The sequence below is a fragment of the Melanaphis sacchari genome, unplaced genomic scaffold, assembly GCF_002803265.2.
Source record: "Melanaphis sacchari strain LSU unplaced genomic scaffold, SCAv2.0 Contig8_pilon_pilon, whole genome shotgun sequence".
Lineage (NCBI taxonomy): Eukaryota > Metazoa > Arthropoda > Insecta > Hemiptera > Aphididae > Melanaphis > Melanaphis sacchari.
In genome coordinates, this window is record NW_020271635.1 from 2,822,145 (window position 1) to 2,944,454 (window position 122,310).

The 122,310-nt window shown below is 25.6% G+C and overlaps 10 protein-coding genes and 1 long non-coding RNA gene across 20 annotated transcripts; 5 read left to right on the forward strand and 6 right to left on the reverse strand.

The window, feature by feature from the left end:
- Positions 1-5,297: 5,297 nt before the first annotated feature.
- On the reverse strand, positions 5,298-32,143 carry LOC112602766 (probable ATP-dependent DNA helicase HFM1). The gene is made up of 28 exons (XM_025351077.1): positions 32,065-32,143; positions 29,503-29,571; positions 29,144-29,227; positions 27,387-27,515; positions 26,961-27,196; positions 26,825-26,902; positions 26,630-26,745; positions 26,342-26,486; positions 26,127-26,262; positions 25,610-25,729; positions 25,359-25,534; positions 13,881-14,109; positions 12,737-12,882; positions 12,171-12,361; positions 11,985-12,082; positions 11,701-11,915; positions 10,594-10,814; positions 10,375-10,493; positions 10,156-10,283; positions 9,818-10,049; positions 9,660-9,723; positions 9,456-9,559; positions 9,303-9,357; positions 8,598-8,761; positions 8,365-8,416; positions 8,119-8,265; positions 7,146-7,684; positions 5,298-5,543 (listed from the first exon to the last, which is right to left on the reverse strand). Exons 1-28 carry the CDS (start codon positions 32,141-32,143, stop codon positions 5,482-5,484), a joined length of 4,134 nt encoding a protein of 1,377 aa, XP_025206862.1. The 3' UTR covers positions 5,298-5,481.
- Positions 20,845-23,107, forward strand: LOC112602592 (pro-resilin-like). The gene is made up of 2 exons (XM_025350757.1): positions 20,845-21,113; positions 22,719-23,107. The coding sequence occupies exons 1-2, from the start codon at positions 21,000-21,002 to the stop codon at positions 22,953-22,955; spliced, it is 351 nt and encodes a 116-aa protein (XP_025206542.1). The 5' UTR covers positions 20,845-20,999; the 3' UTR covers positions 22,956-23,107.
- Positions 32,144-32,577: 434 nt separating the features above from the next.
- Positions 32,578-39,613, forward strand: LOC112602676 (WD repeat and HMG-box DNA-binding protein 1). Its single transcript, XM_025350880.1, has 16 exons — positions 32,578-32,844; positions 35,091-35,202; positions 35,310-35,461; positions 35,519-35,627; positions 35,720-35,965; positions 36,076-36,324; positions 36,533-36,796; positions 36,885-37,069; positions 37,142-37,389; positions 37,453-37,667; positions 37,727-37,861; positions 37,923-38,066; positions 38,152-38,378; positions 38,714-38,799; positions 39,194-39,345; positions 39,428-39,613. The coding sequence occupies exons 1-16, from the start codon at positions 32,762-32,764 to the stop codon at positions 39,557-39,559; spliced, it is 2,739 nt and encodes a 912-aa protein (XP_025206665.1). The 5' UTR covers positions 32,578-32,761; the 3' UTR covers positions 39,560-39,613.
- A 27-nt stretch (positions 39,614-39,640) lies between these two features.
- On the forward strand, positions 39,641-41,492 carry LOC112602677. The gene is made up of 5 exons (XM_025350881.1): positions 39,641-40,019; positions 40,102-40,264; positions 40,331-40,514; positions 41,020-41,176; positions 41,334-41,492. The coding sequence occupies exons 1-5, from the start codon at positions 39,924-39,926 to the stop codon at positions 41,490-41,492; spliced, it is 759 nt and encodes a 252-aa protein (XP_025206666.1). The 5' UTR covers positions 39,641-39,923.
- A 767-nt stretch (positions 41,493-42,259) lies between these two features.
- On the reverse strand, positions 42,260-46,325 carry LOC112602733 (sorting nexin-29). Its single transcript, XM_025350975.1, has 13 exons — positions 46,026-46,325; positions 45,700-45,906; positions 45,309-45,634; positions 45,133-45,228; positions 44,512-44,696; positions 44,391-44,452; positions 44,000-44,088; positions 43,695-43,839; positions 43,493-43,607; positions 43,217-43,429; positions 42,996-43,136; positions 42,525-42,664; positions 42,260-42,456 (listed from the first exon to the last, which is right to left on the reverse strand). Exons 2-13 carry the CDS (start codon positions 45,897-45,899, stop codon positions 42,333-42,335), a joined length of 1,836 nt encoding a protein of 611 aa, XP_025206760.1. The 5' UTR covers positions 45,900-45,906; positions 46,026-46,325; the 3' UTR covers positions 42,260-42,332.
- A 6,414-nt stretch (positions 46,326-52,739) lies between these two features.
- Positions 52,740-54,032, reverse strand: LOC112602717. Its single transcript, XR_003115119.1, has 3 exons — positions 53,798-54,032; positions 53,335-53,575; positions 52,740-53,148 (listed from the first exon to the last, which is right to left on the reverse strand). It is a non-coding gene; the product is annotated as an uncharacterized LOC112602717 (long non-coding RNA).
- A 4,586-nt stretch (positions 54,033-58,618) lies between these two features.
- Positions 58,619-69,207, reverse strand: LOC112602724 (transcription factor E2F6-like). 3 transcript variants are annotated; one of them, XM_025350958.1, is made up of 10 exons: positions 68,131-68,490; positions 65,965-66,075; positions 63,733-63,854; positions 62,457-62,586; positions 62,144-62,369; positions 61,945-62,045; positions 61,549-61,706; positions 61,079-61,195; positions 60,811-61,021; positions 58,619-58,878 (listed from the first exon to the last, which is right to left on the reverse strand). In XM_025350958.1, the coding sequence occupies exons 2-10, from the start codon at positions 66,038-66,040 to the stop codon at positions 58,754-58,756; spliced, it is 1,266 nt and encodes a 421-aa protein (XP_025206743.1). In that variant the 5' UTR covers positions 66,041-66,075; positions 68,131-68,490; the 3' UTR covers positions 58,619-58,753. The 3 variants fall into 3 exon arrangements, with proteins under 3 accessions (XP_025206743.1, XP_025206745.1, XP_025206742.1); XM_025350960.1 differs by lacking the exon at positions 68,131-68,490 and adding an exon at positions 68,706-69,207 and having other exon boundaries at positions 58,620-58,878; positions 62,144-62,366; XM_025350957.1 differs by lacking the exon at positions 68,131-68,490 and adding an exon at positions 68,706-69,207 and having other exon boundaries at positions 58,620-58,878.
- A 13,067-nt stretch (positions 69,208-82,274) lies between these two features.
- On the forward strand, positions 82,275-89,083 carry LOC112602731 (S-formylglutathione hydrolase-like). 4 transcript variants are annotated; one of them, XM_025350969.1, is made up of 7 exons: positions 82,275-82,450; positions 85,351-85,397; positions 86,054-86,130; positions 86,197-86,387; positions 87,021-87,210; positions 88,596-88,815; positions 88,890-89,083. In XM_025350969.1, the coding sequence occupies exons 2-7, from the start codon at positions 85,359-85,361 to the stop codon at positions 89,073-89,075; spliced, it is 903 nt and encodes a 300-aa protein (XP_025206754.1). In that variant the 5' UTR covers positions 82,275-82,450; positions 85,351-85,358; the 3' UTR covers positions 89,076-89,083. The 4 variants fall into 4 exon arrangements, with proteins under 4 accessions (XP_025206754.1, XP_025206756.1, XP_025206755.1 ...); XM_025350970.1 differs by lacking the exon at positions 82,275-82,450 and adding an exon at positions 82,881-82,976; XM_025350971.1 differs by lacking the exon at positions 85,351-85,397.
- Positions 89,084-100,229: 11,146 nt separating this feature from the next.
- Positions 100,230-108,557, forward strand: LOC112602593 (S-formylglutathione hydrolase-like). Its single transcript, XM_025350758.1, has 5 exons — positions 100,230-100,364; positions 107,308-107,492; positions 107,561-107,744; positions 107,952-108,171; positions 108,315-108,557. The coding sequence occupies exons 1-5, from the start codon at positions 100,291-100,293 to the stop codon at positions 108,495-108,497; spliced, it is 846 nt and encodes a 281-aa protein (XP_025206543.1). The 5' UTR covers positions 100,230-100,290; the 3' UTR covers positions 108,498-108,557.
- Positions 108,558-109,201: 644 nt separating this feature from the next.
- On the reverse strand, positions 109,202-113,910 carry LOC112602627. 2 transcript variants are annotated; one of them, XM_025350804.1, is made up of 8 exons: positions 113,442-113,908; positions 112,206-112,382; positions 112,034-112,131; positions 111,901-111,981; positions 110,946-111,410; positions 110,088-110,269; positions 109,724-109,983; positions 109,202-109,355 (listed from the first exon to the last, which is right to left on the reverse strand). In XM_025350804.1, the coding sequence occupies exons 1-8, from the start codon at positions 113,669-113,671 to the stop codon at positions 109,244-109,246; spliced, it is 1,605 nt and encodes a 534-aa protein (XP_025206589.1). In that variant the 5' UTR covers positions 113,672-113,908; the 3' UTR covers positions 109,202-109,243. The 2 variants fall into 2 exon arrangements, with proteins under 2 accessions (XP_025206589.1, XP_025206590.1); XM_025350805.1 differs by lacking the exon at positions 109,202-109,355 and having other exon boundaries at positions 109,822-110,008; positions 113,442-113,910.
- Positions 113,911-114,564: 654 nt separating this feature from the next.
- LOC112602570 (proton-associated sugar transporter A) lies at positions 114,565-119,683 on the reverse strand. 4 transcript variants are annotated; one of them, XM_025350718.1, is made up of 11 exons: positions 119,610-119,683; positions 116,952-117,175; positions 116,563-116,825; positions 116,315-116,491; positions 116,154-116,255; positions 115,940-116,094; positions 115,770-115,880; positions 115,493-115,654; positions 115,263-115,393; positions 115,014-115,188; positions 114,716-114,943 (listed from the first exon to the last, which is right to left on the reverse strand). In XM_025350718.1, the coding sequence occupies exons 2-11, from the start codon at positions 117,164-117,166 to the stop codon at positions 114,716-114,718; spliced, it is 1,719 nt and encodes a 572-aa protein (XP_025206503.1). In that variant the 5' UTR covers positions 117,167-117,175; positions 119,610-119,683. The 4 variants fall into 4 exon arrangements, with proteins under 4 accessions (XP_025206504.1, XP_025206503.1, XP_025206502.1 ...); XM_025350717.1 differs by lacking the exon at positions 119,610-119,683 and adding an exon at positions 118,932-118,973; XM_025350716.1 differs by lacking the exon at positions 119,610-119,683 and adding an exon at positions 118,070-118,108.
- Between the last annotated feature and the right edge of the window lie 2,627 nt (positions 119,684-122,310).

The following is a 122,310-nucleotide window of genomic DNA, read 5'->3' on the forward strand; positions in this document are numbered from 1 at the left end:
AATGAAAAACTATTCAACGAATGACGACCATGTGTGAAACAATAACTCATCTGTATATATCGACACATTGTTAGTATTTACTATTTAGATCAGAATCATCTGTAGATAATACGCGCTTACTATGAAGTGCGTAAGAGCATTCAATAATTTGTATTCTCTGTGTATTAAATTATTATGAACATCATAACTGTGTTAAAAATAAACAATAATCACGTTTATTAAATTCATAATAATATTTTCGTTTAAATTTACGATATTACGATATCACACGGCGTCAAAGTTAGGCTACCAGAAGTACACTACAGTCGTCGGTTCATTTATCCGAAAATCTATAATTATATTAATATATTATTTTGTTTGATACATTTCAATCGTACAACTTTATTTTCATGGTATTGTAAATTAAAACTAAAAATTACTAACTATTCGTTTAAAATGAAAAAAGTTGTAGAAAACAATTATTAAATTTGTGTTAGCACGAAGTCATACGTCGCGGTTATTAATAGATGCTTTTTAGATTCATACACACACACACACACACACACACACACACACATATATATATATATATTATATATATGAAAGGAAAACGTGACTGACTGATCTATCAACGCACAGCTCAATTCACAGGATGGATCGGACGAACGTTTGGCATACAAATAACTGTTATGACGTAGACATCTGCTAAGAAAGAATTTTCAAAAATTTAACTCATAAATGAGGGTTTGAAATTTGTAATATAGCTAGTAATTTATAAATCTATGTACAGTAAAACTTTTCCTAAAGGACGCGTCTCCCAATACTGGGCGTTTTTTTTTTTTTTTTTGGTAGGGAGGGAGGAACTAGTACTTTTACAATACTTTTCAATGGGGAAGTCTCCAATTATAGTGAGCATTTCTATTAATCTTAACTTAAAAATAATGATAAAACGCCAAAACGGTCTTTGTAAAAAAGATTAAGAAAAATGGGAGCTTAATAAATATATCTATTTTGATGTCTTTTTAATTGATCTAAAAGTCGTCGTCTCGCACGATATATATATATGTAATATATATAGAAAGAAAGAGAGAGAGAGAAAGCCTAGTTTTGTGAGTTACTCATGTCTCCTGCACGCACAGTTAATTGCTCGATGTATATAATAATCTGGTCATGTTATAAACCTAATTTGTGATGGATGCGATCGAAATACCTAATATTTCAAGTTCACACGTGCGAATAGAGTTGACCCTAACAAGTCTCATATTGCACCTATATAATACAGGTTGGATATAATATAGCATAGGAGTAAAATGAGGAACCTATGTATATTTTGTAGATGATGGACGGGCGGGTAGGTGTAAATGAGAATTGAAAAGTAAACACCGCGGACGTCCTGTATGTAATAGAATGCGATACATGCGTGCGAGAAAAAATATGCGATTTTATTTATACCTACCAACAGGTGGACCCATGTTTGTGCCAGCCAATAATGCAGCGATTGAAAACGGCTACACTACACCACCCGTCATCGTAAATTCCAATAAACGTTTACGCGCGAATCTTATAATTTGTATAAAAATTGTATAATGATCATCGATGCCCGACGGGATATTGTAATACACAAAATACTGTCTGTCATGTACCGACACCGTATAATTGTTTAAATATGATAATGCCGACGACACCGTAGACCGAAATTGCGACAGCAATTTGCGCAATGTATAATGTACAGTATAATATTAATTATTTATATTGGAAAGTCAGTAACCCTATAGTTCACGATACTGTGTGGGTATTTAAATGCAATATAATAATAATATATATGTTTGTATTAATAATTTCCTCGATAACTTAACAAAAATGACAATTTTTTTTAATTGCTTAAATATAGTTACTGATTTTACAACTAATTAGGTAACGCACTATACATAATATGTTCGGTATTCGAACAGAAATTTTGAGAAAAGTAAAATTTTATCACAAAATTTAAATCATAGAATAATAATTAATTATTTATGTTTAATAATAATACATATTGGTATTATCCTCACCTAAAGCAGTGCTACAGTGTATGCGTGACATTTGAGGCGCTGCAGTGAAATCCATTTAAAATGACAACATTTTTCTATAAAAAATTTAGGTTTACTTTGTAGATACTGAGTGGTGTGGTACGTAGTGCGGCAGTAGCGTGCCCATTTGACGTAGAAGGATAATCTTTCTATAAATCGTCATTATTTTAGTGTATTTTGTACTATTATTGTAAAAGTCCAAATTAATTAAAAATATTCAAATATTTTTATTGTGGTTTGAAGATGTTACTAAATGCCTCATAAATGAATTAACCAAAAAAAAAAAAAAAGAAGCTATTAAACTATTTACTGAGTTTTATTAGATATTTAATTATTTTACTAAAATGTAAATTTTAAAATCACATATTTGCTGTGCCTCATCGCTTTTATTAATTTGAGCAATAAAAAATCTTTTTTTAATTAACCCGCAACTATGTTTTATCGTTAATATCGTTATTTTAAAATGTCACAAAACATTAAAAATTAAACCATCTGTTATTTATAATCTAAGCGTTAAAAAAAATCTTTCCTTTCATGTAGGTCAATCGTTCTACGTCTAACGGCAGGGAGTTTAGTGTGGATTACTAATCGATTTAGTGTTTTGGAAATACTTTGGTAGGGGCGTTATTTCCTCCCTCCCCAAGTACTGTGTATGAGTGTGATGTGGATAATTAGTCTTTTAATATTATTATGCTCTTATACTCCGTCAAATTAATTACTTTATACGCATACTTATTAATGTGTGAAGTGTTTTCACGTAGGATAATTTTAAAATATACATTTTTTTTTGTAAATAATGCATTATCAATGAAGATATCAAATCATATAATATTAACTTGTCTCTGCGGCTGTTGAGATGTAATATCGCTAGTTGGTGCTCGTAAGCTTTTGATTCTTTCGACTGTTAATCATCCCTTAAAGTGCATTAGTGCGGACTCGGAACAAAAAACCGAAATGATGTTCTAGTATAGGACGACCACGGTAACAGCGGTAACAGCTGGTGATGCAAGGCGCGCAGTACGTTCATCAAACGAGTCATATCTCGTCATACGCACGACACGAGCGCATAGCGTTCGATATCCAATGACCATTACCAATACATTGTTATAATCTTTGTTCGCACGAGTGCATGATTGCGGTCGAAAACTAGGAAAAGTTATGATTAGTTTAGTATTTTTATTCCTTAAAAACATGACTATCGTATAGCGGCAATAAAGATGGTTCAACAACTTATCAGTGTGTATATAAGTATATATATATATTTATATATGTGTATTCATCGCTTACTAAAACACAGTGTTTAGCGGTGATATAACAAAACGATCACAATTATATTATATACTTTACGAACGACTGCGGTGCTGTAGACCGCAGAACTCTGCAGTTGTTCTGATGTTGTGTAACATTAAATCCGACGCGTCGACACGCTATACGACGACATAACACAATAAAATAGCCCATAAGGTATCCTAGAGCCGTATATTATATTTATATATATATATATATATACCTGTATACCTACTACTCGTGTACCCGCGTTGGCATCGCGTTGCGTACAATACGTCTTCTAGCTACATAATAACGGTAAGTCTAACATAATATATTGTATTTCCTATATAACACATCATACACGCCCGCGTGTGTGCGCGTCGTTAATTTTTAATTATATATACAATAATAAAATGTATTACTTCCGAGGTTCCTGTTCGGTGTACTCATACCACGTACGTACCCATGACTGCAGTCTACACGAGGCGAGTTTAAAGGTTATTGATTGTTCGTGAGCGATATGATATAGTAAAATACTATTACGTATTTCGAGTCTCGACAATATTGTAGCAGGTAATATATTATACAAACGCGCCGCATCGTACTTATAGGCCGTAGTTAATATTATAACACGCGCGTATGGGCGCCTATTTCTGCCGGCTATACGACATTATTGTAATGCGTGTACGGAAAATCGTAAAAATAACTTTTTGATACTTCGGATGCAGGCGGTGATTGTTCCCGACACGAGTCTGCTGCTCGGTGGCCCGGTCTGCGTTCGTGATTTGTAGACGCCGTACGTTAATGAGTACACGGCTAAAACGAGATGGTGGCAAAAACAGTTAGGTTGACAGGTGGGTATACAGAATAAACCCAACGCTAAATGATAGTATTTATTTTGGTAAATAAAAAAAAAAATATAACACCCATCATTCTTCATTCAGTATTATAGGTCACGTGTAGTATGCATGAGTTGAATTTAAATTAAACCATAGAATAAAAAAAAAAAATTGAATTGTTAAAGTAAATAATATTTTACGCAACTATTAGTTTCAATTTCCTATGAATAATATTTTTGGAATTATTTATGAAATATATAGCTAATATTATTATTTTTGATTTAAATATCCAATCGCATCAAGATTTGTACCTACTTGAAATACATATAAAAAAAATTTGTGCATTTATAATGTTGAGATTTCTTAGGTTTTAGTAAGAATAGCTTACAAGAAATCTTGTATTATATTTTCAAGTGATTGTTTTTAGAATTAAAAATTTGATTAATTTTGAATTACATACCAAATAGTAGGCAAATTTTTGTGATTATAGTGAAAATTGTCAATATTTGAACTTCAAACGCTTAACATTTCTGATAAAAATTGTGAACATGTATTTTTATTATTTTTAAATAGCTATTTGTATAGCTTATTAACCTTGGTTATGTTTCAAACTTTTTGAATTATTATAAAAAAAAATGAATAAAATATTTTACAGATAAATAAAAACTAGAAAACTTAAATATTTTAAATTATTTTTAATATTCTGAAAATAAATGTGTATATATACATTATTATTAGTTATCAGTTATTAATATAAACTTAATGTAGTTCAGAATATATTTTTACCTGTATTTTCAAATAAATTATAACTATATTTTGCTATTTAAAAATATATATTATATATATTTATTTACTCATTTGTAATACAGTTTTTATATATTTATCTAGTATTTATTTCACTAATTATAATAAGATCTAATATAATATATATATTATATAGCATATAGATTTTTATACTAACGTTAAGGTATACTAATAGGTATACCCTTTGTATATAATAAATTAAGAACCCGTTTTTTGTATCGATTTCATAACATAATTATTTCTGCTAATTTTAAGAATTTAGATAAAAAATATACGACTTTTAAAAATTATGTAAAAGGCTTGTGATTTAAAAAAGAGAAGGAATAAGTTAGGAATTTTAAAAGTTATAATATTAGTTTAACATAAAACAAATAGCCTGTTGGTAAAAGTATATACACGAATCTCAGGTACTGTAACTATATACGATGCTTGTATAATTATTATATTGTTTTATTGAAATGCTTTGGATATTATTGCTATATGAACCCTATTGCAGGCATGGGTGTTATTTTTACAAGTCCTTAAAAATCGCCGGGGAATAGTAACTGTCTGATACCAGTCTCACGTGAGTCTTCTAAATTGTCTAAAATATACAATAAAAAAAATGAAAATTAATTAATATAATGGTATATGACATAGCATTTAGAAAGATAACCGTCTAATTTCTTTATTGATCAAAAAGCATATATAAAGGTGAAATCCAAGGGGTGAGATTAGAGCATTTATTTAGGCTTAATTATTCATAGAATTATACAATGCTTATATTATTATTATTTTTATATTTAATAAAAATTTACAAAATACATTTTATATTCTTATTACTGTTGTTATTTTAAAATTTAGATACGTATGTGAATCTAATAAAATTATGCTATCTTTGTCTGATGATGTATAGTTTTATAGATTGGTTTGTTGCATTGTCCGGTGTGTCTAGACGTTGTAATGAAACGATTTACGATATTAATACAATTTATAAATTTGAATAATTATCATAGAAGATAATATGGAATTTTATTTATTTAAGCGACTAATTATCATTATTATGCACAATTTAAATGAAATGAAAAATAATTAAAATATCAAAAACTATTAGAGGTTACGAATGTAAATAACAAAATACAATGTACATTGTCACAATTCATTCAGTCTTCCCTCTCCACAACCTAACCTAACCTCCTAAGAACGAGGTAAATAAGCCCCTGACGTAACATACATATTACAGCATATTATTGTACATCTCTCATCATAATCGTCAGCTTGTGCACCAGCTCCTTTTCCTTATACCCACGTGAATGCAACCTGCGAAATTTGTAAGAACGATCAAAACGCATCCGTCGCGAGAGAACGGTTAAAAACAATATCGGAGATGCGGCAGTTAGAGAAATGACGAAAACAATATTTATCGGGGCGATGGTATCACGAAACATTGTAGTAATATAAACATTCCTTTGATGTTTCTAAACCGGCGGAAATAACGTGACTTACAGCGGCGAAGAGTTATATGTGAATTACATAATCGATAAAACTGTAAACAGTATATTATAAATTATTATACAGTCATCTAGCTGAGTATACAATATAATATATGAGCAAATATATTTGACTTATAATTATTATTATTATTTATTATCACTATCTTACACCATTTAATCGTTATTAATGTTATTATTATACTATAATAGTGCGTGTGGGGAAATAAACCACTAATGATAGAAACACGTCTTTAGCGTCAGAGACTAAAGTGTTACTGCAGGTCATATATATATAATAGCACAACACTTATCAAATTAATTTTTAACGTTTGCACATTGTAACAATGTACATGGAGCTAAATTATCTCTCAAAAACGTCTTGTTTAAAGCCAATAAAATAAGAAAATAAATTGCTAAAAATTATTAAAATACCTATTCTCTACATTATGTAGGGAGGTAATTTATTTTTATGTTTTAATTTTAGTACGTAAATAAAATAATCTTTTATATTGATTATGGCTTCGTGCCAAGTTAAATAAAAAATATATACAATTTGATACAATTTACCTAATATACTGGCAACGAATTGTTAACACTTAATGTGAATGTTTGTATTAATTATTGTTATGTTGTATGGTGGCGCGTCACAATGACGGAAACGTATGGTTTTTTTTTAATGAACGGTCATATAAAATATAAAATACAACACTCACGGTTGAAAAAACGCTTAGTGAACAACAGTTTCTCGTCTCTGAGGTCAGTTCTTTGCTGCAGTGCTGGGTCGGATGATGGTCTTTCGACAAAACTTTTCTCCGAAACATCTGATACTGCTACGGGAAGCTCTTTGGAATTTAAATCCCGTAGTCGCCGTGAGGTTTTGACCCTTCGGAAATACTTGTCTAAGGTTGATTTACCGCCAAGACAATCATTTTGTCTGGGCGTTCGAGCCATCGGTGCTGCAAAAACTCCAAATTCTGGTCTTGTCTGCTGCACACTATCACGATCGACCGGAAAAAAGGTGTTAGCTGAGTATTCCTGAAGATGGATTTCAGTTACTTTAGGTAGATTTTCCATGTCCTGAGGAACTTGAAACTCAGACGGGGCCTTCAAATTGTTTTCTATTAGGCGAGACAATCTACCCACGGCCGCAACCGGCATTACTTGATCGATATTTATTGTTGATAAATTTTGTTCGGATTTCCGTTCAAATGCAAAATCCGACTGATTCCTGGTCGTTGTTGACGTTTTAAAACTAAAATAAATTGAATAATAAATATTTGATTTTTAAATGATGGAAATTTTAATATCATATTTTACACTTAACACACAGGTATTATTAAGAATAAAAATTCAGATCAAGAGCATAATATGTGGAAACAAAATGTAGCAATATCATTGATTTATACTAATTTAGTATCTATTATATCTAGTTTTTACATAATTTAAAATATTTTAATTTTTTAACAAAAATAAACTCTGGTACCATAATAATTGTTCTTATTCGTTCTAATATTATATGCATACATTAATTGTGGAGTGCGATATGAGTGTTTTAACATAATAAACTCAAAGTAACTTACTCCCTAATTCATGTATTGAATTTAAACACCATTATTTTATTGGTTTTTTAATTTTTTTATATACTTATACATGTTGGCGTAACACTATTGTTAAGAAATATTATACCTTGATGTAAATATGATATGATTTTTATTTGTACTTTCTGAGTCCGTAAAACATCTCTGTTTCACGTCAAATCCAATAGACGAGGTTTCGTCTTTATTCTCAGCGTCATACTTTTGTATATCACCGAACAGAAGGCATTTTTTTGTGCTGATGAGCAGTGATTTCATAAATATATTATTACAAACGAGAATCATTATATTATTTTTAATATTAGTATAAATTCAAAATTAATAATAATATCCTTACTACTTCAGTTTATATGGATTTATGTTTTCTTTGTTTGGCAATAATTGATCTGCTGGAAAATAAAAACCTTACTAGTTTATAAAATTTAACTTTTAAATTTAAAAACTAATAAGTAACTTCAGTAGGTAGATATTTTTTATGACGATATTCCACAAGCATTTTAAAAATGCACGAATTTTTCTATTTAAATCATATTTTTTAATTTTATATTTATAAAAGAATTTTCTAATTACCTCCCTTGTATTGATTAATATTGTCACAGGTGATCTGATTAAATTTTGGAAGACGCACATCTACTATTGCTTTAGCGTCGCCCACTTTTTTTTCTATTGTCAATTTGTTATGTTTTGATTTCTCATTTAAACAATTGTTTTTTCTGGAGCATCTCAATTGCATGCTGAAAAATATAAATAAATAAATATTAGTTCCTTGTACATTATAATACATTTTTTTTGTTTAATATTTTAGTATAAACTTTAAAATCTCATAATATTATTAAGCGACACAACTTTGTAACATATCATTAATTGAGTATTATTAATGATGTATAAAAATCGTGTACTAATGACTAAATTGTTATAGTTATATAAATTCCAAAACCATTATGTACATGTACCAGGTATCTATTATACTTAGTATATATATTATTGTTTCGTAATCAAACGAATAAACTGCGATGATTTGTTCTATGTTACAAGAACGCTGCTGAAAATAATTGCAATTATAATCACTATACACTATAATTATAGGTTTATAATAGCATTACAATAAATAAACTCTTGTTTTATACAAACCGTAAACAAAACCTATATTAATATATTATATTATATACTAGATATAGATGTGCATACATTTATCGAATATTTTCCAGAAGTATTAATTGCCAAAATTCGATAAAATATCAACGTTATAATAATAATAAAAATAATAATACTTACGGTTCAATAACTTCAGTGCGAATTTTATTTTTTAAATAATTCGTTTGAATTGCACCTAAACATCGGAATATTTTTTAACATATTTATATTCGTATGCTCAGTTTTTAGTAAGGAATTTCAAAAGTTGAATTGTATTAATTAAAAACAACTCACTTTCTTTGAAACAACACTTCTCTATCGCCGAATCAAATGACTTAGAAATAACATTATTATCTTCAGGTACAAATAAATCACCGAATACGTCGTCATTTATTAATCTTTAATACAATAATACGTTTCATGCAATAGTGTTTAATTATATAACGGTTTACTGTATAGGTAAGTATATAAAACAATATTTGAATACGTAAAACTTACTCATCGTAACAGAAATAATTATTTAATTCATGTTTGTCGAATTTAAAATATTCATTTGGCTGTCCTATATTGCAGTAATAACAGTGTAAAAAACAACAGTCTTATTATTGAATTTAAAGATTTTAAAATGTTAACCAGTAACAATTTAAACGTCCTACCATTGTTAAAAGAATCAGTTTGTGTTTTGAACATTTCGCCTGCAATTTTACATGTTGCAACACTACTTTCATTAGCACAACGCTTTACATCAGTACCTGTATCTTCTTCCACACTCAGTTTATTCATGACTTTAGGGTCTTGATCTCTCGAAGTAATGTTATGTAAATATTTTTTAATATTTAACTGTGTTTTGTCTTTATTGCCTTGTTTCACTACTCTCGAAGTTCGCTTCTTTAAATATACAACGATAATTCGATAAGTTAAAACAAAAATAACAATATAATATAATAAGATATTTAATTGCACAAAAAAATAAATTACTAAATTAGCACAATACTTTTTTTGGCGGTGGAGAGGGGAAATTTTTCAACGGTGACTCATTACAACAATTTTCTTCACTCATTGATTCTTTTATGTGTTCTTCGTTATTGTTTGGTTTGAACTTAATCTCAATATCAATTCCGACTACAAAAAATAAATAAGAATTCTTTTAAATAATATTATACTAAAATAATATAGAATTACTAAATTTGTTTGCTATATTTTTTAAACATACCCCAATAGTCGCTTATCAAACAAATAGTAATTTCATAGTTGGGTTTATTAAAAAAAAAATTATTTTGCAACGGCGTAGTCATATTTATGATTCCTCCTTGTTCCAAAAATTTTTCGTTACTAGAAAATATGATAATTTACGATAACGACGTATTATATATGATATTTTTGTACCACTAGTACATAGGTAATTAATATTTTATTAATAATATAATACTACCGTATTTGTTGAATTTTGAGCAGATGATTTTCAGAATCACCCACCAAAACTGATACTGTTTGAAATAGTACATTTGACGAAATATTATTATGATCAATTAAAATTAGATTAACGATAATTAGTTCTGAACATTTATCAAACTTTGCACACACTTTATACTTTGGAATTTGTCGAATAAAGTTGTGTATATGGTTTCCAAACGGTGGCTGTCGGTTAAGGAACTAGGAAAATAGAAAAATGTAATCGTTATTTGTTATACAAATGTCAAATACTTATAAAATTAACATTTTTTTTTTTTTTTTTGAAGTATTTAAATTTTTTTACTACAATTTATTTACACTGATTAAGCAGAAAAAAATCATTAATTTTTGATACATTTAATTATTGAATTACAATGTCATTTAAATAAAAAAATTAGTTGGTTATACTCCAACTTTGAAGGTACAATTATAAAATACAAATATATTTTATTCGGTTTGTAAGGATTCAATTTGTATATATTTTATAATATTGATTTAACTTTTAAATGTATACACATTCATTTTTTCTCCACTGTCACGTTACACTTAAGTAGTTTTTATTGTAAAATTATTATAAAAAGTATTAACAAAATTTCGGTTTATGAGTATTGATTAGTGTTATGATGAAAATCAACACATTAATTATTGTTCTTACACATTTCAGTTTTTAAATTAATTTTGTCATTTTTCATTTAACTTATACTATGCAAGTGGTTTGACTCTTAGGTCAAGGATAATAAAATAAAAAATAAGCGTCCTATATATGCGGTGTCATCATCACAACTTCTATGCCCATTTATGGGTCTATACAATATACACGGAAAAGTTACTATGGTTTATAAGTACCTATAGCGTAAACATCATATTCATTAATAAAATAGTCGAAGGATGTAAATAAATTATTTAAAAATACATGATTACTTATATTTTCTGATATGTTATTTATAACATAAAAATGTATGATGAAAGCTAAAAAGTATCAATAAAATATCATTTATATTAATTTAATTAAATATATATATATATATGTGTGTGTGTGTGTATATTTATTTATTTATTTATTTGAAATTAGAAAAATTAATCTTACCCGTTCTAAATCTCTAGGACTTGTATCCCGAATTGATTTCAATGTAGTTTTTCCGTTTAAAACAAAATTGTGTGATAACACTTGTCCTACTCTTGGGATAAGTTTTGAAACAAACTTTGATTGTTCCCATAATTTCGTCGTCACGCATTTTGCAAAAATGCACGCGATTCGAGCAATTTCGAATTTTGTACCTTTGAACATGATTTCTTTTAAAGCTAAAATATATAAATATCTTAGTAAAATGTAATATAGATACCACTTATAAATACCTATACCGGCTATACCTCTAGTCAATCGCGTAGAAATTAAAATTATTTTATTTGCGTCTTGTGCTAGTGAACTGTCTGAAATTCTTAATGTCCCCAAGGTCGCTTGTAAAAGACTATAAAGGATATAATATACGTTTAAAGCCATATTGTAAAAAATCATTTAATAAATATAAAGCAAACTATTTTAAATTAAAAAATTACCAATTGATTTTAGTTTCTCGAGTATTTATTCCTTCTTCGATGGGAAATCGTAAAACATCTGCACCTGGTATTTTATTTTTATTTAAAATATTTAAAATTACTTTTTCAGTTCTTCTCAGTTTAATATACTCGAATTCTTTGGATTGAGATAATAATTTTATTAAATCATTTAAGTTCACAGTTCCTTTTAGCTAAGTAAATATCAACAATATCAGTTATTTCTAATTTAATAAGAATAATATGACAAATTATAGTTAAAATTATTATTTTCGATCCCCGTAGTCTTATTTTATTTTTTTAAATTTGAGATCTAGAACAATGATTTTCATAAATTATTGTAAAGAATATATTTTAAAATAATAAGTACATGAATAAAATGAATAAGTCATTTACGAGCATAGCTATTAGAATTAAAATAATATTGAAAGATAATTAATTTTATTTCATAAACTTTATAAAGAGATATTTTATATACAGACTATAACAAATATTTTAATATTATTCGCGATGTCTTAATTAATACTCCATAAATTATATATTTAATATTGAGAACACATTCGACTTACTTGCATATATTTTTTCATTGTTGCGTAGCTTATTGAATACTTAACCATTATTTCGCATTCTGGTTTTGAAATTATTTCATTATTTTCATCACAAAAGTTAATTAACCCCGTGCACGCTAATGCTTTGATCTCTGTTAAACACAAATCTAAAATTTTCAACATTGTATCAATATTTAATACAATATTATCAATGACATAAATATCAAATAAATAAAGATATTTAATATTTATATTAGGTTAGAATAAGAATTAATCATTTATACAGATTTTGATAAGAAATCCACGGTAAATATAAATTAAACTCTATAAAATGTTAGATAAGTTAAAAAATAAAAAGGTAGGCAAGTAGGCATCACTCTACTGTACAGTAGATATTGATTGGGTCATTATGATGGATGTTTTAAAATTAATAGAAATGATAAATTATTTTATATAAACAAAAAACGACTCTGATCAGAGACAGTATATTGACCTATCTCACTATTGACTTGGTAAACTTCTTGTTATATTTGTTGATACTGCAATTAGGTGAAGTAATTTATTTTACTTTGAGTTATATAGTAGGTTGAATTATTTTTATCGAAAACATTAAATTTTAAAATGTTATTCAGTGTATAAAATTGTGTTTGATTTAAAAATTCTATAGCCTTGCAAATACTATATCAAATTATAATAAAATAATAATTAATATCGTTATATATAGGTTAAATATGCAATTACATTAAAATTTGAAACTAAAATTATACTTATAATTTTTTTGGCTTCAGTATGAACTACTTATTAGGAATTTGTATTAAATTCCCAAGTCTTAGCTATAAAAATTGAATATTTTAATTTTTCAACAGCAAAATATTTCGTAAATTTTTAAATTTCAAATGTTTATAAAAATAAATTATACCTATATATTTAAAATATGTTTACATACCTACTTAACTATAAGAAAAACTAATGCGGAATATTAAATTAATTCGAAAATTTCTATAAATAACTCAAAAAAGTCAAAATATTTTGAAAACTTTGTCACATAAATATTTGGTACAATTTCAAGTATCTATACAGTTATTAATTTTTAGTACGCAAACGTCTCTATAACGTTTAGCGGATTAGATGATCAATATAAAAATTATGTAAGTAATACACTGACTTTGTAATCTATTTTCTACTTCTTGGACACTAAGAGTCTTGATCATTCCGTAATTTTGAGGTGATTTACATGCTCGGACATATAAAAACGTAGATCTTATCCAATCCATTGCAACTTTAATATTATAGATCGTACCCAAAAATATCTCTGCATTCAAGTGTTCAGTTAAATATTTATGAAGATGACTTTCCATAAATTGATTGCCCATTAATATTTTTTCATATCGACTCTGTAAAACAAGTGAATTTAATTGCATTAAAAAATTCAGTAAAAATAGCCAAATAATAATACTACCTTTACAGTATTCTTATAACTTACAATTAAAAGCTTTTTTTTCTAAAACTTATTTATTTTTTTTTATTTTTTTTTACAAAAACTATAGTTAATGTAATTGCGTGTTATTAAAAAAAAAATAATAAAAATATCCATATAGTAAACTTTATCTATTTACATAATTTCTACGGTCTAATATCAATCCTCAAACCGACTGTAACTTTTTTATACAAGCGTTTTCTTCTTCCAAAAATTTTGAACTTAAATTATTTAAAATTATGTGGCCTAACCAAACAAACATCATATATACGATTTATGTTTTTGGGTTTATCTATTTAAGTACTATCCCTTAAGTCCTTTGGTCCGTAACTAATAAATTACTTAACAGCAGCTTGCAATTTAAAACAATTAGAGAAACTATTAACCAATTCTATTACAAAAGATTTCACGATTAACTACATTATACGAGTACTAGCGCAGTATCAAATAAGTGACCTCAAAACTTGTGTTTAATAAATCACTTCCAGACATTTAACAAGATAGCTCGACCAAAACTACTAATTATCTTCTTGGTGTGCATAAGATTTAAATCGAATAATTTCTAAGTAGCTTTATCGTGACTCAGAGTGTTTTATTTTAAATCTTTATTCTACAAACACGAAATTTAAATTTTCAAATTAACCTTTTAAACATTTTATATAGTATTTACGTAAATGCTATAAGATTAACGTTTTTCTAAACAAAAATTATCAATAAAAATTGCCTACATACTTTAATTTATCTTTCCTATCTATAATAAGTCATACATATGAATAAAAAATACCATGTTCTAATAGTAGTGATTATCTAATTTATTTTACAATAAAATTATACGTAAATATTAGATACCTATATAGAAAACAATATTTTATCTATAATAATCAAATGACTGACACACAGATAGTAAAACATAAAATATGTTATATCATGACAAATTTGTCATATGTTATATGTTGTTATTCTCGTATAAAAACATTATATTGGCACGTTTTATTCATATTGCAATTATGATCCCTGATCCATTTCGAAATAATTTACTATTATGTGTAAGTGTAAGTAGATACATAATATCAATTGATTAATCATTTTGAACTCTAATCGGTTTTAATTCAAAACGTACTTAATGTTTTATAAAATGAATTATTCTTAATTTATTATTTAATGCCAATCAAGTAATAATATATACTTTTAAGCTACCAAACTAATTATCATTTATAAATAATAGTATGATATTGAATGTTCCAATTTTTGGGTTCATTAAATTTTTTAAATTTAAATGTGCTTTAAATATTACACATTAATTCAATCTTTAACTCTTGTAATAACTCACTAGATACTTTTCATAAAACTTTTACACTACACTATTACTATTCAATCATATAATGTACACTATTACCATTTTTCTTGTTTTTCGTTTTTTTATTTATTAATTTATTTATTTTTGTAAGGTCATATTCGAATAAATAAATACACTTATACGATAATTATGCAATAGAATCTTAAACGAAGGAGAGATGATTTTTATGTACTTATTTTTCTTATTCCTTATATTTACGCAACTATTCTGAGTAATAGGTGCCTACAACTTTTTCTTGTTTTTAACGATCAAACCTCAACAAATATAGACGTCCTCTATCCATAGATTTCATTATAATAACACTATGCATTTTACATAAAAATATTAAGGAATCTGTGTTTTTTAAATAATATTTACGCGTATAAATCATTTTTATTGTCCATTTAATATTATAAATGTATTCAATTGCCTATTTATAGATATACATATAAATTATAAACATATATATTTTTAACAAGAAATAAAATTGTTAAATAAATCAATTGAAAATATCTAGAATGATGTGATACAAACATTTTGTAAAACACTTAATTACAACACTTTTTTTTACAAGAATTTTTTTTAAAAACGATTTTTGCGTTTATCATATCAACGCGTGCGTATATGCAGAATGTAAAATTTTTATAATAGGACTATACTCTAGAAAATTTTACAATAAGACAATAATAATACTGGCTTACATGACATAAGTATGGATTAAAGACGGTTTTTATTTTTGCATTATTATTATTTTTATAAAGCGCATTGTTGACAGAAAGGAGTGTATGATCAATCTACTTTCACACTAATTCCAAGAAAGGTTTTGCCATTCACAAAGGTCACAACATAACCTCTGTGAAATATTATGAACATATACTTACTTGAAATACCTAGTTCTAACTGTTATAATGAATACTATGTGGTAAACGCATTCTACCTATGTTTTTTTTTAAGTGTTACATTTTCACAAAATACCTATGGAAAAAATAATGAAATTTGCAAATTAAGATATATTTGCTTTGTTTTGATAAAAATTTATCTTAAGTTACAACTATTAATGTACTGAAAACTTAAATGGGATTCATCTATGGACATAATATTATTATTACGCTTAAGTCGAGTTTACAACTACTGAACTACGTCGTTTACTGTTTTGTGTACCTCCTATCGATTCTAATTGGTCCACTGTATAATGTATCATGGTATTCGATAACCATGATCTGCCGAGAATTTGGCTGTGCTCAAATTTTGAACACGACACAACAGATGACATAACTGTTAACTCGGTTTTATTCGTAGAATTTGTGTATGAATAATAACGAATTATGTAATACTACGTTAAAAAATTATAACTTTGTCTTTTCTATGTAGGTATACCAATAAAACAAACCGGATAGATTAACCAGACAAATCAGCAAAGTCTCATAACCATGAAAGAACACGTAGTTTTTCTCTATTGTCATACTTTAACTGTTCATTATATAAACCAAGATCGTGTTTGGATTTAATTGAAATGTTCAAAATGAATATCTTACTAGAAAACAATGGTGATCCAGCTTTATATAGTTACCTTCTTATAATCATATAATAATTCATATATCTCGAGCATATCGAGTATAACCGATTTACGGTGATTTTTTTATCTTTCGAATTTATTGCAATACCAATGGTGGAGTCCAGACTTATTTTATTCGACCAGTTCCTAATGCAGTGGAATCTATACAACATAATATGAGACCAATATCTTACAAATGTAATATGTAATATAGCCCATGATTACATATTGTTTGCACAGTATATTATAGAGTTGACAATAGAACGTTTTTCATCCTTCTTATCCTATTACTAGATACAAGTTACCGATCACAAAAGAGTAGAAAATAATGAATGAATCAGCAAACGTTCTATGAAGGTATGTTTAAATTGTTGAATGTACGTGATCCTGTCTCTTATTGCATGTATAAATTGCTACAATGTTTACACAATAAAGTGTAATTTAAAATAATTACATACACCTATGAAAAGGTGTAATGTATTTAAATACATTAAATATTAATATACAACAATGTTTTGTCATTAAAGAAAATATTATAAACCATAATATGCTATAAATTATAATAGTTATTATAGTAAATACCATTACCTATAAGCCTATAATGCGCTGTTGAGAACTTTCCAATAATATAACTAGGAGATTAAATAGTAAATACCTGCAATTTGTATTAAATATAAAACAAATTGAATTTATTTGAATTTGGTATAATACGATAATACTACTATACGAGGTATTTCAAATATAATATAAAATAAAATTGGTGGGGATTATATAAGAACTTAATATGTAACTTCCTCCATTTTTATCACACAATATTTAAAATACCCTACAGTATAGTTCAGAATCTACATTCTACATACATTGAAACAGATTATATACAAGATGATTCATATACCTAGGTTTTAAATAGATAAAAGATAAATATAAAATACTCTGTAGAATATTATATTATTCCATAGTATAATAAATTATGTACTGTATGATATTTAAAGTATAATTATCCCAAATACTCACTATTTTACATCTTTGCACTTATTTTACTGTTAAAAATAATAATTATATCTTAATAGTAAAATCTACGTTTATTCGAAATGATAAAATAATAATTTAGTGAATTTCTGTACTTTGAAACAATAAACTATTTATTTATTTACTCTACTGAGTGTTTATAATAAATAACTACCAAACAAACTTGAAACTATTCAATTATACTATTTATCAGGCCATTTTTAATTCAGCGTATAAAAGTGTTATAATAAGAGATTGATTGGACTATACATACATGTTAAAATCTTAAGCATAAACTTTATAAGGGATAGACTCCATAAACTGAATGTTCACAGTTCAATATAATAATAATTTACTATAATATTCCATCACTTCAAATTCATCAAGTTAGTGTTATGGCGTAATACCAATTAATAAGAGAGCGTTACATGTTTGTGAATGAGTGTGTATTATTTGTTATTTTCGTATGAGTTATAACATCTTTAAAAGATCAGACTAAGGAATAATAAAGTTGAACTTTAATTTTATAATGCATGATAATTAAAAAAATTGAAACTCTAGGATATTTTATGTTATTTTTATTATATAATCATTATAATTTTATTTTACAGTAATAACTCATTTTTATTGACAAAATATTAATAATAAAAACTAATGTAAATTAATGTATAAAACACTAAAATTGACTTATACTGAACTTAAATATATTTTTTATTTAGTATTATAAACCCCTTTTTATTAAGAAACATATTGCGTATATTTTTATAAATTTATACATGTATATTGTAGGTATATACTATACATCATATATATTATGAACATTAGATATTCACAATACGCCAAAACATATCTTGAACTTAAATTATAATCATATTCAATTGTATAGTATTAATCAATTGTAAATTATATCGATATATTAATAAATTATTAATATTTTTATTTAGTAGGTAAAAAAAATGAATACTTTATTATATTTTTTAATGTTACATATAATTTAATTGATTACCTTTTTCATGCATGAGTACATTATAATGGAAACCTTAAAATTATTCTTGGTATAAGCTATAAAGATATATTTGAGTTTATTTTATACTTATAAATTGGTTCAAACTTATAAGTTTGAATTATAAATTATATATTTTCGTTAGTTTTTACTGTTATTATTAGTACCTAAGTAAATTATTATAAACACTTTCGATTTCCTTTGATTTTAACTATCTATATGTTTACATCTTAAGTTATGAATATTAACAATATTATTGATTTGATTTTTGTAAAAAATATTAATACCGATTTTAACATTATTTCCGTTCAAACAAATTTATATTTGTTCATTTAAATTATTAAATACTAAAATACGTATAACTTCAGAGTAATAAAATCCTTTTAGAAAATATTAACTTATAATATTTGAAACTATAAGGTTGTGGTAAAATTTTAAATTATTTTTACTTAAATATACTGGGTAGTCTGTACTTTGTCAAGAAGGCTACCTATTTTGTAAGTGAATTTAAAGAATAGCGAGCCTATGTAATTACTACAGAGGAGCTTGTTTGTAATGTCGGTTGCGCGTTGAGTTCAAAGGTTAACATTGCGTGTGGATTCGACAATGCGAAGAAAACATAACGTAATATCTAACGTTAAGGAGCAATCACTCATTTATTCCTAGCGTATGAACATAGATAATGGATTAACGTTAATTACACATTAAATAAGATTTGAAGTGAATAGTAAATACAGACTACAATAAGGAATTTGACCCTTATAATTTAACTTTTACACGTTTATTAAAGAAATTTTTAAGTAGTAGATATATTAAAATGTTGTTCTTAAAGCTTTAAAATTAAATTCATATTAGATTTATATTATATACAACGGTATACGAGAAAAAAAATAAAGACAATACTTGGAAATAGCTTGATTATTAATGGTATAAAATGTAAAACAATATAAATTAAATATTCATCGTACAAGAATTAACAAAGACACAAACAAGATACCAGTTATTGTTAATAACTGTAATTTTGTAAAAAATTAAAATAAATCCTAGTTTATATTAAATATTAACATCTCGTAATTATTTCTTAAATATCTTAGTAATTTATAAAATTATAAATATAATAATTAAATATAATATATATAATTATTTACTATCGAAAATTTTTTAACAAAAGATTATAAATTTATACAATTTTAAAATAAAACACATATTTTATTAACTGGTAACTCTTCATTTACAAATTAATTTGAGTGAGGTACTGAGGTCAAAACTTTTTTTTGTTTACGTAGGTCAAAAAAATTACTAAGAAAACTAAAAAATTACCAATGTAAAGTATTACATACATTTAATATGGTATAAAATTGTTTTTATTAGTCTAAAAATGTCTAAAAATATGTTGTGTGAAACTTAGTTTTTTTTTAGTATCCCAAAAAATCTTAAATTACAAATTAAAACTTTTAAAAAAATATAGGCCGGAAGCATTGCATCAATTTTTTTACTAATAAGTTATTTTTAAGTTTAAGTCATTATTAATTGATACAGAAACAATATTTTTTAGAAGATAAGTTCAAAAGAACTATCATTGAAAAATAATATTTCATTTCCAACTATATAAAAGAACTTATGTGTTAGAGTAAAATGTTTTAAATTTTTTTATTTATAACTCATACTTTCCTTTCAGGGCGGAGCAATATATTTTGCTATAAATACTACGGGGGATAAAAAGGGAGAGGTTCATATTTAAAGGAGACCCAAGCCGATATGAAATCAATTACAAAGATTTGATTTCGCTGTAAACATATAAACTGTGCTATATAAGTTTAATATTTATCATAGTATATTAAAATATTAATTCTTTTTTTTTTTAAGATTCAAGTGTTGTATAATTTTCAAAGAAAATATATAACTATGATGTTTGTAAAAGAAATGTTATTCTGTGTCATTTTATTTACATGGATATTCCATATCCAAGGTCGTCCACAGGGGGATTCCATGATTAAAGCTTCAGAAAAACCAGAACCAGTAAGTACCAAATCCATTTATTTTTTTTTTAATTTTAATTTAATCACTCATAATTTTATACTTAAAATAGTACTGAAAAATATAGTAAACAAAAATAATTTAATAATAAATATGATACATACTTAGAACAAATATAATTCTTATTTAATTTTTAATCATTAAAAATTTTCATAGAAATCAAAGAAATATAAAATAATACAAACTTATGTTTTTAATTTCAACATTTAATTTAACAGTTATAAGGCTTTTATACTTATTATGGGATAATTATTAATGATTTTCAGAAAAAAAAGTACACAAATTTAAGTTTAAAAATATAAATATATAATATAAAATTTCGGTGAACCACTATGGAAGATTGTTCAATTTTAAAAGTAATAAAAATTCTATAAGTTTTAAAAAAATTTCATTGGATCTCGGATTAACCATTAAAATAAATATTTTTTCTTAGATAACTGATTGTATGTATATTTGTTCATATTAATATAATTTTTAAAACGACCAGTCAATCTGTCCATCAAAAAAACTTAAAATATCTTAAATACTGTTAACAAATGTTTAAATTATTTTACTGTACAAAAGTGTTTATGTAGACATGTATTACATTGCATATAAATTTTAGATAGTTAAATTTTGAAATACACTAGTTAGTTTTATTTTAATAATAATATTTATATGTACATACATAATATAATATATATGTATCATGTAAGAAAGATCAAATGGTAATTTCTAATTAATCAGTTTTATATATGAACCTATAAATAAAATAGTACCTATCCATTAATTTACTAAAGAAAATTTTAAAATGCTTTGAAAAGTAAATAAAAAATGACCCACAACATTTTATTTGGATTGGATTATTAATATTTAAATAAAGAATTAAGATTCTTTAACAAAAAATCCCATTTTGACACACACAGACCTATTACATTTCATAAAAAAAAAAAGAAAAATATGCATATTTAAATTGTATTTTTTTTTTACTATTTTGATGTGTATAAAGTTAATATAGATATTTACATTCATAACACGTTACTAATATTAGGAACTCTAATTATATATATTTTCTAATATACGTTAGTTTATTCTATGATTTAAATGTATCTTCAGTCCTTATATATACATATTTATCTAAATACTCTTTTCTCTTCCTTAATAAATTAAGAATTTTTTTTTTAGAGTGAAATAGATATTACCTATTAATTATTACACATATTTACCTACTATATAAAATATCAAACTTATATTTATAAACTGTTGGATTGAAAAATACAACTTTAAATTTACTTTACACAAAAATCTGTGAATAATACAATTTGTCATAGATAAAATATATTACATGGTTTACTTTGGGGGAAGAAATACTCGCGTTCTTCCATTCTATCACGCTAACAATTACGTTTGCGGCATACTTAAAATGATGGTAAAAGGCTTACTTTATTTTTAAAAATATCGGAATCACAAAAACGTGTTTTACTTTGATAAATAAAATATAGAAAAAAAGTTTACAGTAATAACCTTTTAAAGTAACCTAATATTTTAATGTCCTACAACTTTTTCTTATATTTATTACAAATATTTAATTGAATTAATTATTTTAAGTATGAATACCAATACAAAGTGGAAGATAAACCAAGTGGAAATTATTATGGACAAAACGAAGTTGGCAAAGATACAGGTCGCATAGAAGGATCGTATTTTGTATATCTTCCGGATGGTAGACTCATGACCGTCACATACTACGTCGATGGAGAAAGTGGTTTTGTACCAAAAATCACCTTCCAAGATAATGCTAGCCCATTTGGCAATAGTGAATCAAATTCTATTCAGAGAAGATAGAATAATTTAATAAATAATTTGTATTTTTATGTTTAAATATTTTCTATGATAAATAAATTTAAAAAGTCATGCAAAATATGAACAGATATCCCCGACACAACTATATATTACCTATTATACGTAAATATTTATGACGTTATCAAAAAAAATATATAGTATTGATATTTGTTTGTACTTAATAAACTACGCAATTTATCTTAAAATTACCGACATTTATTGTACACGATAAAAAATTAATCCATCATATTATACACATTTTACTTATATATCAATATGTATTACGTCTATATCTATACGCATTTATATAAGTCGATATCATATGCACTTTTAAATCATTTTTAATTAATATAGGTATATTATGCTATTTAAAATTGATGATTTAAATTTGTACTATTAATTGTAAAGCGTATAATTTTGTTAAACTGTATAAAATTAATAAATGCTTATAATAACTGTAAACCTTATATATATATAAGAACAGCCCTTTTTTATGTTCCCGTTTTATAACAACAATATTAAACATTTTTCCAAGTTTTTACGTAGAATTGGTAAAAATACTCTACGAGTAATCATTATATTTTGTTTTATTTATAATTCATCTACTACTACTATTTAGCACTTGATAAAATAAGTAAAATGTTGAGAAAACACAAACTACACACGGATAAAGCCAGGTAATTCAGCTAGTATTTTATAAAATTATGTTTAATTGTTTTACTGTTTTTGCACGTACAAACAAAATAACAATTCGATTTAGATTTACGATTAATTCTTAAATTAATTTTATATTTTAACAATTACATAATTAATATTTAATATCAGACTCTCACTTTTTTCTTTCGTTTCTAAGTACATATTTACCATTTTTATTTTTCGAAATGTTGACAAAGTGTACATAAAAATTACAAACTAAATTTAGAACTAATATCAAATTGTAACCAATAGATTTAAAAATGTAAATTTAATAAAATACAAATAAAAAAATAAAAATAAAATCTCAGAACTAAATTAAAGTTTAATATATTTTATATTGTATACTTATAATATAGTTAGCTAAATTTAGCATTGTTTGAATTGATTTATTGTTTTTATGAGAAATTACAATAATATGTAGGTTCAATGAATAGCCAATGAGTTCTAGCGTTTAAGAAAGGAATACGATAGGAGATCAAATAAAGGGGATTAAGTGCATCAATAGAACCATTAAGAAAGGAAGAAATATAGTTGGGATCAGTGTCAAGGCACTGGGAAGAAAAAGTAAGAATTTTAAAGGAATTACGGATAAAGGAATAGTCGTGACTCGTAAGGTCTATGTTTTATCTTGAGAATAAAATAAGCGTATGATTATTTATAGGGCGTATTTTTAAAAAAGTCAAAATATTTAAATATTTATGTTATCATTTTTGCCAAATTGTATATTAAAAAATATGGAATATTTAAAGTTAAAAGTATTTAATATTAAAAAGTTCGTTCTTTTGTTTGATATTAGTAGTTTTGTAATATAGATAAATTTATTGCAGTATCTGAATTGATATTTGAAATAACGTCTTTAAGTTTTTCAAAATTGTTAGAATAGAATTCAACTGCTGCTAATCAAATACCACTCTGATCAATAATTGGTTTGGGTGGACACCATTTATACATATATAGGTAACTACTTATATTTTAGTACACTATTAGCTTTCAAGAATACTTTCAGCTATATGATGGAATCCGTATACTACATGCATTAAATTGAATAGGTAATTATTAAAATACAAAATATTTATTAAATATATATACTTATTGGTAAAATATTTTAAATTGTATATTCATATCAAAATATGTGAAATAAAATTTTTATTTTATTCAAGGTGTTATTATAAAATGTACTTATTTTTAATCAATATTAAAAAATCAGCATTCAATAAAATTATGTATTTACATAAAAATCTACGTCCTAGACTAATCGTTAATAAATTATATGTACTATTAGGATATGTTGAAAACCTTGTATTTTATAAGTGTATTGATTATCAAAGAAAATAATTAGGGAGTAAGGATATTTGAGATATACTGATAATATGTATATTAAAATTTATATGCATATAAATACTATTAAAGGTAGTTTATAATTAAAAAATTATGATATTTTTTAGTCAATTTATAATTTACAAATTAATGATTTATCATTGAATTTAATTGGCGAGGTACACTCAAAACATACTATGTATACAACAAAGTGACTTCTTCAACTTTTATACTTAAATAATACGATTTTAAACCGGCATTCATCAATTAAATTAAAATTGTTAAGGAACTTATCTAATTATGTTAAATGTTAAGCATTTGCAATAATAAAAATGTATCCAGTACAGTATTTAAAAATTGATTATATATAATTTATAAATTATTGTATCATACCTTCATTGATATTTTCGTCATAATGATAGCAGTAGCAGAACTATCAAATTGAGGTCTTCCAGCTCTTCCAACCATTTGTAATATTTGACATTCGTTATATTCTTTATAGTCATTAAACGAATAATATTCAGTAGATTTTATTATAACTAAATGTGCTGGTAAATTAACACCCATTGCTAAGGTAAAAAATTTTATATTAATTGATGGGCTTTTTTAATATTATCATTTAGTAAGCTTATGAGTATCATTACCTAAGGTACTAGTAGCGATAAGTATGTTTAAGCATCCAATACGAAACAATTTTTCTATGGCACTTCTTTCTTGAATATACATGCCAGCGTGATGACATCCAATGCCAAATTTAAGCATTTCTATAAAATATATATACAATCAAGGTAAACAATAATATTTTGTGCATATTTTTTAATGTTCATTATTATTTAGTTTTATACACAGTTTTACTAAAACTGTTCTGATTTATTCCAAGGATTGAAATTATTATAAATATTTTTTTCAAGTGATTTTAATCATAATCAGTATTTATAATATATAACTAAAATCTAGATGGTTTATTATTCTATGTATAATGTAAAATACATTAAATATAATCCAACCACCTAATGTAAACAATTTTAAAATATAAAAATAAACATCAAATAAGGAAGATAAAGAGAATACATTTTATGTACTTTGATTATTTTTAATAATTAATAGGATACTTAAAAGAAATACTACAAATACATAATTTATAAAGTATATCTTTAATACCTTTAATTTTGTTGTTATTAATTTCCCTTGAAAATTCGTTGATATAACTTTGTTTTTCGTCAGATAATGAAACTGTAATGTCTTTCATTAAAATGCTACAAGTAAATTCTACGCTTTTCCTTGTGGAACAAAATATCTATAATTTTTTTTTTTTTTAAAGTTAGATTTGAATATAAATATCAAATTTTTGTTAGATTTATATAGTATTTCCTCACTAAGGTTGGTCGCCCATTTGAATACTGTTTTATTAAAGGTTTAAGTTTATAAGTAAGGTCAAAATCAAATTTGAAACTATTCGTCTTAAAGTTATAACCTAATACAATTTTTTGTAACTTCACAGGTCTTTCGTCTTCAGTACTTCTGTGAAATATTGTGCATTAAATAATTAATAAAATAATATTAAAAGTACATAATATTATATTGAATATAAAAAATTGGTTTGAAAATAATTTGTATTTAATATCATTCTTATAAACTGCAATTGTATTATTTTAAATATATACTTAAAGTAATGAGCAGGATAATTTTGATCGTTAGTCAACCATTTTGCAATATCTTCAATATTTGTTACTGTAGCAGATACAGCAACAAAACGTAATGTGAAATTATTGATTTTTGACTATTAAAAACAAAATAAAAAATACAATTTTGTTAATTATTGTATATAATATTTTTATATATTATATAAATGTATTTACAATTTTTGGAATAATTTTCATGCGACTGACAATAGCTTCTAATGTTGCACCACGAATTTCATCATTTATTAAATGGACCTTTAAAATACATGGAATTTAATTTAGAATTGAATCTAATAGTTCAATAATGACCTACCTCGTCAATCAAAAAAAGTTTGACCGTGTTTATTTGATACTTAAATTCTTTACATTTTTTCGTCAATGAATCCCATTTTTCCGGAGTAGTTATTATTAACTGGTAACTAGAAATTAATGATATATAATCCGTAATTTCATTATCACCAGTTATTTCAACACATTTAAGTCCATGAACTGTAAATTTATTTTTCCAATCTTCATAACGTTCGGAACACAATGCTTTTATTGGAGCCACTAGGTAACAACAAATAAAAATAAACAATTCATTTACAAGTATTTTATACTTAAATACCTAGTTATATTTTAACTACATAATATCATGCATGTATAAAATATGTACCTATAATATGTTGAATTTGATCATATATTATATGTAAGTAATATAATTTTATACAAAATGAAAAAACATAATATATAAATTTACCGTAAATTATTTTAGAATTCTGTAAATTATTAGAAAACTTCCCGATTGTTTCTAAAAAATATACTATAGCTAATTCGAAAATAACTGTTTTTCCGGATCCAGTGGGCGAAGACACAACGACTGATTTATCTTAAATATAAATACAATAAAAATTGATATTATTCATATAATCATATAATGTATTATATTCAATTTTATAATAAACAAACACGATATACGTTTATATAATAATTAATAAAGTGTGTAATTTTAAATAAGTATTAAAACTAAATTTCTCGAACTAGGTGCATAAGTACATTTGTTAATACGCCTAACATAAGCAAATAATAAACATACTAGATACTAAATATAAGGGTTTTAATTTATCGTAAAAGCATATAATTAATTTTTTAACACATGTTAGTTGATGTCAGCAAAATTAACAACAATTATTGCTCACAAAAAATATGGATTAATACCAATAATACATCATTTAATAATTGACTTCTATATAACCAGATTACAACAGAGATAAATAAATAGTTATAAGGTACTTGTGATATATTTATGATAACGTAAATACACAGTTATTTTTAATAATATTATAACTTATTACGTACAAAAACTATTTAAAAAAAATTTTTTCATTGGATTTTATATTTATATTATATTATTTAAGTATAGGTAATTATAAGAGCTCGGATTTATAGAATCTAAATAAATTATCAGACGAAATATAATTTCTGCTTTAAACATAGTCAACTTGCAATATTAAACAATAACATCAGTCAAAGTTGAGAGATTTTTCAGTCAGTATAAAGCAAATTTACAACAGAATCGGCCATCCTTAATATTTAAAAATTTAAAAATGCAATTAAGATAATAAAATTAACCATTTTTTATTACTTAGCTACTGATATTCATCAATTTTTTCTTTAAAATTCCATTAGACATAATTAAAAAAAAAACATTTTAGTAAAATTCATCATTCCGCACAGAATCTAAAATATATATTTATACATTTAAAATAACATATTCTTATTGGCTGGCTGACTAATTCGTCATCACCTGGCTGAAACTACTGAAACTACGAATATAAAGTTTGGAAAGTAGTTTCTTTTTTTTTTTTTTGTTATAGAGACCCACTAAGAAAAGACTTACCGAAATTCATCTTCTAAAAATGTTAAGAGGTAATAAAAAGGGGTGAAAATAGAAAATGATATTTCTTGGTCGAATGTTTTTTGAATTTAACATACATGGGTACTCTGTAATAATTATTCTAATATTGTGTATAATTTTAGATCAATATTTTTTTATTTGGTGAAAACTACTCAAATGATTGTTAAAAATATGTATAGTTTTCATTAAACAGAAACCACACAGCGAAAGAACAATCACTGTTTTTTAGTCTGTACTTTAATGCGTCCTAAGATGGGTTTAGTAAATATTAAAAATATTAAAATTTTACAATATATAACTGTTTAATTTATTGCTGTTAAAAATGTTTATAGTTTATAAAAATGCATATTTTGAATAGATGAAATATTGACAAATAAATATTTTTAAACATTTTTAAAATAATAGTGAACACGTCGAAAGTATAATCTTCAGTTGAAACGTTAAAATCATTTTTTCGTTAATTGAAAATGTTTAATTTAAATTCTTATAAAATATCATAGTTTAATGTTATTCATTTAATAGAGGTCAACTTTTTAAATTCTATTTTACACTATATAATATTATAGTTATTTATTTAAAATAATAATACATGTACCTACCAGTATCGAAAATAACGTTGATTGCTTTTGTCTGTATTTTATTGAAGTACGTAAAATTTGAAAATATATGTCTATATTTTTCTGCTAAAATTATAAGTCAAAAATAATTATATTTAATACAATTTACATTATTGAATCCCTATGAAACAAGAAATAAATAGATAAGTTTTAGGTGATAGATAAATTGTTTTCATCATAAAAACAATTTTTCAACAAAAATATTTTCTTAGCATTATTGAGTGACTATTCCAGATATTTATGACAAAATTAAGTTAATATCCGAATTTAATCTCTCAAATTACAAATTATAGTTTAAACTAAGTATATACATTTCAAAATAAATTTTGTTGCCAACTCACGCAATTTATTTACTGGATATAGTTGGTTATAACTGGAAGTTGATGAATTCATATCTTCATTTACATTACCTTTAAAATGTAAAATATTTAAATTTAAATTTCACATTTATTAATTTGATATTATATTATTATGATAATATAGGTATGTATAACTTAGATATATAGTGTATACTCTTGCAATACAAATATGTGATCTCCATCATATATTAGATTTAATTTTAAGTACCTAATGAGTATCTTAACAAGTTAAAAGTGACAGGTTTATTTAAATATTTGTAAAATAAGAAAATAATATTAAACATTACTAATTACTGTAAAACAATTTGTAAATTCTGCAGCCAAACCTAACGTCGCATACACGATAATACTTGTATATATATTATATATTTATATTTAATGTGTTTAGTAATAAAAGTAGCGAAATATTTCGATCGCATGACTTTGAATTTTATTAGGATTTTTTTTTATTGCGTACAAAGCTAAATAGTACACTTAATTTTAATCACTCCCTCTCTTTTTACGTACCTACCTAATTCGAATTTGAATTAAATTAAATGTTTAATCAACCATATTATGTTCTATGATTTGTAAAGTTATTTGCTATCTTGAAAATTGAATCATTGAGAGTGAGTAAAAGTTTCGATTTATACATGTATTGTATTTTCGTATTTTTTCTTTTTTATAGTCTTAACAATTTCACAAAGTTCCGTGTGATTTCATATGATTTTTTTTTTTCTTAAACTTTGGCATAATGTTAAAAGAACGAAACTCCATAAAAATGTTTAAATTGCAAACATTACTTTTTTTGTTTATATTTATTATTATTTTTATTAAAGAGTTACATTAAATTATATTAGACACAGTGGTGTATTTACGGGGGGGGGGGGTGGTCAAGGGGATAAATCCCCTCATAGGCTGTATACACACAAATAATTTTATTATAACCTAAATACGCCAGTGATTAGACAAACTATACTTCTACTTAAACGATTACGAATACAATGTGACAACTAAGTATTATACGTAATATTAAGTATATCTGTATAAATGCATTTAATTTTTAAGATAAGGACTATAATAATTATTGTAGATAATAGATATTATGTGATAATTTTAAATACAAGGCAATTTTTTTATCAAACAACACTAATTATTCAAAAATGTATTAATGTTATTTTTTACATAATTTCTTTTCGAAATACAATAATATTTTTTAATACTTTTTATCGTAATGCTTTAACTATTTTACGGTTTCGAGTAAAACAATATATTTTTAATTACACATTCTGCAACATAATATTTTTTGAAGTATTTTGATACACAAAAATTGAAATACGGTTGAGTAGTTTTTAAATTCTAAGTATTTAAGTTATTGGTGAGCGGAATGTAGTCCCGTAGTGGTATCAGGATATACCGTAAAATGTTGATCTTCAACTCTCCTCACTTAAACTTTAAATATTTATTACCTCATAGACTCGTTCGAAATTAATTTTTTTGAATAAAAATTGTGTAAAAAATTAATAGGTTTTGAAATAACGAGCAATCTTTGATAAAAGAATCGCCCAGTATAAACGTATGAATTATTTTGAATTTTGATAACATAAGTGTTAAATCCAGTTAACATATTAATTTTGTCCTAACGTAAACTAATCTTAGACGAAGTTAGTGTTTAGTCAAAAAGGAAATTATTGGACTTCCAATGTTTGTCAATACTGACTATGCAATTAATGACATAAAGTTCTTGCGGTTAGTAGCTAATAATATTGTCATATAAAACAGCGTTTCATAAACCTTACAATTATTGTAACTTCTAAATATAAGGTAAATGAAAAATTCATAAAATAAAAATTTTATAAATCATAAAATTTTATTTTATATAACATTAATAAATAATAAGAATCAAATATTAAATACTTTAAAAGTGTTTCAAAATTAAAAAAACTACGGTTTATTAAATTAGTTTTAAAATTATTATAAAAATGTAGGGTTAGAAAAAGATTGAGTAGGTAGTGTATTCGATCACACCGTAATTTAATAAATGTAAAAGTATTTCTGAGCTTTATCATACCTTATCCGTTTAGTAATTTATTTAAATTTAGACTTTACAAAAAAATAATCTAATCCTTTTTAGAATTATACAATGAAAAAAGAATTGGTACCTACGGATAAATTGGAAATTATCCACGCATTATTATCAATTGCACTAATAAGATTATGTTATTCTTTACCGAAGAAGATATTTAGGTAAAATAAAAAACTAAATTCAACTCATTTTCATTTTCTGTGTTTTTTGTTTCTAAGAAGAACAGTGAACAAAATGAAAGAATCAACTTAGGTAAATAATGTATGCCTACTAACTTGTACCAGCGAGTTGTGTGTTATATAAATGTATAGTATATTATTTTTAACAATTTTTAACTAACGTCTAACAATATATTTAAAGTGATGAGCTAATAACTTATTACCATGGGTTAACTGGGTTATATAGTTTGTATTACTACTTTCACATCATAAAAATGACCTAAATACATTAAGGTTATAACAATTGTTTTATATGTTTACCATTAAATGTTGAATGATATGCACTTGTATCAAATGTTGAAAAATTAATTCCGTTGTTATTAATATCATTAGAGTTCATGATTAAACTTTAGTAATACAAAATTTATTGAACGTAAAAATAGTTTCTTAATTTTTAATTAATAAAAGAGAAATAGTATTTAATATACATAATAATTTATAAAATAATTTATTAAAAGTTTAGAAAAGTAGAACAAATTGGTTAACTTGATCTTTTGGCGGTAAATGTAAAAGTGAGGTTAGTCTCAAATTATAAATATTATTATATATAAAAAAAAAAAATTAAAAATTAGAAAATTAGAATTTAAATTAAACTAAAATTAAAATATTTTTATATTTATACTACAAATAATACTATACAACAATGTAAATAATTTAAATACGTATTATTTATTATTTCATTTCAATTAATTTAATTGTAGGTTATGTCTTAAAAGTCTTTTTAATTTGCCGCCAATTTGATTTTATCAATTTATTAACTGTTGTTATTTTTTCTTCATTCTTCAGTTTTTAACTCAAACAACTAATGTTAAAACGTCAAATTTCAGAAGACAATATGACATAAGTTAGTAGTTGCAAACAATTAATGAACTAAATAGGTAACAATTATTTTGCTTTAGTGTTTAAGTATTAAATTTAAAGTCTTTTTTCAACTGATAATGCAATAAGACTCAAAGCTATGTCGGAAACTAAAGAGTTGAATTTTCCACGATATGCCCATGTAGAAGGGCACACCGATGTATGTTACTCAGAAGATGGAAAGTAAGATTCACAAATTTGATAAATTTATAATTTTATTATGTCTTGCTTATATATCAATTTTAATACAGTACCTAATTAAATAAATGTATAAGAATCTATATGAAAATATAATACAATACATTAAGAGGCTGTTAATCATAGCTAAACTGCTCAAATTAGTCCAGTATAACTTATTAGTTATTGCTAAATTTACTTATGTTTCCACAGTATTGAATAAACTCTGCGTAGGAGCTTTGAAATATTTAAGTTTCTAAAGAAACAGTATTAACTAGGGTATTAAATATTAACTTTTGTTTATAGATGTATGCAGGCTTCAAAAGTAGGTAATGCTCATATATTTTTATCGACCCTCTATATTCAAGCTACCTATTAGACTTTTTGAACTTAATGTACTTTTAATAAACATATAAATCATATAATAGAAAAATACAAGATGCACATTATCACACATTATTTCCGAGAGAATATTTTTTAAATTTTTTTTTGACATAAACAATTTATACAAATAAGCTCAATAAATTTATATGATGAAAGTAGTATATAAAACGGAAGGTTATAGTTAAAGTTACTCATTTATGACTCTTGGGTAGTGATTATTTTTTAATATTTTTAGAGACGTTAGATATTAAAGTTTTATTACTGATCGCAGTACCTTCTTTTTACCCTGCAATTAGGATTTCCTGGGAGTGTAAAAATGGAAAAATCTTTCATGAGAGATTTAGGATGAGTGGAATCGTTTATGAAAGTGTATGTAGAAGATATGCGCTTCCTCTTCCACTGTTCGCACATGGAGTTCATAGTGTAGAGTTAAATTAAAGGCAGAGCAGAACGTTGGATAGTTTTCAAAGTGATATATTTTGGAACATTTCAATTTTTTAGTATTAAATTTTTTTGCTGCGCCTCATAGTTGAAATCAAGAATAATCTAAAATTGATTTTTGTAATTAATATATGGCAATTTGATTGACATATTGGGCACTTTGGCCCATTAAATATCAGGGCATATCTGGGTACGTCCTGTGTGCACTCCTATGTTTTTATTATAATTTATGTTTGATAGATAGAGAGAACAATATTGTAATGATATCTTAATAAAAAATATTTAAATAAGATAATTAGGTATATTTATTTAAAAATAACATTATATAAATAGTTGGGTTTCAAAATGCTTGACTTTAATTGAAATTTTTTACAATTATTTTCTAGTTAAGATCAAGTTGATAATGTATGAATCTAAATAACTAGTTTTTATTTTTCATCTTTTGTCTTGAATACACTTAACATTTTAAATCAGTTTCTGCTAATTTAAAGAAATTCACTACTCTTTTTATTTATGATTTATATGAATTAATATCTCAGATAAGCCCATATTCCTAGCTTTTTTTTATGAAAAAACTTAATTTAGAGATCTCTTTGGCTTAGAGTAATAGGTATTTAGTTTTTTTTTTTTTTTTGCATATGACGTTTATGTCCTGACTCCTGGATTAGGCCTGAAGGCCTAGTTCGGACACCTGTTTGGCAGAATTTATAGTTGGGCACCCGTAGGTTTCTGCCATGCCTGTTTGGGGGATAGCAGCCTCGCCACTTAGACAGTTGCTTGCCCAGAAAATGATGCCACTCGTAGCCGGGATAAGTTTCTAATAAAAATTAAAAAAAGAAAATGATTTATGTCAAATATTATAATTTAAATGATTTCAAAATGAAATAAATCAATATTTGTTTGTTATTGCTCCATCACTGAGTCATATAAAATGTATAAACCTGCCATCAGGCAGCATTAAGTCAGCAGTCTTTAATCTAAAATATAGATATTTTATGTATAGATTAAACTAGTGTACAATATATTTATACAAAAATGATGAAACTTCTTATTATGATTTTTTAAATTTTATTTTATTTTATTATAATCATGATGTTATGTTGGATTGTTGCTATATTTTAGATAAATGTAATTTCAAGAGCAACATTTCTATTGTATTATATATTATTAACTTATTTTTGTAGTGATGGTTACAATTATAATTGAAAATATTATTAAAAGTACATTTTTAGATTATATTTGCATAATTTAGGTCATTATTTAATGTTATTCAGGTCATTAACTTTAGAGTATTACATGACCAATATTTAAGATATACAAATTTTGTGTAAATTTCACAAATAAAAAATAAATAAATATCAACTTAACAATGGGTTTTTACTATCATAAAAACTAATTTGCATGTACAATTTATATTACTTTAACAGATATTTGATTACGTGTGGTCAAGATGGAGATATAAGAATATGGGATGGTATTGATGATGGTGATCCTACTGAAAAATGTGTTGGTAGTGAAGCATTTGCCGTACACCAATCAGTAATATAAATTAATTAAATAAAAACCTAAAAGAAATAATATTTAAAATTTTCTCTTTATTTTCAAATACTATTTTTAGTATAATACTAAATTCAAATCATTTTTAGGGAGATATGTTATATGTTGGTGATGATCATCACACACTTCAAGTTTACACATTTCCAAAAGCAGAGTTAATAGATACATTAACTCGATTTACTGCTTCAGTCTGTTGTTTAGATTCATCTAAAGATGGCAAACTAATTGCTGCTGGTGGATGGTAATATATTATATATTATATTAATCAAAAAAAATAATAATTTATTTTATATTTCAGTGATTCATCTATTCAAGTTGTGAATAAAGATACTAAAATTGTATTGAATTTTGATGGTCATAAAAGTCCAATTTTATCTATTAAATTTGATCCATTGTCTGATTTTTTGGTAAAAAAATAGAATAATTTCCAGCTATTTATATTTAAATTAAAGTATAATTGATACTTTATAATAATAACTCAAATATGTACTCTGTATAGGTGTCATCAAGTTGCGATGGAACTGTAAAAGTATGGAGTATAGAAAAAAAATCTGTTATAAAAGAATGGACTAATGTTATTCCAGTTAGCAATGCATTTCAGCATTCTAAGATTAAATGTACTCCAGCATGGGATCCTATAGATGGAAATTTATTAGCTATACCTTTTGGAAAAGAAATAAAATTTTTCCAAAGAGGTTTGTGGAGAGAACTTTACACAGTGCACGATTATCGATTATCTGAACAAGTAATGGAATTCAAGTACTTTTTATTTTATAATTATGAATGAACGAGCTTTGATAAAAAATTAACATCTGTAGTTTGATAATTCTTTGCTATAATTTCTTGTTATTTTAGGATATCACTGTCATGAGTTGGTCAAAATGTGGTAGATATATAGCTGCTGGGACAAACACTGGATTTATTTTCGTGTGGAACATATCATCTCAAGTAATTGTATTACATGCAAAGTGTAAAGAACGATATTCTATAAGAAGTTTAGTCTGGTGTCCTAAAAATGATGAATACACTTTAGCCTATTGTGATGATCATGGCCAATTAGGTTTGGTCGAAAACGCTAATTCAGATGATTTTGCTATAGATTCAGTAAGTTTAGATAATAATTAATCTAATTTTATTTAACTGCTAATAATATTTAATGGTGTAAATGTAATTGATCAATTGCATGTTTGTATTTTATGATTCACACAAATATTAGTACACTTATTATAAATAAGTGAATTATATTATAATGCAGTTAGTGGTAAACCTCCATTTAAAATTATTATTAATTATGACTTAATTCTTCTTTTAGACTAATGATGATCAAAACATATTAATGACAGATGAAGAGTCTGGCGATAATGTTATATCATTAGAGCAAATAAAATATGAAGCTGAAGTTGAACTTAGTAAACAAAGAGGTTTATCTTTAAATAATGTCGATGGCTTAGAAATTGATGACGATAACAGCAATTTGTCTTCTAAATATATTCCTCCTACTGCTAGTTTTACTGTCGATATACAAAGTCCATTTCAACCTTGTTCAACACCTGTTCATCTACAAAGGCGCTTTATGGTAATCATTAATAATACCTAACTTATTACAAATATAAAGTTATTAGTTAATTTTATTTATTTGCTTATTAATAATTTGTAAATTCAAGGTTTTTAATGATGTTGGATATGCACGACAAACTAACACTGTTGATGAAAATGTAATTGATGTTGATTTTCATGATAACACTATCCATCATGCTTTTCGTATCAAAAATGTCTTAGGGCATACTATTGCTGCTCTGTGTCAAGAAGCATTAGTATTAGGTTGTGAATCTCAAGATACTACACCTAGGTATTTAATAAATATATATATTAAGTATTAAGTTTACATAAATATTTCATTTATTAATAACAATTTAAATAGCAAATTGGTTTGTGTACTATTGAATTCATGGGATGGTAAACGTGAATGGACTGTTGATTTACCCAATGAAGATGATATATGTGGTTTAGCAGTTACTGCTGATTGGATTGCAGTAGCTTCAGTATCACGTCTAATAAGATTATTTACTCTTGGTGGTGGTCAAAGGGAGATCATATCTATACCTGGGCCTATAGTAGCTATTAATGGATGTAGAGACCGTTTAGTTGTTGTGCATCATTGTGGTGCCCGTATGTATTAATATAGTACAGTAAAGTATAAGTATAAAATTATTTTTTTTATTTTTTTTTTAGCTATACCCGGTGAACAAAATTTACGATACTGTGTGTACAAAATTGATAATCGCGTTGAAGCCATTTGTTCTGGATATGTTCCATTGTTCCCAAAATCAACTCTTAGATGGGTTGGTTTTTCTGATTATGGATCTTTGAGTATTCTAGATTCTGCCGGAACCCTGCGAATGTTAATTAAATCTTATTGGAGTCCCTTATGTTGTGTAGATAATACGGTAATATTTAATTAACCATAATAACAATAATATTTTTTTAATAACAAAAAAATCTTTAGTGGAATGACACTACAAACCATTATTTTGTTATTGGAGTCAATGAAGCACGTCAAGATATAAGATGTATTCTTTGTAAAGGTTCTTATTATCCTTCAACAACACCTCATCCTTTTTTGAATGAAATACCATGGCAGGTTATTATATTCATTATTTGAATATTTAATGCAAATATTAAATATTTTATTGTTGTTTTAGATTCCATTATGTGATCTTAATCAAGAAAAAGGTGAATTAGAAGAAAAATTTTGGAGATCCAATATAGCTTTATCAATTTTACCCGAAGAAGATGGATTACAATATGATAAAGAATTAAAAACAACATTCTTAAAACTGTTTGCTGTATGTATTAAATTAATTTACTCTTTGTTGAAACATTTAAATTGATAAAATTTAATTTAAATTCAACTCTTATCAATTTATTTAGATGGCATGTAAGAGTGGTCATGATATGAGAGCATTAGAGCTTTGTAAACTTATAAGATCGGAGCAATATTTAAATTTAGCCCTAAAGTATACTATGCGAGTTGGGAACAGTAGTTTAGCAACAAAAATTACAACAATCATAGAAAATGAAACAAATATAGATGACGAACCAAAACTAAAACCAGTAACATATTCAGAATTATTTGATGGTCCATCAACTTCATATAAGTAAGTTGTACAATTTTATCATTATTTTATGGTAAATTTTTTGATGTTTTATTATTTTTATGATTTAAGTTCAATTTTTAAAATGTTAAACAAATAAATTAAATGCTATTAACAAACAGTGAAACTGATTTTTTATCTTAATAATTGTTTATAAAAAATATTTAATTAATATATTGCTTGTTATAAAAAACCTACATTAAAAAAAAAACAAAAGAAAATTCCTCAATACAAGCTCTTTCAAACTTTTATGTAAACATGATAAATTACATAAAGTTAATAGTTATATTACTTTTTTAACATAATTGTAATAAAATAATGAATTTTAAATTTTTTAGCAAGAGTACAAACTGTATTTCACAACAATCGCAAGATTTATTTTCAGAAAAATATAGTTCAAATGATAGTGAAGATATTAACAAAGGTAAGATTTAAATTTTATTAGTTATTAATAATGAGTTGCTATTAATTGTATACACACTTTTTCTTTAAATTATAATTCAATAATCAAGTAATTTAAATAGTACTGGTCTCATTTCACTTCATCTGTTCAAGCTATTGTAGTATTCAGATAAACAATTTTAAAACCATAATAAATAATTTTATTTTTAAAATTAATTCTAAACAAAGCTTTGTAAAAATGTTTTACAGAAGTTTTTATTTCCTCTTAAGGGTCATATTTAGATAACATCAATTTAGTTTAAATTTAAATATATAGAAAATAAATGAAAGTTATATATGTATATATATTTTTATATGTTATTAAAAAAAAAGATTGAACACAGCTATAATTAATTTAAAAAAAATTGTTTGTTAAGAATCATCAAGTATTTTGTCAGTTTTAAAAAAGAAACAAGAATCTGAACTGATGAATGAGTCCAACGACATAGATAGAGCTTTTAATCCATTTAAAAAAAAAAATGGCGAACAAGCTAATATTTCAATGGGTACTCTTTCTCCATTAGATCAAGTAAATTACTTTTTATTATACAAAATTTATTTTAACATAGTTTGAACATATTATTTATTTATTTAATTTTAAATGATTTTAGACAATTGAACCTTCAAGTGATAATAAAAGAAAATCTGATTTAGATGACAGCTATGAAAATATGAATTCAACAAACAAATCAAAAAAACCCAAAGGAGTTTCAAAGCTATCATCTTTTATTTTTAAAAAATAATTTTATACTTTAATAACTTCATAATTTTTAGTTTTTATAATTTTTACTTCTAAATATCTAATTGGTGTATATATCATTATGTCCTAAATAATTATAAGTCAAATTGTATTTTATTAATTTTATTTGTTATTCACAAATATAAAAAATAGAAATGTATGTGAATAATGAATTCTTAAATCACTATTCTATGGTACCTTGACCCCTTGTACATATTATTTTGTTACCTTAGGAATAAACTTTAGTGGTGGTAGAAAATAATCAATAATTCATATCAACCCTTCTTTAGTTTTTAAATGTACTATAAATGATATCTATTGCATTCTAAACTAGTAAACTTAATAATGTGTAGAACTATTAAAACAGTATGGAATTTAAAGTAACTAAATGCTTATCAAAATTTAAAGAAGAATTACCTCCAATCAATAGGCCAACTCGTTCAACTAGTAGTAAAATAATTAAGGTAAACACATTAATAAATGTATTTTGTAAAAAAAAAAAAAAATCATTTCTAATAGTATTTATACCTAAATATTTTATTTTAGAACCTTACAACTTCAATTGAACAAACAGAACTATTTAATAAAATTGATCCATTGATATTAGTTGCTCAGTATGAAAGAGATATCAATCGAATAAAAATGAATCACAAACAAATGTTAGAAGAACTTTATAAAGAATTAGAAATACTAAGATCTAAAAATCGAGGTACTCTGGAAATTACTCACAGTTAATATTTTTGATTGAATTTATTTTAAATGAATTATTTTTTAGACCTTTTAGATGAATTGATTATAATGAATGGTGGAAACTATTGTTGTAAGCATTTAAAAAATTTGAGTCACGAAATTTTAAAATCTAATTCAAATGATAATCAAAAACAATTAAGTGATATACTTAACAGTGCTAAAATTCATCAGATATCTATTGAAGACAGTAAAAATGATAATAATTACAAGTAAAATATCATTTTTTATTTCCTATTGTTTGCATGCTGTTATATATTTATTTTTATTAGTAATGCAGAACTTATTTATAAATTTAAAATCAAAGGGTTAAATACAAAATACAAAATTTTCTTTTATTCTTTGGTTTAGAATTTTAATGCTAGTAAAAATCTAAAATTATTACCTTAATTTTTATATATTAAACATTTACTTATTGATCCAACTATCACTCAATTCCTACTGGCTACTTTAAATGGTTCAAATGTACTATGTAATCATAGTATTTAGGACTATTGGTTTTTATCAATTTATAATCTTTAGTGGAGAATAAAAAACAATTCAAGATACTTACATATTTTCTAAAACATACTTAAATTATCAGTTTACTTTTTAAGAATTAAAATATATTTTAAATATAAAATTATGTGATAAGTTACTGATTGTATCCATGATTTTTTACTATAAATTCAAATGATTAACCAGTATTTTAAATTAATGATAAATACATTTTTGTAGCTATAAAAAAGAACTGCCTGATTTAATAGCTGTAGGGAATAAGTTCATAAGTAAAGAAAGTGAGAATAAATCAAATTTACTTTTGCAAGATCAATTAAATAAAAGCAATAAATTGATTGATGTACTTCGGCAAGAAAACATTCAACAAAAAGCAAAGGTAACTTAAGTTAATGTAAAATTATTTTATTCTGTAATAATATATAATTTATCCATATAGATACTTTTAAATATACTGTAATATGTATCTATATAGAACTATGTAAATATAAATTTTATGTTGGGTATATATAATTTCGTTCTTATTTTTTTAACAGCTAAATTCATTACATTCATTATTAGATAAAAGATTGAGCATTTCTGGTGTTGGATTGGATAATGGCTTAATCAGAACAAACTTGAATTCTAACAAAAGATTTTTATCTACATTGTCTCATCCTGCTATTTCTTACATGGATATTATTAGTTCAGAGTAAATATAATTATTATTTATTTATTACTTCAATATTAATATATTTTATATTATTATTATTTATTTATTACTTCAATAATAATATATTTTATAATATTATATAATATGCACTTTCTAAATGTTACTTGCTTATTTTGTCTCAAAACAGTTAATTTAAGTAGGAAGTATGGTTTTGTTTTATTAATTTTTAGGAAAAATATACAGTCTCGAAATGAATAATTTAATTACAATAATACTTTGTGTTTGCTTGCATTTAATGTATATCATGTACAAGTTATCTATTTGTATACTTTAATATGATTATTAGATATCATAAAATTAGTTGATTTAAAAAAAAATATTTTTGTTGATTATACTTTTAGAATAATATTTAATCATAACTATAATATAAGTACATCTATAATTTGTTACCTACCCAAATATTTTTTTAGTTATTAATTATAATAAGAGTTTATAGTACTATCACAGTACTATAGTAATGAATCATAGTTATAACTATTTCTTGTATTAATTATTATTAATTTGATCTTTATATTTAGCTATATCCTATATCTAATAGTATAACTAAGACTTGATTTTAATGCAATAATAATAAAATTAATAATTTATCCATATTTTTATTTGTAATTATGTTGAATATTAGTGAGGACATAAATTAAATATATTATATAAAAAGTAAACAGTTAAAAAATAAAACTTTTTTTTATTAGTTATAATATATAAGATTTATTAGATAAAATATTTTGTTATAAATCACAGACGTTTAACATTTTAATAAATATATTATAAAATTATTGCTATATAGGTAATATTATATAAATATAAATAATTTAAGAAATTTATGTCATAAGCCAGTATACTGATGATGAGAACTAGAACTATTTAAATCTACTACAGAATTTTGAGCCATCAAACAACTTAAATTTAACCATGATAATTTTCCAGTATAACTTTGGTTATATTGTTCACTATAAAAAAAAATGTGTTTATATTAATATGAAGATTATTTAAATAAGTAAAAGCTAGCTAAAGATACCTGAAAAATGGTACAAGATTAACCAAGTTATACTTGTTGGGAGAATTTGCCAATATTCGATTTATTGTTATCAAAAAATTCATTATCTGTCTGAGATAAACTTGTAACTTTTTACGCCGCTCTTCAACAAAGTTGGCACCCTTTAAAATATAAAACTTATTATTGAAGTATTTAGATTAAATCAAATGTTATAAAGGTCTTTTTGAGATATTAAACATATAGATAAACAATTTAAGTATATTATACGTCACTAAAATTATCGTTATCTGGGTACTCGAAACTAATGAAAATTTGTTGTATTGCAAGGAAAGGTTGTAAATAAAAAAATTAATATATAATTAATATTACATGGTCATGTTTGAAAAATAATAATTAAAAATATTGTGGGAGGGAGGAAGAGGGGGGGGGGTAAAATGTTATGCATACTAGAATTACAATTATTATTTGATATAGATTATTATGCATTTATACCTTATTTCCAATAGTTTTTTTAGGTGGCAATAAAATTGATGAAACTACATTATATTGTTTCTTTAGTTGTTTGTGAAATTCTGTAAACTGTGAATATCTCCTGTAAACATTCCATTCTTCATTTAGAATGCGTACATGGATCTATTAATAAAATAAACAAATTAGTACTACAATTTTAAACAAATGTCAACAAATTAAAACTTAGTTTTGCGTTCACACACCTGATATACATGATGCGGGTCATTAATTCGTCCAACTAAAAATGCAGATGGAACCCATAAGTGTATATTTGTGTGCGGTATTTCGTCTGAAGGCAAAGGTCCTCTCAACGATACCAATTCTGTTCTTAGTTTAGTAATACACTGATCTTTTACTATAAGTTGGTTATTTAATCGACCATTTAATTCAATTAATTCACTGTGCATTTCAGCAACCTAATTATTTAATAATTTTCAGAATTTATAAAATATTTATTAAGGAAAAAAAGAATTACAAACTTGAATTAATTTTTGTTGATATAACTTAGCTTCCTCACTTTCATTTTCATCTTGTTTCATTAACTGTACTGCACTAACATATTTCCTTAATTGATGTTTCAATAATTCATTTTCACTGTAAAAAAACAAAAATAAAATTAACGTATTAATGAGAAAAATATAATATGTTACAAAATTATATATATTTATATTTTATATTTACCGAGTTAAATCAGTGATTTTAGTTGTAAGTCCATTTATGACTTCCTGATATTGTTTTTCCAACATTAACAATTGATCTCTTGATTCGTCAAATTTATGTAAACTATTACTATCTTCATTTGAACACATAGATTTACTTTCATCATCTAAAAAGACATAAATTATTTTATAATATTTTTAAGTAAATAATATGTTGGAAAATATTCACTATTCCACCATAATAGTGCAATACAAACAAATTAAAACATTTATTATCAGTTTGAATTCATTAATGGATAAATATTAAAAATGTAAATAATCAAGTACCTGTGTCACAAGGAGGACTTAATGAAGACACCGGCACAAAAACTTCATAAGAGTCAGAATTTTCATTGATAGTACTTAATTTTTTCAGCCTTAAAAGTGTTAAACATTACAGGCTATTGTTTATAATATTATAGGATAACACAATTTATTCAACACACATCTTACAACAGTAAAAATCAGTCAAGTACATAGCTATGTCATCTATCTTGACATGTTAAAAATTAAACTCAACCCAATTTGGAAACTTCAAGGTAAATTATGGTTGTTAATACACCATGATTACATTAGCCAACCCAAATACAATGAAAAGCACACATGACAAACAACATAACTGTGAACTCGCTGAATAGTAAATACTAGTATAATTTAATTATCCTTACTAAAATATTACCTATTTTCTAGCTCCTTTTCAGTTGATGGCAAATCTTCAAACTCTCCAATAAAATAACCAGTCTAAAAATTAAGCCACAATCATCAACACAGTTTTTAAATATAGGTAATATAAATCTTACAATTGTATCATACGAATTTATTGATAAAGCTGCAGCTTCATCACCAACAGCTAATAAAACATCATTGTCCGATTTTACTTCTTCAGCTGTTTGAATATCATCTTCACTTTGATCAAAATGTATAACATTTGCTTTAATTTTTTTAATTTTTCCACTATTTTCCTTTTTTAATATTAAATTAGTATCTATAATGTAAAATATAATAGAAATTAAACAAAACTAATCAATAAAATATAATTTTTAACTTTTGCTGTTAACTGTAAAAAAATCAAATTTTATATTCAAACCATAACTATAATATTGCTTTTAAGATAAAGAAAACCAAATTTTGCTAAAAAAAAAAGTATTTTTTTCAATATTGATCTTCAAGATTTCAAGGAAAACATTAGAGCATATCAATACATATTAGTTCAAAATCATTCAAAAAGTTACATTTGTGAAGTACCATGATGGTACTTAACTGTATTGGATTTGAACCTTGTTATGAGTCAGTACATTACTACTACAAATAAAATTTTTCTTTTAAAAATAAACTTTGATTATATTTTCAGAATATAAGAAAAAAAATTATTAAAATAAATGGGATGGATAATAAATAAAATTTAAAAATAAAAATAATACCTCCATAAATAATTGGTTCATTAAATGTGAAATCTAAGACATCTTTATTGAATTCGATTTTATCTATTGTCAAAGCAAATACTATTGATGATAAACCTGAAAAAAAAAAACAATAATGTTTTAAACTATAAAATACACTACAATTTGATATAAAATGTACATGGTATGATACCAACCAGCAGCAGTGATGGGCAATATTGAATTTTTTTCTGTATTGCTCATAAAAGCCCATTTTTCATAGAATCGATTGATTAGATTTTCATTGTTAATACATAATTGCATATATTTTTCCAAGCACCGTTCATTAATGGATGCTCTTAACCAAGCTTTACCTCGACCATAATCGTTTTTAATGTTTGATAACATTTCAAATCGTTGTATTTCTGGTTCATTTAATATTTCTTTAACAAAACACCAAAATGGAATAAGACGATTTTGACTTTTGTCTCCATCTGAAAGACCAGTAACGATTTTTGTCACTTGCCGTTTCAACAATGAACTTCTAAAACCACGATACAATAAAGGTTTATGCAACCCAAGTGAAAGCAACATTTTCATGATTCTTACTTGTCTTCTGTATTGATTGATTTCAATCCATGACTCAATATAGCTTCAATGCACTGACACAAGTTAGAGACTTCCTGATCAGATTCAGTCGCTATTTCAGAAGAACTGCCAAACCGTTTTTGACATTGTTTCACAGAGTTTAAGAGATTCTTTTGTAATCTTTCACACTTGCCAGCCTCACTTGTACTCACGTGAGCCATTAAGACACTGTAATCAAATCAATAGCATGAAATACCATTTAGTACTCGCTAGTTATACAAAATTAGTTAAAGACCACAAATACTTATGAGCAACAAACAAGCAAATTGGAAAAGCAAAAGTCTTACGGAATATAACTAATTGAAGTCGATCATTCAAAAACTGGTTTCTTGATGAGTTTATCTGATGTTAGGTGATCCGTCTCATCAAGATATTTTCACCAACATGCAAATTGCTGAACTAAATATCATCATAAAATTTAATTTAAAATACAAAAGTACACAACATCTAGGTTAATTATTATTTAATATTCATTACGTTCTTTTCCTGAGGATAACTTAATTGCTAACTACACTATCTATATTTACAACTGATAAAAAATGAAAATGCAATTAGGTGTTATAATATGGTTTTTATGTCAACGGAGGACGGACCTACCAACCAATATGATTATCCAAAATACAGCCATGTATTTGAATTTGATAAATGATTACTCGAAACAGTCGAAACCTGGGTATGTAATTTTATCACAAAAAAATTCTATATTATAATATGTTACTAATTCCGGAAGTCTACTGAGTACTGATATAAAGTCAAGTTTTGACCGTGGAATAATGTTTTGTGGTTTGACGTATATAGATAAAAGTAGTACAGTAGGTACAGGTTGTCTCGATAAGCTATCATATTACGAGTTACAATAACCACGACTACAAAAAATAATGATGTATTATAACGTTATATCGTAAATAATAGTGACGACAATACAGTAATATATTACTTATATTACCTTACAAACTATAAAATAACATAACTTCGGATTGACAACACAATGTATTGATATCAATATAGGTTACTTTTATATAGGTACCTTGCTTAAAAATTTAATATAATAAGAACATGGGCGTCCCCAGACATTTTTCTAGTGGGGGGGCAAAATTAATTTAAAAAATGAATAAAGATTGTTTTATACATTTTATTTATAGAATATTATTATGTTTCGTCAGTATAACATTAAATTATTACAATTAGGAAAAAAATTTAAAATTCTAGTGGGGCAAGTGCCCCGTCTTGCCTCCCCCCTATAGGGACGCCCATGAATAAGAATAATAAGTTTCATATTTTAAAATTATTTATCAATTATAATAAAATAATACTAATAAAATTTAAAAAATAATTAATATTTTAACGATTATATATCAATATTCTACTCTTTATTTTTAATATGTTTTTAAATTTTAATAGCCTTTTGAAAAATTTTAATTGTTCGTTAGGTACTCTTTGAGCTGGTCGTTCGCGCGCCGACATGGATTATTTTTGCGTCTGCGTCCGCATCTGCGACACGGCATACGTGGTTATAATTTGTAACTTGCACACAAAGCGAATTACGAATGCGATTTCTTTACATTTTAAAATATTATTAACTTTCGAGGTGTTAATATCACCTTACCATATAACAGTGTGAATAGGTTCATAGTATGAATAGTCAATAGATAATACCTATCTTAAAGTTAATCACATATTACTTTGGAAACGTCATTACGTATAGTAAAATTCATAATATACGTATAAGTTTTTGGTTTCCTCGAATGTTTTTAAATTATAACAAAATGACTAACTACATCGTTATTTATTATAAAAAATATGTGATGTCGTCAGTAAAAATATTGTGGATGTATATTTTTTTAGATTCTTTTGTTCCATTATGAATTATTTATCAGGATTATTGTATTAAAATTTCAAACCTAAACTATACAAATTACTGTAGATTTTATAATTTTTTTACTATAAAATACATAAATAGTCTGGTAAATTTTCGTGATTTTGACAAATTTCGTAAAAATTAAATTTAAAAAAATTGTTTATACGTATTCATAATAGTCTTATAGCAAAATAATAACAACTTATTGTAGAATACTATGGTCTTATATTAAATTTTCAAGAAATATCATTTTTTTCATTTATTGAAAAAATTTAAAAATGTTTGTAAATAGCTTAAAAAAAAAATCAATATATTAGAAAACTATACCATGTGAATGAAATTCAAATATAAATATTTGTTGAAAATTTCAAGTATCTAAGGTTATTCATTTTTAAATTAGGTTAAACAAACAAAATTAATTTTGTAAAAAAAAATAAAAATAGTTTTATACAAAAATACCTATTTTTTCGATTTCTTTGAAAATTTGAAAATTTGTAGGAATTTTGATCTCTTTAAAGTACAAATTAGATTCAATTTGTTATCAAACGCCACACTTGAAGTTGAAAATCTAAACATTTTTTTTTCATTATAAAAATAATTTTTTTTCAGACACAAAAATAAATAAATATCATTATAAATTCAATATATTTATCGCTCTATTTTAATTTTAGTAAAGGCATAATTATTATTAAAATTTTCAACTCTACTTTTTAAGATAATATTATTAATACTTATAAACTTTTACTTTATGTTTTACAAAAAAAAAAATAAAATAAAAACTTTTTCTTGGTTTACGGGATTGTTGCATTTAAATATCGTCTCTGTTTTCGTTCATCGACTGAAATTAACTTTCAATCGGACAAGTGAACAAACATTTTTTTGCGGGTAGTATTCACAAATAAAGAAATTATTATGTAGTAAATGAACTAAATACGTATTATTAATTTTTCGATATGACTAAAGCTGAGATTTTAAGGTCCTAAAAATACTTAAAAAATGCATTTAAATTATATTTATTTTATAGCTTTAAATTGAAAAAAATTTTTTAATGATTAGTACTATTGTTTAGTTCTGTTGTAATTCTGTTTTCTTAGTCATCCATTCTAAAATAATAATTTAAAAAAAAAAATTGTTATCGACGATAAATATTATCGTGCTATATATTTTATATTTCGTATCGTCAGCAGTTTACCGAAAGTCTCTTGTTAATCGCAACAATATTCGTTAATTTTATAAAAAAATTGTGAAAAATCCTCTAAAAACTAAGAAAATTTACTAAAATTTTCAAAAACTTCAGCTAAGAATAATTATGTCAAAAAATGCAACAAAAAAATTTCTTTAAAATAATCAGTATCACCCAAAATACATTTTATACTTACGGACCAACGTTTCAAGACATCAAAAAAAAAGATTCCTTTGCATCAAAATCCTAGCCCTAGTTATGACGTTGCAGAGAATTTTTTAATGATTATTTAATGGATATCTACTTTCAAACAAAAAGCTAACTAAATTCAATGAATTAAAATAGTAAGCTTTATTAATTATCAAGTAGATATTTATGTCTTAGTCCTTGTAATAATTATAGATCTTACAAACATGGATAGGACACAACGGTATAATCAGCGGTAATAAAGTGATTTCAATTGAAATCAAGCCTATAACGGCCATAACCTTAACTATTATATTGTTTCTGAATCGTTTAGATACACAGCAGGACGTCAGGACACTCAGTGATAGGCGAATCATTTCATTAGATACCGAGTGTCCAAACGGACACTCAGTATACATATCTACAAAATGCCCTGTGACGTTATCATAAAAGTTTTCGATTTTGATTTTTCAACAAATATTCAACAGATAGACAATCATCTGTGGATGATTTTCCAAATACACGAAAAAACTATCATTAATCCGTTGATATAATAATCAGTTATAAAAAGGATCGTATCCAATTCGTCACAAAATAATAAGAACCGTGTGTCATACTCAATGAATACGAATTTCAATAATCGCATAAAAACCGCGCTGACTGAATAATATTCCGTGTCAGGAAATCGCCCGTCTACAACGTCTTCCACGTTCGTGCATGATATCGATCCATATAGTATATATTCATATAAATCTTCACAACGCACAACCACACAGCTAGCGGTTGCCATTTGTGAACACACACGCGTACATAACAATCCTGCAGTATTAAATGGGAGGGACGTCCGTGATTAACCGACCGTTTTTATTATCTCAATATTATTGTGGGTGTTCTACGCACTGAAACAAAAATATAATTATTGTATAATATTGCATGTGTACAGTGTACTGGCGTAGTGCGATGATATAATAGCATGTGTTACAAAGGTGCGCGGCGGAGACGAGAATTTCCGGACGTTTGTAATCACTCGTCGACAAAACCACCGCAACTCTATATTGACTATATTAACTGTATTTTGTGTTATTATTTTAATCGTCATAAATGCGTAACATGTCCTATAATACATACAACACATTATCATTATCATTGTCCGTCACGCCGACGTGTCACTCAATTGATCAGAAATCGAAACATCGCAAACACGTGTGTACGACGGTTATTAATTTCAACACTTATTTCTGTTCGATTTTATCAGTGTCTCGTCGATGTGTTATGGGTCTGTTTCGTAAGTACGCGCGTGCACGAAACGCACTTAATCATTTCGTTCGTGAATATAGCCATTTCAACAGGGTTTTTTTTTAAAAATAATTTCAATTAATATAATACGCCTATTCTTCTTTTGTGTATATATTTTTAATTACAACAAAAAGATATCATCTACTCCTAAATCAGTTAAAATGTATTGTTATCGATTGCAACATATTTTTTGTTGTTGTATTCATTAAAATTTATATTCACAAAATTATGAATTATTATCTATTGTATTTTTATACTCACTCATTTATTAATAATTTTTTGATTTAGTTTCAATTACTGCCTTTAATCTACAATGTTAGGTATTATATATGTATGAAATAAACCATGTGATAGATACGTTTTTTGTGTCATTGAAAAAATGTCAGAAGTTTTTAAACATGGATCACCCTTTAATAGATCAGTTAAACTGAGGATTAAGGATAAACATATTAAAAATCGGTTACTTTCAGTCTTTAGATGAATCATTAAATTTTCAAAAAATTGTCTTAAATGAAGATGTGTTACAATAAAAACTACTACCATGCGGTAATGAATGACTAATCAATTTTAAAATCAAATTAAAGTGCTACACCAAGGACAGGATAGGAATTCAGGTATGAGCTAACTTTAAAATTTTGAAATTGATCTATGAAAGATAAGAGGGAGCATTAACACGACCATTTACCATCTTTTGACCTGATTCGACGCATTCTCATTGTACGTTTCTTTTTACAGGCGAAAATAACTGTATTCTTAATTCTCTATATTATATAATTTATAAGTCATGATTGTAATTAAAGAAACAATAATAATTGGTCGCCGATTAATTGGTAAACACGTTTTTGCTTAATACTCCGATGTAGTTCATTTTTAATTAAATTTTTTGACTGTAACTCATTAGCGCAAAACATAATTCAAGCGCAAAAATAAATATTCCATAAGTGCAAAAAAAAAAAAATATATCTTTTTAAGAAGCCATAAACGCAAATATATTTTACAAAAATAAAGTGTATTTATATTTTAGATATAAGTTTATACTCACCCATATGTAGTTTGTGGTTTCTTAAAATGACTATAATGACGAATAATATTAAATTGTGAATAATAGATCACTTGTAGGAATATTTGGTTCAACACCGTGAAAAAAAATTGGAAAAATGTTAAATAATGTCGTCACAAAAAGGTTGAATAAAAAAACGCCTGTTCTTTTAAGAATAATATAGTATATTACAGAAGGCAATTATGTACAAATATTCATTAGACATTCGATCTAGTTAATTATCAATTGAATGTTGTTAACTGTTAAATTATAATATCGATAATGTTCAATAATTTAGTGTTTTAAAAAATAGCTGTAAATAAAGTATAAAGTATAAAAACGATTTTATTAATTATCTATATTGATAAAATATGATTTCTAAACTTCATACTTATATTATTTATATCGCTTTAAGTATGAATGTGGTTTTTATGAAATTTAAAATAGTAGTTTGGTACCTAATGTTATTGTGAATATATTGTATTGAAAATGATAAAAGAAGATATGCACATTAAAAGTATGGTACGGCGCTTCGGGTATACGATATTGATGCATAGACGCATTTATTACAAAGATACAAATATTCATTAATCCTATTATTACAATTCTACTTAAATAGTTATTATACATATAGCGCATCAGACTTATCAGAGAAAAAGCACCATGTTCCGCAGAAAACGACAATTTTAAGTGTATTTTGTATACTAATATTATGGCAAAAAAAATTTTAATGGGTCAATCGTAAAGTTAAAAATATCAAGTTTATTATAAGCTGTTTAAAACAATAACCAAAAGTGAATATATATTATGTTATGTTACGGGCAAAGTGGATTATTAAGCAACGTGATACGTTGCTCGGTGTTTTTTGGGCAATACATTGAAATACTAATTTGTCCAGGCAGGGTAATACATTGCCCGGTAAAAATTTACATTACTCATAATAAATTGAGCATTGTGGTTTATCAAAATCTCTCACTATATCAGAGGGGTCAGGTACCTTTTCGTAGGAAAGAGACATTTTTTTTTTAAAGTTACTAGCTACGCCAAAATGTCCAAAGAGCAGCATAAGTTTAAATGACTTTATTTTTTAAACATACGATGTACGAATTACGTCGGATTGATTGAATTGACCTGGCGAGGACTATGCTCATGTATCGACTAAAATACTATTTTCAATATAAATTTATAAATTTATGTATTTGAAGAAAAATAATACTATATTAAACTTCAATCTATAGAAAAAATTTACAAAAAAAGTAGTGTTTTTAATGTAATATTTAAATGTGTATTTATTTTTATTTTTAATAATTAATTAATATAATATTATGTTATTTCATATATTATACATTTTATTATATTATTGATATATAATTATTATCTTTTTTACGATAATCATAAAGATACATTAATGTAAAATTTTATTTTCATTTTGGCTCTTCCATAATTTATTAATACATTGAGCGGCTCTAAGTCTGTTTTAGCTGGCCACCCTTAATATATATTATATAGTAATATACATAATAAAACTAATTGTGCGATAAGGTTAATAAATACTGTAAAGTCACAATAAAAAAGTTCCCGATCCGCATGCCATAGATAAAATATTGTTTTATTTTTACCAGAAATAAATATCGTATCAATTCAAAAAATTATTTATTACTATAAAATTTATAACATTATTTATATTGAAGCATTTTCTAAACAGCCACAGATTGCATGATAGGAAGTCATAGGTTCCTATACACAGATCCATTGCAATTGTATAATAATTTTAAAGGTATGCGCTTATTTCGACTTACATTGATTGAAATTTTTGATAGAATAATTTGTATATTCTTTTCCATTATCCTAAAAAATGTAAATAAGTATGATGAATACGTTTCAATAATATTATGTAATATAAATGTAGTTTTTATACATGAATTATATTTATAATATATTAAATATATTATATAAATGTAGTTTTTATTATTAATCATAGTTTATATTTTCGTTATCAATTACCAAAATAAAATAGGTACACCTATGACTTACTTTTAGTGAATTGAAATACAGTAATTTGCAATTTCGAGTGTAGTTAATTTTTATCGTTTCTTCTTTATAAGTCCTTATTTTCTTTTGTTTTCATTGTAATTGCATTGTAACATCACCGCCTTGGGATGGTCCCATCTTTGATCAACAATCATTACTTAGTCCTAAAAATATTTTAGTCAACAAAATTTTGGAGTTAGGAATAAAGGTGGCACCAAAGATCTTGTTGCACATGCCGAAAAACCTAAACACAAACGAAGTATATACATTATTATAGTTCGGATTCGATATAAAATATGGTTTATAAAATAATGTTTTTATATAAATTGTTTGACATTTATTTATTGGTATAGTGAATTTTGATCGGAAAACAAAATAAAATAAGGACTTATAAAGAAGAAACGATAAAAATTAACTACACTCGAAATTGCAAATTACTGTATAGTCTACTGCGGTTGATGTGTACCTGGGGGTGGCAATGGAACGGCGGGAAGTTGTAAGGTGACAAAAATAAAGCAATGCAAATTTAAACTTGATAAATTACGATATCCGTCGGTTTATTAGGTACAAATTAACCAAAAAAAAAACACAATGTTGATTTTCGCGACGAACACGATTAGGTTTCACAGTTGTAACCATAGAAACATGAGCAATACACAGATCGCGAAAATAAAAAATACCCGGAGGTTAAAAAAACCGCGTACGGGTGTGGTGAAAAGACTAACTCCGGTCGTCGGACCGTTTCGCGGTATCGGCGGTCAAGACGTTCCGACGACGTTATCGTGCGTCGGCGTCGTCCGTCGTCGGCTGGCGGTTGGATAGAGAAGTCATTTCGCGGTTTTCCGCGTAAAGGCCGTTTGAATTCAAACGGATATTACGCGGGACCGCGTCACGGTTGTAAACGGTGTAAACACAACGTTATCGAATTTATATTTCCAGACTTGGGATTTTATCGTATTATACATGCCCATATTTTAAACCTTTAATAGTATGTAAAATTCTCTGTATTTTTGTTTGATCGAAATCAGCTCATAAACTAACGGAACAATTTGACGATGTTTTTTTTAATTGTTTCTTACGACTTCGGAAATAACATAGGCTATGGTATACCATAGGTTTGCTGAGAACAAAATATCGGATGAACGTAACATACCATATTTCATTTTTTGAATGAAAAACGAAATTGTACTTGGCGACTGGTGCTGATGAGTGAGGATTTTGGTTTTTGCGATGTGAAACGTCAAAAATCCCATGGTATTTACCACGTTCCGGTTAATTCGGAATCACGTTCTCTCAGTGAACGAAATCGAAATGAGCTAAAATGTAATCATTGCAAGTACCTATTGATCGCTACACTGCTGTCTAGTGTCTACAGGAACGTACTTGTTTAGCGAAATCACAGCTAGAGGAGTGGGATTGCCCGACTGCAGGATAGCCAGCCGCTATACGATATCTTCACTGAAGTTTCACGGTTGACGGCGGTCAAAATGGATAAGATAAGATAACGTGTTAGGGTCGTGGATAGACCCATGCGTGCAGGGTAGACATGAATAATAAATAAGTTCACTAACACTCAGTAAAATTTACTTTCATTATAAACACATTTGAAAGATCATCGAGCTGAGGCGATGTACCACGTTTGTTTATATGCAATTGGGTAGGGCATCGATTTTTAAATTTGAGCTTGCAAGTGGTCCCCGATGTGTCTCAATTTTATAACCATATTAGATGTCATCGTGATCTAATTACCATTTAAGCCCCTTAATTTAAATTGCCGTAGAACTGGCCGGCGAATTATGTTCAACCGATGACAATTATTATGAAAAGTAGCATGGTATTGGAAGTCGCCCGGGGTCTTCGCCAAGTCAGGATTACCCACCTCCATAGGCAGACTCTCATACATGTGGGTTTGGCTTCGTGGGAGTTTGTAATTTTCCCTAGAGCAATGATTCTCAACCTTTTTTGTATAACGACATCCTAATTTAGATCCACGCAAATGACGACACACTTACCCAGGCAATCTATAGGTACAATATAAAAAAAACTTTTTTTTTGCTCATTAATTGTTTAAAAACTTTGTAACATTTAATATTAGTATTTCACGCGACACATTTGGACTTACTTCGTGACACACCGGTTGAGAATCACGCTGCTAAAGAATGTAAGTGGTTTCCGCGATTCTCGTAGTCAAAATCGTGGCCGATCGTGTAAATTGCCAATTAACAAAAAATAATAATCTAATTATTATTATTTAAGTAAACCCAGAATGTTAATATTATTGTATTTATCGCAGTCCGCATAGATGACTAATGCTAGCAATATCTAGGAATTAGATTAGTAAAACGCAATAATTCAATGGACTAATCGTTCTTTGAAAATATTTAGAAACACACACTTTATAGATCTCAAATTTATTTATTGCTTAAAATTAAATATTTTATACTTTAACGGCACATTTATTTTTTTTGTCGAACATAGTAAGATAATTACATTTCTTGTGTCCATTTTTATCTCTCTCTGACAAAAACTCAAATGTGCCATTAATTTAACCTAAATATATTGTACTTTTACGGATTACGGATATATAAACAGTACCTATAAATATTAAAAAAAAATAAAATTATCTGAAGAACTATATAGGTACTTATTTATATTGAAGAAAATTTGAATAATCATTAAAAATTCTACAAAGCTTCTCTGAGCTCACCGCTAATTCAATAATAAATTTTCTACTATAGGTAAGTTAATTATTGTAACAATTTAAAAACAATAAGAACGTCAAGAATGAAATAAAAAAGATTCAGTTATACAAAGAACCTAAATGCCAAAATTGATGTATTTATTTGAATTTATAAGTAATATACCTATAAAGAAAGCAGGGGTGGCCAACATGGATAGGTTCGCGGGTCACATAGGTAAATACAATATTAAGAGCCAAAATGTTTATACACATTTTAATCATTTTATATAATTTAAACATTCTTTATAAGCTAATACCTAATAAATTAAAATTTATAACAATATTAGGTAAATTTTGTTTTTATAAATAAGACGTGAGCCGCATTTGACAATGATGAGAACCACAAGTTAGACACCCATGTTATACAGCAGAGGTTCCCAAATCTTTCCTACTCGTAACGCCCTTAATAAAATTTACGACTTTTTTTTAAAAATAAAATAGATAAAATAACAAACATGTTTAATCTTCAATAGATAATATGGAAATATTTATTTTATACAATTAAACACTGAAATATTTAATTTTAATTTTATTAGATAAAGTAAATTAGACTTAGTTTATTTTTAGAAAACAATTGAATTAGTGAGATGGATGAGCCTGGACATCACTGTATAGTTTTTCAAATCTTGGGATCAAACTTGATACTGCTACTCAATTTCCTTTCCCACATTGGTTTTTGACCAATATTTGCTTTTTATCACAGCGACCGCCGAAAACCCAACTTCACATAAATTTGAAGTAGAAAACCACGGCTCCCCCCAGACAACACACCACGGCACAAAGTTTGGGAACCTCTGTTTTATAATAATGGTCCACAAATATAATGTTAAATATAAATTTATATATAGATATACAAACTCTTCATAGGTATTAAAACTTAATTTTTTGAATTTAAAATTCATCAACATCTATTTAATAACCAGTGACTTTAGTAGGTTAGTAAAAATTAGACAATAATTTTGTTTTAAATTTATTAAAATAAAACTGTAAATTAAAAATGTCTATTGTATATTAATAATTACACTAAAATAATAATAATAAATACATAAATTACATTTTCATGTTAATGTCCTAAAAAATAATAATAATAATAATAATAATAGTAATAATAATAATACAGAAGAAAAATACCAAAAAAAGGTTAAGATTTATCAAAGATATTATCTGAAATTTAAAAAAAATAATTATTCCTTCAAATATTTCAGTTATTAATTCGCAGAAAATATATGTAACAATAAGATTTAAGGAGGATGTGAAATTTAGATTAAAGCAATTTATGATTAATTAGCTAAACGTGCGCGGTAAAATGCAGTTGGACAAATATTTAATTAATACAGAAACTAAGACCAATTTTATTGATTACAGAATAGATTTACTATAAAACTATTAAAAAGTGAACTGAAAATTATGTTGTACAAGAGTGATTCTCAAATTAGGGAGCAGTGATAATCCCTTTGGTGATCAGTTGTTAATTATTATGGTTTGCCAACATATTATTTAAAGATGTTTCAAAAAATAAAATTTTCAATTTAGAGTCATCACTTTCAAAATGGTCGAGTCACTGATATAACAGTACTATATAATGTTTATTCATTCAAAATAATTTATAATTAACTATAAAATTGGTTGATTTAGAATAACTAAATTTGACAACTATGTAAGAACATTGCAATAATGGTTTTGTTACACATACTACGCCACATTTATATATGATGAGAAACTGACTTGTAGTGTTGTTAAAGTAAATTTTAATCCAAAATGGACATCAGGTATAACGTAGTGTATTATTTGATTGAGATCGCCGGATTAGGTATAAATCATGAAGAGGAAAAAATACATTGTCTCAACATACAAGCGTATGTATATATATATATATATATATATATAAAAAAAAAAAAACAGATTTGAGTACTTACATAAAGGTAAATTTACATAATTATTAATTTTGGAATAATAATTCTAATTTTTACTTAATCACTATAGGTAAATTCTAAATCTAAAAGTAATAAAATAAACAATTTATATTTTAGACATTTTAATATACAGAAATTATTGATTTTATAATACATGGTGTGTTTCAGTTCTGAATGTCGAGCATACCCATTCCTTGTACAACAGTTTTGTTTTAAGGGAAAGCTCAAAATTTATTTTTAACAAATTAAAGGCACTAAATAGCATAAAATATAGTTTTGTCTCTTTTAAAAATAGCATAAATTTAGCAGTTTCAAATAACTAGTAAATAAACAACTAAAAATTGCACATGAACGAAAACATAAAACAGAAATAAAATTGGTTAAACAAAATAAATAATTTGAACACATTTTCATAACTGAATTTTTGATTTCTAATAAATAATATTTGAAATTACTTTTTTTTGTACCTTGATATCAAAATAATTATGTCCAAAAAATAAAATAAAATTGGAAACTAAAATAAAAACATAATATGTAATAAAATCAATGGTTTTTAAATAATAGTTATATTAAAAAATTTAATTTGGGATTAACTAAAATTCAGTTTAAAAAAAAAAAAATTAAATAAAAAATTACTTTAATTTAACATAAATACCAAGTGGTAAGTAAATAAAAGAATTGTTATACAAGGGAGGAAAAATGAAGAGACTTACAATTTAGAAAATAATACACACATTTATATATACTAAGAATTATTGTTTTAGCCTATTTATAACCTGAAACCAAACAAGTCACCAAGGCCTTCATCAGAATCCAGACAGTAGTTGTAGTCATCTTCATTTGGAGGTTCAAGCATCAAGAAAGGTTCGCAAGATATTTCAAATGTATCTTTAGCTAAAAAAAATACAACAAAATATGACAACAAATTACAAAAAAATTATTCAATAAAAGCAACAAATTTCATGCAATTATGAAAGAGCATAAAAATGTTAAGAAAATGCTAAACTACGACAAACACTTTTTTCATTGAAATCCAAATATAAATACATAATTACAATTTAACTATTGAAAAGAGAAACAAATTTGTTTCTATAATTTTAACAAATATCAAGACGAAATAATATTGTTTGATAAAAAAAAAAAAGCATTACACATTTATGAGTACATATTACTTATAATTTATGAAAGATGTATTTATATAAATAGTAAATATCCTCATGAACATAGTATTAATATGTTAATGTTTAACATTTTAATATAAAGCTAATATTAACATACACAATTATTAAAATTTTCATTAGCTGCTTCATTGGACCATAATTCAAATTAAAAGTAGATGCACATCAACATCCATCATTAATTTTTAGCTATATACAATATTTCATGTTACACACAACATAATGTGTGTTTGTGATGAAGAAGCGCCGATTGTAAGTCAAAAGCAGATAACACACCAGGCGACAGCTGAATTCCATGGTGCTACAAGACATACATTACATGCGGCACTCGTAAAATTCAGCGGACGACTGACATGACTGTTTTTTCCCAACAGCAGTATACCCGAAGCAATGGCGAATTTTTATTATTTTCGGGGAATGTAGATGAGCAAAAATATAACTACACAGTACACGGTATAATTTTGCTTCCCAAAATTTTTTTTAACAAGGTTATAGTATTATTGTAAGATTAAAAAAGCAAAAAGTATATAATACAAGAAAAGGTTAGGTAATATAACAAATAAGCAAAAATAAAATAAAATAAATTTTTTAGTATTATTAATAATAAAATAAAAACTTTGTACAACAAAATGATATTTTATTACTTTTTAAGTATTATTGAGATTTTTTTAATATGATTTATCTATAAGAACATTATTATAAAATCTAAAATACATTCAAATAAACAAATTTTTATTTTGTTAATATTTAAGTCTGAAATTAACCCACAAGTTAAATACAAAAAAAAAAAAAAAAATAAATAAATAAAATAAATATTTACTACCAAAAAAAAAAAAATAATAATATGATTTTACTGGCAATAAAAGGTAAAAATTAATGGAAACATTTTTAAAGGTGGCAATATTATTATTTTGTATTTTAAAGAAAAAAGTTTACTTTATCTTGCATAAATATATGTGTATAAGTATTATATATATATACACACACACACACATTTATAAGCCAAACAAATGCTTAGAATATATCGATGAACTAAATATAAAATAGTATTATAACATTATATATATATAAATATCATTTATCTAAAATGTATTATCAATATTGCCACCTTTTGTTATCTACAATATTTGATTGACTAGCAATCAATCAATCAAGTTAAATGCTACTAATTATTGAGAATGTACAACAAATTGTATGATAAGTTCTATTTAATATTTTACATTAAAAAGGTATAGTTTAGGTATAACATGTTTTCAATAAACATTACAAATGACAGAATTAAGTATTATATATAATAATATTATTGTAAATAAAGTTGTAAATGATTATCAATGAAAAAAACAAAAACATAACAAAATTAACTACTGGTAAACCAATTAACAATGATCAACAATCATGCATTTGGAATGAGATTTCCATCGTGCATCGTACTATTATCATTTAAATAGTTAAGAAGAAAATGGAAACCAAATTTAAAAGCTAGTATTGAATTAAGAAGATTAAATAAATATTAGTATGAACTAAATAAAAAAGTAGAAGAAATTATAAGCGAGCAACAGTAACAGTTTTGAACTTCATGGCCATATCATGCATAAACCAGGATGTGCGTGTAAAACGTAACGTGGTATATGTGTAATAATTTGCATACCGGAACCACTTGTACTGGGTATATACTGCTGATCTTCCAACGGCTCTTCCTTGAATTTTCTTATTGTTGTATTTTCTACATTTTCTACAGTGTCTGATTGAATGATTTCCATTTTATATTTGTGTGACAAATAAGTTGGTGACTGTTGAATAACTGATAACTTTTGAGGCGATTTTATAACCGTATTGCCAATTGATGAATTTTTGACACACTAGAAAAATTTAAAAATTAATTCCTATGCACATTAAACATTAATTACAACACTAACCTGAGATGTATACGGCCTTAATTGACTTTGTGGTTGGTGTGAAGTTGTATTGGTGTTATACTCAGGACATAAGAACACTTCTATTTCACCAGTGTTACTTTTCATATACATCTTTTGCTATGAAAAAAATTAACATTTTAATATAAATTATATATTCACAGGAAGTTTTATTGGAAAATGAACGGTAAATGGTAGACAAATATATTAGTTTATTCTAAGGTTACACCACCAATACTGTTCACTAAAGAGCCATACATTATCATAAATATTATTGATGTATTAATATTGCCGATTGAAAATATTTACAGTATATACAAATATATTGTTATTATTAATATTTTTTTATGACATTTGATAACTAAGGAGAGGTAACAAGTTTGTTATTTGAGATACATTTAAAAAAAATATTGAGTATATTCTAAATATTAATTACCAAAACATTCCTATGTATTCAATGTATTTATACTTACATCTCCATCAGTGTGATCTTGAGGTACTTGCAATTCAGTTTCTGGAGGGGCTTTAACAACCAAAACAGTCTTTTCTCTGAATGATTCAATAGACCTAATATCTTGATAAGTTACATATCCAAATCTTTTATCTTCTGTCAATTGTTTGATATCTCGTTCTATAAAAAAAATTTTAATATAAAATATTTTATCATAGGTATAAAATTAAAATTATGAAAATAAAACATTCTAATAATCTAAGTTCAAGATACTTTGTAAATATATTGATAAAATAATTTAACTAGTTTTAAATTAATATCTAAAAGTCAACGATATTTTCATACAAATGCTTAAAAAACTCAATAATTAATAATAATTATAAAAATGTAAATACCGTTAAAATTATTTTAATCTTACCAGTATTTAAAATCAAATTATCTAATTCTTCTTCTTTGGCTTTCATTTTTTCTAAGTCTTGTTGAACATTATTCTTGTCTGACCCATATACATTTCCACCTCTAAAAAAGTTGTTTGGTTCATAAATATAACCCTATTTCTAAGTGTATAAGCACATATTTCCATATTTGTTAATAAATATTTTTTTTTATTAACTTACTTCCATTGAATATTGTTTTTGGATTTTTTTTCCAAAATTCCGATACCTTCTAAAACATTGGTAATGTCATATATTCTTCGTTTTTGTACATCTAACTTTTCTGATGCTATATTTAAATCAACAACACCATCTGTAGAATTTTCAAGTAAACCAATAAATTTTTTGGTTAACAAGCCCAAAGAGGTATCATAACGTGTTGGACGTTCTGAACACTTCTTTCCTGCTACTAAAATAATGAACATTGTAGATTTATTACTTATAATAATTAAGTATACATTTAAATAAATCAAAATCTAAACATTCTTCTTCTAACCATTTTGAGCAGGACTAGGTTCACTACCAGCACTTGAACTGGACCATTTTCTCATTCGCTTAGCTGTCAAAGGTGTAACATCATCATATCCAAAATTGAGTGATTCTAAATTTAATCTTCGTTTTACACCCTTAAATAAAAGATACTTCAATAAATAACAATACGAGTTAAAATGTTAAAATATACAAGGAAATAAGTGTAAAATAAAATAAATAAAGGCCAACGATTTACTTCCTTAAATATTTTAAACACTCGTGTAATTTACTTATTGTATGCAACACATTTTTAAGGTAAAAGTAAACCTTGTTTCTGTACAAACTTGTTATAATAAAACTAGATATAAATATTAAATAAATGTTTAATGTAAAAATAATAATATAATCAGTAGCGTATTTACAGGGGGAGGGGGTCCCTGGGTCTCGACCCCCCCAGAAAAAATTATAAAAAATAATAAATAACTTGGATTTAACTACATTATAACTTGTATGTATTTTTTTATATTATAAACTTATAGGTACTTAATATTTTCATAGAATAAAAGTTAGTTAAATTAACAAATCTATTATAGTTGCACAAATAAAATCAAAAAAAATCTTAAATATTAGTTTATGATTTCAAATAATGATCATAGTATAAGTTATTAATGCAATTTTACTTCAATAAAATAGATGTTTTAAACTATTTTCTTGAGTTTAATGACTAGTAATAAATTAAATATGTTAGCTTTACACGTCTTGCAGGCATTTCGTAGCTTCTACCAAACTTTTTCAATGATTTCTGTCATAATTATTTATTTTTTTATTGTTATTCAATGTATATTAAAATAAAATGTATACATTTTAAATTTTTAAGTTAATCTACATTAAAACTATATTATAAAAATTAAACAAGGTATTTATTTATGTAGATAAAGAAGTAAAAACTTTGATAACCCAAAAATATTTTATTTAACTTAAAATTAATAACACAATATATAATCACAGTAGATAATTTAAATTACTTATAAGTTATTATATATTTAATTAATTAATTATGAGCAATATTGACCATATTTTATACATGAAATAGTTTAATACTTATTAAATATACATAAATGTGTATCATGAAATTTCAAAATTAAAATTACCTAGAAATAGGTAGTTTTCCTTTTTTATTCAATAATAATACTCTGATTTCATTTTGTTTTATTTATTAAATAAAAAAAAAATTCAGATAAGAATTAATTACTACTACAGTTTTAATGTTTAAATCTACAATGCATTATATTATTACTTACTTGTGACTTTGTTAATGGTGATGTAAGTGGATTTGGAATGATTTGATTTTGTGGTGTCATACCATATTCATGATCAAGTAAATGATATGGTGATGGAGTTAAGAAAGTTGTCATATTAGGATCTGTAAAATTAAAATATTAGTTGTATTTAAATGATCATAAAATAGAATAAAAATCAATAACACTTGAATTAAATAAAGGCATAAAAATAACATTAATACTAAAATTACTAAGTCAAACATTTTTGAAAATATATTTAAGACCATTAAGTAATAGGGTTGTTATTACAAAAAAAAAAAAAATCCATTGGTATGACGTTAACTAAATATAATAAATATTATGTTTATAATAATGTTTAATATTATGATTATTTATAAACATTACAAATACATAATAAATTATTCAAGTAAAATATAAATAATATTAATAAAAGTACTTATTTTACTAAAAATAATTACATTTTTATTACAATTTAACTTTGTTTTCATCAAAACTACATGGAACATGGAAAATAATGGCCACTACATTGCTCATGGTCCTTAAACAATGTCTGTTGGAATAATACCTTAGAAAATTGACCATCAACTTATGTCATTTAAATAGTTTTTAATAAGGTAAACTACATCTTGTTTAAAACATGATTTTGTTATATTTTTGAACATCATGTCTTTTTGTCCTAACCAACTTTGAATGGAACTCTTTTTTATCCCATTTTTAATATAATATAATCCTATTATAATCCTGTAATCTCCATATTAATATATTTAAATGCATGTGTGTAAAAAATAAATCCTGTATACAAAGAAAAAAAAAATTCAATACAATATATGTTTTTATTGTTTTGTATCGAATTACTGAAATCAAAGTGAATAGTTAAAAAAAAAAATTGTATGACAAACATCAAGTGATGACAAAAGTTGTCAACAATAAGTATGAGACATTTTTATATTGATGTATAGCACAATGTATTAGTATAAACCATCTCAACAAGAGTTTTTATTACCACACATAATAAATGTTATCTCCATAATATTTAAATTCATTAAACAATTTTTGGGGATTTTTTTTTAAAGTTAAACAAAAATTATTTAGCCAGTTTTTTTTAATATAAATATGGTTATTAATAATTTAATTGCTTATGTTATAGGCATATGCACTAAAACTCCATTAAGTCTAGTGTTATAACTAGAACTAGGAATTTGGATGACTTTTTCTTTTTTCTTTTGGTTATAAATTTCTAACCAAAATCTAAATTTTTTTGTTATATAACAGTTTAGAATTTGAAATTTTTATTTTGCATTTTATTGCATTTTTACAAATATTAAATTGATTTTGTGTATTTAAACTAATTTTTGTTTTGTTTAAACTTTTTTTAATATATGTTGAATAGGTAATCCCAATTACCTATTACAGTCCATTGATATTGAAAATGTAATATAATTAATTGTCAACTCAAATGTGAATATATTTATTTAATTTACTTAAAACAAATTTTTACCTATTTTGTATAATATAAAAAATGAACAAATAATAATTATTTTAAAATTAAATTTTTTTGTTCGTTTAAGTACATTTTATGGTCATTTTTAAGTTCATTTTTTAGGTCATTAAAACCCTAACTCTAGTTATAACTAAGTTGTTATTATATAGATGTACAATTATTCAACTTGAATAATGATAATCATTAATCACCAAAATTTTGTTTTCATTTTAGAAAATCAATTAGTTCTTGTCTTAATTTGTATAAGTTTAAGTAACATTTAAGTACTTTTTTTTTTGAAATTGCATAAATAAGATAACGTTAATTATAGATATTAAATACTAAGAGATAGTAATTGGTAATACAGCACATACATTCAGTCAGTCACAGTTTAGTAAAATACTAAATCCTTAATTATAAAATAAAAATAATACAATGATTTCTTTTGTCCCCAAAGAGCCATTAGCATATAATTTGTAATCTGGTGTTAACAATGAAAACTAATAATTTAAAAATAGAATGAACAATTTTTAAATAACCAACAGCTATTATTTATTAAATTTATACCTATATTATTATGAACATATAGTTTTACATAACATGAATATAACCTATCTATAAAATATTAAAATAAGAACCTACCTACCAAACATGACTAGATAAACTTAATACCTACATAGATAATTATGAATTTTATACAGTAATTAAATTAATTGTAGTACTTATTCAAATATAAGGTTAAAATCACGCACCTAATTTAATTATTGCTGTATTTGGAGTAGAAGATCCATCTTCGTCCAGATTTAACATTCTGCATGCCTTTGACATTTTGTATGATAAATTGACTTCAAAAACTGTTAAACCTAAAAACATACATAAATTTTATTATAAAATTATTAATTTTTTTTTTTTAAATTTTTACAATATAGGTATTAAACATAAAACCTTATGCCACTTTGATAGTCCTTAGAAATGCAAAAATATCAGGAGAAAATCTTTAGAGTTTAAGGATGGTAGATCATAATCAGGAAAAAATAAAATTTAATCTTATATACTTGATTCCTTAATCTTTAATCTTCAAATAAATTAGTTTTATTAAGCACCTAACATATTCGAGGGGATATAATGCTAACATGGTTTTCCTCATTAAGGGGTTTACAAAAAAAAAAAACCTAATATATTTATCGAGTTATAGGTTCCTATTTACCAACCTACTTAATTGTTTATAAATTAATAAATTAATTTGTTTTATAAAATATAAATAGGTACCTAAAGAAAAAAAACACTACCTACATACCTAAAATATTATATAAAGGAAATAGAATTATAAAACAAAATTAGGTATTAAAAATGTGTTTAGACCTAGAGGCTTAATCTTGAATATGATTCAAACAAAATAATATTTAATAATTATATGTAAAACAAAATTTATAATTTTTTTTATCTTATTTAGATTATCTTTTCATACACTACCCAATGTATTAAAATTAAAATAAATGGTTACATAATGGTATAATACTGGAATTAGATATAATATATTCTTCCCTGAAATAATTTATTGATAAATGTAGATAACTTATTTTTTTAAATTTAATTATAATAAAGAATGAATCTTAATATTTACAAATATCAAATTAAAAAGCATTAATAAATTCAAAAGAAAACTTCCTAAATAATGAAAATAGTTGGGAATTTTATTAAGTATAAATTATTCAAGTGCTTAGAAAATGGAATTGGCTGATCTATTTGAAGGTAAACATTCTATATACATTTAACTAGGTGCCTAGAGTGAATATCAACTTGCCTATTCATTAAAATTTGAATAATTTACTTAAATTTAGGTATAAAAATAATTTTAATATAAGAGAACAAAATAGGTGTAAAATAATTAACAAATACCTAATAAAATAATATTATCTATCATGTATGTAGATACAGTCATAAATTGTAAGCATTTTAACAATAGCAATTAAATTATTTTATAGTTTAAAAATAATATAAGTACTTAATTAGTAACCTTCTTTTACTATGCAAAATAAAATGTATAAGATAGGTACCTACCTATTTGACATTTGACTATTTTATATAGTACACAAATATATTTAATATTTAAAAAGTTTTTAACCAATAAGTACAACTTTTAACAGTTTAAAAAGTTCAAACTTTGATTTTAAACAGTTTAAATCATATTATATTCAAAAATACAATGAATAAGTACTTTTACTTTTGAATGAACATTTTAAATAAATACTTATGTTTAACCTTTTTGTGAAGTTAAATACAGTAGACTAACAGTCACCATAATCTGATAAGTTGAATAGAAGTATAGTAAATTTAAAAAATAATTAAAATATATATGAACTTATAAAACTACCTAGGTATTAAAATAATTAATAATTAACTACCTGATATAATTTTTTTCTCGCTATTTACAAAAACAAAATAGGAATGGATTACTCAATGTGTCTGAATTATCTGAAATTATCACTTAGACAGATTTCCAAGATAAATTCTATTGTAGTAGTTCAAAAATAATTATTTAAATATCTAAATGATTATAAATAATAATATTTGACAATAGAATAACAAAGTGTGTTTGTTAAGTGTCAGTTAAATTACCTACATTATGTCTACAAAGAAATAAAATTAATTAGAATTTCAATGTGCCATATATCAAACAGTAATTTAAAAAACCTTACGTCATAAAGTTTTTTAACAAAAATCAAATAATAGTAAACTAGTGAGGAAGACAATTAACAAACTCATAGACAATCTAATTGATGTGTTGGAAGTGAAAAAGTTATATATATTATGACTTATGAGTTTGATAAAGAGATCAGCTCCTGGCAAAAAAAAAAAATTTGACATTGTTGAATTATCAATGTGGATTAATGCTCGGATAATAACAATGACATTACCGACTCGACGGATGAGATATTCAGTCTTCAACAGACCCAAACACTATCGTTGCACTTAGGGGAGCTTTACACGGTGGCGAACTATAGTCGATTCGCGTGGTGATGGTGATTGGCGTCCGCGGCGGACGCCGAACACATATTGCTTGACGAACAGAGTGACACAATGAAGAGATGATGCGATTTTAAAAGTCCCGGAAACAAAGGGGATGAAGAGCCAGAGACGCTGTAACAGCGGCGCGGAGATACGCGGATGTAGAGGTTATGTTTTGGCTGGCGCGCGCGCGACCGTACCATCGCACGAAACGCGGTGAACCGCCTGGCACGCGCGACGAACCGATGGGTAGGCGGGTAGTCAGACAGACGGGAGGGGCGGTAGAACTTTGATCGGGAAACGCGAAAACCGACAATGAGACGCTGCCGAGTAAGCGACACACGCGACTTTTCGAAACGGCAATACCACGTCCGGTCACCAGCGGGAGGAGGTGAGGTGACGAACGCGGGTCCAGATGCCAAAATCACGGTATCCGTAGCGCGGGAGTCTGTGGCACACGGTTGAACAGTTGTATTACACTTACCCCGGGAAATCGGCGACGAAACGCCGGTCAATGGTCAGCTGCGGTGGCGTTGACGACGGTGCAGCAGCGATTGCGTCCCATGACATCGGCGTCGGAGGGATTGGCTCGGCGGGCAAAAGGCTTGCGAGTTACAGCGTTACAGCCGAAACGCGGATGTCTGATCGGAAATAAACAAGAAACAGCACTGGCCACTGAACAGTGAACAACCGAATTACCGAATACACGCACACGTACACGGCACACACTCACACACATGCACACACACGCGCGCGCGATGATTATGTGGCGGCGGCGGCGGCGGCAGCTTCGACGACGTACCCGGATAATACGTTATGCTGCAGCATTGGAAAAGTCGTAATTGCTACGGTCCCGTAAAAGCATCGGGGCGACGACGGTCGTAAAGTTATTACGTTCCCTCGGGATTTTTTGGTGTACACGGTTTTTCGTAACGCGGCGGTGGAGCCTTTGTTTACGCGGACCAACTGTGCTGATGGCGGGGTGGAGAGGGTGTCGCGCGGCGGGGAATCGAAGCAGTCCGTGTGCGTGTGCCGGCGGTGGCGAGGTGCGGCCAATCGGCTGGCTGCTGCTGTGTGCCGTTGCGGTTCCTCGGCCAATGGCGGTTCGGCTTCCTTCCACCGAAGGACGCTGTTGGGCCCGACCCCGAACTCCGCCGCGCCGACCGGCTTTCCCCACCAACGGGACGGTGACCGCCGCCGCTGCGGGAAGCCGCGCCAAAATCGGATTCCTCCGCGTGCTGCTGCAATACAACACACGGACGCGCGCGCGCATGCGCTCTCCCCGCGTTATATACCATAATATTATACATAATATAATATTATAATATATACCTAATCCTTCAAAATATATGTGTTGTATCGCGTGTGCCCGTGTAATGTACTATTTGTACTGTTCAGTGTCGTGTGTAAATATGATTAAATTATATGAATTGTGGTCGTTGTGGATAGTTTTACAATAGTGTGCACTGTACCTACGTATCTATAGTGAACTGTACGGGACGAAGATGCCCTATGCATATAGACACCGACGCTACTCAGCCGTCCGTCGGTTGCTTTTTTTTTTTTATATTTTAGCTAATACTCTTGTTGTACCCACAAGGTACAGATTGTGTATTTAATAATAAAGGAAAAAAAAAAATTTTATATTAGGTACCTATTTAAAAACATACGCGATTCCGTTTCTATTTTTTAGCGTGTCATTGAAACTCTGCACTCATTTGACACGCGCATTTGCAGCCAATGCCCGAATTGGTAAATTAAAATCGACCAAATAGAAACCAAATAGAAATTGAACGAACAGCGTTCCAACTGAATATTTGTTTAATACTAATCCGTGGAGAGCTTTCCCCCCCCCACACAACCCCTTAATTACTACCATCATATTTTAAATTAAATAAATTGTGATGTATATTATACTTGACTAAGTGTTAATATGCTTACACTTTTAATCACTTCAAACTTAAAACTTTTTTCCTAATTGTATTGAATGGAAAAAAAACATTATAGGTAGGAAATTCAATTAAAAAACTTATAATATAATATTATACAAAAAAAATATTTTATTGTCATTTAAATTTTATATTGATCGATTGCGTACTCGTGCGTTCTTTTAGGAAAATTTAGTATGGAAACGCTAATTAATATCATAAGCTAGTTTAGGAGCTTAGTTCTCATGCGTTCCCTATACCAATTCGAGCACTGTTTGCAACTTGATCAATCGATTTTTGATAGTACCTACTATTTTAAATTAAAATTCCATGTGTAGGAGTCGACAATGTCGACAAAATTATTTCAAAAAGTAGTATGACGATAAAAAAATATCACATGGATATGGTTTGACAGATGCACCTACACCACTACATTTTTCAGATGTTTGATTTCAGAAATCAAATACCTACGATAAACGTTGTCGTACAACTTATTATATCCCCTATAACAATTAAAGGGATGAAAACATTACCCTGTACAGATTGAGATTCCTGCAAGTTTTTACCTATAATTAATACTTAGGAATCAGAACTGTATAAAGGTTATCCAATCGCATTACAGTTTTCCACCATCATTGCAAAGTGTGTTGTCTTCATTATTATTATATTTCATTATCGATTCCGGTTCTAATCCCTTATATAACATAAAAAATATTATAAAGTCAATTTAAATTAATCACATTACCCATCAGAAAAATCAAATGCATATAAATTTAAAAAGTACTACAGACGATAACTATCTGAATTACTTATTATCAGCTTAAATTTATATTTTTATGTTAATCTCAATATTACTATAATACCTAATATTTAGAATCTTAGATAAATAATTCTTTTTTTTTTTTAAATATATTTGACTTTATTATGAAAAATTACAAACTATACTAAGTACAATAAGTAATATTAATATTTTAAGATAGATACAATGTTTATTACTATATTTTATTTATTATACAAAATAATATAATATGTATAATACTACGTCTACGTGGCGTATAAATACATAATTATCGTAAACGTAAGCACAAATAAAGCTTCAAATTTGGAGGAATTTGAATTTAGTGATGTATTGCTATAATCTCATAGTAAGTACTTAGCAACAGATATTTAAATAAAAATGTTATTAATACTTTTGAAATAAATTTAACACACTATAATAAAAAAATAAACAAAATGAATGGTATGCTGTCATAATAGTATAAGTATTTATTTAACTTTATACAATACACGTAAATACTCATAGTTCTATGGTAGTTATTTATTGTTCTTTCAATTTATTTTTATGTAATTTAATTTTAAATAATATTTTAAAAAGGCTTTTAAACATTTTGGAAGGCTCAAGCTCTTCCTCTTTTAGACACTTTTTCTCATAAGTCATTATCTCTCAAGACACGATATACGCAACTTTATAGAACCGTAATAAATAATTATAACAACATTGCAAGAGACAATACATTAGTACATTACAATTTATAAAAGCTTCATAATATTTAAATAGATATAAGTAATATTTTTGTACAAGTTTACAACTTAAATAAACAAACACATCATAACACTATTCTGAATAAATCAGATTTAGATAGGTATATAGTACCTTGACCATTCATGCTTTCTAGTATAAAGTATTTTAAACGTTGAACGATAGTATTATGCCGTCATGATGCGCGGGAAACATGGCAGGGTATCCACCTCTGACAATTCAACATTTCTTAATACGTAATTTTTATATTTACTTATTTCAATATAACATGTTCCATGAACTATGAAGATGGCAGAATATTCTAATGAATTTACTTTTAAACTTACCTTCATAATTTAAACACGGGCCTTATTAAACTTAAATATTTAAACATGTGTAAAATAATAAAAGTATAAATCATTTGATATTCCGGTTTAATAACTAGATACTTGTACCTAGTTTATAATTTTAAATCGCATATAAATTATAATATAGTTTAAAAAAAAAACACGGTCGTTTTTAAAAGAAATAGGTAACATTGTAACAATATAATATAAAGTTGTTACTAAATTGTAAATATTAATAAAATTGAACTTGATTTTTACCATATTATATCGACGAATTCAAGATCAGCTAAAATGTAAGCTGTAATGACTATAGTAATTATTAAACATTTCAAAATATACTAGGTATATCTATATGTAAGTATAATAATTAGTAGGTATTCATTTTAAATAGAACTATAATTTATTATAATCAATACTCAATTGTATTATTGCTTAATTTATTTATTGTATATATTAATGCATTTCCGTACTTTTAGAATAATACCTACGTATATTGTAGGTAATTCTGACGTATTTTGTCAAAGTATAAATTTTAAGTGCTTATAAAAATAGAAGTTATTCGTATTAAACTTAAATATTTTTAAATACCTAAAATAAAAAATTATTAGGAACCTCTTACTAAATATTTAAACTCTTTGACCAAGCCATATATTTTTATCAATACAATGATTGAAAAAAAAATCGAAATTTTTTTATAATATCTATAAATATCTTAAAAAGAGTTAAATTATTTTGAAAAATTCAATGATTTACAGTCATCTGTTTTTAATTAACGCCAAAAAAACAAAATACATTTTTTCAAAACTAGTATTGAGTAAAAATGTCCATTTTCCTTAATATTTTATTTGAATTTCCTGATTACGGTTTGATTTTGGGTGATTTTTCGGGGGGTGTCCACTGTCTAACATTTAATGAACTTCATAAACTATTTTTTTTAAATTATTTACTGATGGAAAAAACACTGAACTTATACTTTTTCAAATTAGGTACTATGTTAGGACTTGACAAAAAGTTTTACATTTGAAACTCTGGTGTATGGTACTTATAATAGACAAGTTTAAGATTATTTTCTCAATCTTTATTCGTAGACGTATCATTGTTAATTCTTATTTGGTAATTTGAATTCTGAGTTAGAAGACGTTAATTTTAAAAAAAGGAAGTAATTGATTCTTGTTTTTTTTTACGCAATTTTTAATAATTTGACAACACTGAAACTAATTAATATTTTTTAAGTCCTAATATCTGTCATCCAAATCAGAATAAATCGAAAAATTATATTTAATCCAATAATAAAAGTAATAATTGAGAGACAAGTTATAAATGTTTAATATATAATTTATTAATAAGCAAACAAAGAATAAAAAAAATTGAATGTTAATTAAAATAAATAAAAATAATTATAATGATCCATGTGATATATGCTATAAATTGTCTATCTTTTAAAAATGATTAGGTACGTAAATTTAATAAAAAAATTAATAATTAATTTAATTTAATTTTTATATTATGTGAATAATTCTAACTTTATTACTCAGACGTAGAGGGATTTGCTCACACGACACGATTAATTTTTTTTGAATCTCAATAATAATTATGTATTCGGAATTTAATTGTAATCCGATTGTAATCGGAACAAAAAGTAACCGTTTATCGATAAATATATTTTTAATTAGTTCACTATAAAGTAATATGAATTTGAGGAAAATACATCTACAAGCAAGCCAGTAGTTCTCATCTTAAAAATTATGTGAGGTTGTAAGAGAAATTTCCACATGCAATCAATGACGGCTTGGTTTTTATAACTAGTAAAAGTATTTATTAGAATTCAAAACTTGTTGGTTAGATTTTAAATAATATTAAAATTTTATAATAATTCATAACACATTAATTCGTTTTATCTTCATATTCTTTAACTTAAATAATTGGTTCTTATTAATAATTTTTCGTTTTATTTGAATGAATACTTATGTAATTCAGTAATATTATTTGATACGAACAGAAAGATATGAAGTTATTTCAATCATTTGCATAGGTATTAAAATTATTCAAAATTAGTTTTTTAATTTGGCGTGTAACAACAAAAATAAGTTTTTGGTGAAGTCAAAACTAACTAATAATTCTTGGTTTAGAAGAAATAGGTCAAAATAATAAGTAATGCAATATTAAAATGTATATTATATTTTATCAACATCCTTGTCATCAGATACGTTGAACCCATCATTGTTGTATTTTTGAGGTCCTCACATAAGACAAGTTATTCATTCAATTTGCTCGCGTTTGTATTTGAACATAAGATTTAATTCCTACTGGAAAATTTTGTTTTATAATATGTATCTCGGTAATTCAGAATTACCTCTTTAATAAAACTGATTTAAAATATATTTTGCAATTTATTACATTTATCAATTATTTTACCTTTTTAAAGATGGCGGACAATAATACACCAGGTGTCAGTTATCACGTTGAAATAATATTGGTGATAAAAAGAGTTCGCTATCTAGTTTATACTTTATATTTGTGGTTATAACTTATAAGGAATGATAATACCAGTTATTTTATGATAAATTTAAATAGTATATTATAAAATTAATAATATGCCAATAAATTAGACAATTTCTTTTTTTAAGTCAGGGGGGGGATATCCAAACATGGAGGACATCCCCCAAAATACGCCACTAACTGTACAGCAGAGTATTTATTTATTTTTCTTTATTTTACCGTATATTAATTATGAGTAGCTGAATTTTTTTCTAAAAATTCAAATTCTATATATTCAAATTCTAATTATTATTAGTGTTGTGATCATAATTCTACAATAATCAATAATAAATCATAATATAAAATACCATTCTATAAATATATAATAAAATGAACAACGTTATCTATATTTTAAATATAAATAACTTAGCCACAAGAGCTCAACAATCATAGTAAAAGTCAATAGAAAATTATCACTAACAATTATCTTGTTCATTAATTAAACTCCAAAAAAAGCCAATTCTTCTACATTTTAATTAATATGCTAACTATTAACTAATAAACTAAAGGGAAAGTAGGTAACCACTATATGGTACAGTAGATGCCAAGTTTACCTTATCATTGAGTAAATCACTGTAGTATATTATTAAACTTGAATTCAGCGATAAATCATTACAAACGAAAAACGATTCTGAGCGAGCTTGACCTATATTACCAAGTACCTATACATATATTTTATAATAGTGTTTAATTTTTTTATATTACTATATTATATTTATGGTATACATATTATGAACATATAATTAAAATTAACAATATTATATTCAAAATATAATTATAGTTTAGTTTTGAAACCTTGGCAATGTTAAATAAAATCAATAGAAAAATAATTAAATACCTATATTTTCATTAAAAAATGTTTATTGTTATCGTTATGACCAGATTTTGATTCTAAGCATAGCAATGAGTATTGAATGTATTGATTTTACAATGCAATTTACATATAGTTGTTTTCTAAAAGCCATTCTTTGTAAGACTAACTTTTATTCTAGGAATTTTTACATCAGAAACCAGAAAGAGTTTTTATTATGTATTTGACTAAGCTCAATTCAGCAGATAAAAAATGTATAAAAGTGCTTTCAATACTCGTACTATATTGTCTATATTATCAATAATTATTATAAGTATATTATGATATTATCACGATATGAAACAAACTCTCATAAAAATATCAATGAACTTAAAACTAACTTTTTTTTTTTCATTATTCTTAAATTTTTTTCTGATCGGACATTGCAATTTAGGAGTAGTAAAAAAGACATATTTAATCATAACAAGAGCATCAGATCAATCTGGAGTAGTATAAATAGAAAACGCCGACTCAATAACAAATAAGTAACACAAATGACTTTATAATATAATTAATGATTTAGCTTTCCGTCAATCACAAAAGAATAATCAAAGTAATCGTCACATCAATAACTGCAGGATACAAGAAATTCTAATAGCAATAAGTTAATAAGTCTTATACTATATTAACTAATTATATTTTTAATAGTTTTTAAGTTGTTGTTCTTAGACTATGCACAAAGGTCGTACAAAAAGTTAGTTCTCTTATTTTTAGAAAAAAAACTACAAAAAAAAAAAAAAAAATCGAAAAAATTCTCGTTCAAAATTGATTAATTTAAAGATTAACTATAATACAATATTACAATGGATCAATAATGGGTCATTCAATCATTTTAATTAACTATTATCATTAACTATCGATTCATTAAATGTTTTATTGATTTTTCTTATAACCCGGAATATTCTATGATAATAGTAGAATAATTGATAGGAACAATTTATCCGCAAACCATTTTTATTATTTTGTTATGAATAATAATCCAACATATTGTAATTATACACACTTTAAACATTCTACTATTACTATTAAATTAAAGCTGTCTTTATAGAATAAAATTTTCAAAATATTTAAACTGAATTTAAGCTATTTATAGGTATTTTCAATTCGTAATCTGTATCTGGGTACCTCCTATATGGCTATATAATGCCTACTTTCTTAGATACTAAACAATGCGATGAATGTATTGATTTTACAAATAATATGCGTTTTTTATAAAAAAAAGTTGAAATTTAATTCACAAAAATATTATTGTATAATCATATAAAGTTAGAATTTTAATTAATTTCGTCAAGATCATAAAAATTAGCATTTTGTTTTATGATTACAAATTCATAAATTATTTATGAAATAATACCTAAAATTTAAAAATTAAATACAAGATTCTTTATATTATAAGTTTTGCAACCTAAATTAAAAATTATATTAATAGTTATATAAAAATAACTATTTATCATTGAATAATTTTTATTATGTAGTTTTAATTCACATTTTATATATATTAAAGAATTTTTAAAATTTTTTGACTCTTTTTGTGCTATCTGTAGGTATGAGCAATTTTTGATTTATTTGATTTTAGTTTTCTTCTATAAAAGGTTATAAAAAATTTAAAATTGAATACAAGATACTACATTGTTTTTTAAAAAATAAATAAAAGTATTAAAAATATATGGCTACAATTTGTATATTATATATATATGTTACGGGTAAAGTAGAATTTTGGGCAATGTTTAAATTGCCCGGGCGTTATGGTACTGCCCGATTATGATGGGAAATGTAGGCAAAATTATACATTGTCCAGGCTTGTAACGAACTCAAAAACATTATATTTTAAATAAGTTCATTAACATAAATTTTTATTAATATACAACATATAATATAATAAAATTATTTACATATTAACGTATAGTGGAATATAACATAAATTAAATACAATTTGTATTGGTACCAATGGTACCTTGTATATTGGTACCTCGTGTCTCATACTGGTATAGGTATTTGAAATACTAACAGATAATGGTTTCATATAGTTGATAGTTACTATGTCTAATTTACTACGGGCAAAGTATACTTGGACCGGTGAAATTATAACCCTGCCTGGTCAAAATAGTATTTTAATGTATTGCCCAAAATCAGCAGGCTAAGTATACATAGACCGGGCAATGTAAATATTGCCAAAAAGTCTACTTTGCCCGTAACCATATATATACATAATATACATTAAAGTTAGAGTTTTGAAATTTATCCTCAAAGTTGTAAACATTTTAAAACTATTTAATAGTTAGAAATTCATAAAAACTTTTCTTTTTATACCTAAAATTTGAAACTGTAATACAAAATTTTAACTCAGATCTTCATATATATTGGTACAATTATAATTTAAAAGAATCAATTTATCTTAAAAAACTAGCGCATACAAAATATAACATTTCTAATTCTTTATCAGATTATTTTATGTTTTATAATTTACGTAAGGAATGTAAACAAGTATCCAAACAACTTCAATTAAATCATAGATATTCTTAAAATTTAAAATAACATTAATATTGATATAAAATCATTTAAAAAATATATTCAATCTCTTAAATCAAATAAACCCAATATTCAATTGTCAATATTTTTGGATGAAACTTGTATAGTTACTCACAATTTAAATGATATCTCCCAATTATTTGCTAGCTATTTCTTCTTTGTTTATTTTAAAAATAATGTGTTTAATGATATTCTAGATTCTTTTAATGTATTAATAAATATTAATTCAAAACTCATTGTTTTTATCTGAAGATGAAATTTCAGATTTAATTTAAATTGATGATAAATTACCTATAGGCCCTGATAATGTACAACCGATCTTTAGAAAATAAATACTTTTCAGTGCTTATTAAGCTTTTGTACTATTTGTTTTATGTAATCTTTCCTTATCAACTGTTGTTTTTTTCTAGTTTCTGAAAAAATCATTTATTACTTTAATACATAAGTTTGGAAAAAATAACGACTTTAATAACTATCGGCCAATTTTTAAATTCTCTATTATATCTTAATTATTCAGGGCTATTATTTTAAGAAACTCATTTAGTCTATGATTAAATTATATTAGTTTCACAGCATATGGTTTTTTAGCAAAACACTCGAATTTTACCAAATTATCTTACTATCACTGTTTTAAAGTCAATATTATATCATGTATATTGATTTTTAGAAGGTTTTTAATAAAAAAAAACCATATTTTACTACTTATATTAATAATTTAAATCTTTTGATAAGTATAGATGGATATTTTCTTAAATTGCTATTTTCATACCTCACTAATATAACTCAAATTGTTACAATCTCATTCCATTTTCATTTTAAAATTTTCTTGTCTCTCGAGGTTCACATTTAGGTCCTGTTTACTGTTTTTTTTCTTTTGATGTTTTACCACGTTTTATAAAATTTGTTTAAAATATTTCGTTTTAAAATTCAAACACTGCATATATTTTATTATTTGCTGATGATGCTAAAATTTTCTGCAAAATTAAAATAGAAACTGATCAAACTAATTTAAAATCGATGTTAAATATATTTGTTTTATTATGGAGTGAAAAAAGTTATTTAACTGTAAATATTAATATTATTTTATTTTATCAATTGATAAATGGAAATTAATTTATTTTATCTGTAAAATAGATCCTATTTTAAATAAATAAATAAACAATGAAAATTTCTTATTAAGAATCAATTCAATGAAAGATTTAAGAATTTTTTTTGCTAACGATTTTGGCTTTAAAAATAATTATAAAATAATCCTCAATAAATTATATAAAATGTTAGGTTTTATTAATAGAAATTTAAAATAATTTAAAAATCATCCATGCTTAAATACACTTTATAATTATACTACGTTACTCGTTAGTTAGATCTAACTTTTAATTTGGCTCACTTATTGTTTGGTCTCAAAATCTGTCTACTTTTTACTTTAAACTTGATAATGTTCAGAAAAAAATTTTAAAAAGTTTATCATGTAAATTAAATTTTTCTTTCTCTAGAGACTCAATAAATCTATTATAGGAATCCTAAGGTCTTGATAGTCTCACCTTAAGAAGTTAAGGTGGAATCTAGCAGGAATAATGTTTATTTTTGATATTCTCAATTAGTATATTATTCATTGTTCTGAATTATTAGGGATGATAAGTTTTCGAAATCTTTCACACAATCTAAATTTATTTGCTGTTCCACAATCCACATTATAGGATAAATAGTAGAGCATTTTATTTTTTCCCCAGAACTCTTCGATTAGCCAATACAATTTCCTATTCACTTGATTTTTTTTTTTTTTTGATTCTACGTGTAATAATTTTAAATTTAATATTTTATTGTTTCTAAAAAAAGTCTTGTCAGTTTAGCTGTTATTACACTATATTTTATTTTTTGTCTTATACTTTTAATTGTTAAAATATTATTGAAATATTGCATTATTATAGTTATTATATGATGTATCTTGGTTGTTATTTTTTTAGTTGTATTCATATATTTTTTAAAGGACTATTATCCATTAAAAAAAAAAATTTCATAAATTCAATTCTTGCTTCCAAGTGACTATATTTGGAGCAACAAAAATCGTTCAGAATGAAGATGATCGCAATTTCGGATCAGTATTTAAGATTCAGGGCCGAATGTATTATCAAATTGGTTTTTAATCTCAATATCTGATGCCGATCCAAAATTCTTGCTGACATTTTTAATGCGGACGATTAGAATCATAATGTAAACACACGCTGTTAATACAGCTACATTGAGCAAATTGAGAAATTAAAAATTGTGAGCTGCGGTAACTTTGGAACCCTTTTTTGAAATCACAACAAACAAAATACCATCTGGAAAACTCGCAGGCTGATACAGTGCATCCGCCATCCATCAACCGTTAATGAAGTCGAAATCGTTACGATGAACGTAAGTATATACGGATCCAACGTAGAGATAGAACGATGTAGATAATTCAAGATAGCAGTCGTTTTTACAACAGTTTGAAATATCCATTGATATTTTTGGAAGAAGACAATGGATATTTCAAACAATTCAAACATTTCAACATCAAACAAAGAAATTGAGCGACCAGATAATATATGATCTACACGTTATATTTTTTTCTTATTCTTTACGGTTAATTTCCTATTGACCGTATTTATGTTTTGTTTTTACTTTTTAGGTGTAGAAACTGTCAAGAAAGTGAGCGCTACGAACTTTTACTTAATATGTCGGTTGATGATTTGTGCTAACGAAGACAATGACATTCTCCAATGCCGCTAGTCGTTTTATCAATACACCATTGATATATGTATGCGAAAATTGAAAGCGAGCGATTACGGTACATCAAAAGTGTAATCAAGCGAAGCCACGTCCTGACGAGTAGGTACGTTCATTTGCGTGATACTATTGTCGATAACGTTAACGTATATGAAGCAACTAATATCAACGACATCGGCACCACATATATGATATGATCTTCCATCATTGTATATTGGTAGTCCAAGTACAAGGAAGGCATTCAAGACGTCATGACGACTTTCGGCAGAAACCAGATTTGTTCATTACCTTTATGCGCATTCCAAACCGGGATGAAATTAAAATTTAGCCGATGCCGAGTCAAACAGTAATGCATCGTTGTGATATCGATGCACATGTTTTTGAACAAAAATTAAAATCAACGAAGAATTCAACTACACTTCACTTAGTAATTAGTATCCGGCGAAACATGTTGCTGGCTGCATTCTGATGAATGCCAAAACCAAAATTTTTGACAATCGGAGTATAGTAGACCATATGCGTAACTAGACCTTAAAGTTAGGGGGGCTTCAGCCCTAGAATTTTTATTATAAGTAAATTAAGTGGGAGGCTCTGCCCCCCAAACACCTTACATTCATTGATTATACATATAACATGAATGTAAATTAATATTTAATTATAAAACAAATAATAAACCAAGTGGTATTGAGGTTAAATATTTATATATTAACATATTATTAAGTATTATTTTAGATATAAAGAATTTAACGATTTTTAGTTTATTGACAACTTCTTAGTAGGGAGTATTTGTGTAGTAAAAATTACACAACATGATACGTCTTACACAGGATCACTACATACAATAATATAGTTTAAATTAATATTTTCTTACAATAAAGTTTCATCATAGGTCGATTTACTCTAATTTTTAAACTAACGAAGCTAAACTTAATCTGCTGAACGTAAATTGTCCATGTTACGCACTTGTAAGACAGAGACAACAAATGTCTGTGTAGCGTCCTCTTAAAAATAATATCTTCGAAAACATTTATAGATTTTGAAATAATTAATGAGTGTTGTTCGATGAAAAAATCATTCTGTATACCTATAATCAATGATATTTAACGGACGAAAAATCCAATATAAAATTTACCAATTATTATTATGTTTATTTTTTCAGAATCAATAATGAGCATCTGATCAATAATTATTGTTGACATTCATTGTCACTCGTTGACAAAAACTCAAAACATTTAAACGGTAACTACAAATTATGAACGCTTGCATTTTCAGCTTTGTAAAAATATATTTTATTTATTAAAGTCAGGAGGGATCCATCCTTTACCATCTATGTAAATAAACCGCAACCATTCCATATTATCTATGATCGATTTAAATTTTTTCTTATATTATGTCCCTGCTGAATTCCTATTTAGTATTTAGTATTTAGCAACTATTAACCATTTAATTGTATATAATTAAATTTCCCTATCAATTAACAATTATAGTATGACATTAGCGCATTCTAGTAACCAAGAATCTACTGCTTATTTGTTTTTTGTGATTACTGATTAGTGATCAGTGATCACTGTTCATTGCTTACTTTTTGCGTAGATCTGATATAGTGAGTAGTGACATCGCTAATATCTTTTATGTTAATAACACTAGTTACTTATTACTTATTAGTTATTATATAGATTATAGTTATTATTCGTATATGTCTGTGATATTTTAATTTTTATGTAACGTCTCCTTAAATCTTTGCACTGAATACTGACTATAGAAAAGGTATTAAGTTATTCTAATATGTTGTCTTAACTATTACCATTTTACTGTTACTGAGTACTGGCTACGGTCACCTTATCAGTTGTCTTTCATATTCATATTATTTATTGGTGTGATTTTTGGACTTTGAATATTTAATTACTACCTATTATGATTCAATATTCACTATAAAAAAAATAATACATTAGATGTATTAAACTTGTGTAGTGTGTAAATTGTAGATGTTAATTTTTTTTTAATGGTTATTTGTATATTATTTACATGAATTAATACTTCGATTCTTATTTTTTCCTTCACTTTGTCAGGTCATTTCTTAACTCCATTAATTTTGGTTATTTAATTTATTAATATACATTTTGGTATCCTATTTAAGTAGTTCTTAATTATTTTTATTAATTCAGTTTTTAATTGTTTATTTGATTATTTGACAAAATTGTAAATTATCTGCTGTACTTGTGTACAGTGAACCTACTTTTGGTATTTTTGATAATATTGTTCGTCAAGCTAATTAATAGATACCTGCCTAGAAGTAAGTTTTTATTTATTATAATATCTTCTTCTTTGGCTTTTTACAGGCCTTTTAGGCCCATTGCCGCAACAACATACTGTCTCCATTCTTCTCTGTTTTGTGCCGTTTCTTCAGCATTCCTTATTCCCAACATCTTTAGGTCTTCTTTTATTCTATCAACCCATCTCTGTCTAGGACGTCCTCTGGGCCTCTTTGCGTTTGGTTTCCATGCGGTTATTTGTCCGATTAGTCCTTTTGATCTCCATACATGCCCAGCCCATCCTATTCGTGCGCTTTTCAAGATTTTATTATAATATACCTATCATATTTGTTAGATGTTATGATATTATGCTAATTTATTAGTGAAATTTACCTTCACAATAAAAACTTGATAAAAAATGATTATAAATTAGAAAAAAATAAATAGCTATTTAAATTATTGTCTTATAAAATATTAATTATTTTAAAAACCATTAAGTTGAGACCAGTATACTTCTTAGTAGGGCTCGGATTTTGTAGCAAATGCATCGTTTGAAGAAAGTGTAATAGAAAGATAATTATTATATAATTTGAATCGTTCTGATTTCAGTGAAGTAAACTTTTTTTGCTTTTTTTCATAAAACCTGCTTTTTATTGCTTTTTCCCCTATTTGCTTGTTTTTTCTTAATGTTCACTTATTTTTTTTGAAAATTTAACTTATTTATTAGTTATAGACTAAAAATACTATATTGTTATATCCAGAAATTATAAAACCACTAAAAAAACCAATAATAAATGGATGACTCATAAAATAACTATTGTTATTATGTCGAAATTGTATAGTTTTAAAATTATCTGAATTATATCTGCGTATTTTTATAGTACATTATATTCATTATAATACTTTAGTTGATCGGTAAATATCAATCAGTGAGGTATAGTGTTTTAAATAATTTCTCTATAGTCGTTATTACCACCTAATAAGGTGAGTTTTAATGAAAGCAACTTGACCAAATATATGTTTGTAAATTCCTTTTTTAATATTTAATTTAATGCGTACCTAACTTAAATTTGTTTTTTAGAATTAAATTCAATTAATGCTTTTTTTAGTTACTTAAAATGCTTTTTAAGAATTTATTTTGCTACAAAATCCGGGCCCTACTTATTAGGTATGATGGGCAGGACTATAGCGAGGTCTATTAGAGATCATGGTTATTTCATATATTTCCGTCTTTGTAAATTTTTAACCCCTCTCAACAAATTTGAACTTTTAAAATATTAATTATTAAATATTTAAAAATAAATAAGTTCATAAATAAATATGGCTATATTTATGGGAATTGCATTTTGTATTCTATTTTTAATTTTAATGTTTATTTATATTTAATAATAATAATGCAAATCAATTTTCAAAATTATAACCATTACTCTGTGTGATATTTTAACGTTTTATATTGTAAACATTTTGTAATATTGGTATACTAATTATACATATAATATATTGTATAATGATAATCTATCTTATATAGCCTAAAATTGTATTATATTTATGATTTATATTGTTATATATAACATAACTAATTTACATATATTCAAATAAAATGTATGTTGACCAAATATGGGTTAGTATCGCCAAGGCATAGCTTCAGCTCTAAATTGATTGATAGTTGTTACTCATTTTTCTAACGTTAAATTATTTGAACCTATTTTAATAAAATGTATTTTAAAACAAAATATATGTAAATTTAGTTACCTACTACTTATGATTAGGGTCTAGAACTTAATGCGTTTGCTTCTTTTTTTCTAATATGTTTATATGAAAGCTTGTCTTTACAGAAAAATGATTCATGTCATGTAAAATTCAATGGAACCATTTTTATTATGCATTTTTTTTTTTTGTAGATTTGTTTGCATTTTTTACATTTTTCTTTTATATTATTTTGACAAAACTAAATATTTGAAAAACTAACATATTTTACAGCCTAATCCTAAATAATTATTTTTTGTAATTATTTTGTATTACTGACATTATTTCTTATCTCCTTTCAAATTTTATTTAGATTCTTTAGTCTGTATAAAAACATATTTAATGTATTAAAAGATAAGCACTGTTTAAATTCAGACGAATAAAATAATAAATAAATGATTAAAAAATATTTATTTAAAATTATAACTTTTTGATGATTTATTATTAAAAAACATACATTTTGTAAATGTTTTGTTATTTTTTGGTGTTTTTAGAGTAATTTTTTAATTCATTTTAATACTTGTTTGTGTGAATTTTATCATATTAGTAATAGTTGAATATTTGGTAGGTAATTTATTTCAATAATTTACAACTTATTTTTTTGTACTAGAAATTTTTAATGCCAAAAAAATACCAATAAACTATAAGTTTTAATTATTTATTTTGTAGGATGTGGCATGAAACAACATAGAAATTGGCTAGACAAAATATTCCATGTTATTATTATTATTATTATCATACAAAGCTTACTTTATACCTAAAAAAAATAATCAGTTCCAAAAAACTTGTTTTATATTTTATTATGCACACCTAATTTTAGAATTGTGAAGTATCTAATATATTTGTTTAAATAGATTTTGATCAATCAAATTTTCTTGAAATTATTTCCTTCTTATATTTATTTTAAATTGAATCATATATATAGGCCATAAGGTAAATACTAAATATCATTGAACATTCATTATTTCAAAATCCATTAACGTTTTTTAAAATATTTATTTTTCATGATTTCAAAATTAAATTAAATATATTTTTACAATGAAAGTTTTTAATTTTAACTTTTTTGAATGACAACTTTAATTATAATTTCATATTTTGAAGCAAAATATTTTTCTGAGTATTTTAATACATGAAAATCTTATGAATTAAGATTTGGATGATTATTTTATGAATTATAGGTATTTAAGGTTTATATGATCGAAATGGAATGATACTAGGATTCATCTCAAAATGTTAGTTTACTACTTTGATCATAAAAATGTGAATAGTATAAAAAACAATAAGTATTGTTCATATTTTTTGATAAACAAATTACCGTGTATTAATCAACTATATTTCAGAATATTTTTTAATTATACATTTTTTTTTATAGGTTGTTAAAATGGATATCCAGTTGATTTCCAGCAATAAAAGTTTTGGTGGTTACCAGAAAGTTTTTGAACATTTTAGGTAAATAATTTACCCACAACAAAATATTGTGAAGTTAATTGTTTATTTTATTTTCATATTTTTTAGTCCTACATTGCAATGTAACATGAAATTTGGTATTTACTTACCACCTAAGGAGATAGAAAATGAAAAATTTCCAGTGTTATTTTACTTATCAGGTCTTACATGCACCGAACAAAATGTTATCACTAAATCAGGATTCCAAAGATTTGCTGCTCAATACAAAATAATTGTTGTTACTCCCGATACTAGTCCAAGTAAACTTATTTCTTCTTTGTAGAAATTAAAAAAAATATTAAATTAGAATCCTTAAAATTATGGTATTTTTACATTTTATACATTTTATGTTATATTTTACTATCTTAAATAGTTACAAATATAAACTTTGACTAGTAAGAGATATATAATTATTAGTGTTTAATTAGAGCAGTTTAAAGAACAATATATTCTTATAAATATCAAGGTTCTATTTTTTTTTAAATTTTTTTTTTTTTTATCATATGGCGCTTATGTCCGGGAATAGGCCCGAAGGCCTATAATTCGGACGCCTATTTGACAGAATTTTTAGTGGGCACCCGTAGGTTTCTGCCATGCCCGGGTGGGGGGCGGTGGCTTCTCTCTCCAGACACCGCCCGTGACCGAGATTCGAACCGGCGACGGTGCACGACGCAACCGCTGCCTTAGTCCGCTCGGCCACTTCACCCCCAAGGTTCTATTATAAGACATAACATAAGTATATCTGTATATCAATTATTAAATATCACTAATGAACATGCATGTTCTACTTTGTAATATAAATGTTGTACTTAAATGGTTCATTATGTATCATAATTGAATTATAACTTAATGAAATTATGATAATTATATAATTTAATTTTACTATTTTATAGGAAACTGTAACATTCCTAATGAAGATAAAAAATGGAATGTTGGTTCTGGTGCTTCTATGTATGTTAATGCTAAACTAGAACCGTGGAATAAACATTATCAGATGTTTACCTATATAACTGATGAACTTTATCAACTTGTACAAAACACTTTCCCAGTTATACAAGATAAAATATCTATTTCTGGACATAGGTATATATATATGAGTAATAAAAAATAATATTGCGTATGTCCATGGAAATAGAAACTTTATCACTCAGTACCCTGATTTTCAGTTATGTTTATGTGACATTATACTAGGTTATTGAATCATAAATTTTATTAACTTTGTTATTTCGATCTATCAATTTGTATTCCAAATGCAAAATTGGATGTTTGAGGGTTAATAAATCCAAATCCATATTACTTAAAACAAAATCAATTAATTCAAAAATGTTGTTCATATTCAAAATAAAAGTTACAATAAAAAAAATTTAGTTATGTGCCTGCGTAAAATATATGAGTTAAAAAAATTTTAAGTTTAAGGAATATATGATCCAATATTCTAGTTGAATATCTAATAAATGGGATTGAAAATATATATACAGGATACTGAATGATAAATTATACCCTGTTTTTGTGGATACACAGTATATTATAAACATACTTTATAGTTTATAATAACTTATTTATTTATAATTCCAATAATGTCCAATTTACAATATAGTTATAATTATAATATAATGTATTAATTACTAAGTTTTTAAATGATGAATATTAAAATAAAACAATTGTACAAATTATTAATCATTCATTACATATAATATATAATATAACAGTAAAAGAACGAATACTAGAAAAACCTATGATACATAAAATAATTTGGTCAAACTACAAATGATTTTTGTAGTTTAGATTTTTTCAAACAAAATTTGATAAATTTCGAGATAATCAATGAGTGTTGGTGAAAATCCAAAATTTTTACTAATTGTGCAATATTTTTTCCCTTTTTTTATAATTATATATTAGTTACAATATTATACGTTAACTTAAAAATGATAATTATTATTATTTAAGTATATTAAATAAGAATGTCTATATTATTAATTTATATTATAATACAAAAATTATTTATTTATGCTGACTTAGATACTGTGGGGCATCACGGATTGAACATTACATTTTTAGATCAGCACTATAAGTTTAATTGTGTATACAATATAGAGTTAAGAACAAACTGCTTTTCTCAAATAGTCTTTTGGTTAATCGACTGATTCTATGATTATGTACTCACTACATATGTCAAAGTTTTCCTTTATCATAATTTATATTAAAGTCAAAATAAAACTTCACAAAGTCAGTCACATTAAAATATCATTCACTGCATACAATAATTTCAATTGTTACTACAATATAAATTTATTGTCATAATATAAAATACTAAAGAAAGTAAAAATAATAATTTGTGTGTAATTGACATTTTTAAAACAATGATTATTTAAATAATTTATTAAGGACTTAGAAGATATGAAAGTATTATGTTCATTAAACATTCAAATGATTTAATGATTGTTTTAATTTTTTTTATATGTATACAGTATGGGTGGACATGGGGCATTGTTATGTGCTTTACTGTGCCCAGGAAAGTATAAATCAGTCTCATTATTTGCACCTGTTTGTAATATTTCTAATTCGCCTACATTATTTGATGGATTGACAGCATTACTTGGAGAGGAAAAAGAAACTTTGCAAAAATGGGATACAACTTTTTTAGTAAAAGAATATGACGGCCCTGAAATGGAAATATTAATACATGTGGTTAGTATTTATATAAATAAAAATTAATAAATATACCTTATAATCATATTAATTTCTGAATTTTATGTTAACAGGGTAGTGATGATGAGTTTTTAACAAATGATTTACTAATTGATAATTTTATGGAAGCAGCCAATGAACGTAAAGATAATAAAATTAAGACAAAATTATTTCTCGAAGAAGGCTATGATCATGGATATTATTTTATATCAACATTCATGGGAGAGCATTTTAAATTTCATTCGTCTAAATTGTCTTAGTAAAATAATTTTTTATTGATGTTTATTTTAAATAAAAGAATAACAATGAATATTATTAATTTTTTCTATTAATTGTTAATAATATAATATTATAAATTACAAATCATTTTTATTGATTATTTATAAATTATTTAATTAAGTATTGACTTTACCTTTTAGGTTAAAATATTCAATAGGAAATTATTAAAGCTTCCTAAACATGTTTTTTTTTTTTTTATTAGAAAACTAACAACTTATATTCACAAAACACAATAAGTAAATACATATACATATATAACTAAATCAATTTTATGAAGGTGGCTATCCATTAATAGAACCCTTCAGAATTTAATTTGATCTAATTTAATATAAATTTAGAGATCAAAGTACCCATGTCTTCTGAAATGAAGAGCCAGGTTGTTTGTCTGGATGCTTAAACAATTAAATGGTAAAATAATTTAAGCCTTATAAATCTATTTTAGTTTTAATATTATGTATGCATGGAAATGTCAAATCTTTCACCATGGCAAGAGTGGAAGACGGTATAAGTGGAGTGGTATAAGTATTAATTTTATGTTGGTTTTTCTAATATTTTTCAAAGATCAAATGTAGTTCTATTAGTCATTATATTAACCATAACCATTTAAAATATCAGTTCTTAAACTTATTGTAAACGATAAAACTACATTAATTAATAATACCATATAATTATATGCAGCAATGCAGGGCCGAATTTAGGAGTGGACTGAGTAGGCTGTAGCCCAGGGGCTCACACAATTTATTATTACTTTATAGTTACAGATAATAATGAATGGAAATTTATTTTTCTATTCAAAATAAAATTTTATCTAACAAATACATTTTGTCGTATTTTTCAAAAGAAAAATATTTCGGTGTTCTAAAATCTAGGTGAGACAAGTTTTTGCGCCATCCGTGATGATTGCTGTTCATTATGATATTATTTTATCGAACCCGTTTCTAATTATACACGTGTGGGTGGGGACACTGGGGACTCGGGAATAAACGCAGAAGTCTTAGTATCGATGGTCAACGATGAATTTTTTGTATAAATTAATTATATCCGTTAAGTCTGTTATATCAACCATCAAAAGTAGCTTAGTATACGAATCGGTTTGTCGTTTGTGTTAAAACTTATTTAGTGAGTAGTATGATTATTTTTTATAAATTGAAAAATGGAAGATCGCCATGAGGTAAAACGGGTTTAAATTAATTAATTTACATTCGAAAGTGTAATTGAAGATTTTGTAAAAATAAAACACGAAAGGTTGCAAGCATTTAATTTTAAATATAATTATTAAAATAATATAATAAAATATATAACTTACTTATCCGTTTTTATTGTTTTTTTAATTTTTTAATGAGTAAAATTAAATAAATAAATAGTATAGGTATTATTGAAAATATTAAAGTTATTTAATAAGCAAAATATGTGTTGTCTTGTTTATTTATCTAGGGCCCAAGGCTCACACAACCATAAGAATGCACACAGGGTGAGCCCCGGCTCGACCGGAATCTTTTTAAGAGCATAATACAATTTCAACTAAATACTAATATTAATAAAGAATCAATCCATTATCCATTCGTGGCTAGATTTTATGAAAGCAAATAATTAGGTATATAAAATCATTTAATGGATTTTTCACTGTACTAAAATTATTCATTTTAATACCAGTTACAAATTGTTTCTGCGAACGGGTATTTTCTAAATAAGCAATAGTACAAAACAAATTAAGGAGTACCTACCTACCATATATTAAGACCGAATTAATTATTGTTTACTAACTAAAACTAACATTTAATATTAATATTGAAATGGTCATTGACGAATTCAAAATACTATGGGAAATTGGAGAATTAATTTATAATTCTTTAATTAAAATGATAACGTGATTAAGTTTAGATAATGCTTTTATAATAAAATATTTTGAATAAATAACTTTTTATTCATTATACCAATTTTTTTTTTTAATTTTTGGGTATTGTGTTTTCTTTTTTTTTATGCAAAATGTTATTTATATTATTTTAATTTTAACTTCAAAAATATACCTATGTCTATAGAAATTAGCACATTAATGTTGTGTGCACCTACGACTTGATTCTATTTACACAGTTTTTAATTTACAATTAGAATGTACATGAATGTGTTTAAAAAGACAACATATATATGGGGGCATTAATTGTTCTTGGCTCGACCATAAATTAAAGTCTGCGAACGCCTATTTCCACAATATATTCCGCCCAAAGGTCACCACATACCTAAATCCGGCCTTGGTTATATGTCTATATCAATGGCCAAGGGACACTGTCCAATTTTATTTCGTTTTCAGTTTTGTAAAGTATAATATAATACATCTTAATTCATGACTCTCAGATATACATATAAAGAATTATTATTTTTAAGCATATTTAATAATATGGTATAGTTATAGTTTAGTAAGTAAATTGAATTTTACAAATACAAAATGTAGTCAGTTATAATTAAATATATTGATTTGAAGATAAGTTACAATTTACTATTGTGTTTATTTTTTAGATTCTTATCCAACTAATGTGTTTTATCGTTTTACTTTTAATATAAAAACGTTGATCAAAAACCAATAATTATCAAAACCACTCAGGAAATAAGTATCTATATTCAGTTTTAAAAATTGATGAACAAGTGGATGTGGGTACTGCTTTGCCGTTTTGCTGTATAGTAGATATCAAGTGGGTCACTAAGTGGATGTATTAAATTTGGGGCGTTGTTCATAACCGCATGCTTTCAAAAAAAGGTCATAGTTTAAAACTGCACACTTTTATTTCTTAATCCCACATATTTTCCCTTAAGTAAACCGTTCAATACTGCACCCAATAAAGTAAAGTATGTAGGGAAAAAGAAAAATATATTTTATATTTATAGAATCGTTTCACGACCAAGGAAATAAATTTAATTGGTTATTTAAAAACATTAGGGTGTAAATTTATTTTAATTTAATTACACATAAAATTATTTTTAATTTATAGGTACCTAGGTACTAAATTATTTTTTTTACTCTAAAATATGTTTAATTTTTAACTGTCAATCAAATGTGTGCGGTTTTGAACTATCAATCTTTCAAATTTACCTTTTTAACAACAGAATAAATATGTGCGGTATTGAACGGTGTAAAATGTGTTGTTATGAACAGTAAGTGTGCGGTAATGACGACCGCCGTAAATTTGAATTCAATTATGATAATCATTGTATACAAAAAACGATTCAAAACGTAGACTGTCGTCAGCCTATGCTACCAAGTATATTATTTTATAATATGTTTTGAGATATTGCTATATTAAAGTAATTTATTTTAGTATATTAGAATTGCCAAGGTTGGTTAATTTTTTATAAAAATATTGCATTCATAAATATTAATATTTAATTAGGTACTTTAATAATATTTATTTATTATATATATTATTGTTATTAACTCTCGAGTCAATAATATCATCTTAGTACCTTGTTATAAAGAGAGGATGAATAGATTTAATATTATTATTTAAAGTTATAAATAGGTAATTTCTTAAAAATAATTGTATATAGTAAAATTCAGAATAGGTATACGTAAATATTTTAAGTCATTAGCTATATGAGGCTATTAATAATGCTTTTAAATTATAACAAAATAACTATGACATTATTATTGATTATTCAAATACATGATTTCAATCAAAAGCCTCGAAAAATGAATATGAGATTTATATATAATCATAAGCAGTTTATACTGGAACCAAATCTGTTAAACATAAAGAATACTTATATCTATTATATATTATGAAAATGCACATCATTTTATTTTATAATGACGCCTTTCTTCAGCCCCTGTGATATGAGCCATGAACTAAGATAAACTTATATTAGTTTATTTTAGTTCATAATATAAGACTAATTTTATAAATAGATATTATAGAAATTATGTTACTACAGAATACATTGTACTATGTACTGTGTGTCGGTGTACCTATATTAGCAAGTACTAGTCATTACAATATTATTTATATCTACTTGCTTGCAATATACATACATAATTTAATATTTAAATAATATACAAACATATATTTTAGCCAAATACTTGTAGGTATATTTGTGTATCTATAGACTTATTTAAATGTTAAATCCATTTTACATAATATTATAATATGTATAATGACACGTTTATGACATGATAGAACATAATAATAAATGTAAAATGATAATTTTACATTAGAACCTTCAGAAGTATGCAAATTAACATAAACTTGCAGTATTTTTTTAAAATAGAATCATTCAATCATATTTAGGTATACCAACTTGTAAGACAAAAAATTGGTAGTTGTGCGTAGAAATATATTGTGCAGATGGCGACCCTTCCCCCAGTGAAATAAAAAATAAAATAATATTATAAATTTATAACATAAATATAAACTATTGAAACCAAGCAAAAACATTGCTCTCGTAAAATTTAATGCAACTTCGAACAATTATAATTGTTGTATCACGAAGAAACTGTTTTATGAAGAAATGTGAATATAGGAGTTCTGAAGTTATTAATCGCCAACGGTATATTAATTTTTATTATATGCACCTCTCCCCAATGAAAAATTACTGAATCCACTCCACACAGAATCAAAATTTTTGAAAATAGAATACACGATTTCATATAAGTTGTTATTAAATTTGTAGAAAGTATAAAAAATTCAATGCACAGTTCTTTTTTACATATACATTTGAATTTCATTTTTTTTTTTTACTATTTTACAGACTGAGACTACCTACAGTTATAACAGAAAAATATATTCAATTCTGAGTGATGTACAACAACTTAGTAGGTACCTATGACCTATGGTATAAATACATATTATTATAATACTTAAATATATAATAATATAATGCAATATTTCCTAAAAAGTATCAACCAGCTGTAATACTAAAAGTAAAATAAGTACCTATATCAAAAAACATAATATGAAATATACTTAGTAATATATTTTATATTTAGGTTGACTAACGTTTCCGATCTGAATCGTTTTCGTATACAATGATATACCACTGAATTTATTTTTATACCCACTCATCACCTAATGTACAGCAAAGCGACACCAAAGTAACTACTATTTTTTAAAATTTACTTTAAAATAATTTTACTGGTGTTAGCGGATATTAATTACCTAATTCAATATGAAATTGTGAAATAAATAACTATAATTTTTTTTAGGGTTTAGAATAGTATTTATTTTAGGAAATCTATTCCCTTTTTTAATTTTAACATTAGCAAATGTATTAATAAAATTATTTTTTTTTTTTTCATTTCAAGGTGTTCAATTATATAAACTTACACATTTTCTTATAATAAAGGTTGATTACTGTTTTAAATGTATAACATTAAACTATTAGCTTTATAGGCAAAATGATAATTATAATTTAAATTTTATATGACAAAAAATATTAAACCAATACCTAATTAGTTAATTATTATATATTTATTATAATATATAGGTAGTCTATTAAAAAATATAATGAGATCTTCGTTTGGTGCTTTTTATTTAAGTAGTTTTTTGAACACTTCTTATTGATTATCTTATCTACCGTTCAAAATCTTCATTATTTCAATTATTTTTTTATTTTGATGACTTTCTTATTATTATTTAATAATATTTACTTATCTAAATAGTAAATTTAATAAAAATAAAATATTTTTCGAAAATATCCCTTGATTTGATATGCTTAATCACCGCATGGATTTATTATTACCATGAATACCGTGTATTGTAAATATCTGTTTAAAAAACTTGACATAGTATGAGAAAGTCCCGTCCAGGGCCGGATTTAAGTATATGATGGCCTTTGGGCAGAATATATTGAGAGAGCCCTGGACCTTAAATAAATAAACAAAACAAAACATATTTTGGTTATTAAATAACGTTTAATATTTTCAGTAGTACTTAAACTATCTATCTATTTAATTTTATTTAATAATAAATCAAAAAACAATAAAAACGGATAAGTAAGTTATATTTTATTATATTATTTTAATAATTATTATATTTAAAATTAAACGCCTGCAACCATAGGCGCACGTATACTTCAGTTTCTAGTAGAGTCTAAAACAATAAATGTCCCAATACTTAGATAGTGTCCCTAATTTATTTTTTTTTAACATATTAATGTACATTCTAATTGTAAATTAAAAACTGTGTAAATAGAATCAAGTAGTATGTGCACACAACTTTAATATGCTAATTTCTTGATATTTATCATTGAAGTTAAAAATAAAATTATATAAATACAATTATGCATAAAAAAAAAATAAAACACTATACCTAGAATTTAAAAAAACTTAATTTAAAATTGTATATACATACTATGATATTATATAAACTTAATTATGTAATAATTTTAATTAAATAATTATAAATAAATTCTTCTATTTTCCATGCTATTTTGAACTCGTCAATATTAATACAAGATGTTAGTTTTGGTTCAGCCAACATTAATAATTATTAATTAACTATTAAGTAGGTCTTGATGTATAGTATTCTTTAATTTATATTTTAATATTGTTTATTTAGAATTTTGGAATATACCCGTTTACTAGAACAACTTGTAACTGGTATTACAATGTAGTGGCGTATTTAGGTTTTTGTCATGGGGGGGGGGGGGATATGAGTGATATGACTTTATAAATGATTAATGAAGATACCAATGAGAATATTATACAATATATAAACGGGCCAACTTGGGGCAGTTTTTACATTTTATTGTAAATAACTTAAAGATTAATTAATCTAGAGGTATTTTCAATGTAACATTTTTTTTTAGTTAAGGTTTGTTTTATTAATGTCTGTTGCATTTGAACCATGCAAATAATTTCTTCTATGTTTTTTTTTTATTTTTCTACTTGCCCCATGTTGTACCGAATATGGCAACATGGGGCATTCATGTTTTTCTTATGAATAACCTATTTTATAATTTACTTAAACCAACTTGGGGCACTATTTTAAATTTTTAAAAAATTCTAGACAATTTTCTGAATTTAACAAATATATTTTGTACCTGGTAAGTGAATTTTAACATATAAAAAAAATAAAAACATTCTTGTTTATTAATTAAAAAACTAAATAAGTCTTATAATTTATAAAGTATTAACAGTATAAGTCTTATAAAAGTACTTAAATATGTAAATAACATTGAAAAATTAAAAAATAATAACTTTCTTGTATCATAAACAATAACAGTTAGGTAACTTCCTTGTTAACCAATTAAAAAATTATTTCAAATATTATTTGTAAATATTTTTATACTTTCTAATATCTTATGTTATACATATTCCTTTAAACATATATCGAATATCATTTAATTACAGATCTTGTGCATCAGGACTCGGGTACATTATAGTTATTAGACTAAAAAAGTTATTTTTTGGCCTAGTGTAGACATCTTCTGTTATTTTGCGTTTGGCCACGGTGATAAGTGGTAACACATTGTCATTGTACGACTGTAGGAGTGGTACTTTGTCTCTGCAGATAGATTTATGGTCATGATCTTTATTTTTATTCCTAATAATATTTTTATTAATTTTAAATGTTTTTATAAACGCTATACATTTTCGGTTTATTTATCGCCTCTTTATTTCTCTTGAAGCTAATATACAATTTACTTTAGAATATTTAAAATTTCCTAAAACTAACAGTGGTTGTACAGTGGTACACATTAGAACTAAATTATGCGTGCCATCTTTTCGGTTATGTAGGTAAGATAAACACTAAGTACTGAAACGTCGTTTCAAAATTCTAATAAAAATTACAAACGTTTCACCTGGGGCCAACTCTTAAAAGCAACAAAGAAAAAGCCCAACAGTAAACTACACTTCCTCCGTCCTTTACTTAAATCAAATCTTTCTCTTATCAATAAAATAATTATTTATAAGTCAATGTTAAGGTCCATTTAGGCTTACGAAATACAGATATGGGGCTGCGTCAAACCAATACAAACAAAAACAATTCAAAAATTTCAATCAATTACTCTTCGTTTACTAACTTTTGCACCCCGATATATTTCTAAAAACTCACTCTAAAATGACCTCAATATTGAAACCATTACCACAATCGCATTCAACTACAACAACAAATTTCACTTTAAATTAGCCACCAACACCAACCCACTTATAGCTAATAAAGGCTGAGCCGCTGAGCCAACCAACCAAATAATCTCGCCCAACAGTTAAAAAGAAGATGGTGCAAGGATTCACTTAACCCCTGACCATAATATGTCGCTGAGGATTCTGTCGCACTGAACAGCCTCCTTCTCATACTATGTCGCCTTGTAAATATTTTCTATACAATATCCTATTTGCTTATTGTACAAGTTACAGATTGTAAATTTTTCTATTTTAATAAAAAAAAAAAAAAAAAAAATTCTAATATGAAAATGAAATTGTTTGTCTCAATGCTTAAATATATTTTAACGAATTGTTCACGATAAGATATATAGAAACGTTATTTATTAATTATTATTATTAAATTAAATTATGCCGTGATTTTAAAATTTATAGGTTAAAATTATCGGGTGAAGCTTACAGCCGATCTTTTTATTACTTAAAATTTCCAGGCCGCGTTTACAATCGACTAATTTTACAATTTTACTACTTAAAATTTCCAAGCTGAGTTTACAACTAAAAAGGTAATCGCGGGCTGACCCAGTTTACATTTGCCCAGTATGACATGTGATTTATAAATGATCATCGATCGTCAAAACATTATTATTATTTTTTAATAAATTTATGTTAAATAATATGAAAGCCGTATTGATCCGTGATCGTATACTTCGTTGACAACGATACTACTGAATACTGATACTAGTGATACTAGTAAGTCTATTATTTGAGGTCAAAAGTGGTGGCATTGGTAACAGTAGCATAATAATATATCATTAAGATATCGTATTCCACGAGAACGGTAAATCATTCAAAAAAATATACATTTACATTCTCATCGTTTGTCGTTGTGGCACCACTGCACGTCCAGCTAGTAGCTATAGCGCGTATTAAGTATTGACGTTTTCAATAAATAGAAAACTTAAAGATTTTTACATATATTTAATTAATTATGCAATTCAACAGAGCCACGATAGTAAGAACATGGATGATTTATCCATTAAAAAATGTATTAAAAGTGTTTTACAAATTGTATTATTTTATGCATTAAAGTACATTTTAGAGATTAGAAAATATTTTTTTATTTTCATATTTTAATATAATGTTTGTGAACATATTATTTGAATCATAATAAATTTATCGAGTTATAATTATTTCATTGAGGAAAAAAAAGTTATTAATTAAAAAATTAAAAATGATGGAAATTGTCCAAGAACTAGTTTATAATTAAAATGAAAATCACGTAATTACTTAAAATGTGACTAAATTTAAATAATTTACTAGTGAAAAAGTGTGTAACAATAAATAATTATTTTCAAATTAAAGCATATTATTAATTATTATTAAATGACGAGTAATTAATGAATGGTAAATGTAGATATTATAAATGTACCTATATGTTTAATTATAATTTATTATATTATATATTATTTTTCATAATTTTAGTATAAATAATAACATAATGTACATACATTATACATATAATTTTTCTTATTGTAATGTCTTGTATTCAGATGTTTAAAACATTCAAAAAGGTTTTTAAAGCATTCTAATACGAATCATATTTTAAACTCTTAAAAACCTAAAAATCTACTGATATGTGATTATTTACTATTATAAAACAGGACAGGTCCAATATAAATTTTAAATATTAATCTTACAGCTTAAGTATATAACAGCGTAAATCATAAAAACATCAATAAAGTAATGTTCATTTCCAAAGCTGGACTAACTAGTTATTTTTTTTAACTAGTTAAAATTAATTTACGTTAATATAAAAACTAACCAAGTTAGAGTAGAAGTTAGAAGTTAGTTTTTTTTTTTTAAGAAAATGTTATATTTAAAATATAAATTTATAAAACTCGTTTTTTTCAAATTTAATGTATTACATAAATTAGTTAAAAATTAGGTACAACCTTGAACTAAATTGTGGATAAATTAAAGATTAAATTGAACAATTGATATTGATTACATTTTTAAGTAAGTAAGTAGGTACTAATAAACCGTGTATTACAAGAAATACTAATGTAAAGAATTGATAAGAAATGATGACAAAAAAAATTTAAAAATACGCAATAGTAATCATATTTATTAATACATTATTATCTGAAAAAATAACTAGTAACATATTGGTTTTAACGAGTTAGATTAGATTATTTTACAGATTAAATTCAACTAGTTACATAATTAATATACATTAAAACTAACTTAATTAGTAACTGCCCAGATTTGTTCACTTCATAGTGCGGAAACTGGTTTAGTCTCTCAATTGGACCGACGACTCCTCGTTATTCGTAAAAGACGACTGTTTCGCAAAATCGCAAATAATTCATAGAAGTAAAATTGACACAGAAACGGAAGACACTACCTACGTGTGAAAATAAACAGGATTTTAAAATTGAATTTGTTCATTAGGACAGGTGAGTCGATATTCGGCTCGTCAATAAGTTTTGTCAGTTTTGACAAAAACGAATGAACGATAGGCTCGTTTGTCGACCACACCGGTCGAGGCACAGATGGCAAAACACTGGAATCACTGGATCCAGTGCAGGATCATGATCGTGCGATGAACAATAACCGATAGGTAGCCAAAAAGGGGCACGCTTCAAAAACCCGCGTCGGGCCCGTTCAAGTTGGTAGCTGTAGATAACTGTTAGCTGTTGATACTTAGGTAGTAATTTTATTGTAAACGATGTAGCGATGAAATACGTATGATAATCTACAACAACGTGCGACATGACGTTATCTCGCGCGGATAGTTCACGCCGCGGCCTTGGATAAGATGAATAATTAATTTGCACCATGAACGAAGATAATAATATCGCCGTCAGCTGACGTACTGGCGTTGTACGTATCTACCTAGCGCCGGTGCTGCCCGACGACGATGTCGGCATTCGGCCCGTCGCGTTGTCGCCTGTCGACCGTCGGGGGTTCAGTCGGTCTCAGTCAGTGGCGCGGTGTGTACATGTCCGATTCGCGTAGTTGAGTATTAGCGGCGCGTACGGTCGCAGTATCGCACTAGGATTTTTGTCGTTCGTACGTGCATCAAACGCCAGCGGTCCGACGACATGAAGCAGCAACTGGACTTGGTGTCGGACAACCGCTGTTTCGACGGACAGCAAAAGGTCTTCGCACACGATAGGTCAGTGATAATAATGCTCCGTATCGTATTCAATTATTCTACATACTGTCTGCACCCGATTGAGGTGTCCCATTTTTAGTATAATTATGTAGGTATGCGCGGCAGAGGAATTTCGGTTATGCGACGTATCATTTCCACCGACATTTCCCATTATCGATTCGAACGGACGACGGGAAACGCTTCGTTGTGTTACTGCTTTCCGCGACTAACTACTCGTCATACTCACTATTTTTCTAATAATTTAATATGTAACGCGTGCAGGCATTATTAACTTTTTGCAAACTACCTATTAAATATTATTATGTTGATATTTTCTTATTGCAGTAACATTTCGATAATTTATTATGTACGACATTATCTTCATTAAAATTACAGAACGTCAGAACCTTAGGTCATATTTAACACTTTCTCTCTGTGGTTTTTACACATACATTGTATATATATAATATATATATTTATTTATCATAAGGTATTTTGCCTATTGGTCTAATGCTAGATTACATAAAAAAAAAGTGATGATTTAATAATTTGTAATTGTTTATGCTACTCAGTACTCGGGATGATAATGCTAAATCATCATTTCAAGTTAATTTGTTATTATTACTAAAATACATGTACCTATGTAAATAAAATCAATGTAAGTACTGAACTTTAAAATGTTGTTAGCTAAGTCTTCGTGGACTCTTTCACAATTAACTCGACTATTTGTTGAAAACAAAAAGAATATAATATAGAGATATATTCAATATTGTATTCATGCTCTGCAAATCAGTGATTACCAACCTTTTTTTACTCAACACCCCTTTTAGATTTTCAAAAGTCTCACCCCTCCCTCTCCCCCGGACAAAAATTTATAGTTTTATTTTTATAATCAGCCATTTAATTAAACTAAAAAACAAAACCCTATACACAATTTTTATTTTTATGTACTTAATTCTTAAATCTATTAAAAACATACAAATCATATAAATATAATATATACCTTGAGGTTTGAGGTTGATTTCCTTTTAATAAAATAATATCTGGCTCTATGGATGTCAGCATCAGTTTTAAATTTTCCTTCTCAGATATGTCTAACCGATTTCTTGATTTCGTCAGAATTTGTTGAAGTGAATGAAAGTCACAGTCCACAGTAGTATCGCTCCCCATAGCACCCTCTTGAGTAAAAAGCCCCCCTCAAAACTAGAAAAAGCCCTCTAAAGCAGTATCGCCTACGTTACGAATCACTGTTGTAAATGATTTATGATCAGAACCTATCTATCATAAAATACGGTAATCACAGCGATATACATAATAATATTGTCCCTAAATCATGAATTAATGTTTATTAATCCAACTATGGTTGGTAGTTATTACGGATTAAGATATAATAGACTGGTTATTAGAAAGTGGAATCAAGAGCCTTTCACAAGACCGTTTGATTTAATATTTGGCAATAATACTTTCAATGGTGCCGAATAAAACTTAGTTAATCATTCATTATTTAATGAGATTCATAAGATCGTTCATCAAATCACCGATGTATAAAACTGTAATATTAAGAATTATCTAGAAAAAATTAATTATCTTTTATTTTATCTAGATAATTTAATATTACTTATGTAAAACATTAGATTAATAGATTATAAATTTGTTTTCAATCACTATATTGTAACATTAAAAACACAAACTATATTGGGGTATGAGCACTTAATCCATATTACGCATAAAACTAATACTACTAAAATAGCAAAATAAGAATTTTACTGTACAATTTATTGTTATTATCAGTGGCGGCTCTTGGTATTCAAAGTGGGTGGTGTGCAATTCTTGCAAAAGTTTATTAGAAAAAAAAATTAAGTCTTTATCTAAAATATTATTATATATCTACTAATATAATACTTAATAATATGCGTAAATTGTAACTTACTAAAAATTGTATTAATTGACAAAAAAAAAAAAAAAAATAAACATTTTTATTCATGAATTCAAGTCTTTTCTCTACAAAAAAATAACCAATGTGGAACGCTGTGGCTACAGCGTGTGTAGCAGTTGCTGCATTGCTGCACACCACGGTCCCATTAATTTTCGTCAATCCCCACTCAATGGCCTAATCAATTTACACAGATAAACGGTGCTCTGACTGAGCTGCACACCAAATTATGTGTATTTATTACATAACTTCAATAAATTGTAGGAGTAATATTTTCGGGTATATAAACGAGCATAAATTTTTTTAAATTAATTTATGTGATGTGTGCAGACTTGCACAATTGCACACCTAGGCACGAGCCGACACTGGTTATTATTATCTGTTATCACTAGGGCTCGGAAGTTGATGACCTTAAAAACAATAAAAAAGGCAAAAAATGTCCTAAGAAAATGACCTAAAAAAATTACAAATATTAATAAAAATGCATTTTTTTTTAAATATTTTACTCTATTTTACTTTATTCAAAATATGACAAAAATGTCCTTAAAATAGGAAAATTAAAAAATTAAAAATATTTGTTTTATAAATGTCTGTGGTTTAAGTTATCGGCATAATGGTCAACAAAAAACGATAAGAAATGAACTAGTGTGAAATCAGTAAAAATAACTAAAAATGTGGGAAAATGACCTAAAAATCTCAAAAAATGACTTAAAAAGTAATAAACACCAAAAAATGCAAAATAATAATTAGTTATTTAGATTCACATGCTTATGAAACAGATTTGTGGCCAGGAGAGCATCGTCTAAAAAGTTCCAAAAAAAAAAAAAAAAAAATGCAAAATGCATCAACTTCCGAGCCCTAGTTATCACCGTTGGGTGGCTTCTTTCATTAAACAATACTCATGTTTTTTTTTAACTCTTAGTCTATATATTATGCTGATTTTGTTAACTGATACAGATTGTATATTACTTTTTTGAAATAAAAAAATAAATAAATTTGTCAAGTATGTACAATATAACGATAACAAACGTGCGTCGTGTACTCTACAACCCATAATTAAATAATAAGTAATTATATATTGCCCCATTTATTTTAAAAGTAGACCAAAATTAAATTAATTTAGACTTGGCTACTATTATAACTATTGATTGTGTATTATTTAGTGTTTTAAATATTTAAGGTAAACACACCTTTAATAATTAATTTAATGTGATTAGTTACATAGTATCAGTGGATACATAGGTATTTTACAAGATTTATTCAGAACTATTTTTTTCTTGTATGAGATACTGAAATAATACAAATTAATGATCTTTTTTCTTAATACATTTATATTAAAATATAATATGCATTGTTGTATGTATATGATTTTATGCATTGTTATCATAAATAGTACGCAGTTACTCTGTATGTTATTATAAACCTATAAAAAAAAAAAAAAAAAAAATACAATGTGTAAAAAAGGTAGTTATATTATACGTTTATTTAGATAAATGTATTTTTATTTAGACAAATTTTTAGTTTTATGTTTCCGATATAATTTAAATTTTATGAGTCTCTCTATAATGACTTAAAATTTTAGTGATTTTTCACACACAAAAAAAAAATGTCTTCATTAATCCTGAAAATTTAATATTGAGTTTTACGTATACTATCATAATGTAAATCAGTACATAATTTCGCAGTAGTTTACACCATATAATAATAAAAAATATATCTCTATTTAACTGTAAAATTGAATTCATTTAAACGGTATTTTTTATTATTTATTTATATAAGGCGTCTCTTGGTCATTTGTTTTTAAGTCTTCTTGGTGGGTTGTTAGGAATGGTAATCGATGACATACGAGAGATTAATGGGTTCTGGTTTGAGTAGAATTTGGAAAGAAATGTTTTGAAAAGTTGCTTAGATTTTATTTCTCTTTTATTTCTATTTTTGGTTAATTAAAATGTATTATTATTATAAGGACGTATAAATGTATAATGATTGATGATGAATAGGTATATCGTTATTTATACACATTTATACACATTTATATACATTATTATGACCGGTATCGTATTATATTGAATGATAACGTCTATAGATCAGTGGTCTTCAACTTTTTTGGACTCGCGACCCACTCTATTAGGCCTTTATTTTTCGCGACCCACGTAAGCCTGATAAAAAAGAACAAATTGCTTATGTAGAATCATACCAGTGTAACATGAAACATTATACTTGATATCCATTATGACTAGGTATAATATAATAATATTATTATTTTTTTACCTTCATATAATTTTATAAATCTAATTTTTATTTAAAAAAAAACTGTTGCGACCCAAAAATGGGTCGCGACCCACCGGTTGAAAACCACTGTACTAGATAGATGTAAGATAGATATTTTTAGAAAATTTTATTTATAAAAACTAGGAGATGTTGAAAAATTATATTTAAAAGGCGTTTTTTGAAAGACATCATTGTGGTATAAATATTATAATAATAATATATATATATATATATTATTATTATAATATTGATATTGTGAGAATAAAACATCGCACACTGAACACACATATATATATTAATAATTCTTTAAAAATGAAAATGATAATTATTGTAAAACAATATTTTTTTTAATAATTTTCAAAAATACCCATTGATACTTTTTAGCAAAAAGTGTTTATTAATAAATCATTATCATGCATAAAATAAGTATAAAAAATTGAATTTAGGTCTAGTGTTAGAAAGTCATATAACTCGTAAGCTCTGATATCGTAATATGAATTGTTATAAAATCTATACTATAAAAGTAATTTCTTATAAAAGTTATTTCTCATAAATCTCATGTCATTGGCACATAAAATAAATAGTAAATAAAAAATTTGATCAAGTATAAATATTATTGTATTATGAATTTAAATGTTTGTTTTAAAATAGAGGAAAAAAGTAACTAATAAAATACTTAAAATTTTAAAATTGAATCTTTAAACTAAAGTTTTAATCTAATCTAATGCTACTATATCATTACTTAAAATTACTCTGTGAATGCTACATATTTTTACAATTTGATATTATGATCTTTATTTTTTTTTTTTAATGGACGTTGAAATTGTTTTTAGGCGTTCTATGTTGACTTCAGTTTCCTTCTGCTCTTTTTAACTCCATGGATAAATATGTGAAAAATCTTAAATTAAATAATTTTTAATAACTGTCCAAATAGGTTACAATTATAATTTAAAATAACTAAAATATTGTCTTTGATAAGAATTGTATTCATGCTCTACATCGACAAATCCAATAAAACACTAAGTTATCATCTATTTTACGTTGATGTTATGAATTATCTATTATAATGTATAAATAGCCATTTATATTCAATGTATCATGATTTTTTGTGAATAAATGGACTAACAGTCAAAATGTATTCTACTTTTGTTAAATTATAAAAAAAACGCATTAATCAAAAAGTATTGATCGTTAAATTTTCGTATTCATAGACTGAGAGTAAATTGAGTAATTTAGTGACGAATAATATAAAACTAGATACTTGTATAAACTCAAATGTAAACTGAAAACACGCGTGGTTGTGAAACGGTTCTTAGTATAAAAATTAGATTAGATTTTATTGAAACTATTAAATAAGAAGAATAATATTGTTCTTTTAGTCTTTATAGGTATAAGTGTACTTCATTACGCTGAAAAATAATAATTCAACGAAAAAAAATATTAATATTTATTAACTTACGACTTTATGATAAGTAAATTTTTAATGCATAATTTTTACGAAACTTAATTATATAACACTTGAATCTCAAACACTTGACAAATTACTGAAAAAATTGACTCGATTTATTGCGATTTTTGTTGATACTATATAGGTATTTACAAATAGTAACATAAAACCATTACATTCTATACCTAATATCTCCTCCAAAAGTCTTAAAAAATTACTCATTTGATCAAAATTAAAACTCAAAAAATATTGGGACTGTTAACTATAAATTGTTTGATTGGTTAATGAATAATTTATACAAAACTTTGTATTAAATGTTTAAGTATTTTTGTCTTGCGAATTTTATATTTATCAACAGTTATGAAAAAAATTTAAAATTTATAAATTTTTATAAAAATAGCTTAAAAAAATTCAAAATATTTAAAAAAGTTTATTGTTAGTATATAGAATTATATAAGATAATATAAATATTGAGTGAACATTTTAAGTATTAACTGTTGTTAAATTCTGATGAATGTATTATTTTACAATGATGTGTTTTTCTTTCTTTGTAGGTATAACGTACACGATAAGAAGTTTAAATAATACTTTGATTTTTAACTTTGAGGGTGGTTTCAAATAGAAAATTATGTATATTAGTACTTAGGAGAGGTAAAAATTGAAATCCTTAATATTTTTCAAAATAACTTGAATTTTTTAAGCATAAAAATTATTTTTCTAGACATTCTAGTTATTATTAGAGCACGGATTTATATGCACTAAAAAGTATTAAAATTTGCAATATATATTATGCAGTAAAAATCATATGCAACAAATATGCAAGAAAAATTCATAAATCAAATAACTTATAATAATTAATTACTATTTTGAAATATTTTCGCTTTAATATGTAATATATTTCAAATTTTGTAAAAATATGCAAAAATATGTAAAAAAAATTCACTATTAGATTCAAATTATATTATAATGATTCATAAAGATAACTAATAAAAATCCAAAAAAGTGAAAGGAAAAAATATGCGATTCACATTATTCTATTTTTGATGTCTTTTTTAAAACCTTTATTTTTTTGTACTGCCGATTCTAAGAACCTACTTGAACTTTTTACTTCACAGATTTAATCGCTTTATTGCTTGCTTTGCATTTCTTTGCATATTATAGATGCACAATTTCCTCTATTTTTACTTCTACTAATCCTCAGGTATTAGTTCTTACTTTGATTTATTTTTATCAGTAAATATTTTCAACAATCTTATTATTTATATAATTGTTTCATACTTTTATTAATCGTAATGTGCTTTTATTATTTTTAGTGCTGTACTTAATTACCATATGAAATTTTCTGTATACATACCGGACAATTTGGAAGGACCTGCTCCAGTCTTATATCATTTGAGTGGTATGTTATGTTCTGAACAAACTTTTATACAAAAGGCAGGGTTTCAACGATGGGCATCACATTATGGAATAATTGTTGTATCACCAGATATTTGTCCAAGTAAGGATACCTATCTAATTTATTGTAATAATTTAACTTTTGCCACAAACATTAAATTGTATTTTCAGGGGTTACTTTTGGTGATGAAAAGAATGAAATTGAAGCTAAAGGCTTATCATTTTATGTAAACGCTGTTAAAAAACCGTGGAACAAGCATTACCAAATGTATTCATATGTGAATGAAGAGCTACCAAGTATTATTCAGGAGAACTTTAATGTCAACAAAGACAGGCAGTCAATCATGGGTCACAGGTATATTTATAAGTATTAAATAAATTTTTTATGTATTATATATTATAGTAATAAAAAAAAATTAGATGTATATTATTATTATTGTATTGTCTAAACCATCTGATAATTGTCAGATATTGGTATTGATGTTATATTTTAAATTTAAAGATTAGTATTTTATTAAATATTTATATATATATTGCACTGTATTAAATAATGATATTTCAGTATGGGAGGTCATGGTGCATTAATAAGTGCATTAAAAAACCCTGGCAAGTATCGTTCAGTATCAGCTTTTGCTCCAGTTTGTAACCCATCTGTATCACCTGATGAACGATACCTACTAAAGTGTTATTTTGGGGATGATTCAAAAACTTTGGAAGAATGGGATGCTACCTGCTTAGTAACTAATTATAAAGGACCAGAATTAAATATTCTCATACATCAAGTAAAGTTTTATAATAATGTATTTAAAATTTAAATAATTTTGAATTTAGAATTTAAAGAATTTTAATGGTATAAACATAATGTGTAATGTACGAATAGTTTTAATACTAAATAATATATTATCTACATTTTTTTTTCATTCAGGGAAAAAATGATGAACATGAAGAAGATTTAAAATTAGAAAATTTTGCAAGTGCTTGTAAAAAAGCAAGAATTGCAGTTTCAATAAATTTAGAAGAAGGATATGACCATGGTTTTTATTTTATTTCAAGTTTTATGGAACAACATTTTCATCATCATTCTAAATTTTTATGTGATTCTTTGTAATTTATTTAACTTATTGTATTTTTAAGTTGTATTATACTTATATAATGTGTGGTGTATCAATACGTATGTTACCTAAATAACTTAATAAAACTTAATTTCAATTTACATAATTAAAAAATATATGATCAAGTAAATTGCAATAAATGAAAATTGAGGAAAAATTAGCATTATTAAATTTGAATGCAATAATAAATTATTATTATATTTAAAAATACATCTCAGGACAAAAATTTGTAAAAACTATAAAAGCTAATTTTTTTTTCAAAACTATTAATAAAAGGATTCCTTTGAAAGTTTTATTTAATTGTTTCTGGCTGGTAGTTTTTCTTCATGTCTAAGCTTATTCTAAGAAACTTTAGAATACTAAAAACTTAATTTTTAAAAGTGCTATAAATTTAAAAAGTTTTACATCATTGTTTAATATGTACAATAGGTATACTTAGAAAAAAGTTTTTAAATCTTATTTAAACTAAAAATAATAACTTATTGCTTATGATGTAAATGTGTAATTTAAAGTATGATATATATAAACAAATTTATAATTTGATTTACTAAATTTTAAAGAAACGTTATTACAAACTATCTTTTTGTAGTTTGTACTTACAATATTGTATTGAAATAAGAACATTGGAGTAAGTTATTAAAAAATTGTTTACATGACACTGGTATAGAATAATAAAAATAAAAATAGATCAATAAATTGATATATGTATTTATAAATTGTATTAATCACTTAGATGAAAAAATTATGCATTTGTTTGACACTGTGAAGGTAAAATACAATGACCTAATAATGCAGATATCACTGGCTGGCTTTTATCTGTACCTAATTTATTTGAAAGCCATCCTAAAGCAACACTGAAAATAAAAAAATATTTTTACATTATTATAAGATTTTGACTAGGACATACCAAGAAAATCTTGATTTTCTTATAGGCCCATCAACTACTTTCTATACAAAATTAGTTTTTTAAGATTTCTGTTATAATATTTAGTACACCTATGTAGTAATCGCTAAATATAAAGAAGATGAAAAATAATTTTGTACCTATACTCTGACAATGTTTGAAACAATGATTAAGTTTGAAAAATGAAAATTCATTTGTATTTACTACATAGTTTTTAAATTGTCAATGATGTTTTTCATTACTAGAATATTTTTTTTCTTTGATTTTAAACATCAGTCAAAACTTTAATATTGTAATCTACTTTAAATTTAAACTTACTTCCAAACGGGTAATAATTTTGAACTGAAATTTGTACCAGTTTTTATTAATTTTTTAGATGTTTGGCATAGTGCTTTGACTTCTTTGCAATTCACAAAGGACCCGTCTACGTTGGCAATCGTGTTGTCAATTGTCGATACTATGGTCCATGACAACTCGTTTATTTCCCAAAATACGGGGTTGTCGTGTCTTTTAGTTCTGGACACTGTGGCACCGTGTAATGGTGATGAATTTATCGTAAGCGTTCCTCCCGATTGTACCTGAAATGATCAAGAGAAATTTCAACTGAGGTTTGTCAAATGCTTATCATGTACCTAAATAACATTCTGTTATATTATATAATTTATACTCTTAATTCACTTACCGTCATAGCGTCCATGACTAGATTCATGATAAATGTACCGAACCCCAAGAACGCAATAGCTGTTAAAGTTAGATCGTACATATCCGTTGCTGTAAGTCCTCGTCTTGGTTCTTTATCAAAAGTATGTACCTCGTCTTCCAATTGACTAAATGTTTTGATATTTCGGGTCGTAAGATCGGGACCTTTATTAAAACGACGCAATTTATATTTTTATTTGTGTACATGTACGATATGTATTTAGGTATATAAAAAATGTAGTTATATAGACAATGTACAATTATTTTTTTAAATTAATTTTAATATATTTTGCTATTATTTGATGCGGATAATTATTAATATAATCGGTAATCGGGTTTGCAAGGTGCTAAAAATACGAAAATATAATCTTAGAAATCCTCGTCACATCTATAACTTTTTACAATTTCTCTTAACATAAAAAAAAAGAACAGCTTATGATATTTTTTGTTTACAAATATTTATTAGCTAATAGTATTTTCTATACCTAATAAGGGTAAGCGTTAAAAATTCTGTGTATAGTTTATAATAGATACATTGATTACACCACGTTTAACATATTTATGATACAATGAAAAATTACTTCATCATTTTGGCGCATTCGATACCTAGTTATAAATTATAATTGGTGGTAGGTATACCTGGTACCTATTAAATATTAATAAAGTTATAAACTTGTTGTATCCATTTGTATTCTGCATAATAGACACTTACTGTGAATACTTTTGATTACTTGTTAACTTCAGAATGATTTTTAACTTTTAACTGTTTTTAGTGTTAATAAATATATTAGGTAGGTACAAAATTACAAGTGTAGGTATAATACTGATATCTAGTATTCACCTGGATTTTCAGTTGGGGGAATCAATCCGGGATAAGGATAATTTTGTGAACGGTAATTTAATTGAGGTAAAAAAGAGTGACCGTTTGATGATGCAGGTGATCCATATGATGATGACGGCGGTGATTCGTGTGATGACGGAGGTAGTTTATGATGAGAAGATGGAGGTAGTCCATATGATGACAACGGTGGCATTTCATAATCCGATGGGTATGAAGGCGTTTCATTTAAAAACGTCGAGGGTCCATAATTAGCTGGAAGTAATGGTAGTCCATGTGTTGATAAAGGAAAAGAGGGTTCATATGCTGATGGAGGTAGATGGGTAGATTGTGTAGGGTTGAAATCGGGAAGACCATGGTATGTTTGGTTTGGTTTTTTGTACTTTTTATCGTCATCAATATCGTATTCTACAGATTGACTTTGTGTAAAATCCACACTGACTGTATCACTGGGGCTAGAAAATGAATCTAAACCAAAAGAAATATTTTATTCACTAATGAATAAATACATTTTCATTTGATAACATTTATAAATATTTATTATTAATTGACTGATTAAATATTGTGTATTTGTACAACGTAATTTCGTGTGGTGTTTTAGTGTTTATATTCAATTTTAGTGTCTTGTACGAGTTACACACGTGTTTTTTGTTGGTATTACTTACTTTATTAGAAATGGGTATAATATTTAAACTAATATCAATGTATTTGATCTGATATCGATCTAGTCATCAAGGTACTTATTAATTAGGTATATATTATTATTTTATTAAACAGAATAAATTCGTTTTTAGATTATATAAAACGTGTTACTGAAACCAACTTTATAATGATAAATTTAACTTTATTTTATTTTTGAATCAATAAGCAATAATGAACATTTTAATTATTTATACATAGGTATTATACGAGTATAATCAACATTACGTTGTTATATTTACACTTTACTGTAATTTACCTTCGTTTGGGTGATAAGAATTTTTCAAATCTTTTACTTCATCTACGTTTTTCATGGTTTCATAGTCACGTGTTCCTAAGCCTTGAAAAATAAAATGTAATGCTTTGCTATTTAAAACTGTATGTATAATTACTTTCATTATTTTTATTTGTTAGTGTGAATCCAACGGGTTTTTCGCGCATTCTAACGTTTAAATCATATTCGTCATAAATTCTTTTTAATAGTTTTGTTCTAAAATTTAATGTAAAAGACATATTTTAATCTATTTTACAATTATATAGTTTAAGTTTATTTTATATGTATACTTGATAAGCCATGCATTGTAAGCAGATGAGCCTTGATCTGTTTGCATCAATGATGTTTTACTTGTTCCACGGCTGTCTAGGGACATCGATCGGCCTTCAAACGACGTACTGTCTGTAATATCTTTTAATATTTCTTCAACTATGTATTGCCGACAGAGATAGTCATTTATGTTTTTTCTGGAAGAAATTGTTAAATATTGATCAAGTATCAATTAATTAATTATTATGTATAAAAGGGTTTAAGAACAAATTTTGGTTCACGTTTATTCAGTTTGAAGGTATAGCCAAATTTTTATCATATACAATTTGATCTGAAACGTGTTATTAAAGTACTAATTTAACATCAAAGATCAATGTAAGCTGATACTTTACATTATTTTTAGCATAATTTGTAGGTATAATATTAATAACAATAATGGTTTTTTTTTTTTTAATGTTACTTCCTCATTTTTTGAAAATATCTATTTTAATTTAAAAATACTTGGAAGTAATATTAATTAGGTACTAATATTAGACACCAAATTCTCTTAATCAATCTTGTACTGTATCTTATTTTGTATGTTTTACAAAACATTTAATTTTATCCAATAGCAATATTTTATTATTTTTGTGTACATCTATTACTACTATATATTGTATAATATGTACTCGATTCTATTACCTTTCATGATAATAAAACAAATTGTATAATATCTAATACAGTATTAAAATATGTATGTATTAAATATTACTCATATTATAACTAATACGATTTTATTTTTGAAAAACTTGCATTCTTATTTTAATATTGAAATCAGGCTACTTCACGATAAGCTATCTATTTAATTTTGTGCTGGTAATAAAATAATCTTGCACTTGCATTATAATAGTTTTTATCCTGGTTTAAATAACAAACTTATTTAGTTATTTGACCTAACAATAAATATAATGGCATTTAAAAATAATTTGTTTACCAATGCCATTTTGTAATAATTTTAATTTATTTGTAAGTCTGTTATATTGTTAAATGGATATTAAATATCAAAAAATATTTTTGTGTATTTCATTGAACATTATGAAATGCTTTAGGTAAATCTAAAAATTAAAAAAAAATTTAAATAGTTCTAACTTAATTTGATGTTTCAAACACGATTTCACGCAGTTATTTCATGATTACAATACACGATTTTTGTAAGTTAGGTATATAGAAGTATATTTATTATTTGATTAATAATTAATATTAAATAAAAATCATACCTGTGAAAATTCATGGTAGTTAAAGCATCATTTAAATCTCCAGCAATTATTATAGTATTGTTACGATTTTCACTAGATTTCGTATTATTGATTATATCCGATAAGCCTAATCCTTCAAACACCAAAGCTTCGGGGAAAATTTCATTTGCATGATTGTAAGATAAGCAAGTTGCTAATGCAATGTACATTATGACGATCATTTTAAAACCGACTGCCCAGTTTGAATACATCTAAGACAATGTTAACACTATAAGTGTCTAACAACTGGAAAACTTTAACTACGTGCGTAAAATAATACGATTTTAAGTAGTTTTTATAGTTATTTAGACCATAAATTTTGATGCGTTCTAATTTAAGAACGCATATAACCATATAAGTATAATAATGTTCGAATATGTCACACATAATGAAAATTGAGAGTACTATATGTGAAAAGAACGTTTATGTAGATTTTCTTAGTTAATTAGCTATATGTTTTATGGATACTTCATGTTTTTGGTTTATTTAATAAATATAATAATGCAATCATTACATCATTAAGTATTTATTTAAAATTTGTATACCACCAATGATAAAAAATTCAAAGATTAAAACTAATACGATTAATGTAGATATTTAGCATACAAATTGTAATAAATATGTATTGGTTTAAAAAAAAAATAATTCATCGCATTTGAATCAAATAAAAATGGCGAATAAAATAATATAGTTTATTATAAACTAAATAAATGTATGAAATTTAGTCATACTTTAGGAAATACTAAATAGATAGTTCTTATCTCAAATATTGTATAAAATAGTAAATACTTCATTTAAGTTACTAATAAAAATCGATCATTAATTAATTTTAAACACGAAAGTCTAAAAAATTATTAAATGTGAGAGAAGTAATGGCAACAACCTTTTTAAATGAAAGTCTTGAACTTATTCAATAAAATTAACATCAAATATAATTAATCTTCATTTTTAATTTTATTTTTTTAATATATAGTAGGTTATATTTTACGAGTTATGCATTTAGGGATATTAATTTTAAAAATACAATTTATAAACAATAATATCAGTAGTTATGGATTTTCAATATTACTTTTAAGTAATTTTATCAATTTAAATTTATGTACGGTATATAAAATGAATAAAAATGATTATTTTGTTGATAATATTATACGTTTGGTTAAATATTAATGAAGCAAAGTGTGTGATGAGTGAGAAAAATATTGGTTTTAAATTGAATATGTTAACACATTTTTATGGGAATCTGATGTCCTCGTTTTTTATAGATCTAAATAGACGACTTGCGTAGCGATTATTGAGGCACAGAACGCTAAAAACGATGCAGTGTAAACGACAGCGGAAGTTGTCCCGGATATGCTGACAATTGTTCCCATACACATGGACAAAATGAACTGAGCCACGAACACCATGGAACTGACCACAGCTACATCTGTACCTAAACCTCTGATTTGATCATCCGGCTCTTGACCACTGACATTGTCAGCAAACTTGGAAAAACAAATTTAATTTGAATTGAAAATCTCAGTTTAGAGCGTAAGATAATCTAATATTAGGTACCGTGTTGGTTGAGTGATAATGGGCGATAAGTAAATACGGCATTGTGAACATCGTAGAGTACATTACACCAGCCGCCCAAGAGAAAAATATTACGCTGAACTTGTGTCGTGTGATGGCCATTAAAAACATACCAGTAGAATAAAACAGCAGACCTCCCACGTACACCCGTTTGGCCCTGTCCAATAAACATTTCTGTCAAAACAATATAAACTCGTAGTAGGAATCGTGTATAGTTGTTTTAATACTTACCCTAATCGCTTTATGAGTTTTTCAATTACACTCGAATAACAGGCACACGACAACGAGTACATTGCCATACCGATCGATCCAAATCGCACACCTTGTTCGTAAAGTATTTTCTCTTTGGTTCCTATTAAAGCCTAAATATAATTTTTAGTAATATTTTCTACTATTATAAATAATGTGTTATCAGTAAATTAATGTGGCTTGTACATCTTTTATTTTTATTATAAACCTACCGTAGGATCCCCTCCGAACACTGCTTCACCGACATAATCCGTGAAGTATAACGAATAACAAACGTGGGCCATCCAACAGAACAAATTTGTTAGACACAATAATTTAATAGATTTTGGCATAACGATTATAGTCTTCAAGTAGTGGGCAAACGTTGCTTGTTCCTGTAAAAGATGTCACGGTGAAAAAAAAATTATATTATTTTAATAAGTAGTTAATACAACAAAGACTTGTGATTAGTAATAAGTACTAATAACTAATAATTATTAGTAAGCTTACGGGTATAAGACGTGATTCGTTATTCTCAATTTCAACTTCATCAACAGTATTTTTTAAAGTTCCATATGATTTCGGTGTGTTTTCAGTAAGTTTATTTTCTATATCCAAATCCTATAAAATGTTCATTATGATTTAATTCAGTTTTTTCTGGAATTATTTATTTTGCTAACTTCATTAGCCCCAGTGATTAATATTCTTGTTTGATTTGATTGTAATATTTTTAATGGCATCTCTTTGAAACTGGTTACAGTATAACTGACGCAACCAATAAAAAGAAAAGTGACTAACGTGAACACTGCTCTTACGTGACCTCCCATCAATTCTCCTAAATATGTATGAAGTTTTTCAAGAACTCAAGTTTTAATCAATAAAAGGTGTTTTTACCAAATTTTAATGAGTCCCAATCAATTCCACCTAAAAGATAACCGATACATCCTCCTAGACCGGCCATTATCGTGAACGTGCTTAGACCTTTGGCATGATCCTCTGTGAATATTTTATAATATTTGAGTTATTTTGATATATTTATTTTTACCTAAAATTACCTGGTACGCAAATGTCTAAAAGATAAGCCCTCGCTGGGCTTTGACAAGCGTCTGCATCGAAATCTAATAGTACTGTACCTATTACTGTAAAAAATATTGCCCAGAAATTGTTTCCTGATGTTAAATCGCCTTCCACCCAGTATCCCAATAATTTTCCATTTGGTACCAATATTAGACCTATAAAATATATAAAAATATATTTATTCAGAGATTAGGTATATGAGAAATATTTTGTTTTTTTAGCTTACCTAAAAATACTCCACAAGCTAGCATTATCAGAAATGGTCTGCGTCGGCCCAACGGAAGTGTGCATCTGTCACTTAAAGATCCTAATATGGGAGTAACAAAAAATCCAATGCAAGGAGATACAGCCCATACAAGAGTCATATGTTGATGGTCGACTCCAATATTCAATAGTGTTGGAGATACAAATGCTGTTTCTGCTGCATACGAAAATTCTATTCCCATCACGGCAGCAGATATGCGTACTAGTTCACTTCTAGTTTTTTTTCTATAACACGTGGTTAAAATTATTTGAATATTATAAGTTAAAAGTACTAAATTATTTGATTTTTATCTTCAAATTAAAATAATCAGTACTTTTCTCATGAATATCTATGAGTATTATTGGATTTACCTAAATATATGAGAATACTGTTCCATATCAATTTCTGGTGGACTTTCGTCCTCTTTTTGGTTTTCTGGACGTTCAGCTAGACCAAACGATTGTAAGAGTTCCAAAAGAGATCGAGGACGTTTTTCCTTCCATTCCTCCCAATTATCTTTTAATGAATCCCTCCAGGTATGTAAAATACCAATCGGACCTTGGTACTCGTGAAGTTTATCCACCATGATCAATTACTAGAAGAATTTTTTAATTTTAATTGAATATCTTTAAATGAAAAGTAAAAAAAAAACGAATGTCAGTTATTTTCTATCAATCATAATAGCTAGGACCTAGAATCATAACCATATATCTATTTAATATTTTCTTAAATCTACATGTTAATAACATAAGTATCAATTAACTTATGTCTTATGATATATTTATATGGGTAAGGAATATAGGTAAAATATAATATATATAATTAATTGTGAAATTTAATATTTTTTATATTTCACAGAATATATAAATTTTTGATGTCTGTATAAAAATAATTTTTCTTAAATTAAACATTGTATTATAATTTTTTTATTTATAGTAGTATAGGTATATTATTACTTAATTTTAAATTGATGATTATGTTGTAGTCATTACAATTGTTTTAATTAATCAAGACAAATATGCGTGCAGAACTTTGCTTTGATTTTTGACGAATGTAAAGGAATATCGAACTTTAAAGATATTGTTGTGCCAGTTAAGGAAGATGAACTCTGTTCTTTTGTTTTTGGTGATTATAACTGATATAACAAGGAAACGTGTCTTTTAATATTAACTGATATTTGATTAATATCATATGTATATGCATGTCTTTATGTTAATTTAGACTTAATATTTTATTTAAATTTTTATGTTTTTAGTACTTAAAGTTGAATACCTAACTATAATATTATTTTAGATATTTATTATTAAGCAAATTGTTCATTAAAATTTAATTACATTGCAATAGAAAAAAAAAATAAAAATATCAACGAACAGTGTTTATAAAATACAGTATCGCGTATAAAATTAAAAAAAATAACCTTTCATGATTAAAATAATTAATAATGAAAAAGAACCTAGGTACTATAGTTGTACACAAATTAGGTACTTACTGGCTACTGCATATGATTAATAATAATAGTATTTTATTTATTGAATAATTTAACAATTAATAATATTAAAATAATAAATAATAATATATTTATTTGCAAGTCACAAATTTTTAAAATTTTACGGTAAAGTTGAAATCGTACTAAATGCTTACTGTAGATAATTAGTAAATAAATAACTATGGAATATTATTATCTTATCAGATATTACATAGTAAGTGATTACGAAAACATTCATTAGTTTTAATTAAATACCTATTTGATTTAATAACGTATAATAATAGGTACTAACATTAGTAATATATTTAATTTTGTTTGTATCTAATAAATGTATTATAACTTACTATTATTATTGTTTTATAATTTTAATAAGGTTGATGTGTAAGCCAACTATTTGTAGTTGATAATTTAACATTTATTAATTTAATACTTAACAATAAGATTTGAATTAATGAAAATAAATTATTGATAAACTAAACTGATGGTTTGAATGATTAGTAGTATTTAAATATAGTGTGTTATTATATTGATACTCATTACCTAGTACCTACCTATTCAGCAAGTAATAACTATAAAGGATCATTAATCTGTGTTTTTCTTTTATTGTATTTTAAAATTATTAACTAATATATTAAAACTGTGAAAAAATGTTGTGGTTATATCCTAAAATGTACAAAGATAAACAATAACATATTATAATAATATATACACTATGCATTATATTTTAATAAACTTAAAATTAGTTTGAACACACGTTAGTTCTAGGCACTTATAACGAAATTTACAATATACAAATTATATTTAAAAAAATAAAATAAATAATATTTATAACTGTATATTAATTTGCTAAAAAAAAAATGCATACCTTATTTTCAATCAACAAATAAATGGTTTGTTTAAAATTATAATTTATTCATATACTAGTTTCCAGGTTCCGATATATCATAAAAAATAAAACGGGAAGATAAAAAAGACGAATGCGCTTTGCCCAACGCGGACGAATAGACTAAAAGCGTTTGTGCGATAATCCAAATAACACACCCTCGCCGAAGTTGTATTTTTCTCCGCTGAGTCGCGGAGAAAATGATAAAATATATACAATAATTGTTGAATTGTTTTTAAATTTTTCAAGTAGTTTCACATATTTACGTATTTGTAGTTAATAGTTAAAGTGTGAAAACGGTTTACAAATCAATGTGTAAAGCTAATTAGAAACTGCACAACATTTATTTGTATGTTAAATTTTAATTAGTTATATTATATAAGTTTCACCTATTGTAGCATTAAGTAATGTAATAATAAAAAAATAAAAAATGACGGCTCTAAATTTGTCAGGATTTGTTTTGTATTCATAATGTTTAAATAAATCTATGGGTTTTTTTTTAAAATAATTTTTCAATTGATTTTTATAAACATTGACTATCCCATAGATGTATAGAAAGCGAAAATAAATTGTTTTGATGCTATCGAAGCAATTATGTTTATTGCACAGAATTTGTACTTACGCGAGCTCGGCTATTAAATCGAACGTAATTGTGATTACCTTAAGTGCGACAACCACCTGGGTACTTTTCAATTTTTCATGTTTTTCTTTTTAAGTATTATACAAATCACGCGAAAAAAAAATAATGAAATAACATAGCACTTTATTATACAAAATGTATTATCCTAGTTTACTTCTTATATTTCATTTTATTTATTTTTCTGATAAGTTGTATATATAGGTAACGATTAAGAGGGTATCGTACGACTTCATAACAGCTGAAGAAACCCTATAACTCGGTCAAATGTAACTCTTTTGAAATTGATTTTCATTTTAATATTAGTATCTCTTTCGAAGTCAGTGTTGTATAATTGTTCGTTTTTGGGTTTTGATATCCACATAACACAAATTACACGTAACAAATAAATACTACCTATTGAAGTATATTTAAAAAATGATAATTGTCAGTGTTACTATTCTTAATGATTTTCTTCCATTTGAATTTCTATTACAGTTGTTTCATATTGTATCTTTATAAATATAATAATTATTGATAATAACTACTTAACTAATTTTTAATATTTAAAATAAAATTGTTAGTGAAATACGACATAAAAAAAAAGAACAGTTTAAAATGATTTAAATAATTTAAAACCAAACAAATTGACTTTGGTGAATAATAATTAAAACCAAATGAATTTGGAAATATAAAAACATAATTTTTAAATCGTAATAATTTACTTGAAATTGATTTGGTTTTGATCATTTGACTTAATAGAGTAAGACAAGTAGAAAACTAGCTTAGAAATATGAATGATATTTTTGTAATCAACTTGTGTACAATACGGCAGCAGCACGTGTATAGTATATACCTATAATTAATTATTTGATAAGCAAACAAGAATTTAATAGCAATAATTTAAATAATATAAATTGTCCAATACGTTTGTAATTACTATGATAATATACGTATTTATTAATGCAAACTTTTGATTTCAATATTTGAATGCATATTATACACATTACATACAACAATTAATACGTATGCTATTGCTTATTGAGATGAAGCGTTTGGATTATTTGAATTTTTTTATGGTGATACAACTTCTATATAAGAGCGGCAATATTCTTAATTGTACAATTCACATTGCTATTATATAGTAGTATAGAAATAATAGCCAATTAAAGATGTTACAGACTAAATTTCCGATTTTTTTATGGCAAGTTTTCGTACAGTAATTTAAATTAATCGTACAATAAATTAAAAAAAGTTCAATACATCTATAAAATCAAATCAAATAAGTTTCATCTATTTGGTATGATTGAGAATTTAAATTATTAAATAAATTGTTTAGCTTAAAATCTAGAACATGCTATTTTTTTTCAAATTAATTTCTAGTCATATATATTTTTTTATTAATAATCTTTTTGTTACTATACTTATTAGCTAACATTATTTTAATCAATAGTTTATTTGTTATTGCAATGTATTATACAGTTGTTCAAAATTTATTTGATATTGTAAAAATGTTGATTTTTGTATTTATTTATAATAAATTATATATTTTGTTTCATTAGATTTCATGAAAAATTATATTTTTTTTAGGTAAATAAATATTAAATATAGGTAGGTCCTACTTGTACTGTATGTGTTATATATATATATATATAACTAGCTGATATGACAGACGTTGTCCTGTCTTAACCCTTCATCAGTGTATTGGTGTTTGTTAAACCCCACGTGATAAGATATTGCATGATACTATTAGTGATTGAACTAGATCAAATTTTTACCTTCACGAAATCCTTCTCTGTATAGTACTTTTTTATATTTTTTGATGCAAAAATGTTTTTTAGTTAATAGTAAAATTTATTTTCCGCATAAAATGTTACTAAAAATCGTTATTTTTTTTGATATAACATTTTATTTCTATGTTAAAAATGTTATTATTCAATTCAATTTAATAAAACTTAAACTAAAACATTGATTTTATGTTATTTTAAAATGTGGGGTGTAATAAACCTCAACACACTAAAGATCCAAAAAAATGTCTACACACTAACGAAGGATTAATGATTAATTATAAATATTGAATTCGAATTAGTATAATTAAAAAAAAAAAATATTATTCTAAAAACATAGTGTTTATTATTCTACTGTTTCCTGATACACAACATTTTTAGTTTAATTTTCTGACACATATATGAATAGTTTTGTTGGTTTTCTGAAACGGGAACAAGTGACATACAAGTTTCCATGTGAAAAATATGGATTTTCCATATTGATGCCACAAACACTTAGCGACTGTTCTTGCGATTTATTTATCGACATTGCAAATGCTAGTCGCACTGGAAATTGTCATTTTAATTTTTATACACTAGATAGATATAGATAGGTTGTTGATTTTTACTTCTAGGAAAAATTATTCATATCTACACGTCGATCAAACACATAATTTGATAGACAAAAAGGTCAGGTTACTGGATATTCGTGGTATACAATTTAAACGTTCATTTTAATGAATTATTAATTTTCCTCGCATTTTTCTTAATTTTTTCTTCCACAAGAACCTTCTCCTGACAATAACAAGTACACCAAAAAAATAATTAGCAAAATCGGTCCAGTCGTTCATGCGTGATGCCGTGACTAAGGGAAATAGCTGGGATTCATTGTTAAGTATATAGATTAGGTATTATATATTATATTCAATTATACTATACTTAAATTGTTTACTAAATTTATTTAATTTTTCTTTAAATG

Coding starts and splice junctions, on each gene's coding strand:
- LOC112602592 (XM_025350757.1), top strand. CDS start 21,000: ATGATGTTTGTAAAAGAAATGTTATTCTGTGTCATTTTATTTACATGG. Junction 21,114..22,718: donor CTTCAGAAAAACCAGAACCA/GTAAGTACCAAA, acceptor AATTATTTTAAG/TATGAATACCAATACAAAGT.
- LOC112602766 (XM_025351077.1), bottom strand. CDS start 32,143: ATGAACTCTAATGATATTAATAACAACGGAATTAATTTTTCAACATTT. Junction 29,572..32,064: donor ATATCATTCAACATTTAATG/GTAAACATATAA, acceptor TACATTTTAAAG/GTAATGTAAATGAAGATATG. Junction 8,266..8,364: donor AATCCATATAAACTGAAGTA/GTAAGGATATTA, acceptor ACTGCTCATCAG/CACAAAAAAATGCCTTCTGT.
- LOC112602676 (XM_025350880.1), top strand. CDS start 32,762: ATGTCGGAAACTAAAGAGTTGAATTTTCCACGATATGCCCATGTAGAA. Junction 35,203..35,309: donor CATTTGCCGTACACCAATCA/GTAATATAAATT, acceptor AATCATTTTTAG/GGAGATATGTTATATGTTGG. Junction 37,862..37,922: donor TGAATGAAATACCATGGCAG/GTTATTATATTC, acceptor TTGTTGTTTTAG/ATTCCATTATGTGATCTTAA.
- LOC112602677 (XM_025350881.1), top strand. CDS start 39,924: ATGGAATTTAAAGTAACTAAATGCTTATCAAAATTTAAAGAAGAATTA. Junction 40,265..40,330: donor ACTAAGATCTAAAAATCGAG/GTACTCTGGAAA, acceptor ATTATTTTTTAG/ACCTTTTAGATGAATTGATT. Junction 40,515..41,019: donor AAAAATGATAATAATTACAA/GTAAAATATCAT, acceptor ACATTTTTGTAG/CTATAAAAAAGAACTGCCTG.
- LOC112602733 (XM_025350975.1), bottom strand. CDS start 45,899: ATGGCTCACGTGAGTACAAGTGAGGCTGGCAAGTGTGAAAGATTACAA. Junction 45,229..45,308: donor ATTGCCCATCACTGCTGCTG/GTTGGTATCATA, acceptor TTTTTTTTTCAG/GTTTATCATCAATAGTATTT. Junction 44,089..44,390: donor GAAAAGGAGCTAGAAAATAG/GTAATATTTTAG, acceptor AACACTTTTAAG/GCTGAAAAAATTAAGTACTA.
- LOC112602724 (XM_025350958.1), bottom strand. CDS start 66,040: ATGTCAAAGGCATGCAGAATGTTAAATCTGGACGAAGATGGATCTTCT. Junction 62,370..62,456: donor ACCTAGTCCTGCTCAAAATG/GTTAGAAGAAGA, acceptor TCATTATTTTAG/TAGCAGGAAAGAAGTGTTCA. Junction 61,196..61,548: donor AAGATCACACTGATGGAGAT/GTAAGTATAAAT, acceptor TTTTTTTCATAG/CAAAAGATGTATATGAAAAG.
- LOC112602731 (XM_025350969.1), top strand. CDS start 85,359: ATGAAACAACATAGAAATTGGCTAGACAAAATATTCCAT. Junction 86,388..87,020: donor TACTCCCGATACTAGTCCAA/GTAAACTTATTT, acceptor ACTATTTTATAG/GAAACTGTAACATTCCTAAT. Junction 88,816..88,889: donor TGGAAATATTAATACATGTG/GTTAGTATTTAT, acceptor TTATGTTAACAG/GGTAGTGATGATGAGTTTTT.
- LOC112602593 (XM_025350758.1), top strand. CDS start 100,291: ATGAAGCAGCAACTGGACTTGGTGTCGGACAACCGCTGTTTCGACGGA. Junction 100,365..107,307: donor AAGGTCTTCGCACACGATAG/GTCAGTGATAAT, acceptor TATTATTTTTAG/TGCTGTACTTAATTACCATA. Junction 108,172..108,314: donor TAAATATTCTCATACATCAA/GTAAAGTTTTAT, acceptor TTTTTCATTCAG/GGAAAAAATGATGAACATGA.
- LOC112602627 (XM_025350804.1), bottom strand. CDS start 113,671: ATGTATTCAAACTGGGCAGTCGGTTTTAAAATGATCGTCATAATGTAC. Junction 112,383..113,441: donor ACTACCATGAATTTTCACAG/GTATGATTTTTA, acceptor AATTTCTTCCAG/AAAAAACATAAATGACTATC. Junction 109,984..110,087: donor TAGTCATGGACGCTATGACG/GTAAGTGAATTA, acceptor TGATCATTTCAG/GTACAATCGGGAGGAACGCT.
- LOC112602570 (XM_025350719.1), bottom strand. CDS start 117,166: ATGGTGGATAAACTTCACGAGTACCAAGGTCCGATTGGTATTTTACAT. Junction 116,095..116,153: donor TTGGGACTCATTAAAATTTG/GTAAAAACACCT, acceptor ATACATATTTAG/GAGAATTGATGGGAGGTCAC. Junction 114,944..115,013: donor ATTATCACTCAACCAACACG/GTACCTAATATT, acceptor TGTTTTTCCAAG/TTTGCTGACAATGTCAGTGG.